This window comes from Neopsephotus bourkii, unplaced genomic scaffold (assembly GCF_033783945.1).
Source record: "Neopsephotus bourkii isolate Nb327-2 ecotype Australia unplaced genomic scaffold, CSIRO-AGI_Nbou_v1 NB_95, whole genome shotgun sequence".
Classification (NCBI taxonomy): domain Eukaryota; kingdom Metazoa; phylum Chordata; class Aves; order Psittaciformes; family Psittacidae; genus Neopsephotus; species Neopsephotus bourkii.
In genome coordinates, this window is record NW_026900612.1 from 802,738 (window position 1) to 946,916 (window position 144,179).

General features: G+C 43.1%; 1 protein-coding gene across 2 annotated transcripts; it reads left to right on the plus strand.

The window, feature by feature from the left end:
* The first annotated feature begins 38,081 nt into the window (after nt 1-38,081).
* On the plus strand, nt 38,082-114,767 carry PELI2 (pellino E3 ubiquitin protein ligase family member 2). Of its 2 annotated transcripts, none has more exons than XM_061356064.1 (6): nt 38,082-38,305; nt 64,471-64,600; nt 98,179-98,280; nt 107,320-107,517; nt 108,192-108,380; nt 112,343-114,767. In XM_061356064.1, exons 1-6 carry the CDS (start codon nt 38,253-38,255, stop codon nt 112,907-112,909), a joined length of 1,239 nt encoding a protein of 412 aa, XP_061212048.1. In that variant the 5' UTR covers nt 38,082-38,252; the 3' UTR covers nt 112,910-114,767. The 2 variants fall into 2 exon arrangements, with proteins under 2 accessions (XP_061212048.1, XP_061212038.1); XM_061356054.1 differs by having other exon boundaries at nt 38,091-38,329.
* Nucleotides 114,768-144,179: the final 29,412 nt, after the last annotated feature.

Consider the following 144,179-nt stretch of genomic DNA (forward strand, 5'->3'; position numbering starts at 1 on the left):
TGAAATGATGATAATGAGAATCTTATTTTTGGCTGAGTAGCCTTTTCTGGTTGCCTTCTTGAAGACAGCTATATATATATATACACACACACATACACTTCTGGTTTTCTGTATCTATATATATGCACATACAAGCATATTCCTGAAAAAGGACTCAAAGAGAGAAAGTTTCTCTTGCTCCTATCGTTATTTATGTCTAATAGTGGATGATGGATTGCATTTACATGATTTCCTCTAATCGCTTTATTTAATACAAATATACCTCTGTAAGAATTCCTTGGAAGAACTGTGGGCAGAAAGCTAATTTAGCCTCGGTACTGATTCATATTCCTTCCGTGCTGCAGACATAACAGTAATGGGTTTGTAAAAGCTGGTGTTTGCAGAAAACCTCACCTGTTTCAGGGAGCAGCTCTGGGCATCTTGTGAATCCCCGTCTTTCCCCTGTTATCAGCAGAAGGGTGGCTGTGAGAACAGTGCCTGTGTAACAGCTCGTGAATGGGAAACAAGATGCAGCAGCCAAAACTGGAATGAAAGTCTCTTTTTAGCTGCTGAACAGAAAATAGGAGTTAAAATATGCAAGTCCATGACAGAGCCAGAAAAATGTGTGCTTCGTTAAAATTAACCAGTGAGGGCTGTTCTCCATCCTTCCTCCTCAGCCACCACAGTAAACAGCACGGCTCCTCTCCAAACAGGAGCTTATTTTTGGGTTTACCTTGTGCAAGCTTTGACCCTGCCATCCTGATTCATGTGTTGGAGGCACTGGGTACTGCTAGTTGCAAAAACCTCCCCAGATATCTGGCCATGTGCATACATACATGTGTGCATATATATATATATTTACAAGTCTCTAGCTGCTCTGTTTGCAAAATAAACTTTCAGTCTGTGAATTAAAAAGAATGAGTGAACTTCGAGACTTTTGGAGCAAAGGGACGCTGTCTGTAAAATCAAAATGTTTCTAGGGCTCCTTTTGCAGGTACAGGTATAAGTCCCATCTCGAACTACCTGCTTCATTAGTGCAGCACTTCTGGCAAGTTTATTCTCTCAACTTAAACCGAGTTTGCAGGGAGACCGAGAGAACAGTCCCTAATATTAACCTAGTTCCTACCACTGTTGCTTTAATTTACCACTGAGCATCACTAATTTAACTACAACTTGGCTCATTAAATTAGGCATGAAAGGAGAGGGCATCTCAGAGTGAGAGGAATTAACCCAGCAGGGAGCAGAGTGATCAGGCATTGGAAGAGGCTTCCCAGGGAAGTAGTGGAATCGTCTTCCCTGGAAGTATTCAAAACGTGTAGATGAGGCCCTCAGTGACATGGTTTAGTGGTGAACTTGGCAGTCCTGGGATAAAGGTTGGACTTGATGATCTTAAAGGTCTTTTCCAAACTGGCTGATTCTATGAATCTATTAAATGGAGATGTAATATGCAATACATGAGGCTCCAGGAACTGATTGGTATGGTAACCTTTTAGATCTACCCAGGCAGCAGGGTCTTCCAAGGGAGAAGATTCATGTGAGTAATCCAGGATATATCCCATGCCACATATAAGCCAAAAATCCCAGTGGATTTCTTTCAGTCCCTTAGCAAATTCTGGCATTAAACTTGCAAGAGTTATACTGGTTGAACTGGTTGTCTTGTATAGATACAGAGAGCACAGCTAAGGGAAAGCTGTCATGTTTTCCTTTTGCATCCTCAAAGACAAAGTCCTGTAAGAACATGTCCTCAGCTGTTGGGGCAAGAAGGGAGGAAGACCCACGTCTCTCCCCTTGAAACCAGTGATAATTCCTGGATGGTTTGGATGGGAACAGCAGGTGAATTAGAGGATGCACAGAATGTAACTGTTGTGATCAAAGTGAACTTTTGGGCTTGTCACACTGGGGTGTGATACATAGCATGGCTGTTTATACCTCCACTAGGTTAAATTAGCATCATTATCTATTTACGAATGAGTAGGCATTACCATGCTGCCTCTTAAAAAAAAGCAATTACTGTATCTATTGGGCAGTACTTAGATGACAACATTTAATTATAACCTAATTTATCTCTGAATGAAATATATATAAAACTGCCATACAGTACATTATTCCATTCAATTACTGCAAATCTCTGTCTGTTTGCTGCCACAGATGAGCTCAGTTGCCAAGCTGGCCGCAGAGAGCAGCAAGTGCTTGGCTTTTTCTCTCCTCTGCCTGATGAGTCAGCTCCACATTCAGCCCCAGCAGCCTGATTTTTGTCTTTGATGGCTTTTCCAAGCTTTAGTGGAGCAAGATGTTTTCCAGCCATCCCCAAATGACCAGGGCTGAAGTCAGCACTGCTGCTGCTGAGCCCTCCTGAGAAGCTGTGTTTCTGCAGGGGCCACAGGCCTTTGGAAGGCTTATGCCAAATGGGATGCCATCCTTGGAAAAGCTCCCAACATATTTCCATAGTATGCATTACAGGAGGTCAGCTTTGGGGCTATCAGGGGAATCCCACATCAAACTGATACAAGATTCAAGAAGAGGTTGGAATATCTTTAAGGGATGTGGGATGATATCCTAGCCCTACTGAGGTGAAAGGAGTTGAAGATCATGTCCATGTGTTAGGGTTTCTACTGTGGCCTCTGGTGAGGTCTCCAAGGTTAGCCTGCAGGGAAGCCAAACTGAAATCCAGCAGTGGCCCATTTTTTTAGTCCTTCTAGCAGAATTACATCATGCCCCAAAAGTTTACATTTCACAAAATTCCTTGTGTTTTCAGCCACAGAAGCTCAACAGATGAAATAATCATGGCAAGATCTGCCAATTTGGTTTGAACTTGGGCAGAAAGCTGTTGCTGCTAGCCAAGGACAGATAATCCGCTGCCTGTGCTGCTAACCTGTCAAAAGAAATGTGCTTGTTCTACATGTACGTGACTAATTGACCAGTAAAATAAGGCTTTAAAATAAATAAATAAAATAGCTACACCTCTGGCCATATGCTCTGGTTTGCCATTATGTCATGTCCCATTTAGCCATGCCACATTTGAAGTCAGGGGCAGGAGGGTGCACGAGACATGGTGCAGCATATTTATTGGGGAGTTTAAGAAAAGCCTTCTTCATTAAAAAAAAAAAAAAAGAGGAAGAGAGAAGATTAAATTATTTAATTGAATTTATAATGTCATTTCTGTCAAGGTTTGCTGTCTGAAAGGGCAGATGTGGATGTAACTGTGTGCCACTGTCAATGATACTGCCTATCTGAAGGCCGATATTCCCCGCTGCCACCTGGGCTGGTGGCATACCCTCAGCTCTTGTCCTGGCTTACTCAGTCCTGCAGAAGAGGAAAGTGTCTGTGAAGCACTTTTCCATCAGCTTTAAGAGCTGGCAGCAGTGCTAAGTACCCTAACGACATGATGTTTGTGACTGCCCTCCTGTTTGCACAGAGTGGTGGGAAGCCAGCGAGAGGATTTCATGGCTTTGGGAATACAAAGGGCAAACACTGTTGAAAGAATAACACTTTTGTGCAGCAAACCAGAAGATACACAGCTGCCCACTAGAAGCCTTTTGTATATAACACATAGTCACAGCCTTGCAAAGTGCAGTGTGAGAGGGAGGTCATTTCTATTATCATTAGTTTGTGTGAAATTACTATCTTCTGAGCAGACTGAAATTGGGCAAGAGGTTTAGGGATGGTTGGGAAACAGATGCAGACAGTGTTCCTGCTGCTTTTGTCCTGAGCTACAAATCTCCCTGTGCTAAAGGTGTTTTCTTCAAACGCAGGTGCCACCACTGCTTCTTCCCAGGACTACGAAATATTCAGGCATCACATTGTGAAGGGAAGGAAAACCAAAACCCTTTTGAGGGAATCCTCCAGCCCCGCGGTAGTGCAACCCCTGGCTCTAGAGCATGGATGTGGGCATTTTCCAGCCTGAGACTGGGCACTAACAGCACCTGGCAAAGGGCTTTTCTCACAGAGCTTTGCAGAAGGAGAATGGGCTTTTAGCAAAGGGTGAAGAAAAGAATAAAAAGGGGAAGGGAAATAAAAATTTTAAAAAGTAAAAGAAAAAAAGAGAAAGAGAAAGATGAGAAGGAGAAAGGGAAAGAAAAAGAGAAAAGAAAGGAAGTGGAAAAGAAAAAGAAGAGAAAGAAAGAAAGAAAGAGAAAGAAAGAGGAAATAAAAAAGAAATGAAAAAGAAAAAGAAAAAGAAGAAGAAAAAGAAAAAGAGAAAAGCAAAAGCAAAAAAAAAAAAAAGAAAGAAAAAGAAGAAAGAACAAGAAAGAGAAAGAGAGAAAGAGAAAAAGAAAAAGAAAAAACAAAAAATAGAGAAAAGGAAGGCTGATGGAAAACAATACCCTTTTGCATGATTCTGCTTTCATAGTTGCTTGACAAATATGAATGATGTTGGTGATGGGAAGATCAGACCTAAAGCTTTAGGGCTCATTTGCCCTTACAAATCAACTGGAAGTGTGGTCAGATGTGAATTAGTAGCCCAAAAGCTATTCACATCACACTCAGAGCTATTGAGAAACAGCCTGGAAATGTTCTGGACCTAAACCCCTCCCTCCAGGAGATGTTGTACAGACCCATGTGGGCTGAGCTTTAGTATCAGCAGCTCCACGCTTGCAACCTACTCTGAACTACTCTCCTTGCAAACAAAAATCAGTTTTCTTTCTAAATTAAGCAGCATTGGTTTTTGTTTTTTTTTTAATTCAGCCTTGCAGTTTCTTCTTCATTATGGCTGGGAAAAGGGAACAGAGATACAGACACAGGAGAAATTTGACAGTATTCAGTTTAGTAGGGAATTTGGGGTAGTGTTTTGTTCTTAGGTCTGCATCACAACTCTCATCTTTATTAGAGAGGTTGACAACTGTGCTTATTTCTGCATGTGATAAATCTGTTGTAGTAAAAGGCTGTTCCCAGGTGATAATAGCTAGAATATGTGAGTATACACATATATAAGGAAAACATCAGTACCCACAACAGAAACTGTCAGCAGGTCAAAAATTCTTCAGTTTTAATGGTGTGTGAAACATCATATGAAGTGCATTCATTCAGTAAAAATCACAGGGAATATTATTTTCAAGTAAAATCTTAATTGAGATTTTTTTCTTCAGTCTTAAAGTTTTCCTTGGTCCTGAAACAGCAAAAAACCCAACACAGCCAATCATAGCAAGATGAAGCAAGAGTATTGGAAAACTGGGGAGGGGATGGTGTGGAAGAGATAATTTACATTGTAAAATGCTAATTTGTTCCTGGGATTGCAAAACCATTTGTGGTTTTTATTTGGCTGCAAATACATTTACCATGAAGAAGATGCACAACTGCATTCAACCTGGGGAAAAGCAGGCGGGATGACAAGGAGGTGGGGTGGGATAAGCTCTTTGCCCCCTGAGGCATAGACATGAAGCTGTCACAGCTGTAACATATCTTTCAAAGTAAGTTCAGTCTCCTGCTCTTCAGTACCGTGTGATCCACAGGAAAGCACCAGTTCTCTGACCATTTGCTTTGCATTTGTATGGTGTTGCTCACCATCCTGGAAGGGAGGTGAGCGGGGTTGGGAAGTTGGTCCTTCTTGCCTTCTGCCATGCCTTTCTTCTGCTTCTGGCTGCAAATCTAATAAAACACAAACCCCATGCATTTATCAAAGCCTTTGAATTGAAATACTCTGCACAAATCTGGTCAGCTTCATTTTGTCACAGGTAGTTTTTTAGCTATATTCACTGCTTTTGCATTTTCTTGCAGCTCTCAGTTCTGAATCCTCTTAGACCCATGGTCAGGATTTCTCTAGGGATCACATTTGCATGTTACTTCCACCTTCATACTCTTTCTCTGCACAAGGCCTTCCATGTGGCCATAGAAACGTGCTTATATTTTTCCTATGTGCTATATATTATTTGTCTGCTATATATGGTCTGTCTTCTATAAATGGTCTATGTGCTATATAGCTATACGTTAGTATTCCAAATACACTTACATACAGTAATTGTGATATGAAATGGTAGTTTTTGCGTAGAACCACCCAGATTTCATTTATTTTATGAAGGCAGCTCCTGAAGCATGTCTTTAGAGGCACACCAACTTATAGCCTGCAGAAGGGTGTGTTGCTTTTCGAGGTAAACAATCTAATACCCACACTGACTCTGGCTCAGAACGTATTAGGGATGGATTACATGTAATGCAAACCATTATGCAATGCAGCCTGGATTACAGCCTGATAAACTCCATGTGCGCGTGAAGCTTTGCAAAGCTGAAGCAGTCTTCAGCAGCTCTTGAATGATAGTTACCGATGTGAGGCTGCTCACACATGGTGTTTCAAGGCTCAGGCACCACAGTTTTTAGCTTTTCATTTCAGATACTCATGAGAGTTGAGCCTCCAGCCCTTCCCTCCCTGGGAACACATGTCAGTATGGGATGCCCAAACTGCAGGGAGGCATTTGCGGTGTTATGGCTCCTAGGGCACATCCTGGTGGGGATGAAGGGGGGATGCATCCCTGTTGCAGAGCATGATGCCTTTTTACAGAATCCTCCAGTCCTCAGCAACTCCTTCTTCTGCTCAAATGCTGTTTGAGTGATGCAGAATCACACAGCTGGGGCAAGGTCTACCTTAAATTCATGATGCCCTTGTGACCTTTTTTGTCTTTTTCCCCTCTAATTCAAATACACTATCTGCTTTTTATCCTGAGCTATAAAAGCTCCATCCTTTGCCTTTTGGATCATGCTAATTGGGTTGGAACAGAGGCTTTCATTACCAACAGCAATAGCTCACAAAGATTGGCACCAATTATTTTTCTACCAAATGCTGGATTATTTAATCTGAGGCTGGATTTTGAAGCCAGAGGTACAGGGGATAGGTATGCCACATTGGCCTGGCTATAAGGGCATTAGGGATGAGAATGATTACTGAGAAACATACATGGGCAGGGCAACGCCTGCTTTTCAGGCAGGATTTTGGGGGATGTGGAGGTGTCAGACCTGATAAAAGGTGAGCAGCTGCAGGAACCATCCAATGTCAGGATTTCCCAAGGCCAAGGTTTAGCCTATTCTGTCATGGAATATGGGAGAGCCTGGAATCACAATTGCAACTGATAACAAGAGAGCTGGTGGGTTTATTAATCTTCCTCCTCTCAAGGCTAAGATTAATTGACCTCTTACTATGAGATGCCAGGATAAAGCCTCACAGGAGGGACAGAGCACCAGAGGGCTGTTCACAGTATCACAGTATGCTAGAGATTGGAAGGGACCTCAAAAGACCATCTGGTCCAATCCCCCTGCTGGAGCAGGGTTGGTTTCCATCCCTTAGAAAAACCTGCCTGCTTAGCCTAGCACTAGGAATCTCTGTCTCCCTTTCCTGAGCTGTAACCAAAGAATGCAAATGGCAAAAAAAAAAAAAAGAAAGCAAAATTTCCTGTTCAGAGGAGGATTTAGCATGGCCACTGCATCCCCAGGTCGGCACAGAGGAGTGGAAGCTGCAGAACAGATGCAGTAAAATATTCTTGGTCCAGGGAAAACACCACTCTAAGCTGTTGCAGGGTATTAGGACAGTACAAAAAGTGGCCTGTGCAATAGGGATAGACACCTTCAGGCTGTGTGGCACCTGCAGAGCAAAACCTTTTCTAATCCCTGACCTCTGTGCAGCTAATGCAGGAGATTAAGGGAGTAAGGACAGCTGCTCCGCTCCTGTGGGAACACCCAGCCGGGCTGCTGTGCCACACGTTGGGTTTTGCTCTTCCAGGGAGCTGCTATTGAAGACAGGGAGAGAGGGAAAGCAGCAAGGAATCATCTCTGATTAATCAAATATGAGTACACACGTCCACGGGGATCAGCTCAGCCCTGCATGGGAACGTGAACTCTGCTGTGCCTGATTAAACCCCGTCCGTCTCCTTCAGCTTCTTGCCCTGATGCTGGCCATCACCAGATGTTTCTGTGGAAGGTGTAAGAAAGTCTGGGACCAGTCAGAATCCCCACTCGATGTTTTCTCTCCTCTGCCTCTCTGCCCTATTTCTTTGCCATGCAAAGGGGACTGCAGTGGCTGCTTTGCTCTGGGCTGCAGAATGGGCTCTGCAGGCTGCGAGGGGTGTTTATCTATCTATCTATCTATCTATCTATCATCTATCTATCTATCTATCTATCTATCTATCTATCTATCTATCTATCTCTATCTCTATTTATCTACCTACCTACCTACCTACCTATTTGGAGTTCTACTCATCACTGTGCCCAGGGCTGTGCTGCTTGCTCCTGGGGACCCCACAGCATCCCAGCCTCTTGCCCAGTAGAATGGGCACAGATTTAGAAAGCCCAGCCAGCTCAGGGAGGCGAATGAGGCAGTGGCTGGATTTGAAGCATTTCTCTTGTATTTGAGAAGCTCATACTGGGCAGATTAAATCACTTTGCCTTCTTCTCCCAGCACAAAGCCTACTAAAGGCAGAGCTGCAGCCCCTGCTCTGACCCCAGCCATGGTCCCAGAGGTTATGGAACATGGATTTTTCCAAGCCATTCCCTCCAGCAAAGGCAAATGATGGGTGAAGCCCTGGAGTGGTCAGCTGGGGACAGGCATGGTCTCTACAATACGTGCCACTGCCTCAGTGAACAACTTCAATACATTCCTTTGTCTTCATCTTTGCAGGACCTTGTCTTCATCTGCCCCTGCTGTCACTTTATTGCCCTCCTCAGCACCTGGATGCTGTTTGCACTTTGCAGGGTGAAGGGCTGGTGCCTATCACACTGCTGCAAACATATCTTGTGCTGAGCCTCCACAAGTGCAGCTGTGCTGTGGAGATGCTGGATTATTTTTTTTCCCTCTAGAAATAAGACCCATCTTTTCTTAGATCTGCAAGGCTAATTGAGTGGAGGAATTGATTACCATGGGCATGAAACATTTCTTATCTCTTTAAATCCATAAATGACTCACACCGGCATAGTTATGAAATCTCTGTAAAGTCCCTGAGGTGTGTTCTGCTGGAGCAGAGATGCTTGTGGGGTCCCTTCCCTTGAGAAACATGAAACCCAGGGAGTGATGCCCCATTGCTTGATGCCTCTTCACAGGATAGCTGTGATTTTCTGTCTCAAGTGGCTCCATGTTGTTCCAACCAGCAGGACTTTTCGCCAGCCACAGTGGTGGAAACCACAGAGGTAGCTTATATTTTTGCTGGGGATGATGCTGATGCAGGCACATTTCAGCTCACCAGTGCCATTTGTCCTTGGTTTACCATTACTCACCACCCTGAAATGCATGGGACTTGTCAATCCTGAACATGCTGAAAGCAATGAGATAGACTTGGTGGTAGCAAACTTGTCACAGTGAAAGACTGTGTTGCTGGGTATCTAATAAAATATGTTTTAAATGACTATAGGCATTTTAATGCACGTATTTAATATATTTTAAATGTATTTTAGACTGTGCAAGTTTTCTGAGCTCCGTGAGGAAATACAATGATTGGCACCATCCCCTGATGTATTCCAACAGCTCTGATGTTTAAACTCTGCCTTTTGCTGTGAACCTCAGCATCCCTCACTCACACGTGTCTGCGCAGTCACATAGAGCATTACAGGCACCAAGTGTTACAGTTTCAAGCCAAGCTTTGGGAGACTTCATGTGTTTGTGATAAATCCCAGGCCATTAGCGATTGCTTCATAGGTTTTTTTTTTCAACCAGGATATTATCAACAGCCTAAGTGGATGCTTTCTACTTTATTTTTTTTTTTCATGTATCCTTTGTGGGCAGAACCACATAGTGAGCAATCTGTGTGCTCCAAACAAGATAATGTGATGATACAGTGGACCTCCTGCTCAGCTGGAGATTGCTAAATAATATATGGTATTCTGGTGAGATAATAACCCAAAATGGAGTGAATATTCCTCCCTGCAGTGTTTACATCAAATACTTTGTGGACAAAGAAGTCAGAGGTAGTATCATCTGACTGGAGAACAGAAAATACATGAAAAAAGGGGAGAAAAGAGCTAGTAATTGAGATGATTTTACATTCTTGAGCTTGCAAGGCTGGGAGGCCTTGGGATGAAAGCGTATGGAGGGAATAATTTGAGTTATAAAGAATGGGCAGCAAGCTTGCTGCTGGATGAGTTAATGAGCTATATGAAAATTAAATCCCCAGCCTGAGAACCCTGTATTGAAGATGCTCTTCCTTGCATTTTTCTTGCTGGCTATCAGCAGATACTAGAAAATGGGATGCACAGCAGCATGGGTTTTGCCATAGATGATGCCAGGCCAATCCGCTGACACCCAATCTCTTTCTTCTAAAGGGAGGAGACTTTCTAGGCAAGGAAAATAGAGTGGCTGTGGTACTCCTGGCTTCCCTAAAGCATCGTCTGTATGCCAAGAGGATATTACAATGTGAGTTTAAGGGTCAGTGTTGCTATTGTGGCCTGGGAAAGGCTGCAAAAGCAAGGGAATGTGTTAGAGGTGATATAAAATAGGGCAGAATGCCATATTGCACAGGGTGAGTTCATGAATTTGGGAGATGAAGCAGATTTTCTGCTGAACTGAGGGCTAATGACTGCAAATTACAAGGAGAAAGACCCTGCTGCATTCTCTATGTGCAACTTACATGCAGTGTTGCTGGGGAAAAGCAAAACATGACCCTAAAGTGTAGGAAGCAAAATAGAGATGAAGAAATATTGAAGTACCCTGTGGAACACTGGGGAGATCTCTTTGGGAATATGCCATGATGTACTGATCTTTGCTCCAAAGAGGCTGAGTTTAAATCGCAGAAGGTGCAGCAAAGGGTCACTGGGAAGGGAAGGGGAAAAGGGACCTATTTTAGGCAAGAAGATGAAAAATATAATCTGTGTTTGGCCAAGGAGGTTGAGGGAGAACGTGATGCCTGCCTATAAATACAGCAGGAATGTAAACACCAGGGAGGGAAGCCAACCGATTTAGCTCGAAGGGCGATGTCAGCAGAAAACCAAATCACTTTGAACTGGGCCGGAATAAATCTAAAAGGAGATCAGCGCATGGTTATAGGATCCTGGGATGACTGGGGCTAATAGGATTGCTGAGGGTGAAAAACCTCAAAACCAGTTTTGAGGCAGAGCTTGTTAAATTGATGGAAGATCTGACAGGGCCATTTCTGCCGGCAGCAAACTGGGGGCTGAGCTGGGAAATCCCTCTGGGTGTGTATTACTGTGAGGTCCCTGGCTTGCACCCACAGTGCTTCAGTGACCCTAAGCTTATTGTAATATTAGTAGTGACTAGCACGAGTTTTAAATCTTAAAGTTTTCCGCATGCCTATCCAATGACATTTGAAAAAGAAAAAATAATAGGAATATCTGAAAATGCCTCCTTATCTCTGGATGGATATACTGGGAAAATTCTTCTGTGTGAGGGTGCTGAGGCCCTGGCACAGGGTGCCCAGAGAAGCTGTGGCTGCCCCATCCCTGGCAGTGTTCAAGGCCAGGTTGGACGGGGCTTGGAGCAACCTGGTCTGGTGGAAGGTGTCTCTGCCTATGGTAGGGGGTTGGAACTGGATGGGGTTTTAGGGTTCCTTCCAACCCAAACCTGACTGTGATTTTATGCAGCAATGCAAAGCTGCCCATAAAAGATCTCACAAGGTCCTGTGCTGATGGGCAGAGCAATAGCAGAAATGTAATTAGTTCCTGAGTGCTCAGGGGATTTAATAAGCCTGTGCATGGGTCAGGTGTGTGCCATGCCTGAGCCAGATCCTTTCAGCTGAGCTGTGTCCCAGTGGTGCTGTTTTTAGGAGTACGCAGAGCGATACAATCAGCACAGCTTCAGCTGGTGAGGAAGAGACAGATGGGAGGATCTGGTGGAGTCTGGCCATTGCAGAAGTGGGGCGAGCAGTGCTGCAGCCTGCACGGTTCTGTGCCCCAGGGACAAGGCAAGCAGGGGGGGAATGGAGGGACTGGGATAAAGGATGCTCAGCTCTGTCTGAGGGAAGGATGCATGGGGGAGTGTGGGCACAGCAAAACCGCTCTGAGCTGCTGCGTACTGCTTCTGTTACAGGAACCACAGTATTGCATTAGTGCTTTGTAAAAAACAGCCCAGACACTGGCAAAATTGACATTTTTTCTCCAGTTAACCTGAATATTTCCTGCAAACTGAGAGCCTCCAGACAGGTGAATTGTAAAGCCCTCTTCGTGTTTTTTGCAACAGGCCTTTGCAGGGAGATTTGCAGGCTGCCAGCTACACATGGGATTTTGGAAAGGGTCATGTGAGGGAAGTGGGAGAGGCTACCCTGGGGCAAAAGGGTGTTTGTTCCACAGCAGGAACAAACCTAGGAATGATTTTCCTACCTTTTTCCCTAGGCGTTTTTTTGCCAATCAGATGAAGCTTGCAGATCTGCTAATTCGTTGGACTGGAATATGCTTAACCTCGTGATGAAGGTCTTGGGATAAAGCATTTGGGAAATTGTGCTGTTTGGATAAAAAGGGGTTTGCCAAAGCTTGCGTGGGGTTGCAAAGGGACTTAAGGGACTTACAAAACCCTTCGCAAAGGTTGCAAAGGGACTTACGATTTAAGGGAAACTCTGGCTTTGTAAGTGGGCTGGGCTTCAGGTAAACGAAGAAGGTACCTGGACTGTGCCGTCACATGTAGGATATAACGTTAAATGAGCTTGTAAATTAGATGGCTCTCATTATAAAAGGGCAAGTTTGATGAACAGTTCCTGAGAGCTTTCCCCAGAATGATGCCTTTGACTTCTGCTGCTCATCTTATTATGGCAGGACAAGAAGGCCGGGTGGATAGGAAGGATAATGAACTACTGATAACGCTGAGCCTTGGAAGAGCACGGCTTTGATACTGGCAATAAAGAGCAATTATTTTGCCTCTGAGCCCAGCATCAGTAAATCTATGCATGATCACAAAGTTCAGCATGGCTGCTCAGGAGCACAGCAAAACCATTACCAGGCCCTGGGGGACTGAGATTCCTTTGGAAGTCATGGTCAGTGTTGGTGGAGGTTTTGGGCAGGTGTCATGCCTAGTGTCCTACTCGGGCTGGCAGGGGCAGGTGAGTCACTCTTGGGTGTATTTACGGTCAAACCCAAGGAATTTCCTCACAGCATCTTCCCAAAGTCTCCCTAGAAGCAGAGAACCCCAGAGCCCAGGGCTGGCACAAGCCATGGTGGAGAGCAAGTCAAGAGCACTTGGCTAAGTCCTCAGGATGAAGGAGCACTGTTTTTTCCTGCCTAAAATGATCTTGACTATTAAACCTCAGGTCCTAGATCTTCTCACCCTGACGGTATCACTTCAGAGGCATAAGATGATTCCTCTTGAGCTTTCTACTCACTGGAAGAATCTGTGTTTCAGCTCAGCCTATTCGTGATGGTTCTTGTGCTCCTGCCCAGCCAAGTGCAAAGGCTCTGGGGATGGAGGCAATATCTTTTCTGAACACTAATGGCTGGAGTATCAGAGATGCCCATCACATTGGTCATCAGGTTAGAGCACTTTTCACATGCAAGGGATAGATTTTGCTGAATAAAAAAGTTTTTGTTACCAATCTGCAACTGAAGATAAAACCCCTTGCTTCACGTCAGCTGCATTCCTGACTCTGGTGGTCACTTTCTTTGGTTTATTGGAAATACACTAACAGTTATGGGGAGAGCCTTGGGGGTTATAATGGAGAGGACCTGTCTTTACGGGATCTCAAGTGGATTCCCCAGAGGATGCTGCAAAAGGTTTCCTGAACTCCTCTGCTCTCCTGGAAGAGGTATTAGACTCTGACACACATGTCCAGCCAAACATCCCCAGGCAGTTTAGATGTTCACGGTTCACGAACATGGTAGATGTTCACAGTTTTCTCTGGGACAAAGAGACTGATGCCTTGAGTGTCTGTGAGTATATCAGACCCAAAGCACTTTCCTTTTGGACTAATATTCTTCTGTGCCAGAGATTAAAAGCTCCCCGAGGCACTCTCCATTTTCTTTTCCTCATCTCTCCAGCACCCTTGATCTTTGCCCATGGGTTTGTCAGGGCCAGGACTACCCCGCACAGTGTGCCTGTGCAGGTTTAGGCAATGAGGTCCCACTGCTGGTTACACCCCTCTGCAGGAACCGATATTCCCTTAAGCTGGAAACTACATGAATAAACCCTTAATTTTTAGCACCCTGTGCTGCTGCTTTCCTGACTCTGACTACAGCAGTTAACAACCCTGTAATTGTCACTGTAATTATAGGGGACTTGGAAGCCTGAGCCCTGCCAGAAACATAACTTAATCTTTCCTGAGATGTTCCTTTTGAGGGCTGAGCATGGGGATTTACTCTTCTCATGGTGGCAGGAACCAGCCCTGAGCCCAGAACTGGCAGGGGCGGTCTGGGTGGTTGCTGTAGCCTCCAGGCATGTAACAAAGTGCCCAGGTAAGGGCAGCACATAAGCTTGTTACAGGGGCTTATTCACCAGATGGACGAGCTGTTCCCAGGTAGATCTCATTTTTCATTAATATGCCATTAGCCTTATTTGTGCCTTGCTCACCTCTGGCTGTATCATTGTCTGGCAGAGAGATTGTGTTTCCAGCTCAGCCTGTCCTTGGCATCGCATTGCCATTGCTCCTCACCTCCCTAGATAAAAACAAGCTGTGAGGGATCTTGGACTACCTGACTATGGCCATGCCAGCCTGCCCAGGGCTTGAGACTGGTCCTAAATGTGGCACTGGGTAACGGTTCCAGAGCTATGGGAAAGGCACTGCTCCCAGAAGCATGGCTCTGCTTTGCCTTCCCTGGGTGATGTGCCATGGGGTGAGAGGAACTCTGTACTGACAGGGATACAGGCTCCAGGGACCAACACCTCCTCCTCACTTCACCTGCAGCCAAAATCAGGCTTGTCAAAAATGAATTAACCATGTTGCCCAGACAGGTTGTAGATGCCTCATCCCCAGAAACATTCAAAGCCAGGTTTGATGGGCCTCTGAGCAACCTGGTCTAGTTGAAGATGTCTCTGCTCATTGCAAGGGGTTTGGACTAGATGACCCTTAAAGGTCCCTCCCAACCCAAACCATTCTGTGATTCTATGATTTGACTGCAAGAGATGCCAAAGGTTTCTGTATCTTCTTCAGGTGCATCCTCCCAGCACTGAAAAAAAACCCTTGGATTTCAGAGCCCCTGGAGGGGTATCTGTGAGCTCTGCAGCATGTTGATGTGAGGACAGGTAGGCGACATAAAACCTGTGGCACAGGGGATAGTGATTCAAGCCTGGGAACCTGCTGGGTTCATCTGTAGCATCTATCAATCTCCTCTGAAAAAGTAAAGCCTGTCAAAATCCCTCCTCCTGTGTCATTCTTTCTTAAATGTTTTCTGTCAAGTACATTTGGTTCTCCACTTTCTTCAGTACGTACTGAAATGAGAGATTTTACAATGATTCAGACTGCGTTCTGCTGAGCAGCTTCAAGCAGCAACCAGGGAGTCTGTTAAGTAGGCATCCAGCCCAGAATATTTTGTACACTATCTAAATACAGTGCTGTAATTAAAATACATGCTTGAAATAAATGACAGAGGGCTTGGGGTTTGTTTTCTTTTCACTCCTTTAATTTCCAAGGGAGGATAAGGAAAGGCAGGTTGAAGTTGCACTGAAGTATTAAAAGGCACAAGAAGCATATTTGAACAAATAGTATCTAACAATGCGGGCTGACGGAATTACTTTTGTTGCTAGATGTTCAGTTATCACCCAGGGATCTTTCTGTCTGATTAAAAATAATTATTGCTGGCATTAATTCTGTTTAGAGTTACTTGGCGCAATTCATTTCTTACTGCACGCTGCTACCATATGCCTGGTTTGTTGCGTGGAAAAATGTCTCTTTCTTTCAAATAAATAATGCTTTGTAAATATTTAGAGATGAATGTTCTGGATCAGCGAGCGGCTATTTTTTTCTGACAATAAATATGTGCAAATGAGCTTGTTTTTGGCGGTGGCTCCGCTTGAGGCAGACGCTATATGGGGCCAGATTAATCCCAGTGTAACTGTGCAGAGGCTGTGTCAAGATGACTTACCACAGGGACAGCAAAAGGGTCATTTGTGCTGTTGAGTAAGTGGGGCAAAAGCAAATTTTTACAGATTTTAAATCTATTAAGAGCAGTATTTGCAATGCCTTCACAGGTACCTTTGCAAATGCCATGGGTTTCCTTTGTTCCTGCCGCAAAATTCCCAGGAGGACCTGTGGGGCATGGGGAAAGGCACATGAGCTTGATCCACATTGTGTCTGGATCTGACCCTGCTCCCCAACACCTGGAAGAAAGGTTTGCTTGAGGAGAGGGACCAAAACCTCTTGGCATGCCTCAGACTCCCACCTGCCTGCCACAGGCTTGTGGGGCTGGATGGGACCATAGGACACATAGCTCCTGAAGCTGTGTGACAGCAAGGGAGCTGATGCTTTGCTTCTTTCCCCTTTTGCACATCAAAAGTGCTGCAAGGAAACCGCTCATCTTAGTGCCAAGAAATGTATTTGCTGAACGCATGTAACCACCAGCACAGCTGCTCTGGCTGGGTCTTGGTGATTCACAGGAAGGGACCACAGCGAGGGCTGTCAGAGGGTGCACAGAATATTTAGAGAAACACAGTTTTCACATGCAGTGCTTTGTCCAGAGGCTTTAAACAAGATGATGACTCTATGAAATCACTACTACTAGTGAGATAGGGGGCTTTGCGAGGGGTGGGAATTCAGCCAGACACATCCCTCTGCTCCTGAGACACTTCCCAAGGAGTGGGGCTGTCAGATAGCATGTCCCAAATGTTGGATTTCTTTCCCTTGGGATATGTACAGGAGGGGAGGTGCAAGTCCCAAGCCTCCAGCTGTCTTCACCGACTTACCGCCACCTCTTCATCGCCGTCTTCTTTTTCTTCCAGGCAAATTAAAACTGGCAGGAGATCTCAGTCCTGCCTGGCTCGGGCTGACTGGCTCAGTGAAGACTCTTCAGATGTATTTGCTTTGCATTCGATTAGAGCACAAAGGCAAGCAACAAGCATTAATGAATTCATTCGTTTATGATGACAATACGTTTTTGAGTCCTGCAATTGATTTGCCAAGCAAGCTGATAAAAAGAGCAAACCTTGCATTATTTACCGCCCCGAGTCTAAATGTAATGTCTGAATCAACAGACAGTGCTTGTTTGCTTTTTAAAATTCAAATGAAGATAATAACAATCTCCTTTCCAGGAGGCTGGCAGTCCGCTGCAGGAGGGGTTTTACCCACCTCTCTCAAAAAGATGTCATGGCTTAAGGCTAACCTGAATGACCTGGTAAAACTAACTTGTATTTGCCCGGGTTTCAAGGTCTGCACTAATGCATAGGGAGGCAGACGCAGGGTCATGTTATGAAAACTCGAAACCAGAGCAAAAAGGCTTTTGACAGTTGGCTGAGTCATCAAGTCCTCGTGGTTAATTAGGCATAATTCCTAATTAAAGTCACTATTTACCTTGGAAAGCAAAGGACTGGGCTGCTCCTGCTCTTGCTGGGTGCTTTAATGTGTTTTCTGAGGACGCTGAGAGGAGGATGGGTAACTGGAGACAGACAAGAAACCAGAAACTAAGAAATAGGAGCCACTGAGGGGGTCAGAGCTGCTTCTGGCGCTCTGAGGTTTCCTCTGCACTGTCCCATGTACAGTGGCAGGATGTGATAGAATGGAGACGGATGAGCAGTGGGAGCTCAGCTGAACACAGGCTGGATCAAAACCACCCCTGTACAGATTAATAAAAGAAATAAACGAACAAAAAGCAGAGGAGTAAAGAAGTTCCTTTATGCCTCTGGAATATCGGGTACTGCAGGACACACCTCTGCCTCCATGTTCACCCCTAGAGCAGATTGAGCAAACCCACCCTCTGTTTGCCACTCCAAACGGCATGTTCAAGCCTTGAGCAAAGAGGCCATTACAAAAGCAAGCCAAAGCCTCGATTTAAACTAACTTGTTTAAATATTTTCATGCTCCATGTGGTTAGACTCCAGACTTTTACTCCCTGATTACTTTAGCCTGGAAAAAAAAAAAAAGGGATGTTGGAGGGCAAAAAGAAAGGCCTGATTCACTGATGAGGGCAAGGCACTCCTGAACATAGGGTGCTACAGTTTCCCCAGGAATGGTTTTGAGTCTCAGAATGCCCTGTATTAAATAAAAATGACCAAAGATTGCCAAGGCACATAGTAGATAATTTTACGCGACCTAACAAGTTACAGGGTGCTGTTTGAGTGAGCAGCATGCAGGGGATGCTTCTGGCCACAATTAGTAATCATTTGTGGTTATTAATCAGCAGCCTATGCTTTCAGCACGATCAGATTATTTTTGTTCAGGATCCTGAAGTGCCTTTGGGTTTTCTGGGCATTACCTTTCCTGCATGCCCATAATGAGAGATTGGAAGGACCCTTCCCATGTTGCTTCTCCCTCTGAAGTGATGGCTGCAGGAGAGCACCAGTGCCTCTGGGGCTATGCTGAGTCCAGGATCAGATCCAGCTTCACCCACAAATTACTTGTGGTCATTACTGGCTTTCTGCTGCCCTGGTGTCTTTGGGGCATCTGGTGTAATGGAGATACTCAGCAAGGAAAAACCTCCCACTATGCTTGCCTTGATACCCAAAATCCTATTTTCTTGGTTTTCCTGCAGCCAGGAATGTGCTTGCAGGAACCCCTTCACAAGGCACAAACTTTGATATCCATGGAAGAGACCGGGGACATCTCCCCCATACCCTACATCTGACAGGCACTTCTTACGTCCTTCTCCCCTTTTACTGGTGACATGGGGCCTGGCTGAAAGCCTACCATGGTCACAACCATCTCTCCATGGCCATGGAGCAGGCACAAGATCAATGTTTTTTTGCAGAAGATGATTTTTAGGAGGAAAGAGGCAGATGACAGTGGCGTGCACTCTTTCCAAACAAAGATAAACAAGGGTGCCCTAGATAACTGTCTTCTTGCTGGCAAGGGGTATTTTTAACTAGCAACACAGCACAAAAATAACACAGACTGCTGGATAAAAAAGGAACGTTTGCTTTTCTGGGAGATGGGTTTGTTGTGTTTTGTGGGGAAAGCAAGAAGCTTCTTTTCTGCAGCCGTCTCCTGGCTCTCCATCAGCCACATCATTCCTAGGAGGTGCTACCCATAGTGTTTGCATGAACATGGTAGGTGTTTTTAAATGGCGGCTATAAAGTAATCAAGGTTGAAAGGTCAGGCTTGGCGCTAAGCAGCTCCCAGGAGCCTGCATTTACAGCCTGGCCATGCCTTAAACCAAGAAAGAAAGAATTGGTTAGCTTTATGGGTCCACTCATCCAGAGATACCTTGGACATCTGGATGCTCTGGCTAATGCTGTCAGAAGGCAGAAAATACATCTCCGCCTCAGTGCCACTCCAAGAAGTGACCTTTTATGCAATACTCCTGCCTGCAGCCTGCCTTCCCCGTTGTGCAGCAGAGCCAAGGCTGCCCTAGACCATGCCAGGAGCAGGGCTGAGTCTGCCCGTGGCAGGAAGAGGGCTCTGGTATGTCCTTTAGGGTGACTGGGGTTTTGTAGCTGTCAAAAGAGCCTTCATGGCTTTCGGGTAATTTATGTACATGCCTGTCAGCTGGCTTTTCCTTTGGAAAAAAGCAGGAAACAAGCTGGGGTAAGGATGGGATGTACAGCACATGGGGAAGCTTTGGAGTGATCCTTAGACCCCTAGGCTATGTGAGGCAGGCAGAAACTGCCAGGGATGTTATATATTCAGGTGGAAAAGCAGGCGTATCCTCATGCAGGTACATGCACACACATCCATAAGCGAAATTAAGCCTCTCTCATGCTTGTCAGGGCTTCATTTGGGGAGAGCAGTCAGGAAAAAGAGTGGCTATGGAGGAAAAGCAAGGCCCATGCTCATAAAGCAGCCCTGTGCTGGAGGAAAACCGGCTCCAGTCTCGCCAGCACCTCTCTGTGTTCTTGTGATGTGAGTCAGCTGCTTCCCTCCGCCTTCCCCTCCAGAATGAGTAATTCAGCCGTGATAACCTTTAACGAGTCCTGGGGACTGTCACAGCTTCATATTTAAATGCAGTCTTGTGTTTCATTATCAGAGCCCAGGACGGAGACAAACTGCCAGTGTAGGAAATGTGGAGGGGTCTGCTGGAAGTTCGAAGGAGACCCTTCCAAGAAATGCATGTAGTTCCTATAGCAGCATCTGCATTCAGTGGCGAGGGACCCCCATAACTCAGCCCTGTTGAAATTGCAGCAACCTATAGTAAATCTTATTTGTATTTTAATGCTTAAAAGCACCAGCAGCTCCGAGAGCCCTTGCCGCAGTGTTGCAGCACCTGGAGCAAGCCTTTGCTGAGCTGATCCTTGCGGTGCTGAGGCTGTGCCTGAAAACGGAGGTCTGGTTGCAGTTTGTCCCCTGAAGCAGCCTGGCAGAGGCAGCAACTCAGTCAGACCGTGTGGACCAAAATGTGCATTTCTGGCTCAAACCTGGCCGCTAGATTTTCTTAGGCTGTGGGCTTTTCTCAAGACAGGTTGCTTTCATAGAATCATTGAATCATTTAGGTTGGAAAAGAGCCTTAAGATCACCAAGTCCAACAATAAACCAAATACTTCCAAGACCACCACTGGACTATGTTCCTAAGTGTCATGTTGTGGCTCCTTTCATTTGTGCAACAGTTGGAGAGGTGAGCTGTGGCCCATGATTTGGGCATTTTTCATATCTCACACAAATAATGACCTAAAGCACCTTGGGCTTAGTCCAGTGGGTGCTGAGATTTCCCAGAACAGGTCCTGCACTGTGGGAGGGGTTAGCAAAACTCACATCGGTCTCTCTCCCTTTCAAACTCACAGAGAAAGCATCTATACTGCATAACTGATGTGCCATAATTGCACTTGGGTTGGTGAATCAGAGAGGCAAGTAATTTATGTCAAGATTTTCCCATCACCCCTTGCAAATTATAATGTACTATATTGTCATTATAGGATAATGATTATGTCTAATAAGTAGTTTTGGGTGCTGGCATCTCTTTAAACTTTACTGCAGTGATTTCTTTGCCTGTCCAGAGGTAAAGGCAGGCAGCAAGGTCACATGGACAGGGAGGGCTATGTGGCTGCGCAAAAGGATATGGCTTTTGGAGGTCAGAATGAAAGGAGCCATTGTGTGTGCATGTCTGCTGTCTGGCATGGGAAGGGGCTTGGTGGTCAGCTGGGCTCATCATGTGTCAGATCTGAGCACAGTTGCTGCCCTTTGATTTTGGGATTGACAGGGTTGTTTGATCCCCTGGCGTAATGCTTAGCTGTTACATGAAGAAGGGATGCTTCCAGCTTTGAAGTCATGGGGTTTTGCAGAAGGATGTGGTCACTCAAGGCAGTGCAAGGCCTTAGTTGTGGTCTTCCCTCTGCACAAAGGGCCTAGAAAGATGCTGGGGGTGATGCAGATGGTGAAAAAGAAGATACAAGATGCAACATGCCTTTGGGAAAGCCTGTCTCCTTGCTGGAACAGCCCTCAAAACCCATGGTGTCAGAGTAAAGAAATGGGACAAGGGATCAAATTAGTGATGCCCGGTTTGGCAGCTGATGCTCCAGGTAAGACTTCTTCTCTAGAGACGTTGTCTCTGGGGTTTTCTCTCCTGCTGCCTCTCCGATGGTCTGCTGTGTCCTTGGGCAGCAGAAGGAAGAGGAGGAAGAGGAGGGCTGCCAGACTGTGCTTGCTTTTCTGGGGATTTTACAGCATGTGTGCCTGCTCCCCGAGGTTCTTACCACATCCTTCTCTGCAGAAGGATCCCACTCTCTGTGCTGTCTGGTTTCATTCTTCCCCCATGGCTCCTACCTTACTCTCAGAAGAGCGGTCCTACATGTCCTTACAGGTTTAAATTCATCCACCTCTCACTGTGCAAGACACAAGAGCAACGTTAAGCACATGCACACATCTCTGCTAATTTACAATCCAGCTTGGGAACTCCATGGCTTCTGGATGTTGCTGAGTGGTTTTGCCAAGCAAAATAAACATCATCCTTCCAGGATTCCAACTGACAGTTTTATTTTAGTCATTTTTCCCCAGTGGGAAATACAGAATCTACCCTTTAATTCTTTGCTAATACCTGCCTCTTTATGAAATATGTTGCTTAACTGAGTCATGGGGGAGAAAAATTACATCTAGCTGCAGAGTCAGTTCCCACTGCTTGGGATTTACGTCATGGACAACGTCATTTCATCAGGACATAGTTGCTGTGGACATCTCACCAGCAAGACAGGAAGTTGCACTTATCTTGTAGTGTGCATGCAGAACAGGTATCTTCATGATAAATCCAGTGCCAGTCCCTCACTGGAGGGTTTAGTTTCTGTGGTAGGAGGAATCTCATTAACACGAACTTCAGAGGAATCCAGCACTGCCAGCCAGAAGACAAGTGCAGCAATGCTGTCATCATTTGTCAAATGGAGAATGACCTTTGCTATCCATTAGGATGAAATGAAAAGCTTTGGGATTTAACTTTGTTAAAGACATGGCTGTCTTTTTAGATCTTGAAGACGGTGTGTTGCTGAGATTAATCAAATTGTGCATTTTGCTAGTGCTTTAACAATATTGTTATTTAATTCAACCTCTGTGTGATTTCAAGACAGCAGGCAGAAGAATTGCACTGAGCTTGGATGCAAAATCATCCTGCTGTGGTCAATGGCTGAGGAGGCAGAAGGGGTTTGGAACCAAGTGTTAATGTTTTTAAATCACACCCCTTGGATCCAAGTTACTTTTGGTCAGAATTAACTTTGAGTGTCTGTAGAATTGTGTATGAACACTTGGAAGAGTGCAACTGCAGGAAATGGGTGCACCTCACTCTAGTCTGCTATAAATCTCCCCATGGGAAGAGGGTGTAGAGATGGGGTTTGTATTGCATTTCACTTTGAAAAATGTTGATGTCCCAAGGAAAGGTGGCCGTGCTGAAAAGAGGGAGAAGAAGGCATTGATCTGCTGGCATTGGCCACCAGAGAGGGGGCCCACAGAGGGAAGAAGAGCAGGGGATGAGTGTCCTTTGCCTCTCAGTGGTGGCTGGGGCAGGGGCTAGCAATCTGACCTGGGGAAAGACATCTCTGGCCATGGCAGGGACATTGGAATTAGATGATCTTTAAAGGTCTTTCCCAACCCAAACCATTCTATGATTCCGAAACCCCAGAAATCCTCCTGAGCTCCTTGGCCAACATCGCACATGACCTGCACCCAATGGCTCCTAGAGTGTCTTGCAGCACTTCCCTCTGTCCCCACAAGCTCTTCCCTGCTTTTTTTTTTTTTTGTCACAGTGAAGCCTGCCTCCACTGTGGTGGTTGTGTGGGTTGATAATTTGGGATCATCTGTGTCCTGGACAACTCTTGGTGTTCTCACACCAAAACGGAACCTATCTTTCTGCATAGCGCCCTCCCCCTCCCCCCCCCCCCCCCCCCCCCCCAGTATTTCTGTTTTTCTGGCAATTCATATGGTGAGGACACTTCTGCTGAGCCATGCAGGCAAGGCAATAAGATGGAGGCTGAAACCTTCTTGTCTTCACCCAGGAGTTACACCCAACTCTGCATCCCTGAGTTTCCAGCCATTGCTGCTCTCTGGGAAGCTGGTTGCTGCCATACAGCCAAGTCCCATTCCCAAGTGACTTGAGCAAAGGCAGAATAAGCCTGGAGCAAACAAAACAAACCCCCAAAATCCATGCAGCTGTGTGAATCAGTTTGAGGTCTCACCTTACAGGCTTCTCCATGTGGTAGAACTAAAAAACTATGATTGAGCCTCTGGTTAGAAAAATGACTGTGTTTATAGATTGTAACCCAACCTGTATTTATTTCAGTGTAGGTCTGTGCAGATGCTTAATGTAAACCTAAAAAGATCTTTTTCTTCTGCTTAATGTATCTGCTTATTTACAAGCATAAATAAAATCTACTTTAGCGTGTACCATGTAACAGGGTCTTGTCTTGAAATAACGGCAAGTGTTGTGTTCCAGCTTGCAGATAAGACCATAATACTTTGGCATCAAACAACCATAATGCTTTTGAATCTAAACAAGCCGTACATACTTGTAGCTTCAATGCAAAAAAGAAAAAGCAATGACCATGAGTGCTGGAGCCTTGTAAATCAACTGAGCACCATCAGCTGGTCTGACAAAGAGCAGCTGATACCTCAGTGGAAATCAATCCGTTAATGGACAGGTTTCCTTGTCTGTTCCTAGAGTTAATGGCAGTCTCTGTAGAGGATCTAAAACGATTATCTGGAAATACATCCTTGTTTGAGAAGGGTCTTTGGGAAGTGTCTATCTAAAGTTATGTGAACTTTCATTCTGCCAATGACATCAATGCAAATCACCTCTGAAGTGGACTTGATCCTGGATTTTTGCTAGGCCAAATACCATGGATATATGCCATTTATTTCGGGTTACTTGTAATAAGAAAGCTTACCTCACTCAATTACAAATGCGTATGTAAAAGCCATTCCCAGTGTGGACTGTGAATCTGCGTGGAGCTGCAAGTCACCGGATCCACATCTTGCTCTGGCCTGGCTCTCCCCTGGGAATGTCTGCTCTGAGAAACTGAGCTAGGAAGCTTGAACAAGGAAGGAGTGACTAAATATTGACTCAGAAAAAACAAAGATCCTATTTAGATGTAAATGAAAAGGGGCCGGGGGGGGTGGGGGGGGGGGGGGGGTTGGGGAAGGGAGAGAAGGGGGAGTTGAGAAGAAGGAAGGAAACAGAAATACATAAAATAAGAGTCTACAAGAAGAATTTTGTTGTTGCAGAATCCAGTTTCCAGGCTTCCCTTGATGAGTTATCGGCAACACTCCACATATTAGTGCAGCCGGATAGCTGCGAGGCACAAGTACATTCTCCAGTAGCAAATAACTCCCTTTCCTGATAACATCTTCAGCAGGGCTTGGCTGCAACTGTGCAAGTAGCACGGATTTTGCTATGAAGGTAGTGGGGGCAGTGTGTCAAGATGCTCAAATTCAAAGCAAAAGCAATATATGCACCCAGGAGGGGAGGCTTACAAAGGCACTGCGGTTTTCCTGTGGGAGACAGGCACATCAGTGGCCGGGGGACCTTTAAGCAGCTGCCTTCACCCTTTCTATGCTGTCTACATTCAGACAGCAAACATGATAACCAGGAGCTGATGGGAGCGTTTCAGTTCTTAACAGGATGGTGCCTGGGCACCAGGTCCAGACACGATCACTTTTGGGTGTGGAGAGGACTGTGGAATAGACACAGGGCAGGAAAACGTATTTTCTTCATCTTGCTTCCCGGCTGTGCTGTGTATCTGAGCTGCTCATAGGGTCCTTTAACAGTATCAGCATTTAGATTCCAGACATGTCAGGTGTTGGTGCTGCCAGAGCCAGGTCCAGACACTGGCCTTTCCCATGTCCTACCAAGTCCAGCCTCACTCAGCTCAACTCAGCCAGCCCTGTCCACCCTTTCCATTGATTATTTGCAAGCACACTGTACCTATATTGACAATTAAATGAATGTGCTCTATCACAGATAGTGAGTATGGACATCGGTGCTGGGCTGCTTCTGAGGTAGAGCCATGTGAAGGTCTACCCAGGAAATCCTGAAAATTAGTAGTAGTTTCTTCTTTGCCAAAAATACAAGATGCACTTTAATGTGAAGTATCAACACTTGAGCATTTGCAAAACAGTGTCTGTCAGACCTCTCTGCATGAACACTAATTGCTTGTAGGTGGGGAGGCTGCGCAGCCCAACAGACAGCTCTGGCCTTGGCCCAGGTGTTCTGTGACCGTCCCATCTTTCAAATACAGGTTGTCCATCGGTGCCACCTATCCACCTTACTTTGACTGAGGAGTTATCACCTCTGGGTCTGAGAGCATGTGGCTTCAGGAAGTTGGAGTAGGTCAGGTTTGGGAAGGTAGACTTCACCCATCCCCCTGGTGAGCAGAATGAGTGTTAAGGATGTGTGAAATTAGGTTAAAACAATGTAATATTTATTGGTTCAACTTTTTATTTCTCTTTTGTTGTTGTCACTAACAGTAACTGATCAAGACAAAGTGGAGTACTTGGAGAGAAGGGAAACTGTGCTTTCAAGGCCAATAGTTTTTTTGAGTTCCAGAAGGATAACAAAACATGAAGGAGTAAAAGTCAAATCTCTGCTACAAAGCCCTGAGCCTATGTCACAAAATCATGCCACTAGCAAAGGTTCCTCTGCTGATGCTCACACCAGTCCAAGTGTTTGCATCAAGGCGTCAAACCTTGCAGGGTTCTGCTTGCCCACATTAGCTTGGCTGCAGCTCTCACCAAGCAGAAACATCCTTTTCTTTCTCTTTTTTTTTTTTTTTTTTCTTGGCCACTTGCTGGGAAAAGTGTGGCAAATGCATAATTCTGTCATCCAGGTATATGTGATTCAGCTGCTACTCTGCACTGGAAGCACCAACACAAGGAAAATGGGTGCAAGAGCTCAGCCAAGGGCTCCTGCTCTGTCAGGACTCCCAGCAAGCACTGTTTATTCCTAACTTGGATTTTCCCTCGCATGAAGAGCAAGTTATCCTTGGAGACACAACCCAGAGCTGTGCTCGCAGACTGAAATCTTGGGTCCTGCACGCTTGCTGGGGAACAGCGCATTGTCAGTAACCGCTCACAGCACACTGTGCTTAGCAGCACACATCTGCAGGGGCCTCGCTGCTTGTAAGGGTCTCCTGCTCAGCAGTGGGGGAAAATGTGATTTTCCTGTGTGTTTTCTTTACTTTTGGAAGGCCTTGCAGGCTGGGATTTGGAAGCTTTCCCAGTTTTTGCAAATAAAACCGTGAGTCTGTCTGTGGAGCGTTGGAAGAGGAATCTCAGGAACGTGGGAGCGTTCTCCCCAGAGCTGCTCTGGAGTTTCTCCTCTTGCTGCCTTGAAATACTCCTAAGGCAGTGGCTGTTCTGCACGTCTCCATGTGCTGGAAACAAAGGCAAAGTAGAACCTAACAACAATTTTGTTAAAATAGGCGAATTTCTCCACCCAAAGCAACAGGATTGGGCCCTGCATTTACAGAACAAAAAGAAGGAAATAGCAAGCTCATGTGAATACGTGGCGAATGCAGGACAAAACTGATACCAGCACCAGTCCCTGCTTCAGTCACTGCAATTTGTAAAAGACCTCATTGCATCTCTGTATCCCGCTTTTCATGTCACCACACAATGGAGGCTGCCTATCAGGGTAGTTAACCAGCTTCCTAACTCTAACGGGACTTAGTCAAGCCAAGAGATATTTAATGAGCTGAGATAAATGGCTGTAGCTGTCTCCCAGGCTGTATATATTAAAACTTGGGATGTTCCTTTCTTGTTCCCCATCTACGTGAAAGATATGACGACTAATCATAAAATTTTATGGAACAAAATCTTACAGGCATGGTATTCCCTATTTTGTGAGTTAGGAGTTGCAGCCAGTTCAGGAACATGATGAACCCTGAAAAGAATAAGTTTTTATTCCTAACCAAGGACTGGACTGTGCGGTACTACCGGCAGGATAATCTATTTCCTCCAGGCTGCTGTCTTAAAAATGTCAAGAAGTTAAAGGGATTTGAGTAAAAATAGAAAACAACATCCTGGATGACAGGGGAAGGCTTCACATCCGGTGGGGAGCTGGGGAAGTCAGGAAGGCACCAGGCAAAGCCCAGCACCAGCAGGGACCCCAGCTCACATGGGGACCTGTGGGCTGGGTTGGGAGACAGTGAAAAAACCCTGTGGAAAATCAAAAATCCAAGCTGGCCCCTTTTTTGGGGGAAAGATGGGCTTGTTTCTGCTTGTTGGTGTTACTCTGGCATGCACATGGGATCAAAATAAGATGGGTGCCAGAGCTCAGGCTGGTGGGGTGGATGTGGGGGGCAAAGCACTTTATCCTGTCCACAGCAGCACCAGTGAGCATGGCAAACCCCTTGACTTCTTGCACATGGGCCACCTCAACAAACAGGAGCTCTTTTCCCTTTTAGTAGCAGTGAAGAGGTAACGCCAGTGATCCTGGGGTGGAGATGTGGAGGCATGGAGAGCTAAGCAGTGGCATTTTTCCAGGGCTTGGTGCTGAAATATCATCTTGGGATAATTGAGTGAAGAAGACTCAGTCTGTCCTCTAGCAGCAAATTAAACACAACTTTGTGGGTTTGGTGGTTTGCTGCCAAGTGCCAATACAGCTCCATATTAATAGCTTATGACAAGATTATTCTCCCTGTTTTTGGCAGGAAGGAGCTCTTTGGCCTTAATCCTGCCTGTGGCTAAGGCAAGAGACCCAGCACATCCCCTTAAAAGCATCCTAACTCTCACTCCCAAATATTGCTTAAATCCCAGATTTTCAGAGATTAGCACAGTAGAATGACCCTGCATCAATCCAAAAGTGCTTCAGGGTGATAGGGAGTGGTGAGGACCCTTCCTACATATCCCAGATGCTGAGGTTTTGAACATGAATTCCCCTGCATGACCATGAGCCCCTGTCCTCCCCTCAAAAATAGAATATAAACTGTCAGGTTGTTAAACAGAGGACTCTTTAAAAATCTGTTTATACCTGTAGCAAGCTGAGCATTTAAATGCCTGAAAGGAGAAAACTAAAGAAATAGTGTTGGAAATAGAAAAGCAAAAGGGTTTTGAAGTGGTAGCTTTAGGAGGGCAAAGCACTCAGCACACAACTAGGTCAAAACCCCTTCAGGAGTCATCTGGATAAAGGCTCCTACAGCATTAATCCTTTTTAAAAATCACGGAGTCCAGCCAGGGACCTCAGTGTTCACAGGGAATATACTTCAGTGCAAATCTCCAAATTACGCATGTAAACTAGTTTCCAGGGAAATCCAGCATCCGTCCCACCCTTCCCTGTGCTTGCAGCGGTGAGGAAGGGGCCAGAGAAGCTTCAAGGGCTTGATTTTGGGAAGAGTTGCCAGCGCTAGCAACCAATCTTTGCTGAATTGTACTGGCAGCATCACTGAAAATAAAAGCAGGAGTTTTCTCCAAGAGGGAATTTTTAAAATTTGTCCCTAATTACCGAAGTTTTGACTGGATATGTCAGAATTTGCTGGTTTCTGTGTGGGCAGCAGGGCTGGGCTGGCACTGGAGGCTTTTGGACTGGCCAGAGCTTGTGTTGGGCGGGGGAAGGCGGGGATGGACAGCAAAGATACGTGTGTGCAGACCACTGAAACCTCCAGGAAAAATGAGGACAGCCTTGAATTTTTATGAGGAGGTCAGCACAGCCATCGCTTTGTGCTTCCTACGGACCTGCGGACAATGTCCCTTCTCACTGTTACACATTTGCAAAGAGGAGGAGGGGAAACAAGAAGTCGAACTTTGTGTCCTTCGCCCTGATGGTGCCAGCCATGCTCTGTGGGCACAGAGGAGGTGATGGGGTGGAGGTGGCACCCTGCAGCACCGAGCTGCTGTTGCTGCATCGTCAGTGCTGCACAGATCCAGTGCAAATTTGGGGAGGTAGAAATGTTTATCTCGGTAGCACACTGGAAAGTGTGTGTGGAGTAACCAGGAGTCAAAGCATGAATAAATAACTGGGGGGGGGGGAGGATGAAACCCAAAGCTTCCTCAATGCTTGAGTCTGCTTTAAAGTTCTCACATGGCATGCAAGGGAGACATCTGCACTTTTTCTGTGTTCCTTTATCTTACAAAAAACACAGAGGAGCGTTTACCCATACACACACAAACGTTTCTGAGAGGATGCCAGCAAAGAAACACTAAAATATTTAAATGTAGTACCACAGTCAGTCAATGACCTTTACATAATTAGAAACTCTTTCTGATCATGGAAATGGCCTGTGGTTTCTGCCTTTGTTTTGCTTGCTATAGTCTCCATATGCTCTATTTGCATTCTGAAATTATCTATTGTCTGCGCTTCTCAAATGTAAAGATTTATAAGCAGCAATGGCAGGGTTAGGGGTCCAGGTGGCGGGTTTGCAGGTCACTGAGGTTTTGGCTGCTGCATATGGGACAGGCAGAGGGTGTAGCTCTGTAGGGCCTTGCTAATGACTTGTAAGTTGGGCCAGTTCTTGAATGAGGAAGCTTTCTATGGTCCTGTTCCCATCTGCCCCCAAAAATCAGGCTAATAAAACACAAGCCAACTCCCTGATCTCACACAGGGCTGCCACAGCCTCATCTTCCTTGTAAACATGTCAGCATGGCCCCACTGCTGGCTCCATCATGTGCCTGGAAATCAGTGGGTTTAACAGTTCACAGAGGAGAAAATGGTGTCTCTTTGGGTTGTTTGTCCTATAATCAGGGGATTATGGCCACAGGACCACCTTGCATTGCTTTCACCTTTTGGAGAGCCAGAGTCGTAAGACCATGTCCCTCACCTATTAAGTCAATGAGAATTGTCCACTGGCTCTACAGTTCCTTTCTATCCAGACATGGATTTACAAGGTTGCTTTTGTTCTCCTGAATGCGCTCAGACTAAAACATCTGAACCAAGGAGTCCTTAACTCCAGAAGGCAGATGGCGATTTTTATTAACAAGTGGTTTCCTGTTCTTTCTGTTCCTTCAATAATGCATTTTCTGGTGCTGTAGTTAGATGTATGCTATATATATATATATATGATCAATAGCACTTAGCAATGAATTCATGTTGATTTTCTTTCAGCTCACAGGCCTTTTTCATTCATTTTCTGGCTCTTAATGGCAATGGCAGGTATATGTGTGCAATTTTGTAGAAAAAAAATGTCTTGCAATCTTTTCATAGCTTCTTCTAGTGTTTCCATATAAAATCTTCCCTAATTTAACGTAGTAAACCTCAGCAACACATAACAGTGCTTTTTCCCTGTCCAAAAGGCAAGGAGCTCTCAACTTCTTCCAAGGTAATTCAGCTCCTTTGTAAAGGAAAGACATTTTATGATGAGGTATGAGGCACCTTCATCTCCTAACAATTCCAGTGAAAGCCAGTAGCAATCAGGGGTCTACCAGAATTGCATTTCTCAGCCATTACCTTATTGCTGTGAGATACAGTTTCAGCTGTCCATCTGCTAAAGAACCCATAATAATGACAACTTGAGCAGTGTCTCCGCCAACCCTGACAATAGCTAGCCTTTCAGATTACAAAGCTAACAGCTTACTAATTACCCAGCAGGTGTAGGAGAAGTGACCATCTATAACCATTTATACAGTGAAACCTCCCACGACAAGGAGGAAGGTAGCATTTGGAGTTTCAGGAGCTGCAGTTGCACATTGACTTAACAGGACATTGCAGGATATTGTTCCTCCTGCTGTATCTTCCTGACATCTGTGCCTGGATGGTTGGTGGGGATTTTTGGTGGGGTGTGTGGGGTTCTTTTGTTTTTTTTTGGTGGTTTTTTTTTTCTTTGTTTTTGATTTGTTTGTTGTTGTTTTTTGTTTGGTTGTTGGGTTTGTTTTTTTTTTTTCCTAATGCTCAGATGTCAAGGTTTCAGGGACAGCAACAGTCTTTTTTCTGAGTTTATCCATTGCCTGGCTGAAGGCAGCCTGGAAGCCTGCCAGGAGCACCTGGCAATGCACTTAGTAAATTATAGTAATGAAAAGAATGTCAAATGCTAGGAGGTAGTTATGAGTCTTTACTGATGTATATACTCTGAAGGCCAAATGCTGCTTTTAACATATTCAGATATGACCTGGAACCTCTTTACCCTAATAAGATGCAGCAGAGCAAACTGATGAACTGTTAGGTCTTACTGCTGGTGAAGTCTGAGTTCCCAAGCAGTTATCAGCTGCAGATCCCATTGCCCTTAGCAAAATGGTGCTTCTCTTCTAAAATTATATGCATGTATCAGTGCTGCAAAGACTGCAAAAGACAGTGCTGAGGAGTTTGGGGAGATGAGGTGACAGGCCCCCACTGGCTCAGTGCTTTTGGCTGTGGAGCTGAATCCTGTTTGGGAACAGTACAGGTTGGATCACACTGGAGATGTGGAGGATGTTTCTGTAACCCACTGAATTCTGGCTGAATAGGAACTGAAATCACTGCTGGCTGACTGGGCACCAGGGGACCGTCTCTCATTTTAAATATGAAATAATTTCTGAACTGCATTTCATTTCTGTAGCAGAAATATGCGAAAATGATTTTTAATTTTAAGTGGCTTTGTGGGTGTTCATGCTTTGCTGGTGGGTGATATACTTCAGCGCCTGCAAATTGGGAAAGTTTTGGGTGTGAGGTTCACGGTGCTGACATAGCAGGGCTCCTTTTGTCCACATACTCCTCAAGCATCCCCTGAAAAGCAGATTCCTTGGTTAATAAAAAATAGTTGTGTGATACCAGCAGCTAGATGAGGTTTTCAGCACATGCAGAGATCAGTGCAACTAGCTGACAAGCCCTCACACAGGCTGATGTAGGGTAAACCAGAGAAACCAGAGCCAGGCTGAGACCATGAATCCAGATTTGCCAGAGCTCCAGCACTTGAAAAGCAGAGCTCCTCTTCTACCTTATATCCTGCAATGATTTCTGTGTTTTCCTTCTGTTCAGTGGGGGAAGTCTGGTTGACCTGTGAGAGTGCTGAATATCTCTTTGTGGATGGGGACCCAGCATTCTGCTCTCGAAGCTGCTCTCCTGGGAGATTGGGAGCACCATTGGCAGGGACAGCTCCTGCAGCAGGACAATGTTTTCCAAGACTGAGAAACCAGTCTCACCAGCTTTGTCTGTTGGGATGAAGGCCAGAGCAGCAGAATTTCCCCTAAATTAGGTATAAGTAAATTCATGCCAACTGCCCCCATCCTCTATCTCCCACATCTATGTTAACATTAACTTTCAAATTGAGACAAAATTTAAAAGGAAAAAGGGGTAACATCTTGCAGAAAGAAAATCCATTCCCAGATGAGCAACTGGGGCAGGAGAGACCATCCTGCAAAGAAGGATGTGGTGATTTGAGAGGTGACTTGACTCTGGGCTTCAGGTCCTCATCTGTGAATGGACCTGGATCCTCCTGGGGAGAGAGCAAGAAAGGCAACACTAAGATTTGGACTGCCAGTGCTTCTGATTTTGGCAGTTACATGCAAAAGGTGTTTATATCCCCTCAGCTATCACAAGTCCTTTAGGAAAGAAGCTGTAAAAAGAGTGCACAGTGCCAGCACTCCAGGGAAGATGGGTAAGTGATGTGGCACAGAGCAGAGGGCTGGTGCTCCTGGGCCATAGGAAGAGGGATACAAACCATCCACCAGAATAACCCATGTCACTGGAAAAGACCTACAGAAGTTTCCTGTCTCACTTTATTTGTCTTTTACACTTAGGTTGATCTCTGAGCTGATCTTTCAAGAGAAGAACCTATAGTGACTGTAAAACCTCAAGATGTCTTTCCTGAATGATAATAGCTCAATTAGAACCTGTCATTAGACAGATATGGCTAAGGTCATCTTCTCTTATGTACTTTACTTGGACATTTTTTTGTTTGGTCCTTCCATTCAAGGACCTTGGTCCTTGGTCCTTTACAGTCAGCTTAAAATTTTTGGCCTCTCAGCAAACTTTCTCATTACAAGTTAGCTGCCTGGCCAAGGTCCCACAGTACCACAAAATCCTGGCAATAGGCTCTCCCCAGTGTGAAAATAAGAACCTGTTTCTAGCCTTTGGTTTCTCTTGTAGTTAGCCGCTAATCCATGAAGCCTTTCCTTTATTTCATGCTACTTTTATTGCTTTGGCAGCTCTTACAGTGGCAAAGCTTTTATGAACACCATGTATGTGATACACTATCACCTTCTTCATCATATTCATTGACTGCTTCAAAGGATGTGAATGTGATATAAACTTTAACTTCTTTCTTCGATAAAAACCTGTTGCCCTTTCCTCAGTTTATCAGATCTGCCATTCTCAGGTATCCATCTGTACCTATACTTGACTGTATTTTTTATGCATTTGCCTAGCACAGGTCAGATCAATTGGACCTTGATTCTTAAACTTGCCTCTTTAGAATCAGTTTCAAGATAGCTATTTCTCGTTCGCTGTGGACAAGTAGTGTTAATTGCTTATATAATTATATTTGACTCTCTTGACAAGTCTTTGGCCAGTGACACCTCACCTTGGCAATTTGCTCCTTTCTCAGTTTACCTCTTTATTCCAAAATCTCTGTCGGTTACACTTGCATTTAAGAAGCTCATCGTGGGGAAGACCCATTCCAGAGAAAGAATGTTTTGCTGTGCATGTCTCCAGCCCTGTCTCCCCATGTAGAAACAGGGGGAATTAATTTACCTGACCCATTATGGTTTTATTTCACCCAGGACTTCTTTCAAGCTTCCACCACTTGCTCACAGCCCCCATGAGTCCCTTGTAGGTTTTCTGTCTCTACTATGTTTTTACAGGCATTTTTATGCCTTTGGCAAACTGTTCTGCAATATCTTTTTCACTTGCTTTATTGTGGTTTTATATTTGCTAGTGTTTCTGCTATATTCTATTTCCCTCATTTGGATGTAGAATTTTGATGGCTATCTTTCTTGTTCCTAATAGCCTTCTTCACTCTGCTACTTAACTCCTCTGCTTTGAGCAAATCCTTTAGGGTCTTTACTAAGGAGTGTTATGTGTTAAGCTGAAGCCTTTAATATACCTTTGAGCTATGCCATGATACTTGAAAGTATTTTATCCTTTTAGGTCTTCCATTTATTTTTAATGTAACTTCCCTTTCTAAATTTTAGGTGTTACTGTGAATCAAGACGACTACATAGCATGGTGGAAAATTAAGACAATAGCAAGTTCAAAGCACTTAGACACCTTCCCAAATGTTGTAAAGAAAAGGAAATCTATTTTAGGCACTGAACCCCTGAAACACAGAACAGAAAGGGTTCCCAAAACATGCTAAGCTCAGTACTTCATAATTATCATAGAATCATAGAATCACAGAATCATCGAATGGTTTGGTTGGACAGGACCTTAGAGCTCATCCAGTTCCAACCCCCTGCCATGGTCAGGGACACATTCTACTAGAGCAAGTTCCTCCAAGCCCCATCCAACCTGGCCTTGAACACTGCCAGGGATGGGCAGCCAGTTTCTCTGGGCACCCTGTGCCAGTGCCTCACCACCCTCCCAGTGAAGAACTTCTTTCCAATATCTCACCTAAATCTACCCCTTGTCAGAAGTCCCTCTCCATTATGAGCAATCATATCATATTTTTTCCTGTAGTATATTCATTAAACCTATTTTTAAAGCATCTACAGCTCTTTCTTCTGCTGCTTCTACTCGGTGGCTGCTCAAAAGCCTTAGTCCCCTGCTAGCTGGGGACTTTCCAGCCTGAGAGGTTTGCACCCATCCAGTCAATACATGGTTGATCCTGACCTTGGAGCTGAGACAGTTTTTCATCTTTCCTGGGGTTTATTACCTGCCCTGGAGCACCAAAGCCAGGCTGCTGCAACTCCAGAGATCAAGTTTCCTCACCCAAACTATCCTGCACCCATGGCTGAACATAAAAGAGATCCTGCCCCTGGAAACCTTTCTAACAATAACAACAACTTACAGCTGGGAATTCAAACCCTTATCCCTATTTATGCACCAATCCCATGTACCATGAGTCTCACGTGAAACCTGCAGGTATGATGTGAAGGCTATTTACACCTTTCAATACTTTCTCTACATTTTAAGCCTGGTCCCTAAGCCCTGATTCATAGAAGTGCTGAAGTACTTACTCAGAGTCCAGCACATCTGTAAGTACTTTGCTGAATTAGATCCTTATTAATCTTCCTGCATTTAAAATAACATTTTATTACATTTATTTAAAAATAAATGGGCATGTACAATTTCTTCATGTTTGGGATTTTTTCAAACATTTATTTTAATGCTCTTCTGGCTTGGCTGGATATCATTCTATCCAGCCAAGCAGCTGCTTGTGCTAAAACTGGGAGCAAATTCCCTCTTACAGGGCCAGTGCTGCTGGGAAAGAGCTCCATGTTATCTGTGGTTACCACTTCCAGGGGGAAAACAACCAAACCTCCCTTAACCTTCCTGAAAGGCGATGATGAATCCGAGATGGCAAGGCATTCTGAGTTGAAAAAAAATGCAGAATGCAGCTGTGGGTACATTTCTCAATTATTTCCATGTATCTGGGGGGAAAGGCCAGCCAAGCGTTGCCTGCACCAGATGCAAAAGGAATTTTTGGAGCTGGAGGAACTAGTGGTGCTGGGCTTCAGGGCTGTGATCTGTGTGGGACAGGGACCTGTGCGATGTACAGCAAAGCTGCTTCATCCTCCTGGCTCTGCTTCATTAGTCAAAAATCTAAAATTTTTAAAACGAAAAGCATGTTTCCAGGGCTGGGAGCAATAGGTCCTTGGAAATTGCAATGAGAAAACCTATGATTTTGGAAGAAATGACCCAGCAGCCCTTAAAATACCTTGTGGGTCTGGGGCTGAGCTTCCCTCTTCTCCCACCAGCCTAAGGTACCCCGTGGGGAGAAGCGGAATGAAGAGATTGTTCATGTACAAATGACACACATTTCCAAGGAAAAACCTTATGCACTACCACAAGCGGCAGGGCTTATCTTGCTGTCTCCCAGATGTGAGCATCCCAAATCTCTACAGCAAATGCTCTGGATTGCATGCTGAACAAAAAAGGCTCAGCCTTGACAAAAGGGTGCAGAACCTTGCTGTTGTGAACCTCGTTTGCAAGGCTCTGAGCAACTTTTCCCTGTTCTCTAAAAAGTGTAGTGTTAAAAAAAACAAGAAAGTGGTAAAAAGGACAAAATCAGGTATTCAAAGTCCTTCCTTATCCACTCCATCCCCATGTAGATGCTGCAAATCCAGCCACGTTAATGGAAGGTTTGACTTATGGAAAACGCAGCTGAGCTTGGGAGTGTTTTTTGGAAGAGTATTGAAGTTTGTTTATCCCGTGCGAAAGCCAAGGTACTGCTAAGGTCTTGCTTTTGGGGGGAGAAATGGGAGAAGTTGAAGAGGATGCAGCCAGGAGGTTTGTTTTTCACACTGTTTTGGGGGTTGTAATTATTTTCTTTGACAGTGACTTACAGCCCGGCTTTCTTTTCTATTTAGTTAGGGCAATAAAGAAGATAAATCTGTAATAATTCAGCTCTCTGTCTTTAATAAAATCCTGTCTTCTTCACACAGCCCCTGGGAAGATCTCCATTTTGCAGCCCTGTGAGATTGTCTGGGTTTTTCCATTTCACCTCTTCACCAGAAACAACTGAAAGATAACATTACCGGGAAAATTAATAGCTAAATAAGATTTCAGGCAGAAGGAAAGCTTTTGTCAGGAGGAGAAAGGCTCAGTCCTGACTCTGACCATGCTAGCTCATGGGAGGATTTTCAGAGAAGGCCTGCCATTAATTTTGTCTTTGTTAACAGGCTCCTAGTTTGGAGACCTCAAATAATGGCTAACGGGAATTTCTACCCTTGACGTGAATGGATGTGGAGCTGGTATTTGTTGGTTTTGTGCTTGCGCTGGGTATGGAGGAAAAGGAAAATTGAGCTCCCAGTGTAGGAGCCATGGGGCAGCCACTGTGGCAGCAGCGGGTCGGGGAAAAGTCCTTGGAAGTCACTGTGGAAAGTTCGGAGTTTGGGGTTTTTTTTTGCATCCTGATGCCTTTTTGAGCCTGATTCTTCACTGCACAAAGCTTTGGTTTCTGGGCACGTGCCCACCAGTTTTTTGATGTAATGATTTACCTCACCCAAAATTGTCAGAAATAAAAGTGAAAATCACAGAACCATAGAAAGTGATTTATGTGTTTATGCTCGAGTGCTGCAAGGGGCGGGCTTTCAGGGACAGCCTGTTTTTTCCTTTTTATGGAAAGTAAGTGTTGGGAAGGAATAAAGAAGCCACGGCCCAGCTTTGGAGATGACTGTGAAGCTGGGGATGGTGGTCGCACCTGGAGGGATGGGTTGGAGCGCTGAAAAGTGCCGGGTTTGCAATGGAGACGATCCAGAACCCTGTTGTGATCTGGAATCCTGGCCCAGACAGGAGCTGACCCAGACTCCTAGGTGATCTAGAGCCTCGGGCCTCTGGGCAGGAGTGTGTCTAAAGACATCCCCTGGATGTTCACATCCCAGGGGCAGAGGTGATCTAGAACCTTACGTAGTGAGCCAGTCTCCCAGGTGATCTGGAACCCATCACCGCCCCTGCCTCCGCGGAGCGCGGTCCCTTTAAGAGCAGCCCAGTCCCCTTTACTCTATGTTTACATAACACACCGCGGCTGTACCACTTGCTAGCGCCGAGGGGGGGGAGGGTGCGAGGAAGGGGGCGGAGCGCAGCGGCGTGGAGCCCCGCCCCCTCGGGCGCGCCCCCTTCGCAGGCGGTGAATGAGAGCGGGAGGGGCGGCACCACGCGCGGCCTGGCGGCGGAGCTGGAGAGGAGGGGAGGGTGCCTCTTTGCTGCTCCCGCCCCCTGCCGCCGCCAGTTGGTACGTCCCCCTCGGTGCTCCGCCCTCCTTCCCCCCGGTGTAGTGGCTGTTGTCGGGCGACCGCCGGTTCAGAGCGGGGCGCAGTGCGAAGCCCCCACGGCGGTGGGACGGCAGCGGCGAGTAACTTAGCGGCGGCCTCATGTTTTCCCCCAGCCAGGAGGAGCACTGCGCGCCCAACAAGGAGCCCGTCAAGTACGGGGAGCTGGTGGTGCTTGGGTGAGCGCTGCGGAGGGGAGCCGGGGGGGGAGGACCACGGCGGTGGGGGACAGTCCTGGGGCCGGGGGAGCGGCGGAGCGCCCCGGCGCCTCAGCGCTGAGATAGAGCTCGGAGGTGCGAGACCCCCGGCGGTGGCGAGGCGGGAGGGGACTGAGGGGTGGGGGGCGCCGCTTCCCGCCTTTCCACCTCGGAGTGCGCAGGGCGGCCGTGGGGTCCCTCTGTCGCCTTGCCCCGCTGCCCGGCGGCGGAGGCTGCTTGTCCATGCGGCGGGCAAAGCGGCTCGGCGCCCGCGAGGGGCCCCGGACAAACTTTGTGCTGGGTGGGGGGTGCGGAGCTGCGGAGGGGGCGACGGGACCCCTACGGCCCCCTCCGTCTGCCGGTGCCGCTCGCAGGTGCTGGCGAGCCGCGGTCCTTGGCTGCAGCCGCTTGCGGAGCGATCCCTGGCGGTTCCTCTCGTCGCTCCGAGAGACCGCGTTCTCCTTGCAAATTGCAGGGGAGATGACTTTGGAATTAGGAGAGGCGGGGGGGAGGGCGAAGCACTTATATTCGGATCCGTAGTGGAAATGTTTATTTTCTTCGCTTGATATGGATCTTAAAGTAATCCGCTTGGTATTACGTACTTGCCCTGCAGTTAAAGCTTGAAGCCTTTCTGCTGAACGCTGTAGAAGCAGATGAGGGAGAAGGGTCTAAGACGTGCTTGGTTGCTGAGAGCCCTTGTGAACCTTAAAGGAGATGCTTCATTTTGCTAGTATAATATGTAGAAAAGTACGGTTACTTGAATAATTTTTAGGAATCAATACAAAAAGGTTTCAAAGCAGCCGTGAAGCAGAACAGTTGCAGCCTTGCAACACTATTCAGCCTTCCCCAGAATCTGTTACGTATTTGCTGCAAGGTCGTAGAAAAACCATTATCCTGATTTATTAGGGACTTCTTCATTTTGTTTTGGTCGCATCATTTCATAAAGAGCTGTGTTCAGCTCTGCAGAAACACTGTTTGAATCTCTGGGAGCAGATGAAAAGAGCAGTCGTGACTGGGTACTCTTGTGTCCAATGCTGTTCCTTTTTTCCTGAAGGGATGCGAAGTGTTTCTTATCACGAGACTAGGTCAAGCTGCAGTTACCATGGACTAAAATACATCTATTGCCATGAACGTGGCACAGCTGCGACTGGAAAAACTTGAATTTAAGTTGAGTAACTTGGTTTGGGAGAAATACCCATATCAGACTAAATTTAATGAAGAAATGATCTTGCTGTTTCAAATGTGGAAATGGAGGGCAACCTCGGCTATGCAACACTGTCTCTGATAATAAAGTCATAGTATAATGTTGAATCTTTAATTAAATTAGAGTGCATAAATTGATGTTATGCTGCAGAGGCTTTTTGTGCACAGCTGGAAGCATTTTCCTTTCTGTTGCTTACTATTTTTAGCAGCAGTTGAAAGTACAGAAGTATGAAATGTTTTGTATTTTGGCTCAGATCTTAACCTAGCAGTCTGGTGTGCTTTTCCTTTAATATGGGAACGCATTGATCTCAGCTTATCAGTTCTGCCAGAGGTCTTGATCCTCGCTGCTGTGTTTTGAAACATGCTAATAACATTTAAATAAATTTCATATGTCTTAATTTTCATTTGAACATCAGCTGTTCCCTAAAACTGCTGAGGTTGTATCTTCTGGATGTTACATGTGCTAAAAAAGCAAATAAATCCTCTCGTACGATTAAGAAGAAGAAATCTGCAAGCAGGCAGCCAGGTCGCTCTGGTCAGTGCGTCTCTGTGGGCTATACTGAAACAATGGGACATTGGCTGTCAACAGCTTTCAGATGCCGTGTGCCTGGTAGTTGTAGAAACAGGTAGACATGATGGAAGCAGTCTGTGTAATGATGTTTTCCATGCTTGGACTCAAGACTGGGGGTTTAAGATCCTTTTGGCACTAGGAGTTGAATACTGCATTTGCTATCAGAGATGTCTTAAATGTTGCATGTAGTGCTGTAAGTAATACAAACGTGTCTTTGGTGAGTCAACATTTGTGACTAGGAACCCTTGGAACAGCTTAAGCATCTGTTCAGCATTCTAAAACAAAATATTCTTAATACCTTTTTTGTATTAAAATCTTGTAATCTGAAGTTCCGTTTAAATAAGGCAGTGTAAATCTGCTCTCCTACGTATAGTGAAACTGAGACTTGTGGACCAGCTAAAGTGTAGCATTGCAGCTCTTGTTAGAATTGCTTGATTAAAGTTGATAGTGATCTCACAGCTAGATTTAGAAAAGTTATTTTGAGAGACTGTGTGTGGTTTTGTGGTTTTTTTTTTTATTTTTTTTTTAAAGCTTTGATTGTGATGTTGATTAATATCTTCTTTCTTGATCTGTGGGACTTTTAATTTATGTGGTGAAAAGGATGATGAACAAAGAAACTGGCATACCTCATAAACTGCTCATAGTCCTCTTTTTAAGATGACAAAACTTTATCTTTGAGTCCTCGTCTGTCTTCACAGTATTAAAGTATGGTTGTTGTATACTTGACCTTTAAATCAAGGGGAAGGTGTTCTTTTGGCAGTAGGTAGTTCTTCCACCAGAACACATTTTTGTGCTGTCTCACAATAGTTGTGATTGCTTGTCTGCACATTAATGTGATCAGAGGGTAAAGCCTAAGGCATTTCCAGTCAGTCACTGCAGCGAACACATTTCTAATAACCTTCTCTCAGTAGTATGTTACATATTATCTGTCAGTGATGTGGCAGCGTATGTTTGGTTAAGATTTTGTTTGAGGTTTACATAATCAATGTTGTAGTGAATAAAAACAGTTAATGTAAATCAAGCCAGACAGGTCAAGATGGCTGGTAAAGAAGAGATCATTGCTTGATTGTGAATGTGCTCGTGTACATCTGCTTGTGGCGTCATCTGTTCACAGAAGGCTTTGGATGAAGCAGAAACATATTTTATTTTGGGGGGGGGAAGAGAGATACAAATCTTTATTTGAAGTCCTGTGAAAATGATAGCTCATTATATATTTCTTGAAGCATGGGACTGGAGAGGGTTTCAAAGGTGATACTGAATTACAGTACCGAGTATGTGAATAGTGTCACAACATTAGTAGGTTGTTTATCAGTAGCCTTCATCTGACTTCTGTGGTATCTGGTTAGCGCTAGAGTGGCATGTCCCATCCCCTTCCTCCCAGTACCCCTTTTTCCTCTGACTTTGAATTGCACCCTGAAGAAATTGTTCTGTGAGAATGGCATTCAGGCCAGCAATGCTTTTTCTTTTGTGTGTGCGGGTCCCTGGCTGTGTAGGGTAGCTTTCACTGAAGGCAAGTGTCAGTGGCCTAGTGCTGTTAAATCTCCCCTCCTTTGAAACTGTGTGATTTTGATGGGCAGCTTTAACTTCTCAGAAAAGCCACTTGACTAATATGATGTAAGTTGAAGGAGGAGTGTCAGTGAGGTGTAAGTTTTAGTTAATGGCTGAGTTCTCTAGTGGTGAAAGGATTTTGTACCTGATGTTAGATATTTTCAGTGTGATGTATTGCAGCTGATCCCAAGGAGTTTTGGATGGGGTTTCTTACAGGTGTGTGCATGTAAATGTAATATTTCTCAGTAACTAAAGATTGCCGTTAGCTATTCATTAGTAAGGAGGTGCAGCCTGGGCTTCCTCAGCTGGGGAGGAATTTTTCTCACCTATTTAATTTATTTTGCAGTATCTAATAATTTTTTTAATTGAACTAGACCAAGCTCTAAGGTATGTCACTCAGTGTTTTTACAGTGGTCACTTTAAAATTGCTATCAGTGCTTGATCTATAAGTTTTCCATAGTCAACCATTAAAATAAATGAATTTGTTAACTTACAGGCTGTGGCGCCAGAAGGAGCCACTGTGGATTGTTGTGAGCTTTGTTTAACATGGATAAACAGGCTGTAGTTCTGCTTAAATTTAACCCTTTGAAAAAACAGAATAAAATTCTCATCTGTGTTTGCAGTGATAAGTTCCATGGTCACCTTGGGGAAGTTTTTCCAGTTGATGGTCCATTTTATGTGTGCAGCAAACTTAGATTTGAAACATGTCTTTTTGTGTTAATCTAAAGGGACCTTCTGTTTTCTCATACACGTTTTTTTCTGACTGATCAAAGTTGCTCCTTAACCTCTACCTCCTTGACAGGATAAATAAAGTTCCCAAAATGTGTTGTACTTTTAAGCACATTTCCAACTTTTAACTTACCTGTTTGGCTTTTCATGGAACCCTTTTGTTAATCACCTGCTGTACAAGTTGGAAAGAAGCTGATGTGGCTTTCCAATAGCATTGACAAATGCAGATGCAGTATGGTGTCTCTGCTTGTCCTTGGTAGCTGCTTGCTTCTGTTTATGAACCAAAGGCAGAGGATCATCCTGGCTACAGCATTAAATTGGGGACTTCTGTGGCTTTGCTGTTTGATATCAAGCTGAAGTGCTTTTTAATGATTCTGTGTTTTCGCACACTATATGGTACAGATAGATCGGTGATACTGCTTAGGTGACTCAGGTTCTGCTGTTGAGCCTTATTTAAAAATACACTTTAGGCTTCATTTAAAGGAGTGTCTATAGCAAGTAATGGTAGCCACCCGTTAAGTACATTCAAGGTCATGATTCCATCTGAGAATCCTTTGCTGCAACAGTCATAGCTGGGAAGCTGCTGTTCTGGAGAAAATGATGTATTATTTTATTTGATACTGACAGTGGCTTCTCGGAGACCTTTATGTCTTGTGCTTAGTTTAGGGTAAATCCTTTATGCTGCATATTGAGAATATGTGATCAGTGCAGGTTCAGAGTTTGCAAGTAGATTAATCAAACACCAGAAGTATTGTCTGATTAGAACACTAACTGCAATGTAGAAAAAATAGTAGAAAGGATTATATTTGAGGAAATCTTTTGTGGATTTATTTTCAGTGAAAGCTTTTGTATGGTTGGATAGAGCAAAGGTTTTGCTTCATTTAAGCTAAGAAAGAAAACATACTTGCGTTGGTTCTCTGTGACTATGTTATTCCATGGAGTACTTTTGACTTTGTCTCAGAGTACAGATTTGTAGCCAGCTGTAAGCTTTATTCACAGCATCTCAATACTGATGTAAAATCAGAAGGCAGAAATGTCAAACTCTAGAAACCAAAATCTGTATTTGTTAAAGCAAACATCAAACATCATGTTTAATGCCTCCTATAAAAACCAAAGAGTGCATTCTGCAAGTTAAACTGTAATCCCTTTGGTGTGTACAGGCAGTAGGTCACACATGTTCAAGGGGAAGACTTTTTTTTTTCCTCTAAAAAGATGGAAACAGGCTGTTTGAGTAAACAAGTCTGAGAAATGTAAGGCACTGTTGCACTTCTCTTGTAGAACCAAAGAGCTGTGCCTGTCCTATCTTGGCAAAATCAGAGATGCATAGTTTTCCGTTTTCAGCTGAAATTTATTAATAACTTGTAAGTGAGCAGATATTGTGAAAGTCCACTTGTTTCTACTTTAAAATGTGGATATAAACCTAGAAATTACTTGCTAAGCTGTTAAGATTTGGGGTTTGTTGCTGAAAGCAGCATCTTGTTTAAGCTGTTTTCATGCTCTGTCTTAACAGTAGGCTGTTTTTCAACTGTGAAACAAGGTTGCTTGAGAACAGATTTTTTTCCTAAGAAGTCAGGAACTTCTTATTATCCAGTTTAAATTATGGCTGTTTAATGCTCATTTATTATGGAGCTAATGCTGCTCCCTAACTTGCTTAGTCCTTATTCCTCAGTAGTGAGGGCATGAATCAAGTTGATACTTTGAGAAGATGGAACTTTCTTTTCCTCTAATCTAAGGTAATGAGAAGCTGTGTGAGCATATTATGGCACTGAGCCTGAGCTGAAGGTAGGGTTTTTTAGTTCACAGTGCCAGCAGAGAAGTTTTACAACTCTTTGCAATATACTATTGACATGCTTATATGCAACAGCTGTTCAAGTAGGCTGAGCCAGCCGTTGTCTTGTGTTGTTCTTGCTGATATTGTCTGCATATGCCTTGGTTCCGAATTTGTCTTCAGTATCTGTGACTAATATGGGTATGAAACCTTCCAAAGGTGCCTCCTGTAGCATGCTGAACAGTTGTAGTCTTACTTCATGTTTAGCAGAAGTGCTTCTCGTGATGTCATCTAGAGTTGTGCTTGGTTATTCTGCACTGTTGTACTTGTTTATTTGTCCTGTGGTCAGCAAGGAAGGTGATGTAGAGGACTGTCCAGTCTGAGCTCCCAGCTTGAAACAAAAACTAGTTGTTTTACAGGTATAATTTGTGTTGTCAAATCCTGTTCCATTACTGTTTGATACCCTAAATCTCATTTATGTTGAGGATGCGTTTCCTTTAATCAACAAATATCCTTATGTTCTCACTCTGTCCCAAGGTCACCACTGAAAAGCTTTCATGTGACCTGTCACAAGCTTAAACCTTGAGGGCCAGCAACGGGGATGCTGGTGTAGAGAGCATGTTTACTTCCAGAGACTTGTAAGGCAAAGCTTCTCATTTTGTTTGGTTTATAAATACATCACTAAATGGTGTCCTCACTTTTTTTTTTTTTCCACTTCTATCACCTGCATATGCTAATACTGTTTTGAAGGGGTCCCACTTCTCTTTTAGATGACTTGTTCTCCTCTTGATGAGATGCAATTCAGAATTTTATGCCTCCCTTACACTTGCCTCATATTTTTTTAGGCACCTACTGGTGTAGCTTTGTGCAGGTTAGTACTAAGTTTTGAGATCATAGTGCTATTTGCATTCTTAGGGGGGGGCAGTTCAATACTACTTTGACAAACTAAGTAACATCTGGGATTCAACTGTTTTCATCCTATTACTTGGTAGCCTAGAACAGGTTTTGGACCTCTTATTAAGCAAATATTACAGTCAAGAGCAGCAGGGGCTTCCATAGTTGATCAGTGTGCTTTGAAGGTAGAGGTGTAGCTTGGAGTAGTGCTGTTGGAGCTCTTCAGAGGTGGTATGCTACTGTGCATGTTCTCTGGATGACCAAATGTGCCCCGTCTTGTGATGACTCCTACATTTAACCTTGCACAGAAGGTCACAGCCTAAGTACTCAATAGCTGGGTGTCTTCTGTGTGCTGTTGATGACTATATAATGGTTGCACTTCTGGCTATGAAATTTAAAACGCAGCAGAGACCTGGGGGAGGGAAACGGTGGCACGCAATTAGCTTTTCGAGGGGGGTTTCTTAATGTCCAAGTAGGTATTGTGGTGCTGGGAGTTCATCAAGAGTAACCTGTCTTCAGGTTTGACTGACTGTACAAAATAAAGATCTTTCTACTGCTCTTCCCACAAACATCACTTGTTGGCTAGAGTTAGAGCTTAAGATACAAAAATACAGACCTTGTAGGGCTTGCAGTAAGCAGCAAAGCTTAAATGGTTGTAATATAAACATTCAGTCTTTGAAAACTTGTTTTCAAGGGGCTGTGTCATAGGAGGACACAGCATCTTAGTGTGGCTGGGTTATGGATGATACATGAACAAGGTGACAATGGGCTTACATTGTCTAAGTGTAGCTTTTACTTGCTTTGATTAGTATGACTTCTGTTTCTAAAACTGGCAAGCATCAGCTGTTTAGCACTGAGGTTTTGTTTAGTTCTTCCAAGGCTGGAATATGAAGTCCCACTAGGTCAGTCAGAAGTGTGCATGTGCTTCATAGTAGCAGCAGTTACTAGCTCACGGTGGAGAAATAATAATTCAGCTAAAAGCTCTCCTCTGTTTCACAACAGAAATGTCATAGATGAAAGATTGCAAACAGCAATTGTGAAAGCAGATACAGACAACATCTACAATGCTGAAGAGTGTTGTATTAAAAGCAGAGTGGTTTTGAGATGAGCTCAATTTGATCAGGCATGATATGAGGGTGCATATTGCCAAAGGACCTATTAGGTATGCTTCTATCAATAGCAATTCATTTTTCCTGTAGGGAGGGAAAGTAAGCAAGCCTTGTTTTATGCTTCTGGAAGCAATTTGCTTTAGGGGGGGTTTCCCCCTCATTTAACAGTATCATCATTAATAGTGGACTTAGGCACACGGCACATCTGAACCTCCCTGTAGATAAAACTAGCCTACTTCAAGAATGGTGAACTAGTTGTGGGACTGTTCTTAATCTAATGTAGCAGAAGGCTTCCTATGCTGTGGAATGGCACGAATGCCACACATGCTCTTATGAAGCATTTGGCAATAAAGGCCTAATGCTAATTTGTCATATTTATTGCTTATACTGTGATACAGCTACATTACTGTGTAGTGACTAATTGTATTAAACAGAGACAAAAGCAACCAGTTGTACAGTGAGATAAACACCGACTCAAAATGTCAGTTTACTGTGCTGCATCTCCAGGGGAATGGGAACAGGCAAAAAAAGTTAGAGGTAGCTGGTGCATAGTAAGTTTAAAAGGGCGAAGGCCAAGAAGCATTTATGGTCTTCTCCTTGAGTGTTGTAATGTTAACTGATCTCCATTGTTGCAAAATTCCCTGTTTCCTCTTTGCATTGAAGGAGTTGACGAGAAGGAGATGTTGGCATCATCTTTCTTACTGATAAACACTTTTGGAAGTCAATCTTCATGTTGCTGCTGTAGTGATGCACTTGGGCTTTCAAATTACTATTCACCCTCAAATATGTATGCTGTCTTTATTTTGGAATCCAGTAAATCCATAAACTGTCATGGAATGATTTTATTTTTCAGACTGGATGGCTTTAGTAATGCCTAAAGAAACAGGTAGTCTTCAAACTGATGAGGTATATCTTCTTAAGGCATATGAATATCATGGATGAAGAAAAAGTGGTACTGACTGTGAAGACAATTAGTCACTGTGTGAAACTAAACTAAATGAATTGAAGCATATACAAGCTTAAATCTCCTTGTGCATATTGCAAATAAGCTGGAGACCAAATGTGCAAACTCTCTAGCACGTGCCTTTAGGAAGAGTGAAAGAACTGTTTAGTCTAGATGCGGAAGTTAATGGGCTGAAACTCTGATATAAGCACAGCTGTATTTCTTCATGTGCAACAGCATGACCTTATTTTGATTGTTGATGTCTGATTTAGTAATGCTGGAGTCTTTGAAACAGGAGTAGTGTGTATGCCCTTCTTTTCACAAGGGAGACCAAGCTGTTGAAAGATACGAAGAAATGTATGGTTCTTGCTTCCCTGCACATCCTTTGGCAGGGTTCTGTATCTCACAGATGACTGGTTTATTTTTTATGGAACATTGACGAATAATAATAATAAGAAATGCTGTTCTGTTTCCAACTTGCCTTCCTTCTATTCCATGCTTGACCTCTGAGAGCAACAGCTGTGAAACTCAGTACTTGGATTCAAAATTCATTTTGGCATTGGAGAAGAATCTTTCAGCTGAGATAGGATTCTTCACCTTATAGCTGTTCTAACCTTTTTGCTAACAGATGTGTAAGACCTACTATGCATTACTTTTTGAATCTTAAAATTTGCTGGATAGTTTTGTAGTGCATCAGGGAACCAAGTTTTGAATTTGTGAGATTAGCATGTGGCGTTTTGTTGTGTGATAGGAGAGGTCACAGAGCCTTGCTGCGTGTCTGTACTCCCTCTAGCAGAATAGCAGTGAAGGTAGAGGATTTCTTCTTAAAAGTGTTCCCTCATCTGATTCTGCCAGATTTTATTGAAACGTGCTGTCAGTACCTCAGTGGTTTTGGCCAAAAAAACTACCAGCAAATGAGGCAAGTGGAACAAATTGGTCTTAGGTCAGATCCATGAGGAGTCCAGCTTTGCTTGACATGAGCAGCTGAGTAAGTTCTTCCATTGAAGCTGAATCTGGAGAAGGAAGTTTGGCAATAGGCAAATGGGTCAGTTTTGTGTGGAGTTTTACTCTTTTTTTTTTTTTTTCCTTTTTTTTTTCTTTTTAGCTGGTCTTTCCTGGACCAGTGAGAAGTCTGAAACACAAGAAGCGCTTCTAAACACCACTAACAAGCAGATGCCCTTGGGATATACTGGTGTTCCTCAAGGTTACAAGATATAGGAATGCTGGGGAGGGACTCTTCATTAGGGACTGTAGTGACAGGACAAGGGGTAATGGGTTAAAACTTAAACAGGGGAAGTTTAGATTGGATATAAGGAAGAAATTCTTTTCTGTTAGGGAGGTGAGGCACTGGAATGGGTTGCCCAGGGAGGTTGTGAATGCTCCATCCCTGGCAGTTCAAGGGCAGGTTGGACGAAGCCTTGAGTGGCATGGTTTAATGTGAGGTGTCCCTGCCCATGGCAGGGGAGTTAGAACTAGATGATCTTGAGGTCCTTTCCAACCCCAACTATTCTATGATTCTGTGAATGTGCCACCATGGGCAGTGACCCTGGAAGCTTCAATGCTTTTGTCATATTGATGATTTGGAGATGTTTTCCTTAGGTAAGATGTATTGCTGAAGTTGCCAGGGGTAGAGGCTGCAGACTACTCGTTTGTTTTTACAAATGTGCAGTGCCATTTCTTTCCACAATTCCAAAAGCATTTCTCGACTCTTTTTGGTAGTGAGCCTCTGCACCTGTTTAAAGCCTTTGACAGTGTTTTCCCAAAAGCTCTAAATGTGTTCCTCCTTTTGCCTTTGAGTGATAAAGAAGCCCTTTTTTTTCTTCCTGGTATTTTCAGTCTGCTTACTGTCAGAGAAAAAAAAAACCTTAACTTTTGACTGTCTTGTGCCTTATTTTCAATCTTTGGGCACAAAATACTTCTGTTACACTGCTGGCTCAGCTGTACCTTATCTATTTGGTTGCACCCAACTGTGCTACTTGAGTGCTGTCTAGTTTCATTGCAAGTTTTGAGTTTCTGGCATGCAGAGGCTGGTGTAATACAACAAATACCTTTCCATGTAAGGATGCAGGGAGACTACAAAGTACAGTTCCCTCTGTAAGCAAAGCTAGGGTTTTAGTAATTAGCAGGGTCTAAGTCAAGCTCAGACTACCCTCCTAGTTTATTATGTGCAATGTGACTTTAAATTCAGTTCAGGAATTGGCTTCTGATCATGTATTGCTAGTTTGCACCTTAAACTCTATGGAGGAGGCTGGTTTATATTAAGGCTTTAACTGCTGGAAATCTTTCAGCACAGAGAGAACAATTGTAAAGTAATACTTTGTTAAAGATCTTTTTGTGGCAAAAGTGATTTGCTCTTTCTCCTCTGGGTGTTCTGTAGCCAGTGCAGGCAGCCAGGAAGGGACTGGCTTTGGGTTTGGCTAGATTCCAATTGCAGACTATTCAGAACCAAGCCAGGAAGTGTATAGGCTGATTTGTAAGTTTTGGGTAGAGATGGCAGTTGAGAAAAACAGCTGTCATAGTCTGTGGACTGATGAAATTTGTTATGTCAGGTAGTAGAAATGTGATGCTTTGTGCCATGTAGAGTTAGAGAAATGCTTTAAAGATCAGTTTGTCATGTGTAAGTTAAGAGAGCAAAACAGTTGAGATACATGCCTATCTACCAATATTTTTAGTGTATGGTATTCTTTACTATACAGAAAGTGTGTAATAACCTGTGAAAAAAGCTACTCTTTCATTAAAACCAGATGTGGAAAGTGATGTTCTCCCTCTACCTGCCACTATTCTTACTTGTTTGTGAACTAAGTGAAGCCTGTGTAAGTGATGTTAAGCAGTCTATAATTTACTTAAATGAAGGTAACTTCCCACCTATGTTCATTACTAAGTCTAAAGAGTGGTCTGGTTGGGGATAATACGAACTTCCCATTTTCTTCCTTCCTCCGCTTGTAGGTTTTATGTATGCTATTCATTCTCTGTTTTTAGAGAGAGGAGCTTTATGTACAGACCTATGCAAAGCATGACAGCTGATTTTACAGCTTCCTGTTATGTTTGTTTTTTTCTTTCTCTAGGGCAACAAAAGTCTAGATAATGACTGTTCACATGTGCAGGTTGTCTTGGCATGAATTAAGCTTACTTAAAATTTAGGGAAGTTCTGATGAGGTGCTGTTTCAAACTGATCATGGTAACTGCGCGTAGCTTCTAGAACTGCTTGTGTTTAAGTGGTGTGGGGTAAACTTTTTGAGGATCTGATGCTTCTTTGAGACTGTAAAAGCTGGAAGTTAGATGGGGGCAGAACAAGGTAGTTGGCTTGGGGTGATGACTCAAATGGATGGAGTAAAGTAGATATCTGAGGTAGTTACTGCTCCTGGCTATCTAGACAGTCATCTTGTGGGAGGACACCACATCCTCAGCTCCACTAGCAATATTAGCTCCCTGTTCCAGTCATTTTCCCATCTGTTTCTGATGAATATGCTGTGATTTACTGAAAGATGTAGTGACAGGAGAGGTGGTAGTCTGTGGCTGGAAATGAAGTATGTCACTGAACAGATTGTATTCCAAAGCCGACCCAGTGCTGTGTGAGCTCTACTGAGGAGAGTCTATAAGATGAATGAGGCCCCCCCCCACCTCCACTGCCTCATTGGACATCAAGGAATCTATGTGACGATCACCTCTGAGGAAAAGCTTCAATTAGACCTGTCACCTTAGTAGACAAAGAAGGAATCCGACTGCAAGACATGTACCCAAAGGAAATCTTAACTTTGCTGGTTCTCTGACTCATGGGGCAACTTGGTTTCTGATTATTCCCTTTGTCACTACTAATGCTTCCCTTCTACTGCCTGCAGTGATGGTGGATATCAACTTTGAGTGGGAATGGGCACAAATGTTCTGGCGGTGCAAGTAACTAGGGGGAAGGGGTTTGAATGTGGAAATGTTGCAATCCCTAGGGGCAGCCTGGGCCACACCATAAGGTCTGTTTGTGAGGAAAACACAGTGCTTGTGGAGAATACTTTGGTAAATGTTCATCGTGTTCTGTGTGTAAGTCAGTACAGTGCCTTTGGATGGTAATTTTCTGGTAGTTATTGGGGTACTAGAAAAGCCTTAATGTGCTTCCTGGAGCACTCTGTGTAGAACATAAGTCTTGCGGTGATACTTAACTTTTGCTTTGAATCAGTTCATCTCTGCTTTTTTAGTGGAAAAATGGTGTCCCTGAAGAGCAACTCTGAGTGTCTGCATTTTTTTGGAAAACGAGTTTTTTGGAGACTTTTTAAACACAATCTGAAACTTTGGAATTGTAAATAATATATTTTAGCAGCCTCATTCTTGGACCTCTTGTGTGAGATCAGTTCAGAACTAAGACTAAAATGCTGTGTTATTCAGCATAAACATTGAGTTTTCTGGGTATGAAAAGCCTTCCTTTCCAGTGGTTGTAAAATAGCCCAGTTAAAGGTTTTTGTCCTTGGCCAAAACTCTGAAAGGAGAAGTTTGTTTGGGATCAGTCCAGCTGTGAATGCCTCTAGTGAACTGCAGGGTTGTTATAATGGGCTGAGTTTTTACAGATGAAGATACTGAAGCAGATTGATGGGTGTGTTTCTGTACCTCATTCTTGCTTTCTGTTACCCCTCAAGGTGGCAGAGTGATGTCATCTCTTGCCTGAGAGATTTCTTAGATTAACAGAATGAAAGTTGTAGGTGCCCCCATCCCTGGCAGCGTTCAAGGCCAGGTAGATGGGGGTTTGAGCAGCCTGGTCTAGTGGAAGATGTCCCTGCCCATAGCAGGGGGTTTGGAATGGGATGATCCGTAAGGTGTCTTCCAACCCAAACCATTCTATGATTCTATGAAATGCCATAGTGCTTTTCTCTGCTTTTGGAGGAGGAAGGTAAACAGTTGTGGGAGACCCTTACAAATACTCTTATGGGTATAATGCCAAAGCATTGACAGAGTAGCAAGGGAACGTGCTCTTTATTTTTAAAATGTGTATGCAGTATCTTTAGGTGGGTAAGGAGGAATAGACAAGAATTTGGTTTTCTGGAAAACCCACATGAAAAGGAGGTAGACTCTGTCCTAGCGTATCGTCATGCACTTGCAGGGGAGTGGGATGCAAAATTCCTTGGCGTTGCAGTTGAAAACAGTGTATCATGGCCAAGGGGCCCTTATGGAGAATGATGTTGGGTACAAAAACTGGAGGACAAAAGGGAATCTGTGGAGCCAGCCAGCTGTAACCAATTACTTTATTTTTGTGGCTCTGAACTAGCTCTCTTTCAGACATGCTTTACTGGGGAATCCACTTCCAATTTCAGACTGGGGCTCATGAGCTTTATTTCTACAGCTGAATTTCCATTTGGCTTACAAATGCGACTTCTAAGTCCTGTAATACTGTTTGGAATTTCAGCCTGTACTTTGGGAAGCTGCTTCAAACAGATCCTCCTTTTTTTCTTTTTCTTTTTTTTTGGTCTGGTTTGCCCTTTAGTTCATCCTTGTGTTTAAAACTAAAAAAATCTAGATAGAAATGTATGGGGTGGCTTGTTTTTTTGAAAGTTGGTGAACAAAAATAGTATAGTAATGGTATGCTGACTGTCTTTGTGGGTTTTGGCTAAGAAAAAGAGATGGATTTCCAAAGGAAAAAAAAAATGAGGGAGAACTATATGTGGTCTTAAACTTGTTTTGTTTTACAAACCATTGTGCCACTTGTGTGCGTTACTTAATATCTATTGGAATGTATTTTTATGAATTTTTTTTGAAACTTAAGTTTGTTGACCATGTAACCAGAAGTAGGCAGTCTGAAATAGCACTGCAAACAAGTGAAGTGAAAATTTTGGTCTTCCAAGAAACTTCACTGGTGTAGAGCCTTCAGTGTGGCTTGAGGGTTTCAGTGGTTGCATCTGTATATAAACACTATCTTGCATAAACTCATGTATTGCTGCATCACTGAGAAGGATGTACCTTCCCATCTGGAGATGGCAGTACTGCAAAGTCTCTGGTTTGAGCAGTTGTTGCAAGAAGTTCTACAGTGAGACTCTTCTAGGGAACAGAATTCCTGAGCATTTGGAAATGAACAACGGTAGGAGTACACCAGTTCTGTGACTTTATTCATTCTTAAGAAGTGCATGCAGATGCCTCATAGTTCTGACCATGTCATACTTACTTGATGTAGCATTTTGGGAAGCCCTATGAAGGGAAGAAAAATCTCAAAATGCTGTGGGTAAAGGTGTGAAACTGAAGCACTTTGCTGTCATAAAGCTGTTTAGATCAGAGCTGGTTTTGCTGATCAGTAGTAAACATTTAACAGCCTTGCGGAATCTTTTCCTGGCTAGAGGTGTCTGATTAACTTTGTTATAGATTATGATAAAAGCAAACACCTAAGGTTGCTGTGAATTAGTAAGTTGTCAGAGTGTTTTAAGTCTGACAAGGATATATTGAAGTCTAGTTCTCTGCATTGCTGCACTGTTAATTTCTGGTTTATTAAGACTGTAAAAAAAAACCCCAACCAGCCAAAACTCACAGGTTCAGCATCTGCTATGATGCTTGTGTACTGGTACATAAACTGATCTGGTAGGTTTCGGATAGTCCTATAAAACTGGGTATGAATAATTATTTCTGTTTGGCTTTTAGTGCACATAGCACACTTGTTACCAAAGAATAGGTAGTGCGTAAGTTCCTTGCTAGCTGTTCTAGGAGTAATGCTGCATTGATCTTCATGGTGCTCTCTGGGCCTCTGGAGCTGTAGTTCTTCCAGGCTTGTGTACATTCCTGGTATCTTACTGGTTTTATTTCTATATCTACCTCACAGAGTGCCCATTATTTTCTTATTTACATAGTTTGGAGGGTAAGAATTAAGAGCAGGAACCTCTCACTGAGTAATACTAATGTAACCACAGAACGATTCTCAGCTAGGTCAGTACATCTGGTTCAGTACATCTGTCTGGTAGTGCAGCAGTCCTCTAAATTAACCTCCCTCTTGAAGCTTTCAACCTCTAGATTTTGCTGGCTGCCAGAAGGTGAAAATACAGTTCTTTGGTTTTTCTGTTTACTTGCCTGCCTTAAATCTGCTTGGAGCAGGCTGTGTGGTAGATAATCTTGCCTTTGACTGCTTGTGTCACTTTAGCAGTTGATGATAATGCAGCACCAGTGATACTTAATGAAGCTGCTGTGCTCAGAGCAGTAATGCTTACAAGTGCTACAAAGAAGGAAACATTCTTTATGTTCCTTTTTTTTTGATGTGGACATTTGAGATCCTTAAGAAGCTGGGATTGAACAGGGAGCTGTGTGTTTGTAAGGCTGTATTTTCCCAGGGAAACTAAAAAGAATGTTAAAGTTGATAGGATTTGACGCATGTTGCAGGTCAGGATATGGTAGTTGAGTGCTTCTGTTTATATTCAGTACATTGCTTGTGAGATTACTTATACTCACAAAATAGATACAAATTTTATCTCTTCTTCTATGCTAAATGATACTGGAATGAAACTAAGAAGATTCCTGTCATGCTTGAGTGTTTGAAAAATCTGTAAGTAACAGCAAGTAACAGACATCCTGGAACTGCTTGTTTGTGGAATAGCAGAAATGATAGTACCACTGCTTGTATTTGGAGGATAACTGAAATTATAAGAAAGCTATCACTTTTTCTTATGAAAGTGTAAGCTGTCAAATACTTCTTGATACTGTTACAAAAGTGTTTGATTGCTTAGGAAATGAATTGTCTGGATTGTGCTTTTTTTTTTTTAATGGGCCAAATGTCTTTTGACTCAAATGTAGTTTCTCTATAATATTCAGTGTAATGAAGTTTCAGATGGACAATGGTGTTCATGCCTCAGACTAAAATTTGAACGCTTGCTTTTGCACCTTCAAGAATGTATGAAGAGCAAATAGGTTGGGAGCATGTTTAGAATGTCAGGGCAGGTTTGTTTTGAGGTCTCTTTTCCCCTTGTGTTACATAAAGGCCGATTTTTCTTAATTTTGAAACTTGCAGTTGTCTTTTGCTCTGGTATTTGAGAGAAGTTTGTAAATTGTTTCCCAACAAAAGTGTGTGGATCGTAAGCCTCTAGTGTTTTCGATAAACAGCCTTCCTCTTTCACTTCTTTCTCTCTTGCATTGAAACCCAGCTGCACATAGTGCTTTCCTTTGAAAGGGATTTTGTGTTTATCTGACTTGTTTTGAATGCAGTAAAAGCTAGACCTCACTTTCTATCATATCTATTTGTATTTAGCTTAACAAAATGCTGTATCAAACAGTTTCAGTGGCATGCCTAGATTATAGATAGTTCTCCGATTAATAGCATTTCTGTAGTATGAGAGGTTTAGGGTTGGAAAGAGTATTCTCTAAACATGGTTCTTTGTCCACCTGTTATGTTCTTTTAGCTAGAATAAGAAACATGCTTTGAAATGAACTTGATTAGTTTATACCCTGTATTTTGCTGTGCACTAAACATTCTTGGGTTAATGCAGTTGTGAGTGGTTTTAGCTGGCAGCTTTGGAGATGGGCTTAAAGCACTGAATAAAATTGCCTCCTTGTTAAATGGATGCTGGGGGGAGCTGTAAAATGTTGGAAATAAGGATTGTTAAAGAAGCCATTATATGAAAGAACAGATTCCCTTACCCTTTGCTTTCTAGAAGGAAGCCCTCTTGCATTGTAATGCACTTCTGGGATATTACCTACTGGAATTGGTATAGTAGTATCTTAAATGTGGGGTTTTGGTGGGGTTTTTACTGTTAAAGCTAACTGCTCTTTTCCCCTACTAGTATCATGTTTATTGATACTTTTAAGAAATGTATGTTGTGAGACTATAATAATTCCTTTCTCTGGCTCTAGTGCTTAATTGGGCTGCCTATATAGGTTTTCATCTACTAACTTGTTTGGAACTGTCAGGTTAGTTGACTGTGTTAATTGAAGGTTATCCTGATGTTCTACAGACTACTATCTGTATTGGTGTGCCCCTTTAGGCATTCTAGAGCATTTCCTTTTAATCAAACTCTTGTGCTGCTTAAATAGTTGTCTTACACTAGCCTCTGCAGCAGATATCCTCCATTACTACCTCAAAATACCTGTTTCTGTATTGTCATTAACACATGCAATTGAAGATCTTTAATTTCTTTGCAATGCCAACTGAAACTTCAACAGAAGCTGGCATCATCACAATCTTTTAAAAGCGGTGGCATGGCAAGGGTCTGCTGCCTTTGACTTCACAAGGTATTTTCTAGAAAAAATAATCAAGGGCAAATAACAAACCACTTGCTAAGAAAAAATACGGTTAAAGAGAGTGAGAAGCTTCTGTAGTAAGTTCCTCTTGCCCTAGAAAAAATATCAGCTAGTTTACATGAGTGTCAAAACTATGCTACCGATGAGATCTCTCTCCATCATCTTATGTTACAAGTAGTTGGAGTAGTACAACCCTGACTCCTGTGTCCGTCACGTGGTGACTGGCTGCTTTTGCTACTTTGCGTCTGTATTTTCATCCGCTGTGTTTTGGAGGAGACTGGATGTGTAGTGTAAATAAAGGTGATCAAAAGCAGTTCTGACACAGTCGATTTGGTATTAGCCAGCCAATAGCATCCTTTAACTTTCTGTATGGGATGAATTTACTTCCGATGAGGTGTGAATTGTTTTGAATTGCCTATATCACGTTAGGTAAACATGCATGAGGATTGGGCAGTTGTATTTTCTAAAATTCTCCCTGAACCAAACTTGATTTTTATTTTTATTTTTTTTCCATATTGGGTAGCCCTGCTGATGGAGGGGGGAGAAGGGGGGGGGAGGAGGGGGGCAGAACATGTGGAGGAGGCCAGTTCAAAAAAGCAGCCTGTGAGCTGATCTGAACTGTAGGGTACCAGATAAGGGGAAGGGGAATGTCGATGGGAGGGACATGTGGACAGGGGGGATCCCATAGCAGCCATAAATAGGCTTTTTCACCTCTGAGAGTCTTTTTTTTGTTGGTTTATTTTTTGTTGCTGTTGTTTATTTTTCCTCTGCAAACCAGAATAGGAACCAGTTCTCCTCCAGAACACTAAGAGAAGTAATGCTCACCCTGGAGAGCCCCAGCTATTTCTCATATGATTTCTTGTGCTGTTTTCAGTAGATAGGGTTCTTCTTAATTTGTATACTTTGTAGTGGAAGGAAATATTTTCTAGGTTATCTGATCTGTTGTAGGCGCCTCTGAAGATATTTTTATTCTTTTTTCATTACTATGTGTTCAGGTTTTTTGTTTTCTTGTTTATTTTTTTTTTGTTTGTTTTGTTTTGAACGGTATGCATAAGCTTTTAGCCATGTGCTCTGCGAATCCACACTTCTGGTTCTGATCAGAAAGAGCCTTGCTGTATTTAAACATAAAAGTGCCATAAACGTAGAATACAGCTTTTGGTCAAGCTGACTGGTAGGTTCCTAATGGTAGCAGGAGCAATTAGGAGCAACTTTTGAAGGGTAGCTAAAAAAATAAAATTAAAAATAACCCTTAATCAGTAGCCAGAGATGTGAATCAGCAGTCTCTGAAAGTACTGCTTAATAGCCATAGGGGTTATTGGGTCAGACTGCATTTCACTGAGCTACTGCAACCTCTTTGAAGGCTCTAGGAGTGACAGGTAGCCGTAAATGAGGCAGGAAATGCTAAAATTTGGTGCTGGGGCATAGAAGGCATGTGGTAAATACACAGGAGTGATCACTACACAAACAAGTACTGCAGAAGTGCCAGATGAAGGGAATACCTCCTGAAGTGTCTTGTGATAGTAAAGTGACTTCACAGACACAAATTGTAAGATTAAAAAAAAAAAAAAAACCACAAAATAAAAAGCAAGGTGATCATAGCCAGAATTAACTGCTCCAACATACCTTTCTCAGGGATGACAGAGTTCACAGATGCAAAACCACTGCTCTTAATTGGGAAAAGAGATGAGATTATTTGGGACTTTGGAATTTGCCAGTTCAGATTTTCTTGCTCTGCAGGAAAATAAACCAGTGCTATCCTGTTGGTACAGAAGTACTACTTTTCCTATTTGGCAACAAACACCAAAGAGATTAAGTTTGAGAATAACTTCACTGTTCTGTTCCACTGAAATTCTCAGATAATTGGCAGACAGCAGCTGCTTGTTTTATAAAGGTCTGATACAGATAAACATATGTGGAATAAGTAGTTTTCTTGAAACAGTATATCAGGTCTACATACAAAATAAATTGATAGGATACAAGGAAGGGTGGTGTAAAGAGTATGAAATACTGGCAGTGATACCACATAAAAGGAAACCCAAGTTACTTTGTGGTAGTGTTGCATATGTTGAAGCTTTCTGTTTGCATTTTAATACAAACCAGCGTGTAACTTTTTTTTCCTTTTAGTGTGTGTTCAAGGGGGTAAATGTTGGATGTGTCAGCTGAAGAGGGCTTTCAAGTTAGGGTTTGAGAGTACAGTCCTGAAAATCTCTGGGGCTGGGTATGGTCAAGATGAATCTTTAGACTTCTGCTGTAGGTGACTTCTACTGCTGAAGGTGAATCTTTAGACTTCTACTGCTGTAGATGTCATGATAACTGTAGGCATACGGTACTTCCAGAGGAATCTCTTCTGCCCTCTCTACTGTTCTTCCTTTGTTGCTAATAAGTGCTTCTATGGCTTTGCAGTAAACCGGAGAGCAAGGAATTGGTGGAGTTTAAAACTAAATTTAAAGCATACATCTGGTTTTGTTTCCCCTTCATGTGAACCAGGGAGAGAAGTAGCAGGAGCAAACTAGCAAATGGAAGGTGGGACTGCTGCTTTTGGCAGCAGTGTTGGCTCACACTAGTTTGCTGATGGTAAAAATACAGTGTGAGCACAAACGGAATTTTTGATGTGTGGAGCATATACTACTGAATGATACCAAACATGGAATGAGAATGTACGTAAAAGGAAATATTCACCCAAGCCTGACTTCAGTTCTGCAGCCTTTTTGTTTAGTGCAGCAGAGATGTTTTCTCTCACTCATTACAGTTATGGAAACAACTGAACTGTAATGTTACCTGTTCATAGTGAAGCCTGTGAAATGGGATGGTTTGCATCTAAAAATGATGAGGTACACAGGTGAGGAAGGCAAAGTGAAATACTTTTTTGTCCAGGAGCAATACTTCCTGTGAAAATTATGACTTGTTCTGGTTGTAGTGTTTTAGGAGCTAAGTTGCATAGGTTAAAAAAAAAACACACCCAAACAAACCAACATAAGCTACATGCAGCAGCTTCTGTGTCTGGTAAGTAGTAGGTATTCCCTATAATTTTGAGGATGACTTACCTCGGTTGAAGTATAACTTTTCAAGGTGCAGGTCAAGATTTCTAGAGCTCTTGTCCTAAATAAGAGACCTTGTTTACTGTTTGCCACTGGCTAAGCTTGATCCTTTAAAAGAACAGCTGAACAAACAAAAAGCCTGTGTTACAGACCTTGTTGATGATAACGAGTAATGGAGTGGTGTCCCTCAGGGATTGGTGTTAGGACTGGTCTTGTTCAACGTCTTTGTCGCTGACATGGACAGTGGGATTGAGAGCACCCTCAGCAGGTTTGCTGATGACACCGAGCTGTGTGGTTCGGTTGATACACTGCGGGGAAGGAATGCCATCCAGAGGGACCTTGACACGCTTGTGAGGTGGGCTGATGTCAACCTCATGAAGTTTAACCATGCCAAGTGCAAGGTCCTACACATGGGTCGGAGCAATCCCAGGCACAGCTACAGGTTGGGCAGAGAAGAGATTCAGAGCAGCCCTGCAGAGAAGGACTTGGGGGTGCTGGTCGATGAGAAAATGAACATGAGCCGGCTTCAGTGTGCACTTGCAGCCCAGAAAGCCAACCATATCCTGGGCTGCATCAAGAGGTGGGTGACCAGCAGGTCGAAGGAGGTGATCCTGCCTGTCTGTTCTGCTCCTGTGAGACCCCAGTTGAAGCACTGTATGCAGGTCTGGTGTCCTCAGCATAAGAAGGACATGGAGCTGTTGGAGCAAGTCCAGAGAAGGGCCACAAAGACAATAAGGGGCATTGAGCACCTCCTGTATGAAGACAGGCTGAGAAAGTTGGGACTGTTCAGCCTGGAGAAGAGAAAGCTGCATGGAGACCTCATAGCAGCCTTCCAGTATCTGAAGGGGGCCTATAGAGATGCTGGAGAGGGACTCTTCATTAGGGACTGTAGTGACAGGACAAGGGGTAATGGGTTGAAACTTAAACAGGAGAAGTTTACATTGAATATAAGGAGGAAATTCTTTCCTGTTAGGGTGGTGAGGCACTGGAATGGGTTGCCCAGGGAGGTTGTGAATGCTCTATCCCTGGCAGTGTTCAAAGTCAGGTTGGATGAAGCCTTGGGTGACATGGTTTAGTGTGAGGTGTCCCTGCCCATGACAGGGGAATTGGAACTAGATGATAAGGTCCTTTCCAACCCTAACTATTCTATGATTTCTGAAGTAGTCAAGTAAGTTCCTACAAGTCTTGTAGAAAACAGGAACTTGCCACAGTGCTCAGAGCATGGGAGTGTGTGTGGTCTTGCTCTCCCTATGGCCATGAATGCATGCAGGGGAGAGGCTTTCATTACATATCCTAACCATGGGAAAAACTTAATTGAAGTTTGCAGTTCTTATATACCGATGTCCTCAACTCTTTGATGTAAATCTGTAGGAAACTGGCTTTGTTAATTATGGTGCCTACAAACTATGCCAGCACCACTCCCTTATTTGCAAGGAGTAGTGCTATCAACAGAGATAATTATCCCACAAGGTTTCATAATACTAGTTGTCAACAGCATTGCTGTCACTGAGAAGCATTTTGGAAGAGCGTAGGGCTGCTTTTACCACATGCATTGGTCTGATGTTTTGAAACATCTGGAGGACCTCAAAAGTGTCCCATAGGTCTGCATGTGAAGAGTCTCATCTTGGAGGTGGTCATTGGGTCTCTGAGATTTGATTATTTTTTCCTAGGTTTTTTTTTTATTAGTTGGAAAGAACATTTTGTTCTAGGCTTTCTGGTGGGGTGTGGGAGAGTTCCAGCTGCAGGCTGTCTTTTGGAAGTGTTGGCCATCTTGTGAAGCAAAACATTGACTTAAAAATGTACTGGTCCCTAAGATGCACTGGGCCTCTGGAGCTATTGTAAGGGTGCGGAGAGAAGAGAAATGGGATGATCCTTTTGGAGAGGGGTTATGAGAAGGTTCAACAAGGAGCTTGTGTTTATGGAGCTGCAGTTGGTTGTGGGGAAGCTTGGGGTCTCACAGTGTTCAATAGCAGGGAGTTTGTGCCTTTAGTCCTTGTCTCTCTTCTTCCTGTGCAGTTCCATCCAGTTGTTGCTCACCAATGTGCTGCTCAGTAGGACAGTTGAGAAAAATGAAGGATCGGAGAGGGCTGCTTCTCTTGTTGTAGCTCCTTGTGCTGGTGCTTAGAAAAGCTTACTTGGCAAGGTGTGGGTGGACATGCCTGAATTCCTCCTCCTGAGTACTGAAGCCCACTGTGTCCTGCAGGACAGCTCAGCTTAGAAAGGCAGGGACTTGCCAAGAATTGCTGCCTCAAGAGCAATCAGAGTTGTGCACTTGCCAGCACAGGATGGTGGGTGGATGCAGGTCCTGTTGTGGCTGACAAGATCCCATGACATTACCACTGGTTCATTTGGTATGTAGATGGTTTGGATAGTGGCAAGGAAACCTGTGGCTCTAGTGCTGTGGGGAGGGTTTCTTTGTGGTGAATAAGTTGAGTCCTGGCCCAGAAAAAAAAAATGAAGGTGTCTGCTGGCTGTGGAGAGGAAAGAGGCAAGTTTTCACACTCTTTCTTTTTTTCCTGTGAAACGCATATGTATGCCTGGTAATTGATCTCCCTCTTTTCACCAGTGTCAGATCAAAATAAAACTTGCAGGTCTGTAGTTAGAACATAAATAGTAAAACTACTACTCAATTTCAACTGTCCTTTTGTATAAATGAAACTCTAGAAATTGGCACAAGGAAAACCTTCATGAAAACTTGTCATTGCTAATCAGGATGAATGAATTGAACTTTCACTTTGCTTGCATATCCTCCCTATTTAAAGTTTCCAAAAGGCCTTTTAACCTTGAACAACTTCTTTCTTTCTCTTTCAAGATAATTAAATCCCAAAGACCTGAAATGAAATTAAGTAGCCTTTCTCAGTTACAGTTTTGTTTTTTTTTTTGTGTGAAGATGAGGAAAACCCAAATAAAATAATCCTACTAGTCTGGTTTTAACTTTCAGTGGAACTACTTAGGTTCAGCTTAACAGTTACGCAAATACAAAAAGTGAAATTACAGAATACAAAGCTAGTGATGATTTTGTCAGATTCTCAGATAAAAATACTTGTAGAAAGAATGTTGTCTTCAGGCAAGCTAAAACTTGCTGGCATATTTGTGGTAGCGTAATGTCTTTGCAAGAAAGCATGTGTATATAATTTGTAAGATTCAAGCTGGAGAATCAAATCATTCCTATTTTAAGGCCTGGTGTTTAAGTTGCCTGGGGATCATACTGCTACCATATGGCTTTCTAGGAATTGGTCTTTTGTGATGAGGATGTGCTGTGTTAACTGAGTGCTACTCTCTTGTGTAGGGTTAATAATAAGTTTCAGGATACTAGTAGGCCTAGCATGAAATAAAGTGTTGTTTTTCTGCTCTGCTGGGGAATCTCTCAGTATTCCAAAGATACAATAGCCTTCCTTGTGAAAATAGGGGTGAGAAGAACAAGTGCATTTGTAGCCCAGCTGTAAAGCTCTTTATTATGTGTCTAGCATCAAGCGTTAAATGTATATTGGAAAAAAAAGTCCAGTTTTATGCTCTAGAGTACTTAAATTTGAGATTATCGCAATCCTAAATCTGTTCTTGTTTGTGCTCACAAATATTTATTCAGATACTGTGCATGTGATGTTTTAAACTATCTTCCTGTGTGACACCAGGTCATCCTTACCCAGAGAAAACAGTAAGTCTGCAGGACAGTGCTCCAGAGCCTTAACAATGAGACCACATGCTTTCGTCCATGACCCATTTCTCATTTGTTTGCAAAAAGATACAGGGCTCTCCAACTGCATTCTCTTGTTACACAAACTAGTTAGTTACATACACAGAATGTAATGGCAAGGAACATTACCCTTTAATGTTATTTTTTGTACTTCTTTTCCTAGTCAGCGATGGTCATAGAACTGCTCTTACAGCCCTAGCAATGAGTGGCTGTTGGCCTTCTGCAGGTCTACCAACAAATGATTTTGATCTGCATATAGTTTGGATGTAGAGCCAAATCACTTTGAGGTGTATCTCTAAGCAGATAATGAGTTCTTCTATCTTTTTTGGGTTTTTTTAGTCTCCCCTTCTTGGCAGGAAGTTAGTCACCTTTAAATCATAATCTTTTCCTGACTGTGGTGTTAATTTTTAATCATAGAGGCTGTGGGAGAGGGTATATGTGATCAGTATAGAATAGACCTCATCAGTAAGACAAACGAGACTTGTAAGTGGAATAACTTCTGTAGTTCTTCAGGTAAAAGTGTGACATCTGAGGATCAGGTATGGAAGGGACTTCTGTGCAGCGAAGCTCCCAAGCTGAGAGTTAGCAACAATGCTACAGGTGATAGTGCTGTGATGAGAAGCATCTACCTGGCCTAAATCTTTGTGCTGGGTGGCAGTGAATTCCCTGCTCATGCAATGCAAACATTTTCAGTTGATCCCTTCCCTGGGGAAGGAGTTATGTCCCCCCGAGGCTTAAGACTTCTCTGAATAATTAATCTGTTGGGTCTCTGTCCTCAGAAAGAGATGAAAGAACTGTTGAAGGCTACTGTGTTACACTTGATGAAGGAAGTGAGTGAGTCTGCAGATAGTCACATAAATGAAAAACACTTGCATCCTCTTTCCTTAATAGATGAAGCCTTTAGGATTAGAGATTAAAAATAACAAAAGTGGAAAAAAAACCCCAATGAAAAAGTTGTATGTGAGTAGAATAAAATTCCCTTTCATCTAGTTTTACTTTCCTTAAATTACTTCGTTTTTCCAAATCATGCTTGTTCTTTTTCTTGTCTTCTCCATTCCTGCATGAGATGTGGGAAGGCCATCATAGGGTAAAATAAACACCATTTTTTCAAAATTCCTTATTTTTTGAAATTACAGAGAAGATTAGGGATTATTCTCCAAAGTTCCTTTGATTCTAGGAGTAAAGTTGTATTTCATCAGCTTAACTACTCAGTATTTCATTAGTAGTTTATTATTTTATTAAGGATGAATAATATATCGATCATTGGCAGGTAAAAACATTTGAATACTCGTAATTCAGGAAGCAAAACTTAGCATGGTGGTTCTTGCTTTTGCCCCATGTTTTTGATGATATCAGGATATTGTGACCAAATTGCTTCTCTCCCTTTCTGTATTCCAAATTGGTGGTGGTTTGTGCCAAACTTTTTTTGTTTATTTCTAGGTATAATGGATCCCTCCCTAATGGTGACAGAGGGCGCAGGAAAAGCAGATTTGCCCTTTATAAGCGACCAAAGGCAAACGGAGTTAAGCCCAGCACTGTTCATGTGATTTCTACCCCTCAAGCGTCAAAGGTATGTGGCAGTGGGGCATATCCTGTTTTTTTTTCTGATGATCCTGGGTGGTGGACATCTCCTGTATTACTGCTGATTTATCTTGCTGCTGGTCTGTTCTTTGGTAGTCAGATATATTTGTTTTAATGAAAAGACTGCAGTGGATTTTCTTTCTGGGAGTATAATCTTCAATTTTAACCCAGTTACCTGTTTAAAATAATCTTTAACTTGAGGTATGAGAGAGCCTTTCTGCTGCTGTTCCAAAAGCTGACTTTGTCAGTGCTGAGCCATGGGGTAGTCAGGTGATGCAAATACAAGCAGCATGTTAATTGCTTTCTTACTGGGTTGGTATGTCTCTTTACACTTCAGGAAGGTAACATAGTATAAATAAAGTAGTGAATGCCTCTGTGACTTTCATTTTTGTTGCTAATAATGGTATTGTATATGTTACCTGAAGTTTAGTGTAGATGAAGGTGAAAAAGCAGTAAATATGTTAACATAATTTATGGAGGAAAAGCAGTAAATATTTCAGTGTAGTAATATCTTAATGTATAGAACTGTCTGGTTAGAGTTCTGGTTATGGAGCACATTTTAAGCTGCAAAAAGTCATGCAGTGTCTCCTCAAAGCCTCTCTCCTAGAAGCAAAAAGTGACTAGAGCCACTGGAGGGGGAGTTCTGTGGTGATGACACACAAATGGATGGGTTGTAAGAGGTGTACATCGCTTTTACTGAAATACGTATCAAGGGAGGGAGAGAAACCACACCATTCTCAGATGTGTGCTGTCTAACTTAGACCAAGAAAGGAATACCATTTAATACAGACTATAGGCTTATATTTTCATTTACAATACTTACCATACACAGTAAGCACCTGAACTTATTAAAATCTACAATATCAGAGCTTGTTATTTTTAAAGATTGTATAGGGTATGCCTAGAGCAGCTAAATACGTAGTTTCTGTAAGTATTTATCAGTGTCTGTATCCTCAAAATGAAAGCATTTGGAAGTTACATTTTTCTGATTAAATAAACTTTCACAATAGGCCTGTAATATATGTTTGTATGTTGGTAGCTCTGGTCTGTTGCTTAAAATTTAACAAATTTTTAAAAAGTGTTATATAAAATACTATCTGATGGGAATATACACATGTTCTTGGTGGATAATCTTAATCATTTGGACTGCAGATAGTATTTCAGCATTTGAGTTGTAAAATATTTGAATACCTGGCAGACACTGCGAGGTATCTGGTTAACGTTCATTTATGCTGTTACTGTAGTGAAGATAAAATGTGTGCTGTACAAATTAGCGCCCTTATAAAGATAGCACAGGGCTTTGACATTAAAGCCCCTCCTTTGAGGATTTGGATTCAGGTAGATATATCAGCTTGAATGTATTCTTTTGCACTTTCTCTGAACCCTTATAAAAGCCCTTTTGTGTATTTTTACTGTTGTCTGGCACAAGGCTGGTGGACTTGTGCCAGATCAGTGATGCAGTGGATTCCCATTAGTGCTCTTTTGATGCACAGGAAGAAAGCGTACATTTTAAAACTCCTTGGTAGACTTTTCTGACATCTTAGACACCAGAGCCTAAATCTGTTTCACTGGGGAAGGTTTCTGCATACAGCTGCTGTGAATGACTGCAGAAACATAGACCAATAAAAAAAAAGCGATCTGCTTTGTTCTTGAAAAATGATGTTCAGCCTGACCTCAGGAGTTTTGTTCTGCTCTCAGTCTTTAAGCCTAACTCAGGCTTAAAGGGCTGCATAGGATATTAAAAAGTTTTCTCCCTCTACATCCTTCCTTTTAACTTTCCAGATACCAGTTCTCTGTTTTGCTTTGCTTGGCTGTCACTGTGTAAACTGAGGCTTTGAGTAGAAAGAAATTTTTAGAGTACTGATGCTTTTTGTGTGGTGGATTTAGAAGTGGGTAAAGCAGTGATTGTCTCCATTTGTTTTGCCTTTGCTGTAGCATGGATGCTTAAGTAAGGTGCATGGCTGGGTTTGTGCTAATTGTATTAATGCAGCAGCTCAAGAACTGTAACTGCCACCAGTTTCGAGTGTCAGCTTGAAAACTGCAATAGACCATAAGAGGATGCTCGTCATGTTCCATTGTCTCTGCTGTGCAGGTGTCAAGGACAGCTGGAGTAGCAACTTTTTCTGTAGTAAATTTAGCTGAGTTAATTGCGTATGAATCAGTGCCTTTTGTGTTTTCCACTGGAATGCTTGTGGTTTTGCCACTCTGTCTCCTGGAGTTGCCAAAGAAAGTTTAGAATTGTTTGGCCTTCTGAGGAAACGGGAGAACTGGCTACCCTCAATTTGGAGAAGGCTGAGGTTCTTAATGACTTCTTTGCCTCAGCCTTCACTGGTAAGTGCTCTGAGCACACCACTCAAGTCTTTGAAGGCAGATGCAAGGACTGTGAGAATGAAGACCTTAAGCCCACTGTAGGAGAGGATCAGGTTTGAGTTCATCCTCAGAATCTGAATGTGCACAGGTCCATGGAACCTGATGAAATCCATCTGCGGGTCCTAAAAGAGCTGGCAAATGAAGTTGCTAAGCCACTGTCCATCATATTTAAAAAATCATGGCAGTCGGGAGAAATTCCCTTCATCCAGAGGGACCTTGACATGTTTGACATGTTGGCCAGTGCCAACCTCATGAAATTTAATAATGCAAAGTACAAGGTCGTACACCTGGTCAGGGCAATCCCAAGCACAGCTACAGGTTGGGTGGAGAAGTGATTCACAGCAACCTGGTGGAGGAGGACTTGGGGGTGCTAATCGATGAGAAACTGAACATGAGCCGGCTTCAGTGTGCGCTTACAGCCCAGAAAGCCAACCGTATCCTGGGCTGCATCAAAAGGAGTGTGACCAGCAGGTCAAAGGAGGTGGTCCTGCCTGTCTGTTCTGCTCTTGTGAGACCCCAGTTGGAGCACTGTATGCAGGTCTGGTGTCCTCAGCATAAGAAGGACATGGAGCTGTTGGAGCAAGTCCAGAGAAGGGCCACAAAGACAATAAGGGGCCTCGAGCACCTCCCGTAGGAAGATGGGCTGAGAAAGTTGGGGCTGTTCAGCCTGGAGAAGAGGAGGCTGTGTGAGGACCTTATAGCAACCTTCCAGTATCTGAAGGGGGCCTATGAGGATGCTGGATTGAGACTCTTCATTAGGGACTGTAGTGATTCATAGAATCATAGAACAGTTTGGGTTGGAAGGGACCTTCAAATGTCATCTAGTCCAAACTCCCTGCAATTAGCAGGGGCATCTTCAACTACATCAGGTTGACCAGAACCACATCCAGTCTGTCCTTGAATGTCTCCAGGGATGGTGCATCCATCACCTCACTGGGCAACCTGAGCTGGTGTTTTACCACCCTCATTGTAAAAAACTTTTTCCTCACATCCAGCTTGAATCTTTTTTAGTTTGAAACCATGACCCCACATCCTATCACAGCAGGGCCTGCTAATAAGTACCTCCCTGTCTTTCTTATAGGTCCATTTTAAGGACTGAAAGGCTGCAGTAAGGTCTCCCTGGAGTCTTTTCCATGCTGAACAGCCTCAACTCTCAGCATTTCCTTGTAGGAAAGGTGCTCCATATTGAGGGCCCTAATACACCCTGTCGTATATAAAATTGTATGATCCCAGTTTCTGCTGAGCCGAGATACTCAGGTTCCCATATATATCCAGGCTGTTGATTCAGTGGGCTTTTAGGTTAATACTTTCTGCCTGTGCAAGCATTGTTAGAACATCAGTTTGTTCCCTCCTCTTCATAGCCATCCATTAGCAGCATCCTTGTTAGATGTTGTTTGTTGGGAGCTGTTCTTGTGGAACAATGGGTGCTGGCAGCTGGTGTTAACAATGAGGTTACTGGTGATGCTGAATACTGAAGACCTGTAATACCCCCATGACTTCAGGTTTGTGCACATTTAAATTTCCTTATTGGTTTCCAATGTTTGGAATTATTTCCATGGATGTGAATTTTAGAAAAATGAAGGAGCTTCATGCCATAGTTCAAGTGACTCAAATGCACATTAGGAAGCTTGAATTGTTGACATCAGCCCTCCAGGATTCCCTAGGATTACTGTGGAAGCATGAATGAATTCTAGAATTCTGGAGTTTGAGACCTTCCAAAGTATTGTGTCAGTGGGCAGGAGAATAAAACTAGATACCTTGATACCTGTTGTGCTTTGATACCCGTTTCTTGCTACTGACTTGATAGAAGATTGCAAATGTCTTAAATTGCTGCAGTGCAGCACACACCCCCCACACCCTCTTTAATACAGTTTTATTATGGTATGTCTTGGTATTTATTATGTCTGTCTGTCTTGGCATCAAAATCTTCCTTTGGTAACCTTAGTAGATGAAGACAACCTATTTTCTCTCCTATAAAATTACTATTTCAAGCTGAGTGGGGAAGATCTTTCCCACTTCAAGTCCAATTACCTGCCGAGTTGGCTTCTGCTTTGTGCTATCACAACAGCAGCTTGTATAGTCACTGGCTGCGTTCCTGCAGCTCAAATCAAGCTTCATGTTGCTACTGGAGAAGAACAAAATGCAGCCAGACAAGTAATTACTAGGTGGGGAAGAGAGCTGCAATTTGTGCTTTGAGTGATGAGATAAAATGAAAGTATAGGATTCTTGTGATTAGTTATCTACTGTAGATACTGCATCTGCTTTGACATACTTCATGAATTTTGAGTAAAAAGACCAGAAATCCTTTTGGCACTGACAGCTTTTTGATGTTTGTTCTGGATGAGAGCTGTAAAGCTCAGCTGCTGTCAGGAGGATGCTGTGTCTGTCAGTGGCTTCTGTCTTTCCTATTGGGCTTATTTATGGTGTAATCAGTTCACGGAGCACTAATTTGTTCTGAAGTAATTTAATCACATAGGTATCTTGAGAGACTTGAGTTGTGCAGAGGCAGCCTTTTCTTGGCTCATCAGATTGAGTCTGCCTGATACTTTCCTTGGGGTAATGTCCTTGTCTTCTATTAAATGAGCATCACAATAACATGCTAAGTCCCTGTCCCCTTGCCCTTGCAGATAGTAGGGAATGGTTAGAAGAAAATAGTTAGACCAATTTCATTAGTAGGGCTTAATAAATAACAACTGTAACTTGAAGCTCTCCTTCCTGAGCTTTTGGGACCTATTAAGCAGAATGCATGTCAAAGGTTTTGAAAAATCATTTTATAGTGTTTTCTAACAAAAAACAGATGTTTAGTGAAGGAAGGCGATTAAAAATTGCTGAGGACTACAACAATTTTTTTAATGACTTAAATTTGCTTTTTGTTTTTGTGTTCTCCCTTCAGAGGGTAGACAAAAGATCAAAAAATACTTTCCTTGTAAGCTGTTTAAACTACATCTGCTCTAAATCAACATTTAGAGTAGGTCCTACTTTAATTTGGGTGCCCTTTTGAAAGCAGAGGAAGATGCAGTGATCACCAGAGCTAGTGTTAAGAAACTCATTAGTGTTACATTTCCCTGTATGCTTCCACTTCACTTTCTGCAGGGAAGTGTAATCCACTGCTGTGCAATCTGTCAGTTTGCAACTTCCTTTACCCTGTCAGAAATAACCTGGGGGAGTTTGGTCTTGTGGTAATGGAGAGCTAAGTAGAGACTGTATCCCAGCTGAGTTTAACATGCTATAGTGTAAGGTCAGATGCTGCAAACCTTTGCTGTTCATCAGGGAATACCCTCAATTGTTTGTGCCACTGGAAGAGCTTCAAGTAGTATTTGTACTGCAGGCAGCAGAGCCACTCATTTCACTGACAGATAACAATTTCACTACTCTAGCTTTATGTAGCAGGACTTGTTTAAAGCTGTCTTGTTCCGATTTGACTGGGTTCTGCATGCTTCCCTACAATTCCTAGGATTTAGAATGGAAACTTTAGACCACCTACTGTAGTGGTGAAGGTCTGTCCTGTTCTGCATCTATTCTACTTAGACTCTTTTTGGCTGGAATGGAGCTGGTATTAGAAGTGCATGTCTCCTGAGAGCTGGGCTGATCGGAGCCTCTGGAAAGTTAAGAGAAAACACAAAACTGATTTCGGATCAAATGAAGCTGCGTGGACTGAGTGTAATGTTCCTGCTTGTGTGGTGGTAATGTCTTTTGTTGAACTTGCTCTTGGGGATAACACATCATTGCAAGTTGGCATTACTAATTGAGAACCTCCCTAGAATATTAAAAAGTGAGGGCAATCTACTGTTGTGTTCCAGGTGTTTGGGTGGGCTGTGCTGCAGCACAGTTATGAACAGTCTGATGACTACAGGGGCTTATACACAGTTGTTGCAAGAGTCTGGAACTGTTAGGAATAATAATGGAGGAGTTCCTAGCTACTGCTTTGGAAATATGCTTCATCACCTCTGTTGTGGGGGGACATTACATAAGTCTGAAGTGTAATTTTCACATTAGCTTTGAACTTCAAAGCCACTGTAGAGACAGACATTTGGATTCTAGACTGTATAGAATTAGCACATATGACACAGAGCCTGTCCTTGACTGAGACTTGTACCACAGAACTGAAGACAGATACCCTGGCATTTTAAAGAGGCAGTGTGCACATTGTTCTTGTCTCACCGTCTTTCAGTGAAGTGAAAGGTTACTGGAGTATTTATGAATGTTGCACATGTAGCTCAAAGGAGAATGTGGGAACATGCAGCTAATGACACATATGTTTTCCCTGTTATCTCAAACTTTAATGTTCAAATTAAATTGTTTTAAATGGATGGAATGTTGCGTTTTGGAAAAATCAGGTAGCATATACTCAGTCACAGCAGTATGGAACAGCTCCCCTGGAACAAAGGAATTGGAACTGCATCAAAGAGCAGAGACTCCTATGCTCCAAGGCTTTGTTGAGAGGGGCAATTATTTTGAAAACACAGAAAGCAATTCAAGCTTCATGGGCCAACAGTAACTTTTCAAAGAAACAAACAGCTGCTATTCCTGTTTTACAAATTAGAGAATACTTATTTTCCAGACTGCTTTGAGATTTTGTTGATGGAAAGAACAAAATCTAAATATTTCTCTTTTTCAGAGTCTTTTATGACTACCTCGGTAAAATAAGTAATTTGATCCGTTCACTACGTGAAGTACTAGAGGGGTGACTCTTGTGAGATGACAAGATTCTTCATTCCACTATTTGTAGATCTCTTGTCTGAGATGTGTTTTATGTTTTCTTTTAGATGAAGGACGACTTTATTTCATGATTTTGTTCCTATTCAACACCAAAGACCTCACAAAGATTTTTAGGAGAAAACAGGGAGTACTTTATCAGGATAATCTCTTGAAGGGATGGATCCCCAGCAAAGTTGTTATGGTGATGCTTCATTTGCTGAATGCTCCAAGCTCTTCAGTGTCTTTGACAGTCATAAAAGCAATTCAGAATTCTTTAGCACTATGGGTTTGCTTCTACAAGATCATTATCTTTTTTTTTTTTTTTATCATCTGATGAGCTTTCCTTTCATGGCAACAAGCTTGTCTAGCCATTGGATCTACATCAGAGCTTGTACTTACATGACCTCCATGCAAGACTGTGTGGTGTGTACAGACTTGTCCTTAAATTCTGCATATGTCTGTTGTCCATAGTGCTTCTGTTGGTATTTCAGGAAGTTCTGGACTCTGCAGATGCCTATTGTGAGATAATGTGTGCAGCAATATATACCTTGGCCTTCTAATTTCAGTAGCAACAGATGCCTATCGCTTCAACTTGAGGAAGCTCATTAAAGGCCCAGCACTGCCAACTTGCTTAGTTATATTGTACTCTTGTTTTCCTCCAGCTCCATATCAGAGTGAGCTCAGAAAGATCTCTCCTACACTGAGTTCTCAGTGAGGGAATGATGGATGCTTTCTCCTCTGCTTTTTGATACTGGCAAGGAAGGAGGGATATCGGCCCCTATCAAGCTGAGAAACAGGATTTGGTGTGCTGAGGTCAGATTTGCATATTCCCCAGAACTCTCACTCAGGTGACTACTGGCCTGGCGTTTGTCTGATTGCTCAGGAGAATGAGACCAGTGTCCCAGCAGTTATCTGCCTTGGACTGGGATCATTCAGAAGTGTTGCATGCTTGGTCTTGGGAATTGACAACTACCACTTTTGTGGCTGCAGAGATTTCCTTGGGAACCATTCCTGTTTTATCTTATACATGTTTAAGATAAAGGGGAAGCAAGCATTTTGTTGGTGTGAGTGTGGTTTTTCTTTAGTTTTTTTCCATGGCTCCTATGTAGCCAAAGAAACTTCAGATCCAGGGCCTCTTGTGTAGCTACCTGTAGTTGCACAATTCTGCTTCTCTTTCCAGACTTCTCAACTGAGTGAAGACTTAGGTGACAGCATTCCAGTTTGCAGCTTTGATAGCTCTTGTGTCTAAAAACCACACTGTTCTAGTTGTTCATCTTCAGTGAGGGATGAAGCAAGGGAATTGGGAAAGAATCTGGAACTTTCCTGTTGATATAACCCACACTATTATGTGCTTACACTGCAGCAAGATAAACTTTTGGGTTTTTATTGCTAGTTGATCTCAAACTTCAGTTAACTGAAGAGATACTTTCCTTTGTAGGATCAGATTTCCTTGGGGAATCAGGACTTTGTGGAATTCTCTGTGGAAGCTGTTTTTTGGGTAGGGATTACTGCTTCTGAGGATTTGAGGTTCTGTTCCTTCCCCAGACAATGCTCTTCCTAAGCAGCTGCTGTTGCTGAAGCTTAATTGCAGCTGAGAGAGGTTATTCCAGGTTTCCCCTCCTGACTATAAGGTGTGTGCATTTTTGAATGAGTTGTGCTGTCTTCTCCTACTGACATGAGCAGCAATGCCCCATCACTACCACAAATAGGTAAAGGTTTGGTCATCTTACAGCTGTGTTAAAACCTGCTGTGGACTCTCTTGCATTGAAATGACTGTGCCATTCCTAAATAATAGTTCAGCTCCTGAGATTTGCCCTAGTTACATGTCACTGTCATTAACACAAATAGTGAAGTGTCTAGATGCTGTACTTGGAAAAAGTTGTCATTCAGTCCTTGGCTTAAGTGTGAACTCCAGGAGACTGCTATGCAACTGGATCTTTGGAATTGAAGTTCCTCTTGGAGTCCCTCACTGTATGGGTGGACCTAAGCTAATCACACAGATTATCAACCAGCCTCACTTTTGAAGCTTCTTCCTTTGCAGTATTTTGAGTATGCATCTGCTTAACATGCAGTCTCCTTCTGAGTCCAGAATTCCAGAAGTGGTAATTAAGGACATTAAGATGTGGTTGAGAGATGGTGAGGGAGAGGTGTGTATTTTTTATGCTTGAGGTTTTAAGAGTGATTGATGAGTGTAATTAAAGCAAAACTCTACTGCATGAATGCAAAGAGAGTGCATGAATGGTCAAAAAAATCTTCAACAGTTATGGCTCATTTCTGTAGTTTGCACATCTGATGGCACTGTATATCCAAACTTTACTAGTTTTGCATTTTCTACAAAGCAGGTTTGAAGGAAACGTGGAATAGGTCAGTGACTGCAAACCCACAGAAACTAGAAGGAGGACTGAAAGAAACTTTGCAGGGGCTTTGTGGGTTACTTATGACTGCTAGCCTTAACGTAATGACATTTACTATTATAAATTTCAGACAATAGACTACTGTGTAAGACACTGAAATTTGTCCTCCTCCCTGTTTCCTTATGCTAGCATTTGGATTTCCATGCTGTTTTCTCTGTGCTTCAGCCCACCAAAGAATCTTACATTGCTGAAGGTCAGCAATAAGGCAGTGCCTTGGTGGTCCAGGTGGGAGGCAGGCTGGAACAAAGCTGACCTTGCTTCAGCATGGGCAGCTGCTCTTTATTTTGTTCCAAATGAAAAGCTGGCCTTGGAAAGCTGGATTGTGAAACTTCTAATAGCTCGTAAAGTGTTCTTCTGAACTCATCCCTCCCCCTCAGAGCTTTCTGAAATCTTGCTGTTTGGTGTTTTGTCACAAAAATTGACTCTTGCTGCTTGAGTGTAATAAATACACTGTATGTCAAACCAAAATGCTTGCAATTTGCTAGACAACCCCTGTTAAATAGCTTAAAAGATCACTGTGTTATGATCTGGACTGTTGCTGGGAAGGTCTAACTCTAGCTTCCTTGGTTAAAAACCTTTGTTATTTAACATTTTATCTTGGTATCTGTATGCTGTAGTAGCAGATAGTGCTGGAGTAGACAGTATTGCTGTGTCATTACATGATGGATGTAGAAAAGCCAGGACTCTTCCTGAGGAACTTTTTTTTTTTTTATTCTGGAAATAATAGAAAAGATTTCATAAAAGCATGAAGGTGCATATCTGTCAAGTTCCTTTGGATATGTGAGTTTACTCAAGGTCTCAATTAGATTATGGAAAGATCAGGCTGTTAAGTTAAAGTAGCCCCATTCATTACTTTTTTGGAAATGTTTTTGTCAAATACCTATGTAATGTGCATATTTAGATGATGCAGCATGTATTTTATGGATATTTTTCTGAACTGCTTTTATGGTTTTTGCCATGGAAATACGTTAGAAACTAGAGAAAAAAAAAACAAAAAAAACATTCCAATTCTTATTTAAAGAGTACCATAATTTTTTGAGAGAGAATTTTTAGCTTTAGTTTGCTGGCTGTAAAACTTGTTACAGTAAAATTTGGGTACAGAGTTCATTTAGTAAGTCTGAACAGGAGTATATGATCTGTACCTTGTACTTTGTTCAGATATTGGACAACTACTATTTATTTACCATCAGTTACTAAAACACTTTGGCAGAATGCTGTTCTTCCTATTTGCTGTGGGGTTTGAATCCAGACCTTCAAGTTCAGGGTGCTTCTTCCTGGTGAGTAGGTGTGTGGAACACCCACAGATCCTGACAGATCGGCCTGTACCTCCCCTGCAAACCTCTGTCATCCAACTTTATTTCTAATCCTACATACTTCCTGGTGTCCTGTCTGCAATTGCTTTTGTTCCGTTTTTCCTCATATTCTAAACTCTCGATGTGGAACACTGTCTAATGCTTTGGGAAGTTGACAGTTGTATCATGGCAGTGATACAGTGCTTCATTCCATTACCTTAAGGAGGTATTTCCCTTCCTGCGCTCTCCTTCTCTCTCTAGATGCAGATGTACTTGCTAAGATGAGAAAGTAGGGCTTTTGGCAGAAACTGATAGATACTTTGCTGGGGCAGGTTGTCTTCAAGTATGCAGTTTGGTTGTATGTGTAAGCAACGTGAAGACTTGCTCTCTGATGTGGTGTTTTGGGTGAATTGCTGCAAAGTTATTAGGCTACTTTGCCAAGGTTTGGGGTTGAGAGGGTTGCGTTAAACTCTTAAATAATAAACATACAAGATCTGGCTATGACATAGTTTTGAAAGGGTGCATTCTAAACTTATTACAAGACGATAACATACAATGTGGAAATAAGCTGAAACAGAAGCTAGTGGTTTGTCTTCCCCTTACACAATCTTCTTTGTGTCTTATGAAAATATATATAATGCATAACTTATGGGAACCTTTGATTTGATGAATTTCTCCCATTCCCCTACCAGTTACCCATCTTGTGCTTTGCCTCTACTTCATGTTTTTCTTGTCACTGGAAAGTAAGGAACACCAAGAGTATTGAGGTTGTAGGGGGTGGTTTGGTGGGTTGGTTTTTTTTTGGTGTTTTTTTGTTTAATGTTTTTTCCTTAGTTGGCCGATATAGTTATAGGTGAGATGCCTTTGCTGAGCTTCTTAGAAAGTACTCTGCAATGTATCTTTTTGGAAAGATACTGTTAAAGCTGCACTCGTGTTTTTTTTTTTAAAGAGAATTTGCCTGCTCATTTTGCGTGTAATATATAAAACATGCAGTGTGCTTAGCACTCACTACGGTTGTAGTGCCTTGTTCCTACTGGAATACATAAAGTAAAAATAGTCCAGTATGCTCAGGAATTGAGGCTTGATGTGTCCCAGTTTTCATCTGTACTACTAATGCTTGCACCATGTCGAACCATCACTCCATTGGTAGGATTTGATTATTTTTTATTTTCCTCTTAAGCTGTCAGATGAAAAACTGGGTTTTACCATAGCAAGTTTCTTGTCTCTGAACACAAATTACAGCACTGTAGCAATAGAAAGGGAGGGGATGTGTTGTCAGAATGTTCACATATACCATCAGATCTGGGAAAGATATTTTAATCTAAAATGTAGAATTACAGATTGTTAATAATTTGGTTTTAATCCCTCTGTTCATGAAGGTAGTTCAGAATCCGTGGGTTCTGGCTTAAATCCTAAATTCTTCATTGAGTTCTAGTTTTGAATCTTTGTAAAGAAATAGGTCTTAACTTTGTAAAGCAGGAAATTGTAGTATTTATTGCACTGCTGTTTGTTCATGTTCTGTGAAGGGGAATCTTGGGATAATAAACATGCTTCTGTAATTAGAATATTAGTTACAGTAGATTATCTCTTCATTTTACTATTTCATACTGAAAAGCGGTACTTTATATGCTTTACTAAGTAAAATGCACAAAAGCAAGCATTAAAAATTACGCTACAGACTTCAAATTTTTCTGCTGCCCTTGTATTTTACTTGGTATTGAGGCCTTTTGCTATTGAAGGCAAAAATGCTGTTCTTTCATAGCTGCCATTTCCTCAAAACTATTATTTTCCTGGGAAGCTAGTCTGAACAGAAAGTGTCTGTCATCTGTGGGCTTGTCTACCAGCAGAACACTGTTTTTTGATCTCCTAGTGTCACAAATAAAAGGAGTGTTTCTGGATCTGGACAGAATTTCGGATAGCTTTTCCTGTAGCATTCGCACTGGAGAAGCTTCATAGTAACAACTCGTTTTTTTTTCATCCAGAAGGAATGTCTTGTCTTTTGTTCTTACAACTTCAGTGCATTGTTCTTTTATGAATGCCTTTTCCAGAAGTGCTGTGGGGTTTTTGTTTGTTCTTAACTGAAATTGGAAATAAAAATCTTGAATTAATTTGTGAAATTGTCTGAATTTCCTAACAGAAGCTAGCCAGGTTGATGTGCAGAGATACAAAGCTGCAATTATCTCTAGCTTCGTTACTCCTGTGGGGCTTCATTAAAGTGGCTCCTCTTTAGCTGCTTCTGTTGCCCAGCACCATGAAATCTGGGATTCAGCAGACACAACAAATATTGTGTGTAGTATTCCATACCTGCAGATGGAACGTTTAACTGCCCTTTTTTCACTGCTGTTGTAGCAGCAGGAAAATCTGTGTGAAGTCTGACAGACCTAGTATTTAAACCTACTTGCGTGATGGTGATGTACCAAAAGTATAGACTGTTTTGTTGCATCAGCTAATTCATTGCTCTCAGCTACAGACAGGGACAATTGTATCTCTGAAATATCATTAAACTGGTGTATTTCTAATATTGCTTAATGCAGTTTGACAGGCACTTAGTACTTTACTCTAAAACCTTACGCTTACCTTTACCTTTGAGAAGTGAGTATTAAATGTTCTGGTGTTGTGCATTGTTTTGTTTCATTGCAGTGGAAGACAGGACTATATGAAGGATGACCCTGATTTTTTTTTTTGTAAGTGGCGTTGTCATCAGTTATTGAAGATAATTTGGAGCACCCAGGCAAAGTCTGTTATGTATGTTAAATAGCATATGTGAGAAACTCATTCAGGAGGTTCTAGTCCAAAGAAATTCCTTGCTTGCCTACATAATAATTCAAGGAATCTCTTAAGTCATCACTAGTGACAAAACTTTCTCTGGCATTTCTGTAGCTTCCTGAGGATTTTTGCTGGTATAATAAAGGATGCTTTCAGAAAGCTTAGAGGAAGTAGGAAGAGGGAATGTTGTATTCTAAACTACTTACCCTCCTGTTTTTGTTGAGGAAGGGGCAAGAGCATAGCATGAATACCAGAATCTAGTTTCTCATCCATTTCAGTTACTTGGGCCCATTACAGTATCTTTTGTACAGTTGGAGTAATGAAGCGTTCTTTAAGTTTGTTAGGAACAGGAGAAAGCCTGTCTGTCTTTCATTTCCAGAGGGAGGTAGGCATGATAAAGCTTGCACAGCACCTCTTCAGTGTGTTTTCATCCCTGTTCACATGTATTTGTTGCCTGTATTTGGGGAGAAAAGCAGAACAGCATGTCAGTTCACTGGAGAGTTATGAGGTGAGTCCTGGTTTATTGGTATGTGCTAGAAGAATCATAGAATAGTTAGGGTTGGAAAGGACTTTAAGATCGTCTAGTTCCAACCCCCCTGCCATGGGCAGGGACACCTCACACTAAACCATGTTACCCAAGACTCTGTCCAACCTGGCCTTGAACACTGTCAGGGATGGAGCATTCACAACATCCTTGTGCAACCCATTCCAGTGCCTCACCACCCTCACAGTAAAGAACTTCTTTCTTATAGCTAACCTAAGCTTCCCCTGTTTTAAGTTTAAACCTGTTCCTCGTCCTGTTGCTAATGAAGAGTCTCTGTATTGCACCCTTGCAGGCCCCCTTCAGATACTGGAAGGCTGCTATGAGGTCTCCACGCAGCCTTCTCTTCTCCAGGCTGAACAGCCCCAACCTTCTCAGCCCATTTTCATAGGGGAGGTGCTCAATCCCCCTTATCACCCTCATGACCTCCTCTGGATTTGCTCCAACAGCTTCATGTGCTACTTTTTAAATGAGTTTCCAAGAATGTGAAGTGACCAAAGAGAGAGCAAGACACATGTTGGCTTGGTGATTCATTTATTGGTATTAGCAGTGGGGGAATTCCTGAAGGGTTTTAATGGTCTGCAAAGAGTGTGAAAGGTAAACTGGGTGATAAAGGGACTGGGATTGAATTTTTTACAACTCCACATACAGGGTGGGAGCTCCATGGACTGTGTGCTCTTGTTGATAATGTGCTGATGTATACAGGACCTGGGCATGCAGCTTGCCTGATTAACTGTATCAATATCCTGTTGTGTGTAATCTACAGTTACTGTGGTTTAGCTGCCTGGTCATAACAGTTGAACTATGCTATTAATACGTAAGTGTGAGGAAGCTTACTTGTTTTTAGTTGAGAGGGGTAAAATCACTACTAGTGTAGCACGGTACTGTGTGACACTAAAGTGAGAATTGTGCACAAGGATGGTAGAACGGCTCACTGATGGTAACTTATGCATTTTATTTTCCTTATTCTCTAAGATATTATGTTTTTTATCTAATGATATTCTGATACAAAAAGTCAAGAACAGACATGGGAAGGAGCTGTATGTGATTTTATAATCTTAACCACTATCAGCTGCCTGTTAACTAAAATCATAATAAATTATTTGTGGAATTTAGCTGATCACTAATGGAATTACACAGCAGGAATTTACAGCACTAAACACATCATTTGAAAAAATTTTATTAAATAAAATCAAAGCAAAACAAAAAACCTCCAAAGAACCCCACATAGCAAATCCCACAAACTTCATTTGACAAAATTATTAGCAGTTCAGCTGTCAGAAGGATAAATAAAATAAGGGTGGCTGTATAGAGTGGAATAAATGGTTTGGTGATACAGTTGTTTTTTTGAAGAGGCATGTTGTTTGTAATAGGACTTTAACCAAAATTCCAGCAACTTGGAGGGTTTCAGCAGGGCCTATAGCTATTGCAGCAGGGGCAGTATCTTGGAAACAAGAGATTTCTACACTTGGTAAAAAGGTGTGATATAATTCTTGGCTTGGATTAAGAGGGAAGCAGTAGGAGTAAGGGAATGGCAGCACTGTGTAGTCTGTGATGATGAGGCTGCTTAATGAAATACTGTATGCAGTTCTGCTGCCAAGTTTTCAGAGGGATTTTGAAAAACTGGAGAGGATGCAAACAGCAATTGCAAAACTCAATTGAAGGAGGGAATAGACTGACATGAAATGAAAACTGGCAGCTTAAAGTAGCTATTCTTCAAGTTACTTACCGCAGCTACTCAAGAAACCGCCATTTCCACGGCAGAAAGTGGCTCACAAATTTGCTTATGAACTGCAGGAACTGGCTGGCAATTTAAACTTGCTGCTATATGAAAGCTGAAACTCCTTGAAGAGCAGCCTGTTTTACTTCTCAAAGACCATGGAGCTCTCTTAGCATGTATCCTGCGGCCATGAAAATATAGGATGCTAAAAGGCATTCTGTTCTAGCAGGAAGATCAATAACTAGAGCTAGAAGCTGAAGCTGTACTAACTTAAAAGAGAAGCTTTTTAGGAGAATAGTTCACTATTGGAGCAAGTTAGTAAGAAATGACTTAAAATCTTGGTGTCTTTTAGTATCTTGATGAAATCAAATAATCATAGAGCAGACTGAAAGATGCCAAGCATGGTTTACTTAAAAACGAATATTGGGACAGCTGATGAAACTGGAAGATACGTGGTATGGGGAAAATCTGAGGTGATACAGAAATTATAATTAGGATTTTTAAGCTCTTTAATTATAATTAAAGTGCTCTTTTGGAGAAAATAGTGCCCAAGGGTCATTCTGAAGCTGTTGCTTACTCTTTTCTTTAAAGATGGGGTGGGGGATGAGGTAAAGTTGTGTTGCAGTAGCTGTGGTGGATTGAGAATGATGGAAAATAATCTTAGTTATAGTAGCCACTGTTTGCAGTGCATGAAGCTGGATGTGGAGGGAATTGGATGTTATAAAATCAGTTAGGGCTGTTTGTGAGTAAATGCCAAACTTGAGACTTTTATGTGAAGAAAATGATAATGTTTATAGAAAGACAGTAATATCTATGTATACAATGTGGGTGGAAAACCTGGGAAGCATTAGTACTGAAAGATTAAAGGAAGATACTATCTTTATTGCCCAAATGTGATTTGTAGCTTCAGCTCTGTCTGCAGAGGAATTGGATTGCTGGGAGGAGGTGGTCCTGGTTAAATCACGACAGAGGTAAAAGCCCATGCCTTTGTGAATGTGAAGAAAGCCTCTCAGCTGTCAGGACTTTTTGCTTTCAAAGCAGAGGCCATCCACAACTAACGAAGTTCATATTTAAGAGTTTATTTGCTACTCCCTTATAGAGGCTTAATAAGAAAAACTAATACCAAAAGATCCTCAAACTGGAGCTTGTATTTAATCTGCAGAATTGTAAATTTGGAATGATAATGTATATAGTGTAAAGAAGTGGTTTAGAATCAACGATGAATTTTAATTTATAGCTTCTGTCATTACTTTAAATCCCTGTGTTACCCATATTCACTGACCTAACTTAATAGTCAGAGGGTGAATCTCTTGAGTGAAACCAGTTTTACATCAGTTGCCATGTACAGGAGCTAAATGGCCACAATGAGATACTTTCATAAAGGGTATTTATAAATTACTTGTTATAGCTGTTTTATTTAGTAAGGGGCTAATACAGCGGGATAGATTAATGTAGCTGAAAACCCCTTTTAGTTCTGGAATGTTTTCTACATATTACTTCACTTACTGGGCTTGCTATTAATAAGTTATTATTAATAACTGCCATTATCCCAGAGAATTAATAAAGCATGGGAGAGTCAATGTAAACATTAATGTTTTAGTAGGACTAGGCATGCTGAGACAGTAAATTGTTCTAAGTCATTTGCAGGTGGGCAGTGCATTCATTTAGAGATGCTCAAATGCTTCTTTACGTACTTACAGAAGAACTGAATAGGGGTTTCATTACAGTCTTCTAAAAGTAATTCTTTAATTAAAGCTGTGTACAATCTGCACATGAAGATAGTATTTCTTTGGCATTGCCCTCTGTGTGGTCCGTGTTTCTCCAACAATACTGTGTTACTTACTAGTTTTTAAGAATCACTTGTATCTGTACTAGCTTGTTGGGTGTTTGTTATGAAAACTGATAAGCTTTTTTCAGTTATAATTAAATGTGAATTTGAATACATTTGTCAGTTACTGATTTTGGAGCGATTATATTTTTTAGAATATAATAAAAATGCATATGTTCTTAATTACTTTTTTTTTTTAACCTGGCATTTGATCTGGACTGCCATTTTCATGTTGTCAGTAATTAGGCTTCCTGCTGGTTTTTGTAGCTTTGCAGTTCATACCTCATGAAAGAATCGATTGCAGTGCAGATACCCACATTGACCTCTTTGGCTCAGCATAGTGGTGGCTGATCAGTTTTTGCAATTTTATGTTCACAGTCACTGCTGCCTGTTTTATATTAAAAGGCTATTTTAAATTTTTCTACTGCTGCCTGTGTTAAGATAATCTGTTTATTTGTAGATAGCAGTTGCTCCAAGTAGTATCTATAGCTGCTTCCAGGTTCACTCATATACAGTTGACTTCACTTGCCATTTGTACATTCAGTATCCTGAGAATTCCTTTGGATACCGTCCACATATTAAAGAAGTGTACTCGAATTTGACTAATATTTGACTTAAAGCCATGTGATTTAAATGTTTTTGATTATATACTCTGTATAACATGTATTTTCCAAATCATGCAACTACTGTCATTAAATATTTGGTCAAGAGACAATAAAGGGTTGATATGGCTGAGGTGAAGGTGAGTGCAGAAAAAAGATATAGGATAGTGCAAATGATTTAGCCAATTCTGGGAATGCTTTTATGTAGCAGCTCTCAAAGTGGTAATGGGACTTTCTGGCAGAGGACTTGCAGAAGGAAATCGTCTGTTCTTATTATGTGCAGCATAATTTTTCTGCTGGAGTCATCAAATCTTAGAAACTAATGTTAGTCTGTAATACGCGCAGTTATTTGGGACATGAAATGAATACACGCTAAGCTAAAAACCTGTGTAACAATCAACAGGCTAAACTTCAGGTCTGATTGGGGATGAAAGATGTTGGCCTTCAGACTGCTAAGTTGGTCCACAATTTACAAACCACATTAAATGGTGGGTATCTAGCTCAGCTCACAGTTCCAGACATATTTGGGAACTTACGCACAAGCTGTTCCTTTAGGAACAGTTGTGTTCATGGGCTAAAAAGAGTGAATAAGCAATTACCTCTTCAGCTGAATACAACTTGTAGGTGTCTGTACTAACACACTTTAACTGACAATCTCCAGTTCATGTGCTGCTTGCAAGGCAAAAGGGTGAATGTCTCACCAGCAGTCAAAAACATAAAACTTGGGGCAAAGTCTTCTAGATGTTTAGAGCTGTAACTTTAAGAGGGCAGTGTGGTGGTCTTGTACCAGGGGAGTTTTGCAGGCTCCTGACATAGCATGTGTGTTGTGCTGCAGTGTAAAAGGTTAAGAAATTGAACACTTGGGGGGGGGGGGGGGAGGAGAGCTTTGCGTTTTTTAACTTACTTTTCAGTAAACTTGTAAAATTGTAGATGGTGAGGTGATTTGACTGTGAAACATGTCACATATTGTTGTTAAAACTCTCAGAAACATATATCTAAATTTATAAGTTCTTAAATTTAAGCAATAGTCTTGAACTCATTTATCTTTATTATAGGTAGCCTAACAGTGCTGCTAACTATGCTTAACTGTCCCAAGACTGAGAGCTGAAGCTGTACCGGAAGAGTTCAGTGCAGCAAAGATATATTTTTTTATTTTTTTTCCAATGTGTTAAAACCCGATTTAAACAACTAATTTAAGAAATTAAGTAGTTTAAGACACCAGATTAAAAACATGATTTAAATCATCAGTTAACACCATTAAGCGTTAATTTCTATGTAAAGAACTTGTACCCAGTCATGCTGGTGGGAAAAGGTACTTGATGTGCTTTTTGCTGTATGTAATTCCATAAGCTGCCTGTATTTTCCATATAAATATAGGCTGCTTTATCCTCAGAAGCACTCAGTAGTCTATAGCCCTAATTAAAACCATGCCTCTTTTACACTGTGGGCCTGCTAAGTGCACTGTATCATTATTTAATATTGTTTGTCAGTGTTTGTCGCATTCAGTTTAAAACCCCAAATTCCATGCATCACTGGGTACTAGTCTGCATTTTTCATAGGTATAGTGACATATTCCATAATTTTGCTATTACAACTCTAGTCTTGTGCTGAACCTTGAAAAAAATTATACCTTTCTGATCATACATTCAGATAACTTGGTCCTTATTACTAAAGAAGCATGTGGAAAAAATATATTAATACAGGATGGAATTCTGCCTTGCTTATTTCTGTGAGAGCCTGTATGAGTGTGTTGGGGGGAGGGATACATATCGATGGTAAAATCATGTTGTGTTAAGTGCATAGCTTCTGATGAGCTGTTCTCTTATCTAGCATTACATATGAATATAGAACAAGTTGCCTGCAAAGCTTGCTTTAAATTTGAATAAACCGCAGAAGAGGTAAGTGGTGACTTACAGATACGAGTGCATCTAGTACAGCCTGCTAAAACTGAATTGCATTATTGTAAAACAAAGCTTTGTGTCTGGGATTTTTAAGCTGGCATTATAGATTTAAATTTTAGGGACATATGTTTTCCTTCCTCCCCTCTGTCTGAATCAATCTTCCCGAAAAATGATAGAAGATTGGAATTCAAGAACACAATGAAAATAACAGGAACTGAGACCAATAGAGACGACTAATCCTCTTGTTACTTTCTCTGAACATTGGGAATTGTGCTGCAGAATATCCTTTATTACAATCTAGAGTAAGCTGAATTTATTCCATACCAAAGCTACAAGAGGAGGGATTTTGCTGCAGAGTTGTAATAGTAATGGGCTGTGTTGGTCTTTATCTGATATATCAGATATGTACTGTGTCAAATGTCTACAGCCATGTATTTTTCTGGGTGTTATTTGCTCTTTGCTCACCCTCGATACCCTGGGTTTTAGAATTTGCCTAAATGGTAGGTAGAGCACTCTGCTCTGCGGGGCGAGGGCTGAGAATGTGGCATATGTGCATCAGTAACTGTTTGGGTTGGACTGACTTATGAAAGTTAAGTTTGGCTCCACTCTGATATCAAAGCTATTTAGTGGCAGATGTGACCCATATTTTGGCTTAAGTGCTCTCAGACAGTACTTGTGTACTCTTATTTACTTGAGTTGATATTGAAATTTTCCCCAATCTGCTATTCCATGCTGCAGTTAAAAAAATAGACAAAGGTGCTGAATACTTAGATTTCAGCTGAACCTTCCTGTCCTAGTATTGAATGTGTTTTGTGAACCTAGCTGTTAGCTTGGACTGTAAAATGGCCTGAGAGCCAGGGACAAAGCATTCTGATAAGTGAATCCTGAATGTGGTTGTTCACATTTTGTTATAGTTCATGCAGGTGGGTGACTGAGAATGGGATATGTACATGTTGCTTTCTCACTGTTCTTTCTTCTCTGCAAGATGGAGAGGCAATGTTAGTTACTGCAAACTGCCAGAGCTGTGCTATCTCCTCTGTGAAGAGATAGTTTGTCTTTTTTCCTCTGGATAATTAAAAAAAGTCTGGGAATTGGGGCCAGACTTGTTTTCAGTTCTGTACGTATTCAGAGACAGCATTGGAGGAGCTTACAGTCAGTTATGTTTTGAAATGAGCTTGGCAACTGCACATACAGTGAAGAAACCTCCTTGCTTCCTGCTTGTTAGCAAGTTGATATTTTTCAGCTTACATGCATCAGCATAAATCAGGATTGCATTTTGTTTGCTGTATAGGGTGTCATCTTATTGACTTAAATCACTTAAGTAGCTCAGTTAAACAGAGTTAAAAGAGGATGCTTACTGATATGTGTAAGTGGCAGGCAGAAAGATTCAAAATGCTTTTGTGTACTCTATATTCATAGGACTTAAATCTTTAAAAGTGATTGTTTCCCACATGCAAGATGTGTGCTGTTAACTTGCATGCTATTTCTTCTACTTGAGTATTTGTGTACCGAGTGCTGCTGATCAGACTAGTCACCTTCATCCATATACGAGACTGATCTTACTGATCTTACCTCCTGTTACTGCCACCCCCAAGAATGTCTTGCAGTAGGATGCTCTTTTTGGAAGGTGGGCTGAACTTGTTTTTCTTGTGGGCTGCTGTCAGTAACATTTGTCCAGCTTGGTTCAATACCAGCTGAACTGTGCTGCAGGAATTGTTTTTGTTGGTAGTCTCCACAAAGGAAAATTTTAGAAAGTCTGTTTTGTTGCAGTGACTTGTAATTTCTGTAGGAATCTCGGACTGCTAGAAAAGACTGATTGCTTTTGAGTTTGATCTGTCAAAGAGTGTGCTTTCTATCAGGACAATACTCTGGCTGTAGTGTGAAGTCTAGAAGGCAGCTTCTATTCCTTGTTGGGCTCTGTAAAACATAGCTGCTTTCTATAAGCACTTAATGGCTCTTTCGAAAGAGGAAGTTCAATTTATTTTATTTTTTGTTTTTTCCTCGTGAGGGATTTTTGTGCAGCTGCTTAACAGGTCTGTTAAGGTAACTGGAGAGCTTTTGGCTGTCTTTATATAAAATTGATTTGTATCAGATTGAATTTACAACTTCTTGAAGCTACAGGATGATATGCGTCTTCTCTTATTATGTGCTCTCCTTTGGCAGGCAGGCTTAGATTGGTGCTCATGGGTGCTTTGATTCACAGAAGCATTCACTGCTGATGCACGAAGTCCCTGTATTGATAAAAGCCCTCGAGGGGACTTTGTCACTGTGGGTTGGGTTTTTTTTTTTGTTTGTTTGTTTGGGGTTTTTTTTGTCTGGTTTTTAGTTGAGGATTCTAATCTGTGGGGTTTTTTTTTGTGCACTTGGCATATCCAATTACATAAGTGTAGCAGGCATCTGCTGCTTTTGTTCTTGATGTATATAAATGAATTGTAGACTGTTGGCACCGATGTTCAGCTACAGACACTGTTGCATCCTTCTCTAATTACTGATATTTTTGTGGGTTTATCAAGAGTTTTGGGGATGTGCTCCAGCTGCAGTTGCAAAATCACGTTTATGCCTTCATGTTTAAATTTATAGGCTTATAATCTTCTAGAATAAATCCTACACTTAGTCCACTAATGCCAGGAGTTTGAGGGTCAGAAGTTTTGTTTTCAGGAAGTTTTGTTTGTGTCCCTGAAGAGCTTGTAGCTAAACTGACTCTTGTGCAAAGTCTCTTTCAGTAGACTGCTAGTTTCTTCTGCTCCCCTTGCTTTCAAGCGAGAAGGTTTCTTAGGCTTCTCTCCTGTGGAGATGAGAACCAGCTCCGTTGTATAAAGGTAGTAAGCCTTAGCACTACTGAACTGCCAGCAGCATGACCAGAAACAGGAGCTCTCAGCAGAGCTTGGCTGCTTATCTCTCCTCTTCCCTGTTTGTTGCAGATAGAAAACCTCAAACACTCATTATATTGTAAAAAAGTCTCGTTCCAAAGTGGCATCCTGGCGGGAATACGTTCAACTTTTTGGTCCTACTTTTCTGGGCAGTTTTGCTTCCTTTCTACAGATGGAAATGAAATATCCTGCAAAACCACTTTGCAAATTCATGCTCGTTTTTAGACAGTGGTATGACTGCATGGTGGGTTGAAGCTGAAACAGGGACAGATGTGTCTTCTAAAAAGGAAGTATCTTAATCATTTGGTTATAATCTGTATTGACAGGTATATGGGAATCTAACCTGTAACACAGTGGGTGCATCTCTATATGCTCCATAGTGATCAGCTGAGATAATACCTAATGAAAAGAGAATACCTGGTGGAGTAAATAAGAAGTTGTAGTACGAGTTGTATGTAACACATGTAATTGAGTACAGGGTGGTGATAAATGCATGTCTCCTGGTTTCCAAAGCAGGTGAGATGTGTCCGCGACACAGGATTAAAGCAGACAGCTTCAGAGCATTTGCAATAGAATTACCCCTTCTAGTAACAGCAGTGTGCAGGCAGTGATTTATTTGCTCAGAGGAGTGTTCTGGAGTTTGGGGTAAATGATTTAGGCTGTGGGTAGCTGGTGTATCTGGCACTGCTGCAGCTCTGTGTTGTGCCTCTGAGCTATCTCTTATCTCTAGTCTGCTTGGGGGAGGAAATTTTCTAACCTGGCTAAAGGTGGAAAACTACAGACTTAATTTCAAAGATGGATGAAAGATCACTTGCAATATAATGTTCCTGAATGCAGATGCAAAAAAAATTGAAAGGGTGTAGAAACATTTTAAGGACTAGAAAAGCTAAAAGGTGGCATAGGGAGGAAAATCATTCACAGGTTGGTTAGGTAAGGTGCTGATTCACAACCACCAAAAGTTTGTGATTGACAGAACAATTCCTGAGCTACTGTATCATGTAGCTGTGCCTGTAGTATAAAATGGCACCTATTTTGAGCTGCTTCTTGTACTTTGAATTATGAAGTGGAACACTGTGGATCACTTTACCAGAGCTGGTCAGGAGTCATAGGTACAACGTAGAACTTGAGTCTGGTAAGTGGCTGCAACAATGATGATTTTGGCCACCTGACTTTAATATGTGCACTGTGGTTAACACCCACTGTGCATTTTGAAGATGTGTTTTGAATATTCACAGCCTACCCTGTTATTCCCTGGAATAACAACTTGCAGTTAAGTGTCTGTCAGCCCTGACCTAGCTTATCTAGGAAAATTTTCAGATCGTTGTCCTCTTACCCAAAATGGAGAATTAGGGAACAGTATATTTTGACACCTCTTCTGGAGAAAGAGTGATGTGTGCTGTGCGGGCTGGTTGTCTAAAATTGCACACCAACACAAATTCAGCAAATGGAGAAAATCATTTAACATCTGCCTATTGAGTTGATAAATGGTAAATTGCTTGATTGGCAGCACACAACCTCACACGTGCACTTGCAGCAGATGGCTTTGATGTATGCCCGAGACACATGTGATGTCCCCTCTGCCCCCGCCCCCTTCAATCTCCAAGCTCAGCGTGAAAGGGTACATAGAACTTGTGAATGCTTTGAAAGCTGTAAAAGCCTGAAGTGTAAATAAACTAGCCTATTTGGTGAAATTGTTTCTGCATTGGCACAGAGCCTTGTACCGTGAGTTTTAGGGGGCGATTCACATTCAGCAGATTGAGGAGGGGTGGCCTTGCAGGCTGTGTGCATTAGCTTGATTGCTGTGACTGGGGTTGCGGACCTTGCTACACATAAATAGTTTTAAACTGTTTCTTCAATAAGTCAAGTACTTGTCCGATTGCTTGTTACATGTGTGTTTTTAACTCCCCCCGGTCTGTTAGTGCTGAGATCATGTAATTACCAAAACCATCTGAAACCAGTAAAGAATTTGTAATGTTTTGCAGTTAATTGGTGTTTTTCAGAAGGCAAGCATTGTTCTGTTCAGTGTGCCATGCAAGAAACAATTTCCCTGTAAGTAGCTGCAACATCAGTAAATGCACTAATGCGTATTTCTGACAGATATTTAAGTACTGTGTACAAAATTCGATTTCTTCATGGTGGCATGTTTTTACTGGTATTTTCTAACTCTTAACCTTTTTTTGACCATTTCCTAACATACATTTAGTTGTCCAGAGAATATTAACAGCTGAAATATTGGGCACAGACAACATTTACAAAAATGTGTGCATAGATGTTGCAGTTCTAATGTAGACACTTTTTTTTTTTGAGAAAAGGAAGAACATTGAACATGGGCTTGTTCAGAGCTGTGCGGGAAGCAGATGCAGACTTGTTGAATAGCTGAGCCTGTGGTTCTGGTTGCTTCAGTCATTTCAGGCATTCCTGTAGGCACATGAAACCCGTAAGGTTTCCATGATAATGTCTAGTTTCTTTGTGAAACGCTAAAGGAAAATTATGTATAATGGCTGTATCAGTAGCCAGAGGTCAGTGTAAATTTTCAGTGTTATTGCAATCTAGTGTTACAGAAGCAGTAATTCTGTACAATTACCGTTGGGTTTAAGATGTGGCAGAGTAAAATTGCAGTCTTTAGTTACATGAATTGACATTTGTCACAATTTGCTGGGAAACTTCCAAAGTGGACACGCTTTTCTGATGTAGGCAAAACATCAGTGTGTCACGTTCATGAGCTTTTGTTGTGTTTTGTTATGGTAACCTAATGTCTGCTGGCTCTGGAAGTCAGTCAGTCCAAAAATCCAGTGGAAATGCGATGTGTTCTTCGCTTCCTTCCTTGCTAGCTAAAGCTTCCTTTTAAGTTGCAAGATCTTTTGTCTGACGACCCTGAGTGTTTCTTGTGTTCTCTTTTTATAAAAGAAATTGAAGGCCGGCAGCCAAGTAAGAAAGCATTTAACTCATGAAGGCACTGCTGTCATTAATTTTAAACACGTCAGTGTGGTGTCGGTCAGCTTGACTACCAACAAAGAAAACTGAAGTGTTCCCATAAATCATTTTATTGTCCTAATCCAACCTAATTAACTAAACTAAAACTCCTATTCTAATAGAGCAGCCCTTCCTGTGAGACATCTGCCTCTTTCTTAATGGATTTTAGCCCTCACTTTCTGCTACAGTGCAGAAGACTTGGTGACCATAATGATGTTAAGTCTCTCTTGTGATCTGTGGGGAGCTTGCTACACACAAGTGAACTGGGAAGTTTAAATTTCAATTTCAATGTGCAGAGTTTTGTTGGTGTGGGTTGTTGTTTTTTTGTTTGTTTTTTTTGTCGTTGTTTGTTTTTTTTTTTTGTTGTTTTGTTTTGTTTGGTTTGGTTTGGTTTTTCTTGGAAGCATTGCAGACCAGAAGAACGCAAAGTCTCTGTTTCTAGAAGTGGGTTAGACCTGCTTCTTACAAGCCTTGCAAGCAACAGCTTAAAGGCTGTGAGAATTTTGGGATCTGCTTTTCCAGGTCATTGATGTGCTCCTTACATTGAAGGTTTGACCTAATAGTGTTAAGTTAATGTAGTCATGCTGTGAGCTCCTGACCTGTTCTTGAACTCTTGGGCTGAAGATTACTAAGGGAAATTAGCAACTTTGTCACTGTGTGGGGAGAGCTGTGGCACACCAGAAGATGGTCCTAGATAGGCAACATCTGACTCAGGGTACTTGTAACATGTGCACAGAGATAAATGTAGAATATCTTACTAAGGAAGCTTACCAAATAAACAACCAAAAACCCAACTGTACTTCAGGTTTTGAGCCTCAAGCTAGAATCTTTGTCATGGGTCAAAACAGGGACATGCTTATTACAGAAGACAGATTTTAAGAATACACACTAGTTCATCACTGTGTGCAAAGCAGGAACTTGCAGAGATCTCTAAGAACAGCCCATTAAAAAGAAGGACTTTAAGGAAAATGTGGGTTTTCTTGTTGCACTTGGAGAAATCCAACACTGGTATAATTAACCTCTTGGAAAAAGAATTCCATCTTGCATCAGACTATTTTACAGGCTTTTTGTATGCTCTGCAGAAGGGGTGGTCTGCTCTTGTTTAACCTTGTGGTTTGTCAATTGATAAAGGCATTTCTGGAGATGTGTTTGACACTAATCTGTCATTGTGCAACAGGAAACAGTTAACGTTTTTACTGACCTTCTGCTCGTTTCCAGGGCAGTAGCTGCCTATGCTGTCAGTGCTTAGGGGAGAGGTGGTACTCCGGAGTGGTGTCACTCAGTGCAGTGCTCACTCCCGGGTAACGCTGGATGTTTGCAAATGCGGTGTTGTGCATTGCTGCCAATAGGTTAGGCCTATGTCCAGTCTACTGAAGACTTAATACTTTTTAGTTGTGTTCCCTCCTTTTTCTGTATCTCTGCTAAAAAAAGGCAGAGGATTAAAAAATGCTGGGTTTGTGTATTCTTATTCCCCTTATCTGCAAGGATTTTTATATGTGGGATTTAGGGAACTCTACTTTCTCAGTTCTTGAAATGATGGTAAAACTGATAGCAGCTGCCTTTCCAGGGGAATGAGTGGAGAGCAAAGAATTCAGGTAGGCTGGGTATGTTCCAGTTGCAGTATTGCTGTTGGGAAAGCAACCTCTATTTGATCTTAGCTCCTCTGAGACGTAGCAGATTTGTAAGCCATAGCCTTTAACTAATGCTTTGATTGTGAGTGCAGAGTGTTGGAATGTGGTTTTGTTATCAAAAGGGAGAGATAAGAGCAAGAATGAAAAGTGTGTGTAAGGAGGCAGGGGAGAAACCAAGGCCAAGTGTAATGCCAGCCGGCAGAAAGAATACAGTTCAGAACTGAGCTACTAGGAAAGCTTAAAAAAAAAACAAACCCTGAAGCCACAAATACTTGCTTAGTCCATATTAGCATGGGGGAGAGAGAGCGTGCCTTCTTAGATGCAGCTTCTCTCAGTCTCTGATAACATATGGCAGTTTTTATGACCCCAAATCACTGGACAGACATCTCAAGGGAGGGGGAGTGCTACAGTGGGGGTAGCTGCAGGGTTTGCTTTTCAGTGATGGGAGGGGAGGAGTCTTGCTGCTGGGGTAAACTCACTGCTCAATGTACAGTGAGGCTTGGAGCTGCTGCACACTATTCCAGGTTAAAGCCCTGTGGAGAAGGATGGATTACTGTGCAAACACAAGCTCTGCTTTGGAAAGATGTTGGGATGTCTGTCCCTTCATGCCAAGTAGAATGGCACCTCAATATTCCCTTATTGCTTTCATTTGGCATTTGGACTTTCTAAAATCCCTCAGCCCTAATGCAAACATAAAGTCACTGGCAGTGGAATCATGCTGGAAAAGTCCCTTATGGCTATTATCTGTTTTATCAGTCCACAGGGGTTTTGTCAGTCTCAACTTCGCTGTTCCCTCCAAAGGGAATTACTTGAATTCAGCAGCTTGAGACAGTTAACCATATAAAACAGACTGTTGTGTGGGCGACTGAAGTAATCTAGCCTCTGTCTCCCCACCAGAGTTCTTGCTGGACAAGAGGTGGTATAATGCTATGGCCAGTCTGGAGCCACGTTTCAGAGTGGTTTGGCAGGCTCAGGCTATATACATTAGTGAGGGTTTTCCAGTATTTGCCTCTGCCAGGAACTAATGTAGCTTTTTTTTTTCTGTGCTCAATTGATGACTTTCATTAAATTTTTAAGAACCTAAAAGATAGGAGACAGCTGCTCTCAAATTAAGCTGATGCTGGCCCATACACTCAAAAGCTTGGTGGATGCTGAGTACAAGCTTTGAAAATACTCATTATTGCTCTGATGGATCTTGGCAGCCTTGAGGTGGAGTTGAAGGGATAGAGGTAAAGTTTAGTGCCTGCTTTTTGTTCTTTCACATTTTAATTCCTGCCTGGAAGGTGGACATGGTGGCATCCAGCATGAAACTCTTCAGTCATCTGCTACAACTTGTAATGCTGCTGTATGTCATGCAAGAGTCAGGGCTTTTGTCACTTCAGCTGCCGCAGCAGTGCAGTTATGTAATAACATCAAGGTTTGGGGCAGGGCAGATAACATCCTACTGGGGGGGGGGGGGGGGAGAAGTCTGAAAATCTGAATGCTAAAAGCAGTGAAAAGGCAACCTCACTATTTTGGTTGCCACAAACCAATTTTACCATACTTTTTGGGGGTCTTGTAGAGTATTGTGTGTAGTTCTGGTGTCCTCAACAACATAAAAAGGACATGGAACTGTTGGAACAAGTCCAGAGGAGGGCCACAAGAATGATCAGGGGACTGGAGCACCTCCTGTATGAAGACAGGCTGAGAAAGTTGGGGCTGTTCAGCCTGGAGAAGAGAAGGCTGAGTGGAGACCTCATAGCAGCCTTCCAGTATCTGAAGGGAGCCTATAGGGATGCTGGGGAGGGACTCTTCATTAGGGACTGTAGTGATAGGACAAGGGGTAATGGGTTAAAACTTAAACAGGGGAAGTTTAGATTGGATATAAGGAAGAAATTCTTTCCTGTTAGGGTGGTGAGGCACTGGAATGGGTTGTCCAGGGAAGTTGTGAATGTTCCATCCCTGGCAGTGTTCAAGACCAGGTTGGACGAGGCCTTGGGTGGCATGGTTTAGTGTGAGGTGTCCCTGCCCATGACAGGGGAGTTGGAACTAGATGATCTTAAGGTCCTTTCCAACCTTAACTATTCTATGATGTCTGAAGTAGTCAAGTAAGTTCCTATAAGTCTTGTAGAAAACAGGAACTTGCCACAGTGCTCAGAGCATGGGAGTGTGTGTGGTCTTGCTCTCCAGACAGCCATGAATGCGTGCAAGTGAGAGGCTTTCATTACATATCCTAACCATGGGATATGATTCTATAGCTCCTCAAGCAGAAAAAATCCTTCATGATCCATTCAGCATTCCACTTACAGTATTGTTTTATTAAGACACTTATATTTCACTGGTCAGTTGTTGTGACTAGCTCATAGTTCTTCTTTTTTTGTGAACTTCCTGAAATACTGCTGTTTGATTTTTATTTCTTGGAAGTGGCCAATTGCTTTGAGACCAGCAATTAATGTGCCTGTGAAAGATACATGAATTGGAGCAACTGTTGGTACTGAGCAGACTGTGAAAGCCCAGGTTGAAACACTTCTCATAATGTTCTTTTATTTGAAAAATAATTACACAATTCCAGGAAATTACTGTGGTATTTCACACTGAAAGTAACTGGATTTAAATAGTGGAAAACAAAGAGAAGGGGAAATAGATGAGGATGAGAAGTCGGTAAGGGAAAGGAACACCTGGAGAAAAAGTTTGTGTCCTACTCCAGTATTTCAGAGGAGATACCCTGGTCAACCTAATGGGCATTATTAACATATCCCTGTCCAGGAATTTTACAAGGTTGCTGGTGGTCAGTGCTCCACAGACTGGCTGGAGCTGAAGCCAAGGACCATCATGTTCACAGTTGGTGATAGGCCTGTCCATCATTGTATCTGCAGCTGTCACAGTTTTGTGGAAATAAACAAAAATTTTGTGAGTGAAAGCTATTGCTATCTGGTGTTTGAAATTGATATCTGGTAATAGGAATATAAATTCATTATTGCAGTATTATGCTTAAAATGCAAGGTGTGAGGGTCTCCTGTTCATCGCTTTGTTTCATTGATATTCTAGAAATACCCAAGACCTGCTCAGGGCTTGAGATCCCCTTGTTAGTTGTCAAATATGCATAGAAAAAAAGGTCTTCATGTGTATTTCAGACCTAGAGTTCAGTGTCTTAGGATGTCCCAAAGTGTTAGTGATTTCATTTGAATTGCATCTCAAGCTGATGTTTGTTCTTGCAACATGCTGTGTACCTGTGTAATGGTTATTACAAAACATTATAAATTTCAGCTGGTAAATTTAGAATCTGTGTACCAATGATTATCAAATAATTTTTACCTCACTTTTCAGCTCTTGCTACAATAATTGTAAAAGAAATACAATGGCTTGAAATTTTGTCAAAAGCTTCATTGCAGAAAAAAGTACTGGAAGAGACTGGGAAAGGTTATCTTGCTTAGTCAAAGAATCGTATAATTGAATGGTTGATGTTGGAATTGCCCCTTAAAGCTCATCCAGTTTCAACCCTACGCCATGGGCAGTGACGCCTTCCACTAGACCAGGCTGCTCCAAGCCTTGTCTATCCTGGCCTTGAACACTGCCAGGGATGGGGCAGCCACACCTTCTCTGAAGGAAAGCTCTGCCTTCTCTTCTGTGGCAGAAGAAGCCACTGGCTTCTTTTGTTCCAGTGCTTCACCACCCTCACGGGAAGAACTTCTTCCTTACATCTAACTTGAACTTCCTCTGGTTAAGTTTGAACCCATTACCCCTTGTCCTGTCTCTACACACTGTTGTCAAAAGTCCCTCTCCAGCTTTCTTGAAGACCCTCTTCAGGCACTGCAAGGCTGTTCTGAGGTCTTCCAGGAGCCTTCTCCAGGTTGAACAAGCCCAGATCTCTCAGCCTTTCTCCATAAGAGAGGTGCTCCAGCTCTCTGAGCATCTTTGTGAGCTCCTCTGGACTCACTCCAAAAGGTCCATGTCCTTTTTGTATTGGGGACCCCAGAGCTGGACACAGTACTCCAGGTGGGGTCTTAATGAGAGTGGAATAGAGACTCCCTCAGACTTCCTGTGCTGCAGGTGCACATTTGGTGGGTCATGTTGAGTTTCTTGTCAACCGAAGTCCCCAAGTCTTTCTCCTCAGGGCTGCTCATAATCCAGTCTCTGCCCAGCCTGTATTTGTGCTTGAGGTTACCCCAACCCAGGTGCAGGACCTTGCACTTGGCCTTGTTGAACTTCATGAGTCTGGCACTATCCCTCCTCTCCAGCCTGCTCGGGTCCCTCTGGATCCCATCCCTTCTCTCCAGCATGTCAGCCACACCACACAGCTTGGTGTCATTGGCAACCTTGCTGAAGGTGTGCTTGATCCCACTGCCCATGTTGCCAACAAAGATGATGGATCCTTTGCCTCCAGGTAGTAACTCCTAAGCGTAAATCCTTAGCAAGTGTTAAGAGCTTTCAGTGTGAGGCACGTTGCAAAAGTAGTCTCTCATCTGTTGCTGTAAATGCATGAGATTTTCAGAAAAGAATTCTTCCAGTATGCGTTTTCAGTAATTCTGTGTCAAATACTTTTGCTAACTGTTAGTAGGCTTTTAATACGCATGTAGGTGGTGTTACTACCTTCAACATTCAGTAAAACTTTTAATGATTTGTTTAATACTTGATCTATAGCTTTGGGATCATTTAGATTTTTGTGAGAGGTGACAGAAGAGTAGAATATATTTAGCTGCTTAGTTTAATCATTCCTATGTGTGGATTTTGTAGGTGAAGAGCAGCATGAAGGAATAGAGCTAGTGAGAGAACCTCTTCTAGAAAATTACCCCCCTTAGCAGAAATCTGGAGAAAGCTTTAATTAACTTATTAATTCAATACATAAGTGTCTGTGAAGTGTTTCCTGAGCAGTACTAGTCATTGCTTTTCATAATTGTGTGCAGTTATATGGACCTTATATTTGCATGTATTTCCCTATTTGCCGATATATTTATTTCTCAGCTTGTTTCCCTCTGTCCTGAAGCTTTTACCAGTGCATTTATGCTGTACAGTTAGTGCAATTACACTTTGACTCCATTTAATCATTTGAAGTGAGTGTTGGTCTTTAAGCTTGAAAAAATGATCACTGGTGCTGCAAAGATTTTGTATGCTGAGTCTCAGAGGTTCTGAAAGGATCTCTAGGTCCTGCCTTCATTATGGCAGCTATGCTCTGTATTTTTAATCAAGGAAAACTGCTTCTTTCAATCAAGGTTGCTGTTTATTTCCACGTTGAGACTGCTTCTGTGTTGGGGTGATGTCTCTCTTCTGTTCTCTGAAGGACTTGCTGGACTAATAAAAAGGCAACCTAGAGATGTAAACCTGGGAAGTCTTAACAAATAAGGATTTAAATCTTAGTGAAGTAGAATAGAATAGCAGCTGTCCTTTTCTAGTCTTGTTTCAAATACTAGAATACTATTTTGTCTTCGCTATATCCATATCTATAGAGACCAGTTTCCTTTGACAGGTAGTATGAAGTACCCTTTTAATGAGGAAAAACAGGCTGAAAGTATTCACTCATCATCCCGTATAAAATTGTTAGGCTCTTTCTGATGTAACTAGAAATCTGTTTAACTGTAATGATATCTCTGAAATCCTGGTGCTTTTAACTGTAAATCAGATGTATTGCTCACTTGCTTGAAAAAACAGAGAAACCAAAGAATCCTAACGCCAAAGCCTTTCCTAGGATACAAGTTCCTGTGAGGGTTAGGAACTTAATATAAATTCAGAGAAAACCATGTATTTGGAGTCTAAACTGTGAAAATGGTAGGTGCTTCTGAGCTGGAAACAAAGTAGTGCCACCTGGAGTTTTCATTAAAAGCAAACAAAAAAATCCTAGTGTATGTGTTTACCTAGCCTTGTAATAACATGTTACAATACACTGTTTTTCCTGATCATAGTAAAGGTGTTTATATAGTGAAATGAATTTGATTATGCTATTTTTGTGGAAGCTGTATACAATAGACATATTCTTTTATTCAACAGGCAATCAGCTGTAAAGGTCAGCACAGTATCTCCTACACGTTATCCAGAAACCAGACTGTTGTAGTGGAGTATACTCATGATAAAGATACAGACATGTTTCAGGTAAGACTCTATGCAATATATGCATTGTTTTTTAAAAGCAACATACGGGATCACAGTTCTGCATTACATTGTTCTGGGTGTCCTCTGTGATCTGTGGAATTTCCATGGTTGGACCCAGTTGCATTAATATGGGAGCACTTTGCAGTTTCACATTCTCTGCTCTTCTCAAACCAGCACTAGCATGTTAATATCCTTACTGATCTCACTGTACTCTGCTTTTTCTGCAAGGACAGCATAGCAGTTTTACAAATATCACCAGAAATAAATGTGTGCTCTGTTTGAATTTGCAAATAAGCAGAAAAATACACCCCTCATCCTCAGTTCATCAAGTAGCTGGAGTAAAGAAGGAAGTGGATAGGAGAAGGACATGAGATGGGGAAGGAGGAAGGTAAAAGAAAAGGTAGGGAGGGGAATGTGGGAGCTGTGCACTAAGGGAGACAAACTAGTGATAGAATGATAAAGAAAGCCATTCCTGGATGGTGTGCAAATATACCAAATGGTGTAGGGGACTGTGCCGAATTTCTCTAGGCATGTTTTTCTAATGTGTTTTCTCCCCTGTATGCATTTGTGTTTTTCAGAATCTAACATTCTGAAAACTGAACTTATTTTTTTTTTGTGCAGTGCTCTATTTTATATGCGAGAGACCAGAAATTCTGCACAAACTTAGACCTCCAGCTTGGAAAAAAAAACCAAACACTCACAGCCTTTTCCAGTCTAGACTAATCAGGTTTATCTTGTCAGTAACCTCCATGATTAGACCATCTTATCATGAATTATCCCTCCTCATTCAGTCTTTCCTATTTAGAAGGGTGTGTAGTTGAGTTGACAAACACTCTATCAAGATGTCTGTGCTTCATGTGGCTTATGGGTTTTTTGCTCTATATAAAATCTGGTGTGACTTGGGAATGGTTAGGTCCAAGTAGGGTTTGATTAAAAAAAAAAAAAAACAAAACCAAAACAAACAAAAACCCAACAAAAAGTCTTGTTCATTTGCTGCTTCATGAAGGATTGCACAGCCAGAGTGAACTGAAATAGGTTTTCTTATGTTGACTGGTAAAAGAAAAATTTAACCCATCCTTTTGTTTACTGTGTGATACTTCTTTATCTTTATAATATTTTTTGTGCCTTTATTGGCTTCAGTGAAATTTTCCTGTATGTAAATTCATAGAATCATCAAATGGTTTGGGTTGGAAGGTGTCGTGATTTAAACCCAGCCAGACAGCTCGTTCACTCACTTCCCCCTTCTTCCCCTCCCCCTACTGCCAGAGGGACGGAGAGGAGAATTGAAAAGAATGCAACTCCCACGGGTTGAGATAAGAACAGTTTAGTAACTAAGGTATATCACAAATCACTACTGCTACCACCAATAATAGTAATGATAAAGGAAATAACAAGGGAAGAGAATACAACACCTCAGCACCAGCCAACCGATAACTCGCCCCCCCAGCCCGAGCAAACACCGACCGATACCTCTTCCAATCCCGCAGTCTCCTAGCCCTTCTGGGAAACTCCCAGTTATATCCTGGGTATGACGTGCTGTGGTATGGAATACCTCTTTGGTCAGTTTGGGTCAGGTGTCCTGTCTCTGCTTCCTCCCGGCTTTCCTCCTCCCTGGCAGAGCATGAGGATCACAGAGTCCTTGGCCAGACCAAAACATCGGTGTTATCAGCTCTGTTCCCAGGCCGAAAGTCAAAACACAGCACTGCACCGGGTACCAAGAAGGAGAAAAATGATTGCCACTGCTGAGCCCAGGACAGAAGGGAATTTAAAGATTATCAGTTCCAACCCCCGCCACAGGTAGGGACACCTTTCAGCAGAGCAGGTTGTGCCAAGCATCGTCCAGCCCAGCCTTGAACACTGCCAGGGATGAGGCAGCCACAGCTTCTCTGGGCAGTCTGGTCCAGTGTCACACCACCCCCATAGTGAAGACTTTCTTCCTAATATCTAATCTAAATCCTCCCCTCTGTCAGCTTAAAGCCATTCCCCTTGTCTTATCCTTACAGGCCCTTGTCAAAGTCCCTCTAAAGCTTTCTTGAAGACCCCCTTAGGTAGTGGAGGGAAGCCTTTCCAAAGAAATGGTCAATGGGACAAGTTGTTTTCCCAAACCTATGAGTATCTCATGTGTTTTTTGGATGCTAAAAGGTTTCACAGGCAGAAGAGCTCTGTGTACTCCAGGCAGTCATTAACATGGAGAGCAATACCCCCTTCTTGTCTCTCCAGCCTGTTCTTCCTGAAGAGCCTGTATTCTTCCATTCCAGCACTCCAATTGTAGGAGGCATCCCCCCACCTCTTCATGATGCCAGTAAGGTCATAGGCCTTTAGGCATGTGCATGCCTCTAACTCCTCTTGCTTTTCACCCATCCTATATGCATCGAATAGAGGCATTTAATTTGGGCCCATCAGTTAAGCTGACTTATTGTCAGGAATGGCTGGAAGTCCTTTCTGTTGAGCTCTTTAGCTGCCCCCTTGCTGTCCTGCAATCCCTTTTCAGGCTCTGGAAATCTCCTGCTGGCACCAGGATGGAACTAGCAGGATCAGGATGGATTGAAGTTCCCCTTCCCTGGCAGCTCTAGTTTAAAGCCCCCTTTGCCAGCTTGGCAAGCCTGTATCTGAAGATGCTCTTCTGCTTCTTTGACAGATGGTCTCCAGCAGACCAGGTTACTCAAAGTGAGTCCCATGGTCTAAGTAGCTGAATCCCTGGCTGTAGCACCAATCCTGTAACTTCTTTTTTATTTTCCAGATTCAACTGGCCCTTTCAAACCCTTTACATTCAACTGGGAGAATTGATTAGAAAACTACCTCAAAACAACAACAAAAAACCCCAACATTTTGAAAAGCTGTTTCTGAAAGCTGGAATTAAAGAGTTGCATTACAGCTGCTTTTCTGGTCATATCATATAGACAGCTCTTTTCTTGGTTGCGCAATATCCTAGCGGTGGTTACGTCTTTTACTTGGGGGGTACTGATAAAGAGTTAGGTCGGTTGGGGTGCTGAGCTGTCATTCTAATAAAATCTAGCGGTCTGAGGCAAGGAGATGCGTAATAGGCAAAGCAGTGCTCCACAGGTCCAAGTGACCCTTGTCTAAGGCAGTAGGTTAAGGCAGATAATTAAGGATGTTTTGGATCTAAAGTAGAAGTTTGACTTAGCAAGGAATGGGCTGGTTAATTATAGAGTAGCCCAGCTAACAGCATATCTTCCCCTGCTTCCCTTTGAGACCCATTGGTGCTTGGTAGTGAAGGAATTTGCACAGGGTCATACACCGAGATGGCTTGGGCTGGCTGCCTACCCCAGAGACCTACTATACTTCTACATCTGGCACTGGAGTGTATATCCCTTGCTGCACCCTCACAAGCATAGTGCTTTCTCCTTCCAGCAGCTTTTGGGTGCCCAGGGAAATTTCACAAAAGCCCTAATTTTGGTCTGTGTACTAATTCACCTGTGTGACTGCCTATGGTTCAAGCAGGTATCTGCCATAGATTTATAGTTAGGTGACTAGTTTAGCTTTTAATGGGTAAAACTATCCCATCTGAACGGTAAAACTTTTTTGAACTGAATCTTGTATTGATAAAGTGTCTCAGTCCTCCTGGTCCCCCCTCAAATAGCTAATATGTCAGAGTTAAGACATACATATTGCTTAAAAGTTCTCTTTCCAGTGCAGTCTGTTTCTTCTGTCTTGATGTGTAGACTGTTGCTGTGACTTGATCTCAGCTTGACCTCTAGCAGTATGTCCTGGTTCATGTTTCCACTCTCTGTGGCTTCTTCTCACGATTGTGCTCCACACGTTGCCCTAGAGGGGCTGATAGCTGTGAGAATTGGAAAAGGAATAGTCTGGTAGACTGAAACAGTATTTTGCTGCTCAAGCAATGCCTGAGAGCAGCTGAAGAGGTTTCCATTATTTAGAGAAGCCATTAGATTTTAATTATACTCAGTAACCTGACTATGAACAGATTGAGGACTGATCTGTGTAGCCCAGTGGTACGATGACAAATTACATGTCCTCTGTTGATCCAGACAGTAATGTCTTACTGATCTGGCATCACTTGAATAGGCAATCCTTGGATTTTGCTGTTTTCTTTTGAAATGTATGTGCTTCTGTAGAACACTAGCAAGGATGGGGAAGCTGAAAAGGGAAAGATAATGCCTGGACCACAGAATTACCTTGATGCTTAAGGCCCCTCCTTGGCTGCTGCTGAGACGTATTATCTTGGACAAATAATGTTGTTTTGGGTTGTTTTTTTTTTATCTTCATCTTCCCCTCTGTGAAATAGGATAGTAGCACTGCTTGACTTCACTAAGGTAACCATAGTGAGAAATGTGAGAAGCTTGGAATGGTGGTTGTTAGTAACACCTTAGTCAGTGGGACCTGAAATAGGAAAAGGGACAGCAGAGGTTTTTATTTCCTTGGTCAGGGTACTATTTCTAACCTGTGAATAACATGAAAACAGGAGAAGTGATGTGTTGGTGACTTGTATTCTGCAGTTTTTCCAGAAACAAATGGGAAAACTGTAAAGATTACAAACCCAGAATAGCTTCTTATTTTATGTTTTCCAATTTTATAACCAAGAAGAAGCATAAGTAGATGGTTTATCGGGAGTGAGGCACATATGGAAAATGTGGGGAGACTATGTAACTGTTGTTATATATAAGTACCATGCAACCACTCGCACCCTCACTCCCCCCAGTGGTATTGGGAGAACTGGAAAAAGGTAAAACCCATGGGTTGAGATAGTATCAGTTTAATAATTAAAATAAAGATATAAGGAAAAAGAGGAGTAAAAGCCAAGAAAAGTCAAGTGATGCACAATACAATTGCTCACCACCTGCTGACCAATACCCAGACCAACCTGAGATCAGTCCCTTCCAGGTGACTCCCCCCCCAGTTTCTATACTGGGCATGATGTGCTGTGATATGGAATACCCCTTTGGCTAGTTTGGGTTGGGTGTCCTGTCTCTGCTCCATCCTGGCTTCCTGTGCCCCTCCTCACTGGCAGAGCATGAGACTGAAAAGTCCTTGGTCAGAGTGAGTGCTACTGAGCAACAACTAAAAACATTGGTGTGTTATCAGTGTAATTCTCAGACTAAAGTTGAAAACACAGCTCTACCAGCTGCAAGGAATTAAAGAACTGTTAAAGCTGAAACCAGAGCAACAAGGGACAATAAGGAAGCTCAGAAGGCGTTGAGGAGCAGTGTTCGGGTTCTCTAAATACCAATTTTATTGACATTTTCTATAATAAAATGAAAATGGCCATATTTTCATGCATAAACTTGAACACAGCACCTCACCATGCATCACCAGATGTCCTGGACATATCTATGATTTTGCTCTTATGTGCTAAACTGTTATTCTGCTGTGTTGTGTGTGTTTTGGGTTTTGTTTTTTTTAAGTGTAATTCTATTGTGAAATTTGTGTACAAATGCTACTATATACCTCTGTTTTGGTAACATCTAGATCAGATTTCTTCATGAAATAACAAAGAGAATGTACTAATGTGTTCCATCTGGCATCTCTTAGAGTCTACACGCTGCAACATCTACATGCTGCTAATAATGAAGATTTTTTTCATTAGAGTTCAATAACCATTCTGTTCATGATGCATCAGTTAGAGCAGAACCTGCTCCTTCATGGCTTGGTTGGATGAGAATGGGTTGATTATACCTGTTCGTATCCTTATAAAAGGAAACAAAATGTGTAGCCTGTACCCTTAATAACTACAAGTTTATACAAGAAGCAGGTACATCCAATATGTAAAATTGATATTTTATTTTTTTCTGAAGAACAGCCTTTCAGAAGATGCATGGTCCAATTCTCCCTATCATCAAAGTGAAATTCTGTTGAAGTCCAAGAATCTGTAGCTGTTAAATTATCTGCTGGCAGGTTGCCTGGTTTTGCGTTGTGTCAGGAGTGAGTGTTTTTAATAGCGCTTCTTTGATTGACGGTAGATACTAGCAAATTGAGTGACTGCCTGGCTTTTACACAGCTTTGAACAATAACCTGGAGTGTAGACAACAGAAGTGGTCTTATGCATCAGCAGAAAGGTTTACGGTTTGTTATTGTGTCGTGGTTTAAGCCCAGGCTGTAAATCAGAGCCACAAAGCCCTCTCACTTACTCCTCCCCCTTCCCCCCCCCCGCCCCTGTTCCCGGAGGGTTGGGGAGGAGAATCGAAAGAATGTAACTCCCATGGGTTGAGATAAGAACAGTCCAGTAACTAAGGTATAACACAGACCACTGCTGCTGCCACCAATAATAATGATGATGAAGGAAATAACAAGGGGAAAGAATACAATATCACCCGTCGATACACAGCTCGATCAAGCAGTGAGCTGGCCCTTCCAGGTTAACTCTTGAGTTTACATCCTGGGCACGATGTGCTGTGGTATGGAATACCCCTTTGGCTAGTTTGGGTCAGGTGTCCTGTCTCTGCTTCCTCCCAGCGTCCCCTCCTCCCTGGCAGAGCGTGAGACTCAGAAAGTCCTTGGTCAGAGTAAACATTTGAGCAGCAACTAAAAACATCGGTGTTATCAGCGCTGTTCCCAGGCTGAAAGTCAAAAACACAGCACTGCACCACCTACTAAGAAGGAGAAGAAATGACTGCTACTGCTGAACCCAGGATATACTGGAAGTGGCTTAGTGAAATAATGTATATGACACCGTTAACAAGAAAAGTCCCAAAATACAGACTAAAACTATTGGAAAGGAGACAGTTTTCTGTGCTATAGAGGAAAATGGAAGAAAAGTGGGTAATAAAGTCTGCAGAGAGTAGCTTTGACTAGTGGAACCAAGTCTGCCGTGACTGTAATCTGACTGGAAAGTCAGATGAGTTAAACTTCTTTGTAGGTAAATGCTGATAGCATCAAGTTCTTAATTTGCTCCTGAGGGACTTTTTTTTCAGGTGATCTCAAACTCAGAATTTTTATTTGATGTACAGAATAAGGAAATTGCCATGAGAAGGCCACTTCTTAAAATAATTTCTAGCATTGTAGCACAATACATTGTAATACAGCTCCTGTAGAAGGCTTTTTCAATAACAGGGGTGCAGGGGGAACAAACAAAACCCCAAGCAAACAAAAGCAAAGCCAGTATTTACAAGATTTTAACGTCCTTTCTAGCCCTAACTATTCTATGATTCTATGAAGGAGGTACATATAATATTTTAAGGAACAAAGTAATTATATACATTTTAATGCTTACATATGAAATAAAGCATCCAGATTTCATATTGACTGATTAATACGATATGAGGAAGACTGGGAGCACACACTAGTGTGCTCGTCATCATTTAAGGGAAAATAAGGCAGGTTTTTCTCTTAACTGCATCTAAAAGTTGAGTCATCTATTTGAGAGACTGCAATAGGCAGAAACTTACCAACAAATGCATTTCATGTTCATTTCTGATTATCCTTTAAGAGACTTCACATACAGATGCAGTCAAAAGTTATGAATAAGCTTCCTGCTGCTAGTCAGTGCTGACTCTTAGCAGGAATTGGGTGGGAAATAGAAGTGTGTTGGAAATAATACTGTCTTATAGAGTAATAGTGTATTATAAAACATAGCTTTAAGTTTTAGCTTCAACTTGTCAAGTTACATAAATCGGGAATGTCCCATATTAAACAGTTTCTAAACTCTGTCTCTTGGGTATTCTAGTAGTCACTTTGTGTGAAAAATAGAACTGCATACTTTTGATTAGGCCTTTTTTAGTATTTCCTCAGCACTTTTATCTGCAGCAAGCTGATCACATCTTACACTTGGGTTGAGACCTGCGATGTGGAGAAAGTAACTGGATGTGTCACTTCAGACATGAATTTCAACATGTCTTTAACACTGCAAAGTAGAACTGAGAAATACGGGAGTGATCCCTATATTGTTGCTCTCAGTTCAGTTGTGACAAGGGTTAAGTATTAATAATGTCACTTCCCTTGATTCTTGAATAATGTTTCTTTACAGTAAATCTAGTTTGCAGAGATGTATGTTAATGGTGAAACCAGACATCTCTTCCCATAGCTGGCTTTGAAGAGCAAGAAGCTAAGTGGAATGTAACTTCTTAGGGGACAATGAGATCATGTTTAGTCAGGAGGTTATTTTATATAAATGTAGATGCCTGATATTGCAGGTAGTTTCATGTGAAAAATAGTCTTAATTTTCTTCTGTTTGATCACATGGTGTGTATAAAATTAATATTCTTTTTCACTCCTTGTTCCTCTGCTCCACTTTCCTTGTTATGCTCAAAGTTGGTATAATGGTAATTTTCCTGTAGAAGTATTACTGTGTCTTCCTGTACATTTGGTTGGCATTCAGATCTCTCTGTCCATTTTTAATCAAGTTTTCTACTCTAGCTGCCTCAATATTTCCAGGTTTGGAAATATTTTTAGATGGCAAGATAGAAAAATATTCTTGTCTACTGATCAGCTGTGTTGTCTTTCTGCTGAAAGGAGTTGTTTAACTTCTTCAGTTATGCATGTGCATAATTAGGAATAAATTTAATCATACAGTGGGTTTTCCTGAAAACTCTTCTATTCTGGAGCTACAAATTCTGAAAACACGAGGGTGGGTATTTTTGTTAACGATGTATTTAAATAACTGAGTTCTGGGTCTAAAAAAAGGTGCTTCGTTTTCATTCAAGCTAACTTGGAGCTAGAAATGTGAATAAAACTTGTCATTTCAGGCTAATGTTTTGGTGTATTTTTTTTTAATTTATAGAACGTACTGGTAAGTAGCTTGCTGTGGTTGGATTATGAAAGAGCAAGGTGATAATACATCCCTGTTGTTGACAATACTCTAGCAAACAGTTAATTGCAGCTATGTTGGGCAAGCATGTGCATCAGTCGTAGTTAGTGAAAATTTATCATGCCATGTCAGTGATGCCTGCCTAGGACAAATGTGAAAATACAGATTAGTCTCCATTTGGATCTCGCCATCCAAAAATTTAGTAGGCACTAGTTTAGCAATGTCATCAGCGTTAACTTGGCAAGTTTATGTCCTTAATGCTTGATGTTTCGATGACTATTCCTAATTTTACTGTTACGTTAAATTTTTTTTTTCAGGTTGGGAGATCAACAGAAAGCCCCATAGACTTTGTAGTAACAGATACTATTTCTGGAAGTCAAAATAACGATGAAACCCAGATTACCCAAAGCACCATATCCCGTTTTGCATGCAGGATTGTCTGTGACAGGAGCCCACCATATACAGCAAGGATTTTTGCAGCTGGATTTGACTCATCTAAAAATATATTTCTTGGTGTAAGTAATAACAGTTATGGTATGTATGAACAAACTCTGTTTTTTTTTTATTCTTTTACTGTCAAGCCCTGCAATTTGCTTGTACTAGTTGATAACTTATCCTGTGGTGAGGCTTCAATGATTTCAGTATCCCAGCTGCAGTGTTAAGTAGAAATGGCAGTTTTATGTGCCTGATTTATTACCAGTGTGGACTTATGGTCATAACAGTCTTCAAAAATGAAACTCTATTTTAGTAATTGTTAGTGGATTTTCTTTAGGTTTATTTGATATATTCTTGTTAGCCATTATGAATAAGCTGCTGTTGCAGTTGTGAGCAGTGCAGGAGCGGATCAACTGCATTATGGAAAAGGATGTGCCTTTACAATAGTATTCCAGTAACTAGGGGTATCCTGACTTTAAGCCCTGAAGTCTTACCTGACCTGCACTCAGCTGACTTAAAAATAATATTTTAAGAGAGAATAGTAATTGAAGATTCGTAAGCAAAAGGTGTTACCAGTCTGGCCCAAGGTATTAGAAGTGCCTTTTTTTTTTCTTTGTAAATGTGTCTAAGTATTGCCAACTGGTGAGGAAGTGTGCGTTAGACACCAGCAGTAAAATATTCAGCATGTTAAACTTCTTCAGTCCATTCAGGTTTAAACAAACTTTTTCTGTGCTGGGGTGATTGTCACATGCAGGAAAAAGCGGCAAAGTGGAAAAATCCTGATGGCCATATGGATGGATTGACAACTAATGGGGTGCTGGTTATGCATCCAAAAGGAGGGTTCACGGAGGAGTCTAAACCTGGAGTTTGGCGGGAAATCTCAGTCTGTGGTGATGTGTACACTCTCCGGGAAACCAGATCTGCTCAACAAAGGGGGAAACTGGTAAGTCAAAAGTAACTGGTAATTAAAACAATATAAGGGATACTTGTTTTCCTGGTTTTGAATGGAGGCAGTCATAGAGTGACTGCTGAGGGCTAGTGTCGTGGGTAGTGCTGGGTGGTGGGCACTGAAATAATCTAACTAGATGCGTGTTACAGTAGATTCTGTACTGCTCTTCTGTTTATGATTATACAGGAAAACACTATGTTTTCTCCTAATGTCGCTTTTCCAACTGAAATAGCACAGAGTGTAAAAGCTAAACAAACTTTGCACTTGAATCTCCATCTCTGAAATGTTCTCCTGAGACTTGGGAACATCTGGAAATTATTGCATGGGAATCTGTCTTTTGCAGTGCTATCTTAAAAGGAAGAGTCCACTTGCATGCAAAACAAGTTTGCATAACACAGCTTCTGTTTGATTTACCTGCCACTAGGAAGATAAGAGAAGCCCTGCCAAGTATATTCCTGTTTTATTCTTTGAAGCAGGATGGGCTTTGCTGCCACAGGGACTTGTGGCATGCATAACTGGGGAAGGGGTTCCTATGAAAGCATGTGCCTGCTTTTCATGGAATCATAGAATGGTTAGGGTTGGAAAGGACATCACCTAGTTCCAACCCCCTGCCATGGGCAGGGACATCTCACACTAAACCATGTTGCCCAAGGCTGTGCCAAACCTGGCCTTTAACACTGCCAGGGACAGAGCATTTTACCATCTGGGCAACCTGTTCCAGTGCCTCACCACCCTAACAGTAAAGAACTTCATATATCTAACCTGAACTTCCCCTATTTAAGTTTAAACCCATTGCCCCTTGTCCTATCACTACAGTCACTCCTGAAGAATCCTTCTCTGGCATCTTTGTAGGCCCCCTTCAGATATTGGAAGGCTGCTATGTCTTTCCATAGAAGATGGGAAGGAATCCCCGTAGCTCTTGTTGTTAACCACCACCATATAGAAGTAGCCCAGCAAAATACATAGGTAGCCATATTATCAGTGAGGCAGATGACCTTTCCCAGAAGTCCTCTTTGGCTTCTAGGTAGGTTAGAATGCTGTCCTGCCTGCAGACCTGGAAAAGCCCGTTCTCCTCTGTTAGGGTTCAAGGGTCATCTTCACAGCAGCTGAAGTTGCCCCTTTTGTAGCTTTATATAATCCAACTAGTAGGCTTTAAAGACTAAGAAAGTGTGCATTGTGGTGGGGAATATCTTCTCTTTTTTTGTGCCAAAGTTCCTTTTGTCTTGCTACAGAATCACAGAATCCCAAGGGTTGGAAGGGACCTCAAAAGATCATCTAGTCCAACCCCCCTGCAAGAGCAGGGTAACCTAGAGTACATCACACAGGAACTTGTCCAGGCGGGCCTTGAATATCTCCAACACAGGAGACTCCACAACCCCCTTGCGCAACCTGTTCCAATGCTCTGTCACTCTCATAGTAAAAACGTTTTTCCTGATGTTCACATGGAACCTCCTATGCTTCAGTTTACACCCATTGCCCCTTGTCCTATCACTGGGCATCACTGAAAAAAACCTAGCTACATCATCTCGACGCTCACCTTTACATATTTGTAACCATTGATGAGGTCACCCCTCAGTCTCTTCCAAGCTGAAGAGACCCAGCTCCCTCAGCCTCTCCTCATAAGGGAGATGTTCCACCCCCTTAATCATCTTTGTGGCTCTGCACTGGACTCTTTCAAGCAATTCCCTGTCCTTCTTGAACTGAGGGGCCCAGAACTGGACACAATATTCCAGATGCGGCCTAACCAAGGCAGAGTAGAGGGGGAGGAGAACCTCTCTTGACCTACTAACCACACCCTTCCTAATGCACCCCAGGATGCCATTGGCCTTCTTGGCCACAAAGGCACATTGCTGGCTCATGGTCATCCTATCCGCCAGTACCCCCAGGTCCCTTTCCCCTTCACTACTTTCCAGCAGGTCAACCCCCAACCTGTACTGGTACATGGGGTTGTTCTTCCCCAGATGCAAGACTCTACACTTGCCCTTGTTGAACTTCATCAAATTTCTCCCTGCCCAACTCTCCAGCCTGTCCAGGTCTCGCTGAATGGCAGCACAGCCTTCTGGTGTTAAGTTCCTATTAGCTTTATAGTGTTAGAGATATCCCACATACTTGCAGAAAACTGGCTTTCCAGCTTTGACATTGGTTTTGCAGAAAACTGACTGCTCAGAGGAGTTAGGAAAATGGAGTTTGACTATTTTGTTCTGCTTTCAGTAGACAGCTTTCTGTACATAAATTGCTTTGTCACTTTAATGATGGCAGGCAAACATTGCCTTGGGGACTGGGACAGATGATGCAATTGCACCCTTTGTATCTGGTTAACAGAACACCTTTTTAGTGCTGATGAAGAAAGGCATACTAAAACAAATTCCCTTGCCTGTATCCAAAATGACTTGAATTCTCATTTAAATAAAATTACATGGCACACTGGTATTCATGTGATCAGTGTTTGTTGATTGGGTTCATAAAACCAAATGCACTCTGTATAATGAATTGAGCACATTGCATATGAGAGAGCTTTTTGCTTTGCTGTTTGTGCAGGAATTATCTGAAAAGTGCATAAAATCAAGGCTTCTCTCATTTCTACTTCAACTGCTGAATTTTTCTGCTGGAAATGCTTTACACTGGTAATCTCTTATCTGTAGTCTGTATTGTACCATCTAGGTGTTTTGTGCAAGGATGATACACAGTTAATCTCCAAATTTGAACTGGATTTAAATGTAAATGCCAAATTGGTTGTCATGCGTAGTGTTCTTAAGTAGACATGATGATTTCATGTGACCTATTTTGTGTATTTGTATTTGGCTATTTGTTTTGCCTTTGTGATATTTTCTATGCATAAAACCAGCATATGTCTGTTTTCGCCTTAAATTTCATGAAGAAACTTCTTAATATGTATTCATTGTTACTGAACTGGTAGTAGTAGTAGACGATGCTTGTATGCTTGTGACATTAAAATAAATTAAAATTTCTGCAAAATACAATGTGTTTTCAGCATAATCCCATGAAAATATTTGAAGTACCTGTATTTGGTCAAATGAGAGAAGCCTTTAGGCAGCACACATTGGGGCTATATTTGCATGCAATAGTTCATTAAATAAAAGGCCTAACTAGTTGTGATGGTTAATTGTTCAGAAGTTGAGCCTGTGTGGCTTCAGTTGCAGAACTCGTTACTTGAGATATTCAACTGGTAACTCTGCTGTAATGGTACTCTGTGCAAGTACCTGTGCATGTAGCTTGCAGTGCATTTGTCATTTATCCCTAATGTATCTCTAGAAGAGTTTCACTGTTGATGAGGTACACTGTGGGAGTTCATGCTCCTGCAAAATGCTTTACGCTTACCACAAGCCAAAAAAAAAAAAATTAAAAGGTGTGTGAATGGCAGCTGATCTATTCTGGGTGGCAGTTTTTAGTCCGAAAAGGATCTTTTGCTGTGTGAGCAGCCTCTGCCAATCTAATGGGCAAAGAATTTCAGGGGAGCAATCTACTAATGCAGCCCTTAGGGAATGGCAAATTTCCTCTTCAGTCGATCAGGACTTACCTTAACCATGACAAAGGCACACAAAAAATCAGTATTGGAGAGGAAAAGTAGCATGCTGAGAGGTAGGAGATACTTGTGAATAAGTTAGTGATTACTGATGTAATACCTTTCCCAAATTGCAGGCAGGAATTGCAGTTATTAGTATTGATACAGCATATAACAATTGCAAAATTAAGACAAAATTAAGACCAGTACCAGCACAGAATGAGACACCAATGCTTGTTATAATCTTAAATATAGGATAAGAGATAAGAGATGGATTCAGGCAAATGAAGGGGTCACAATGAAACAATAGAAAAAAATTATCTAATGTGCTAGGGATGGTAACAGCTTGGTGAGAAAGACAATACATTTACAGAACTCATTTGTTTACAAAAGCTCTCAGGCTTAACTACTTGTCCTTGTGTTCTGTCTTTAGGTAGAAAACGAGACCAACGTCCTACAAGATGGCTCTCTCATTGACCTGTGTGGAGCCACCCTTCTGTGGAGAACAGCAGATGGACTGTTTCACACTCCAACTCAGAAACACATTGAAGCTCTACGACAGGAGATAAATGCTGCCAGACCACAGTGTCCTGTTGGATTAAACACTTTAGCATTTCCCAGCATCAACCGTAAGGATGTGGTAGAAGAAAAACAGCCGTGGGCATACCTCAGCTGTGGTCATGTTCATGGCTATCACAACTGGGGACACCGCAGTGACACTGAAGCGAATGAGCGGGAATGTCCTATGTGCAGAACCATTGGCCCCTATGTGCCTCTCTGGCTTGGTTGTGAAGCAGGCTTTTATGTGGATGCTGGTCCTCCAACTCATGCTTTTACCCCTTGTGGACATGTGTGCTCTGAGAAGTCTGCAAAATACTGGTCTCAAATCCCCCTGCCTCATGGTACTCATGCATTTCATGCTGCGTGCCCTTTTTGTGCAACACAACTGTCTGGGGAACACAACTGCATCAAGCTAATTTTTCAGGGTCCAGTTGACTGATACCGCTTTACAATGACCACAATAACATTTTCTTTAACAATTTACTGTGAAGATTTTGCCACTAACTCTAAATTTTACCTTTTTTTATAATGTTATTAATAGGGTGGTAGGGTGGGGATGGGGAGCTGATAAAGGAAATTGTGAGGGACTGTGGTGGAATTGGGATACATTGATACCTGGAACTTGACAGATATCAGTGGTGTTGCATGCTCAAAAGCAGCATATTCATGAAGTCTTCTTGGTCCAATTGTAGTATATTTGTAATCTTTTTATTAGTACCCTGGATCAGAAAAAGGTGTCTTAATGATTTTTTTAAGCTAAGATTTTTTTTAATGGAAAGGGTGGTTTTTTTTCTAAACTTTGACAAGCCTTTAAAACCTATTTTTCAAATCTAGAAGGAACATACAGAATGTAACTGTCTTTAATTTGCGATATAATTTAACTTGAATAGTTTCTCAAGGAGCTAATACAGAATGTGTGGACAGCCATAGGAGAATGTTCACTAGAGATAATCGGATATGTAAGAGAAAAATCAGCTGTCTAAATTGTAGAGTATAAAAGCTATTAAAATATCTATTATGGTATAACACAGCTAGCCAAAAAGGCATCAAAGATTACTTGAAACTGAGGAAATCCTGTTTGCATTGATTTCCTTTCAGTGTAAGATATCCACTGTTCATTATGTATGGTATATGGCTGATTTTTATTTTTCCTCCCCCTTCCCCCACTTTAACCTGCATCTGGTGAAACTGCTTTACTTTTTTTACATACTTAATTCTGGGGTTTAAGCCAGTGTTCTGTATATGTGTAGTCCAGCCTTTTTATTTCTGCTTAACTAGCTTGCCCTAACTGTTCCTTGCATGCCCAGGTCCATTGGGTTCATTGAGATGTAGCAAGCCTTTAAAAACTGCATTAATGAAGGGGTAGTCCTGCAGCAAAACAAAGGGTTAGGTACAACTTATACAGAACTTATTTACATAGACCTAAATTCAGGAAAGCACTTAATTTGTATTTAAACCCATGGATGGGACTATTTAGATTCTCGAGTGCTTCAGTGGATTGTGGTTGTATGCTGTTACGTTTTGAAATAAAAAAGCAATTAGGAGTTGGGGGGGGGGTTAAGCTCACTTACTAGCCAAAATGCTGTAAGGAGAGTGTCGATTCTAGTTCAGCTGAGTATTTTTGTTCAGTTTTCAACCTGCTCCCATCTGTCACCTTTTTTTGCAGATTGAGCTGTGTTTGTATCCATTTTTTTTTTTTCAAATGTGTGCAAATCAAACAACATTCAAATGTAATCAAATATATGCACCAGGGTGGTACATCTGAAGTAGATCACTTGAAATTCCTCACTTTCTGAGAGCTGATAAATGTTTACTGTGGAAAAAATTAAATCAGAATTTCATGAGATGTACCCTGCCCACTGTTAGTTTCATTTCATACAGGATAATAATGCTTTGATTTGTGATTTATTTAGTTCGGTGTTTTTTTCTTTTGCTTTCTGTACTTTTGGTATCTAAGGTATCAATCTGTCCAGGTTAAAAAAAAAAAAAAAAGGAAAGAATTTGGGAGAAAACTCTAACATCTTTAGATGAAATTGATCACTCAAGCTCAGTTCTGTTTAATCAACTATAGCTCTTTGCTCTATTTGTGCCCTTTGTATAAACACGTAATTTATATGATTTTAATATATTCTGTATATATATATTTGAATTGGCCTGTTCATATTTTGGTTGTAAAGTTGTTTTATAGTTAACCTTATAAGCATTTTACATGTCCCTTGCCAGTGGTGACGGGACATACTTCATCTGCTGCTGGTTTTAGTATGATTTTGCTGTATAAATGTTCAGCATTTTAATAATTTGGGAATAGCTTTCCTTTTTATGCTTTTTCTGTTCAAAAAAAGAAAAGCTGCATCATTTCCTCTATCCCAAACTATACAGTTTTTGTCCCACTCAGTGATTGGAAATAGAGTGAATCTTGTTAATCTGAAACTATATGCTTCTTCCTAGTGCCTTTTCAATGAGATCATTTTGTGATTCTGTATTGAGTCCTTACTCCCACAAGACAACCTTGTGGCTAATCACCAAGAGCAGCAGCCCAGCCAGATTGGGAAGATACGCCTTTGGCCTTCAGTTCCTTGTTGTGGTTTCTGTCATAAATGTGAAGGTGCCTCTTCTTCGTTTATATTCAGTACAAGTTCCTCAGGTCCCATATGCATACGGCAGCATTATTTCTATTTAGCATATACCTCATCTGTGAGAGGCAGTCTCACCTCCACCACCCCTTGCTGGACTCTGTGAAACACTTTGGTCCTCACAAGATATGCTATGAAATACACTTTCAGGAAATGTTCTTTGTTGAATTAAGGCCATGAGCTGTGTGTTAAGGATGGTGGCCAGTGGTCTCAAGCTCCATGTATGACAGCTTCTCAGGTCTGGGATAGTAACTGTACTACTGAGCGGAACTGATCAACACTTGCATGTGTGGTCTCCTGAGCAGAAATGTATTGTAAACATGCAGGTTCCCAGGTATCTGAATTACTGAGCTGCTTTACTTTCTTCATTCACTTACAGTTTAATTGCTGCTTCAGGGCTCCATATAGCTATACCTTGTGCAAAGTGAATGTACAGTGTCAGAATCCTCAGTGCAAACATCTAGCACACCATCTGGTTGTGTTGTGTTTGCCTTGCATGAAGTGGAAGGTCGACTACTGGTTTGTGTCCAAGTGAAGCGTCTTGTTTTAAAAGACTTTTAAGCAAGACTGTTGTTTTCTTTCACTGTTGGCAATTCTGTGTAACCCAAGGAATACTGCAGGGAGGAAAACTCTCCTGTTGGCTGGGAAGTAAACTTACACAGTTCCTTTGCATGAATCCAGGTATTTTGCCATTAACTGGCATTCAAATCTAGGGTGAGTCCTGCAGAGCTGGATTTGCTGGTAAAGCAGAAGAGTTTGTAGCATTATTTTTCTCAGACACTCCTGCTGCACTTACTGCTCTAATGAAATGGACTGTTGGGCTGATAGCCCTTTTCTCCTTCCCTCATCTCAGTAAACATACACCACCTGGTCTGGTAACTCAATGGCGAAAGTATTTGCTGGGTAAATAAAACTAGTTCTGTTTGGAGTGAGTAAACTTGCGAACCACTCTCAAACTTTGTTTTGAAAGCTTATTTCATGATTTCAGTGTTAACTATGTTCCTTGTGTACCATTTCAAATGCTGATAAAGTGTTCTGTAAGGAGTTTTTTACTTGTTACTGTTGATTCTATTTGAATGCTTCAAACCAGCTTTGACTGTGTAACTTAGAGGTAAAAGTATTTTTCTAGTCCGATCTTTAAAAATAAGTGTCATACCCATGCACACTGGAGCTGTTACACTTCCCTTCTTCCTGGCAGCTTTTTGGTACGAGTGCTGGAGTCTAAATAGACGTCTGAGTGGTAAGCGTTGTTCTTATTTTGGATTGTGGTCCAATTAGTATGAAAGAGTTAGCATGATACTGCATTTTAATCACATTTTTCTTTTCTAGTGTGGTCACTTTGTGTGTCATGGTACAGTAGTAGTACTGTATTGGCAGAGTAATTGTAGGAGGATTTGGTTTTGTCCTTTGTGAGGCTGGGAATGGGGCTTAGAAATGACTAAAGCCACCGCTGGGCCACTGCCAGCAGGGACAGATCCACCCTGAAGCAAAGGCATGCCAGGAACCCATCAGAAACATGATCTGAAGGCTGGTTCGTGCTCTAAAAAGGATTCTCCTCCAGTTCTTTGGGAAGCTCTGGATGGCACGGAAAGGCTGTGATCTTCCCAGCAAAACACTCTGATGTTTTAGTGGGATTTCCTGGAATTAGAGTGTTCTGCTTCAGAGCCTGAGTGTGGAGCAGAGCTGCTGAGTGATCACAGCGACAAACTGCAGTAGTTTCTGAATATAACCTGTTTTTTCTTAACTTCATGCACCAGCCAAAGGAAACTTGGTTTCACCTGTGGTAACTCTAGTGCTGTTGCAGTGGTTGGTCACTTCGCTCACCATGTTTTTTTCCTTCTTCCGGAGTGGAAGGAAGCTTCTCCAAACTGTCATGTTTCTGTTCATCCCGCTCATAGTCTCAACACAGCTGTGGGCTCAGAGAACTGTTGGTAGCGATCTGGCTATCACGAGAACCAAGAGGGGTGTTTAAATGCATTTTTAGTGTGGTAGGAAAGCTGAACTGGCTTGACTCCTCCTCTTGCTTAAAGCTGACTGGCAAATATGCTCTTGAAAAGAGCTATGCTTGTCTGTCCATTGTAAAGGAAGGTGGTTAAGTCTTGTTTTCCCGAAGACTGTTGCTAACATGCCACATGGAATGCGAACTGGAATTGACAAGTTAGAGCTGTTGATGGGCGCAGGTAGGAGCACAAGAGTCTGTTGGGTATGTGATTTGAGTTGGTGTGGACAGCCCAGCATTTCTTCAGTATTCTAGCCAGGGATTCCTCCTCATTTGCTCGGTTCTCAGCCTCTCATGAGTTCTTGGCTCCTCTCACTTTCTATTTATCCATGTAGTTGCAGGTAAACAAATAGAGCTTGGAAAACAAGGAAGAGGAACAAAAACACCTTTCAGGCTTGTTTATCTCTTCAAGGGAAATATAAATTGGAGTTGCAAATGTCTCTTACAGATTTTCTTCATTATTCTAATTTTTATGAGGATTCTTCACAAGCCTTCACACCTCATGTGAATTAAAAGAAAAACATAGGAGGTAAGGCTGGTTTTTGGGGGGTTGGGGGAATGGAGAGGGGATAGTTTTTAGGATGAAGTCGCAGTAGTTCTGCAGGCTCTGTGCAAACCACATGCCACTGGCTACAGCAGACACACACTATTCTTGAAAAATCAGTTGTCAGCCTTGGCAGGTAGCAAAGATGGATATTTACCTTTTGTGGTGATAAGAGTTTTCATTTATTGGCAGTGGAACAAAAATACAAGTTGCTTGAACAATCAGACTACAGGGGAAACTGGTGGCTGTCAAGATTTCCTTTTAACAGGGCATATTTATACTTTCCTCGTGGGCGATTCAGTTTTCCAGTCCCCTGGAAGTCTGTTCTGTTCATGTCGTGGCAATTAGGGATAGGTGTTGCTTTCCTCTTGGATTAAATATATGATGGAGAGCACCCAGAAGGTGCCTTCTCGGGACCCAACCATAGTACAAGTCTCATGCAGGAAAGTCCAGCATGATGGAGATGTTTACCTTTCAACAGTGTTAGCAGCTGCTAGAGTTCTGGGTATATTTGTAAAATTAGTCTTTTATATACCATATGAAATGGACTGAAAGAATTTCTTTGCTGTTGCACCTGTGGGAGTACAAGCCATTTTACAGGAAAAACTCAGTATTGTCAGTAACTCCTTCGGTGTTTTCTCCTTGCTGGTTGGCTGTCAGGGTTTAACTTTGATTTGCAAAATATATAAGTAACTTAAACAGTTTCTCCTACCCTTTTATCCCCTTTCTTCTCAGAAACATAAACCTAGGCTTTTGAGGATTCTTACGTATTCAAGGTGTAGTGGAGTGTACTCAGGTGTGAGGGCCCTGAAATTTCAGTTAATTCACTTCCCTGATTTTTAAATTGAACTGTTTGTTTTCAATGCCAACTGCCTTCTTGCGGTGTTAACATAATTGCTAAATAAAAGCAATTTCCAGGAATAATATGCTTTGTGACTCTTAAAATTAATTTCCATAATGGTAATTCAGTGTTCTGTTTGTGTCTCTGTATTCATCCCTTTTTGTATGCAGTCCCTGTGAGGACACAAGCTGCTTTTTTTTTTTTTTTAATGAGCTAAAATGAATTGTCAGCCTTTCTTGGTAAGCAGGAAAAAAATAAATGTTGGTGTGAGAATAGGAAAGGGAAATAAGGATATCTACAACTTCTTTTAGATGTGGGTGTCAGCCAGCTGACTCTCAGGTGTCCTTGTAATTGAAGAATGCTAAATGCTTTCCAGGGAGGATGCTCCCATGTGAATGTGAGGGGGAAGCTTTGGGTTTGTGTGTAATGGCATGTCTGCCTCTTCATAGAAGAGCAAACCCTCTCTTCTGGGACCGTTGCTGTCACTGCAGGGACTGGCTTCACTCAGGATATCCTGAATGGTGCTGGACACACACTGTACAGACATGGTCAGACCGGTCTCTGCCCCAGTGGGTTTCTGAAGAGCTAATCTGTGCTTGAAGTGCGGTGCATGGGTGGAGAACAGTTCACACCTGGCAAAGGTAGACATGATCTGATTCTGTTTAAAACCATTAGAAGCAACGGAAAAGAAGTAGTTCTGCTGGGAATGTTGGTGAGAGAGAGGTTTCTGCTAATCCTTTGAGGGGAAGACAAGCCTGGAGGCAGAAACAAGGACTGAGCGGGAGGCATGGGGAGCTCTGGTAGCTGAGGTGGCTTCTGATAACCCAGAGGCAATACTATAGTATCCCTTGGTAATAAACTTCTGTGAGCTTTTTGTGCAAATTCCGTGGATTTTTGTATCAGTTCCATCAGATAACAGGAGCTTGGCTTTTAATTCCAACCTACAGCTTTCAGTCCGTGCTCAGTTTTCTTTCTGCAAGACAACAGGACCAAATGTCATCCTAACGATCCCATTCCCTTCCTGCCTTTCTCATTCTTCTAACTACCTGATGAAAGATGCTGTGGTCTCTTTTCACTCCCCACTGAACAGAGTACGTATTCCTGCCTCTCTGTTACCTGGCTGTAAAACTTCACTTAGTTACTGCAGCTTGTGCTGCTCAGAAATGATTTTTTGTGAGAGGTTTCCAGAGCGTTTGTGATTACTGCTTCTCTTTCCCTTTCAAGGTGCTGTATGGATGCATATTTTTAGGAGGAACTTAGGAAATCTCTTTCCTAAACCTAAGGCAGACAGAAATTTGACATAGCAGTCTGAGCCTGTTGTTTCGTTTTAACTTGCTGAAAAGTTGCATCTGAAGATGGGCTCAAGATGAGCAAACACTTAACAGCACAAAAGAACTTAGTAGAAACCCAACTAAATCAGTGCTTAGAATCATACAGAATCATAAAATGGCTTGTGTTAGAAGGGGCCTTAAAGCTCATCCAGTTCCAAACCCTGCCATGGCAAGGACACCTTCCACTAGACCAGGTTGCTCCAAGCCCCGTCCAACCTGGCCTTGAACCCTGCCAGGGATGGGGCAGCCACAGCTTCTCCAGGCAACCACCCTCACAGGGAAGAATCTGAACCTCCCCTCTGTCAGCTTAAAGCCATTCCTTGTCCCATCACTTACATATGTGAAGAAATACATTTTGTGAAGTATTTGCCTTACATGCTGTTTTGCTAGAGCTAGCTAAAGCAGGCTGCAGGGGGCGTCACCTTTGAAATAAGTGGGAATGTGCAACTTCTGGTAGGAGCTGGCTTATGCGAGAGAGCAGCAGGGTGAAGAAGGCTGTACTGAAGTCTAAAACTAGCCTCAGACTCCCTTGCTGTATGCTGAGGCGCTGGGGACCCTTGCTGCCCCTTCCAGAGAAGCATCTCGGACTCTCCTCATTGGTCTGGGGTTAAACAGCAGAGTGCGGCTGGAGCTGTGCCCACAGACCACAGAGGAGTGCTGGTGGGTCTCATGGATGGTTTCTCTGTGGCATTTCTGCACAAAGCCTTGTGGAGGGAGGGAGGGAGGTGTGTGTGTGCCATGGGCAGCCCCCGGGTGGCTGGAATCCAATTGTGGCTCCATGGAGAGTTGCACAGCCAGGTTTGTCAGGAAGGAAGGGAGCCAGGCATGGCCTCAGCCTCAAGGGACAGGTGGGATTTGGGCCAAATTGCCTCTCAGGCTGAGGCCACAAATCCAGCTCAGCAAGCTGGGGAGAGCAGTGAGTAACATCTGGCTCATCTCAGGTCTGTGGTGCATCCCCTCCCCTCTTTATTTCTCATGACTAAATTGAAGTGAGGAGCCAGGGATGGGGTGGAAGAAGGGAGAATGGGCTGCAGTGATTCTCCTGATGAGAGGCTCCAGACAAGGACTGGGCTAAGCTTTCTCCAAGCAGTGTCTGCACAAAGTGGATTTACTTCTCACGGTAGATGTGATTCAGCCTGAACACACCCTGCCTGTGTGTGTACCAGGAGCCCTGGGCTCACCTCTGTCCTGCTTCATACTCCTGGGAAAGCTGTTCTGCTTTTTCCTCTCCCTGTGTGCACCCAGGTTGCCTTGTCCTGTTTGGAAATCCTGACTTGCACTGAAATCTTCAGGTTGTTGCAGAAAGGCGCTTACAAGAGCTGCCACAGCCGCTATGTGCTGTGGAGGCTGTATGGGCACCTAAAGCCAACAAAGTAATTGATCCCAGGGGAAGGCAGCACATTAACAGGGAGGGCAGGTCTGAATGCTGCTTTTCCCTGCTCGACCATTGGGTTGGATGTTACTCATTTCCCCTTTGTTATCTAAATAGGAACTACAGGGATACCCAGCCCTGCTTGGAGATTTGGAACAATTTGAAGGTTTTCTGAAAGAAATATGGCTTTAGCCTGAAGGGTTTTATCCCTGCTCCCTGGAAGATAATAATATTTATTATCACCAAGGGAAAATAAATGTTTCTCTTCTTTTAATGGGAACGTTCCTACAGAAAACAGTGTTTTCCTGTGTGTGCTTGTTCTTCACCCTCCCTGGACTCCTAAGGGTGCCATCCGTTTGGTGAGATCTATTTTCTCCTTCCCCTCCCTTCCAGTCAAGATACACCACCCCAGTCACAAAGTCCTTTGGCCAGGCCCTACATATCCTCCTGCCTTTCCCTTGGCTGGGGAGAGTTGTGCTGGCAGGGAGAGTCAGCCCCTCCTCAGGAGGAGAGCCAGGAGAGTCACTTCAAGCCAGTGAACTCAATCTGGGGATTTGAGTGCATGTAACCGAACATGTCTAGACAGCCAGGAGCCTCCAGTGGAGAACAGCGAGTTTTACAGCAACCCTTGATGTGCAAGGAGAGATGATCGTTCCTCCCCAGCATGCGTGTGGGCCAGATGTTCCTCCTTGCCATTGCTGCAGTGATCTGTGGGCTCCTGAGCTGTGGACAGTAAACAGTAAAGGTGGGCTCTTGTCCTCCTGCCCAAGCTGAGGTTTGCCTGGCAGGGACAGGCATGTGTGCAGCAGATGCAGAAAGGACTCAAGACACAAGGGGAGCAGTAGGGACCTGCTGCCTGGGCTGGCAGGCAAGGAAAAGCAGGGAATTAGGGAAGACTCAGGTTCAGTCTATTCACGTAGGTTTCAATTCAGCAGCAGCAGATCTGGTGTGTCCCAGGTAGGGTGGACTTGTAACAAGTCATCAGGTCAGAAAGTGCATGCCAAGCGGCTGTCTGCGTGGGACTTCCAGCCTAGGGAAGCACACAAATATCCAAAGCTTTTTATTTTTCTTTTTCACTTGGATAGAATTTTCAGGTGGAAGAGGAGATTTATAGTAAAATTTAAATAATTCATAGCCCTACCGTTAAGGAAGTATGTGTAGCCTCAGTGGAAGGGTGCTGGATTTAAGGTAAAGGAGCAACTTGCTTGTCTTCATCCTAAGCATGATCTCATCCGGTTTTCAAGGAAAGTAATTTTTTTGTCATTCTTTACTCACAAATGCAATGCTCCGAACAGAAAAATATCTGATCTGGATAAAGTTTCCCCCACTTGGAAAACTTCAGCCAGTTTGGTCTGAATAAACCCTGTAGTGTGAGCATCATCGCTTCTCCATCAACTTCCCAACAGAAGTGTTGGGAGTGGATTGTTCTGCAGCAGCTCTCAGCATTTTAAACCTTTATCTTGAACAATTAAATCAATTAAAATGCTGAAAATGTTTAACCTTTCCAGAAAGGTTCAGAGGTTCAAGCTAATGCCTCCACAGTGGTTCTGGTTACTGCACACATCATGTGTGCCAGCAAATACAGCAGAAATGCCCTGGAAACCCCAAAGTCTCTTCAAGTGCTTCAGGATGCCAGACTGGCCAGGAAGAGAACCCAGCCCGTGTCTGCAGATTGAAGGACTTGATGTATTTCATATTCAAGGTCTGCAATTAATAAACACAGAGCCTGCTAGGAGATAGGGCCCTGGCTCCTCATCTCAGGAAATGTAAGTCAATGCCCTTCTGCAGGGGCTGATGAAACTACTGTGCTACGCTTCTCTGGATCCGGCTGCTGTTCAAGGGAAGCTTTTGGAAACAGATCTAGGGTGTTTGGCAGGAGTTCTCCAAAGCAGGGCTGGGTTTAGCCTGGGAGGATAAAGCACTGTTAATGTCACTGCCCTGTCTGTGTTCCTGCATCTCCTGTGCCCTGCAAGCAGAGGTCAAAGCAGCCAGGTCCTACCCTTCTGAACTGAGGACATGCTTGCACTGATGGATTTCTCTAGGGAAAATATAAAAATAAATAAATCTTGGTTTTGAAACAAAGAATAAATTCACAGTGGGAAACTAAAGCATCTGCTGGATGCCATAGCCCAGGATTCGCTTTGGCAGCCTTTCCCAGTACCCAGGTTTCCTTCCGGACCCTGATCTGCAGGGCATCAAGCAGCACTAATTTACAGCTTCCAGCCTCGGGGCTTGTATAAGTTCTTCTTTCAAGAGGGATGTGACAAGGGTTAAACCCTCAGTATTTACCTGCTGGTGAAGCTGGCCAGAGTGTAACTAGGGGTTTATGTGTGTCAGACGTGGTGGTTTCAGAGTTGTTTAGGGGTTTTTTGTTGTTTGGCTTGTTGGTTTTTACTAGAATCAGCAGTTTCTGGCTTAGTTTTGTTCCTGTTGACAGTATCACTACAGGATTATGCACTGATGTTGAGTTGCCTCCTGCTGTCCTCGTGAGCTTGTCCTGAGGCTCTCCATGCTAAAAATCCAGAGCACCATCACCCTCAAGCAATTGCTCTGCTCTGTTTCTGGTGACCTACTGGTTTCTCAAAGCACCAGCCTGTGGGATGCGTTGAAGGGCTGTAGGGAAAGGAAAGAGCAGTAGTTGTCCCAGGGATGGTGGCTGGGCACAGTGGGATGCTGCAGCAAGAGGGAATGAGGGGAGATGGACACATGGATGGGAACCTAGTTGGGATGAGTCACTGTCGTCAGGCTTTTGCTGGGGGTTTGGTGGCTCTAGAGGCTTGTGGGGCTGAGTACACTTATAGAATCATAGACTCATAGAATAGTTAGGGTTGGAAAGGACCTTAAGATCATCAAGTTCCAACCCCCCTGCCATGGGCAGGAACACCTCACACTAGACCATGTCACCCAAGGCCTCGTCCAACCTGCCCTTGAACACTGCCAGGGATGGAGCATTCACAACCTCCCTGGGCAACCTATTCTAGTGCCTCACCACCCTAACAGGAAAGAATTTCCTCCTTATATCCAATCTAAACTTCCCCTGTTTAAGTTTGAACCCATTACCCCTTGTCCTGCCACTACAGTCCCTAATGAAGAGTCCTTCCTGAGCATCCCTATAGGCCCCCTTCAGATACTGGAAGGCTGCTATGAGGTCTCCACGCAGCCTTCTCTTCTCCACGCTGAATAGCCCCAACTTTCTCAGCCTGTCTTCATATGGGAGATGCTCCAGTCCCCTGATCATCCTCGTGGCCCTCCTCTGGACTTGTTCCAACAGTTCCATGTCCTTTTTATGTTGAGGACACCAGTTCCTGCTCCGGCAGGGGGATTGGACTAGATGATCTTTTGAGGTCCCTTCCAATCTCTAACATACTGTGATATTGTGATACTGTGAACTGTACACAATACTCCAAGTAAGGTCTCACAAGAGCGGAGTAGAGGGGCAGGATCATCTCCTTCGACCTGTTGGTCATGCTCCTTTTGATGCAGCCCAGGATACAGTTGCCTTTCTGGGCTGCAAGCACACACTGCTGGCTCATGTTCATTTTCTCATCGACCAGCACCCCCAAGTCCTTCTCTGCAGGGCTGCTCTGAATCTCTTCTCTGCCCAGCCTGTAGCTGTGCCTGGGATTGCTCCGACCCGTGTATAGGACCTTGCACTCGACATGGTTAAACTTCATGAGGTTGGCATCAGCCCACCTCACAAGCGTGTCAAGGTCCCTCTGGATGGCATTCCTTCCCTCCAGCGTATCAACCGAACCACACAGCTTGGTGTCATCGGCAAACTTGCTGAGGGCGCACTCAATCCCACTGTCCATGTCGGCGATGAAGATGTTAAACAAGACTGGTCCCAACACCGATCCCTGAGGGACACCACTCGTTACTGGTCTCCAGAAACAAGTGCCTTAGATAATGCCTTGCTAGTGTGTCTTAATAAGTTACCCTGGGTAACTGAGTGCATGAATTAATGCATGGAAGGAAAATGAAGGATCAGAAGTTAATGGCTGCTGGGTGTTTCAGCACCCAGCACAGGCTCTGAAAGCAGATGGATGAGGACATGGCTGCTGAGAGCCCGTGCCAGCAAAAGTGTTGCCTGCTCCCACTGCAGTGGTGCTTCCCAAACCTCCGTCCTCAGGGTATCGCTTGGAGCCACCTTCAATCCACAGGTCTGAGACATGAGGGATCAAAAACCCAGCCCAGGCTGCTGGGTGCCAGTCTGATTTGAGCTTGTGTCCAACCAATGCATCTTTCTCAAGACGCAGCCCCACTTTTGAGCCATTTGGAGAGGAATATACCTGCCTTTCCTTGGAGGCTGTCCTGCTGTTACTCACCCTCCCCACGAATGAGGTATGCCTCATTATTTCAATAGAGTCTGGCCCTGCTTTTCAGCTATCCTCTTTCAAAATGGGCTACAAACCCTTCAGTTCTCAGGTTTTTCTTCCTGTTCAGGCTCACGAATGTAGTCAAGCCTGCATCGATCTTTCCTATAAGCTTAAGCAGGATGAGATCCTTACAAGCCTTTCTAGTTGTTTTTGGTTTTGTTTTTTTTCCTGCCCTTAAAACCATTTTTGTGCTCTTCCAATTTTCTCCACTAGCTCTTTGCCTGCGCTTCCCCGCTGAGCTCCTCAGTGGGATACAGAGATGTAAGTTCACATCCTGTCTTTGCAACCACCCTGGTCATACCGGCAAGGCTCCTGGTGTCTGGTAAGTAGTGGATGTTGTTGGTTTTGCTGACATAAACTGAGTGGGATTGGGGCTTCCCTGGCTGCAGACCCTCACCTGAAGCCCCCTCTCCTCACTGCCATCAGCCCCAATCCAGGGCTGTGCTCAGCGTGCCACACGAGCCTGTTTGCTCTAATAAATGTCCTCCCTTCCTCCTTGCTTGTCACTCTGCACACACTCAGCAGAGATGTTCAGAAACATTTCCAGCTCATTAATAACAACGTCCCCAGGCAGCGGCTCAGCACTGATCCCCACTGTGCCCTGGGGAGCTCCCCCAAGCCAGAGTCTGGTATTGACCACTCCATAAGCCACTTAGCCTGTGTTTATTGATATTTTGCAGTGCTACTTTCAAGTGTCAGGGTGTTCAAAGTCAAAAGCCTCCTGGAAGTGTCTTTGCATTCCCTACAGTGTGCTGGGCTGTTTAGTAAACCTGAGCATTAGCTCATTAAGAATAAGAGCACGTGTGTTTTGCTTATTTCCTACACAGCCACCCAGTGGAACCAGTTATTTTTGCATTTTTGTTATTCTTCGGGTTAAATTCTGCACAAATGCGTGTGGTTTTACACCTGGGACAGACATCCGGTGGAAGCAGTCTGGATTACCCCCATTGCCTCATTTGATCCTAGATCCACACTAAACTATCTTTCTGTTTTTGGAGATCTCCCATGCTGCCCATAATTAATCAGATATTATTAGCAGGGATGTGTCGGCTGCCACTTGGCTCTGGGAGGTTTCTTGCCTCTGGTTTTTATGGGAGCGGAGGCATGGCGTGCAGAGATGACTGACTGCTGCTTGCACTAGAAATGCACTTCTTCACCCTGTCTGCTCATGCATGAGCACTCTGCACCCGGGCAGTTGCTTTCTACTTCCCTATTTTTCTAGCGCTTCCCCCTCCCGTGATAACATCAAGCTGTGTGCTCCAGGATTTACAAGGTAAAGCTGCTCCTCAGAGAATGCTACAGCAGTGATCAAAGTCCCAGTACCTTGTATTCCCTGGTGATTACCTGGGTGCTCCCACCAGCCCCATGCCACACTGAGCAACACATCCATTTTATTTAATCGGATTATGCAAAGCATTTTGCTGTGCAATGGCAGGATGAGGCAGGCCCCTGGCACAGCGGCTGGCACTATCTCTGGCATTGCTCGGATTTAGGGAATACTGCATGGGGATGGAGGAGCCCATGGGCGGGGCTAGGGATGCTCTTCAGGGATGCTCACTGGGCTGCTGCGTGTGGGTTTCCTTTAATTCCCTCAGGAGGAGCAGGAACTGGAATGGAATTTTTCTTCCTCCCTGGTGCTGGGTGCAGGATGCAGCCATGGGAAATGGGGATTGGTCCTGTCTCTGTATCCAGCTCCTGGAAACAGCTCTGACTTGTTCAGGACCTATAAGGGTTGAGATGCCTTCCCGCCCTCCTGGATTTTATCTGCCAGTTTATGGCCATCTCCTGTTTTTCTAGGAAATCCAAATCCGGGACAACAATGAGGTACCCAGCACACCCCCATCTCGGTCCATGCCACTGCTCTTGGACATATGATATGGAACTCTGAGATGCCCTGAGTACCACATGGGATTTCAGATGTGGATGCAGTTCTCAGAGATTTCTACCAGCTATTGTAGCTTCATCCTGTATTTTTCCCTCTCTATCTGCTTTGTTTTCAGGATTAACATCTGGAGCTGTGTGAATGTATCAGAATTGCAGCTATCTTTTTGTCTTCTTTTTAAAGCCCATATGGTTGCAGGGAAAAACAGAATCCTGAAGAGAAGATACATCAAAAGAAAGCCAAATATAGAACATTTAAAAAAAAAAAAAAAAAAAAAGGACAATTTTGAATAATAGCAACGTATGAGTGAGCGTCTAAAAAACTCTGCCGACTTTGAAGCCAGTCTCATGACTTATGAATATTTAGAGCTGACAGTCCTGGATACAGGCTTTCTCTTGAGCTTATTTGGAAAAGCTGGGCTAAACTCAAGTATGAAGCTGAGAATGTGATGAGCTCAAAGTAACCCAGCCTGGTGGGGCATGTTGGGGTCATGTGAACGTGACTTCTTCAGTTTGGGGGGTTTGCCTGGAGGGTGGCATTTCCCCAAGATGTGCAGGGCTTTTGAGAAGAAGTCCATCTTAGTAAATCTGCTCTGTTAGTCCTGTGAATGTATCTGGGTGACAGTCTTGAGCTTGGAAAGGGGGTGTTTGGGCCTGTTTATCCTTGGCTGCATCCTTACCTGCCCCAGGAAATCCATGTGGTCCTCCTAACGTGCTGTGAGATGTGAGTGAAGAGCAATCTTTGGGTTTATTTCCCCTTTGGAGCATGGGGGAAAGATGCTGCTGCTTTCAAAGGGTTGGTGCTTTAGAGAAGGCTGGAGGAGACTGCTGATGAGCGAATTGGCTTTCCCCGTTTCCCTGCATATCTCCAGTTTTGGAGTCTGGCACTTGTCCTGGGGCTGGTATGGGATGCAGCTGTGGGTATCATCCATGCATGTGATGTTTGCTATGTAAACTCCACCAGAATTAAGCTGCCCATAGGAATTCAGTTAAAACCATCACTGGTGAACTTTAAAAGGTAGTTTTCCTCTTTAAGGCTGAGCATCCAACGTGAGTGTATGAACACACAGTGAGCACAGAGGCCATGGGTGGCTGAAAGGGTACAGGAGGGCTTGTGGCTGTTTGAGTCCATGGGGAATCATTGGTTTGTGCACAGAATGCGCAGGGATTCTGTGCTGTTACCAAATGGCATTGCATCCACCCAGAGAGAAACTGGGCTCCAAGGCAGCCCCAGACCCCCCACCATGGTGTATGAGATGCTGTGAGACCATCAATTTCTCAACCAAAGCCACTGCACCACTCACAGACAAAACTCAGCTGCAGCATTTGAGCATCCCTAGCTCTGCAGGTTCCAATCAGCCTGGGCAGAAGAGGAGATGCATCCAGTTATTTTCATCAGAGATTTACTGTTTTCCTCCCCTTGCCAAAGCCACTTTGCTTTTACAGTGAGGGCTGAGAGGGCTTTGTCACAGCTGTGCTGTAACTCACAGGAAAGCATCAGCACAATGAAGACAGTGGCCGAAACCACTGAGCTTTCAGCAGATGTTCAGCTCCTGTAATACATAGTGCTGTGTGAGTTCAGGTGATGCTCTCACTGTCTAACACCATTCAATGCAGTGGAAAATAGACCTCATCACTTGCCCTCTGAAACAGATCTGGAGGGTTTTTCCTGGTGGCTTTGGCAGAAGGAAAAGTGAAGCTGAACAAATGATGAAACAAAAGCACAGCTGGAGGTCTTGCTGGGGGCTGTTGGGATAAAGGTCCTGGAGTGCTGCAAGAGGGCTGTACATGCAAGGAAATACTTGTTGTAATAAATAAAGTGATTATGTGTTTTTCCAGATGTATTTAGGGCTTGGACTATAAGAGGAAATTCCTAGCTGAATTCCTGCCTGTGGGATAATGCTGTTTCCATGGCCTTTCCCTGCCAAGAATCACTTAATTATGAGCAATTAAAAAAATCCAAACCAGCCCTTTGATTTGGCTTAAAAATGCTGAGGGCTTTGGGGACAGGAAAATGGAATAGGAGAAAAAACAACAACAGAAAAGAACTGAGTGACCTCCTGTGCGGGTGGCACTTGGCAAAGGGGGGGATGCTGGTGGAAGGGGATGCTTCTTATCAGGGAAGGGATTTTGGCCACAGACAAGCAGTGTCTGGTACAGCATGATCCCAATCCCACACACATGGTAGAGCCAGGGATGCTTTTCAGTTCCTTGAATAAGCACAGCTTTGCGCCAGAAGAGTTGTTAGTTGTGTCCTTTCCCTCTTTATTCCCCCTGGCAGGAAAAATATCCTTTTCCTGGAGGGATTTGAGGTTGCTGCGAAGGACCAGGAGCTGCTGGCTTGCCAGTGCATGGAAAGATGTGTCTTTTCTGGGATGCTTTAGTGAAGTATTAAGCTCAAGAGAGACTTTTGTGTGGTCCACCCATGTTATCTCTGTTCCCAAACTTGGAGATGGGAGGGTTTGCACTTGTACATTTAACCGTGCTGGGGCTGTGGGCTTTAGGTACTGGCACTAATTGTTCCTGGCACTAGTTGTTCCTGGTTTTCCCATTGGAGTTGGTGCCCTGAGGTCTGGACATGGGTGGATTTGCACTTGCAGGGGACACACATGTTGCAGTGAGATACTGATGCCAAGCATGTCAAAGCCAGCTGATTACAACCTCCCAGGCTAATTGGCTTTAGAAACAGTCCTTGTTTTGTAGGATAAAGGGAGAGAGCTGGAAGTGATGGAGAGAAAATGTGATATTGAGGGAAATGGGTGGGAGAGGGATGGAAAAGGAGGGACAGGCTGACCCTTTTGTGTGTTTAGGTTATGAAGGCAGTATAAAAAGTGTGAGGTTGGGATAGAGCCTATGTCTGTAATCTCTTTCCCCAGGGGTTGGTCCACCCATTTGGGTGTGTGGGCTGGCTCCCACAGCCAAGGGGAAAGGTGGGGACGAGCAATGAGAAATGCTTGCACTGATTGTATCTCTCCAAATGCAGAGTCATGGATGCATAAATGACCTTCAGCTCCCAGAACAATGTTACTGTTCTGGTTCAGCGGTCAAGGGGGGGGGAGAAAAAATAGGCCACAGAAGGACTGACAGGGATGTTGAGCAAAGCTATTCCCTTGCCTCTGTGTCCCCGTCCTCACCCACCAAGAGTTCATCAACTGGACGTGGTAAAGGCAAGGTGATGGGTGTTACCCACTGTCCAGATGGGTGGTTGGGTGTCTTATGCAGAGTGCATGTGACAACATTTATCAAATGAGAAGATGCAGCACAATAGTACCCTGGGTTCCTTAGTAGATGCCCAGATGCAGCCCTCAGGCTGGAGAGGAGCCAGTGATGGTGGGGAGCTGCACAGCAAGGGCTGGCTGCTGCTCCGAAGCAAATTTTATAGCAGGTACCGAGCTTTGCATTACCTGCTTGTGCTAAAGCTGCAGTCTTTCTCAAAAGAGGCTGAAATCCGATATAACCCGGATTGTTGTGGGTGATGTGAGGTACTTAATGTTTCTATTGAAGTAAAATTCACTTAGTAAGCCCAGTCCAGCCACTTGCAATTCTACCTCTAAGTGGGAGGAGGTGTGCCCATCTGCCAGGCACGGGGTGGGGGTCAGGATGCCCAGGCACCCCCAAACTGCTTCTTTAGCAAATGCACTGTGGGGAATTACTGTCCCTACTTGTGGTAGAAGGATTGTAACTTTAAGCTTGAAGGTCCCTTCCAGCCCAAACCATTCTGATTCTATGACTTGCATAAGAAGCTGAAATCCAGATCAGGATGGGGAAGGCAAACGCCTCCTCTTTGTTCAAACCAGATGTCAAGACCAAGAAATTTGGGGAAAGCCCCATGTTTGGTGGTCTGATAAGAGACACTTTGAAGTTTGCACTCCTGCAAACTCCTGCACTCCTGTTCAGACAGCTATGCGCATCATCTCAGGCACCGATTCAGTATCTGCCCATTGTTTCTCTAGGGCAACTGGGAATAACAGCTTATATCTTAACTTCCCAGCTATAAAATCCTTTTAAACCTTTTGCAAAAAGCCTGTAGGTTTTGACAACATACTCCTGATGAAAAAAAGTCACAGCAAGTGTCTCAAGCAGCCCTGGCTCTGATCTTTAGCTGGCTGCGAGAGAGCCATTGGCAGGGATGCAGGCTGAATAATAAGGACTCCCGTGGCTGCAGAGGACAGGACAATATATTTTTGCAGGGCAATAAAACCTGCTCAGTGCCAGGCTGTGCAGGAGCTGGGGCTCTGATCTGCTCCTTCCTCATCTCTAGGTATGGCATTTCATGGTTTCAGCCGTGTGCCGTGGCTCCATGTGGCACGTTCCCACTATCCCGTCCTCACAGCGGTTTTTGAGGTGTGAGTGATGCAGAGCAGGGGCTTGTCTGGACCCTGCAGTTTTCAGGCAGCTGTTGAAAGAGCCCCTATTGTAGAGAGCTCAGTTTGTGTTTAATCTTCCCCCCTTCACCTAAATCATGGGGGAAGGTTTTATATACAGCTCTGATGATGCGGAATGCTCTACCAGAGAGGGATGTGGGTAATTTATAGTGCACAGGCTGATGTTGGTTAATATGCAGGCAAGGCTCTCAGCAGTGAAGGATTTCTGGATTTATTGGAAAGGGAGCATAAATGTAAGGCAGGAGCAGACTGGGGATCTTCCCAGATGAGGTAGTTTAACCTGCAGGACTGAAGGCGTTTAGGGCTGATGTGAGGGTACATGTACTGCTGTGAGAGATGCCCTGGCACCCCATCCTCTCCTGGGGACCATGGAGAGTGTGTCCAGGGGGGTACACAGTTTTCTGATGCCAGGCAGATGCGTTGGGAAGGAGGTGAGAGGTGGGCTGGGTTTTGGGGTTGAGATTTGATGTCCAGCACCCCAAGACCTGCATCCCAGCCCTAAGCAAGGCTGGATGAAGGTGCAGAACAGGAGTGGAGGGCACTTGCATTTCCCTCTTTTCATCGGAGCCCCTTTACATCAGCAGTGCCCTGAGTACTTTGATCCATCACTTTAAACCAAAAAAGCAGCTCATTTTTGAGCCCAGATGGGTTTTTGCAGGTGAAAGCAAAGGTTGATCTTGTTCCTGAGCCCAACAGAAACTGTTCCTTCCCATGATCAACCCTTCCCTGACCATACTGAAATACTGGCATGCTGCTTTAGTTAGTGCTGGTGGGGACTACCCTGCAGCACTCCCTGTTCCGCCTTGCCCCCTAACTCTGCCCACGAGTCCTGCACCTAGATACTGCCTTCATGTCTGCTTTTCCATTTCAATCTCTTGTGCTGTCAGCCTGAGTCCTCACTGGCCTGGAGAGAGTTTTATTCTTTTCTCTCTCTTACCCTTCACACTACCATCAGCTTTCTGACACGGGAGCGTTATTGGAATAAAAGTAGATTTTTATCTTGCAAGCCTGTTTATTAAACTCTCTCCCTTCTTTCACAGCAAGCTACCACCCACCCTCCCAGACGTTTGTCGGTTCAAATCAGGTTTAATCAACTCACAGCACTGGACACATTAAAATTGGATTTCTGAAAGCCCAATAAAGTTGTGCCACTGCACTGTACCGTAGCTCCAGGAACTCCGATTTCATCACATCATGTCAGCAGCTGCAAGAAACAGCCCATGAGAAACTCATCTGCTGTGCTCCAGCAGGCTGCTAAAAACGGATGAAGCCTCTCCTGAAGAAATATTGACTATTAGTATTCTTATTAACATTCTGCTGTCAGAAATGACCAGTGGTAATAAATACAGCTGTATCTTTTCATCGTCCTGCCCATTCATCACTGTCTGGCTGAGCTTCCCTTGGTGCCAGGCACGCAAACCATTGCCGCGCATGACCCCTTCTCTTCTCCCATCTCCTTGCCCAAAAGGAGCTGTTTGCCCTCATGCTGCGACCTTGATTATTTTTTTATCATTGTTATTTTCTTCCTTCTCTTTGATAGAGCAAACAGCAGAGCAAGAGGGAGTTTGAGAACAGCTCCATCTGTGCCTGCCCTGGCAGAAGGGCCCTCTGAGATGGGAAAGGTCAGGATGCAATCCAGGCCCCTGTAATGCTCCTGCTCTCCTGTAGTTAGATTTCCGTAGTTATAATGAGAGATGGGTAGCCTTGGATTATCCTCACGTCTTATTTCTTCCCTAATCTTGGGTGAGCTTTAGTGCTAATGTAAGCTGTGTTTTTTGCAATTGCTTTGAAATAAACCTAGCCAAGCTGGCTTTGCCTTGTGCTGCTGCCCAGCGCTAGCCTCCTTGTGCTGGGACTGCACTGCAAACCTGATCCAGGAACTTACCTGAACTAAGCCATCCCTCTTTTCATCCAGGATGGTTTTAATCCTGACAAGCTCCTTGATCTGGCTGTGTGTGTCTGTAGGATGGCGCAGACATGTACATGATTGTGTACAGGAGGGGAATACGCAGTGGTGGAGCAGGGGGAGGAAAACTTTCTTTGGGTATTCAAGGGACTGAAATGATGTTGTGAGACAGCAGGTTTGGGCTTGAGTCTTTGCTCAGAAGCATTATGTGGATGAGAGCAAATGGCAGCAAAATCCATGTTTCACTTAGTTCTGGCAAGGATGCAACTCCCCTCGCTGCAAAACCAGCCACCGAGGAAGCACATGACAGAACGATGTCATTAATGCCAAGGGGAGCCCATTCATGTATTAACAAAAGTTGTGTCCCACCTTGGGGCAAAGGGGAGGTGAATTTACTGCCACAGACCTGGCAATTTCCCTCCTCCCCAGTTCTTCAAGGTGCTCTGTTTCACTGCTCCCTTTCACAGTGGTTAGCTTTGTCCAGGCAGGTGGGATTGGAGGAGCTTGGAGCGCTCCTGCCTGCATAAGAGGGAAGTCCTAAGGAATGATGTATGCATTTAACACCAGGTGATCATGAAGTGGCTGCTGCTCCATGGAGGCATCGCTCCTGGAGGCAAGCAGCTCTGGGTAGGCTCTGCTTTTGATGTAGTCAATAGTGGAGCCCCAGATACCTTTCAGTGCCGTTGGTTTGATGGAGATGGAATCTGCTTTGAGGAAGAGAGATGGTCCTTGGCTATTGCACAGCCACATCTTGTCCCATGGGGGCAGTGTGCAGAAGGGGTCCCTGACCATGGCCTTCTATGGAGTCTCTGCTCATCAGTGATGCTTCATAAATTCATCTGACAGCAAAACTCCTCTCCCAAAGTGAGGCTCAGCCACCAGCCATGGTCACCTTGGCCTTGTCCCCATGAGCATGGGGAGTGGCAGAGGGTGGCTGTGCCCTGCTGGCAACGGAAATGAGCAACTGGGAGAACAAAGCCCTTGCTGCTTGCCAAAAAAAGCTTCTTCTGAGCTTAACATATTTGTATGAGCATCACCTCTGCAGTCGGGTGCGTTCCCACGTCCCTGCAGCAGCATGGCAGGTCCCCAGGGGGGTGACATAAGGGCTTTCTTCCATGTGTAGTCCCAGGGGGAGGCAGCAACCTCCAGCACCATGAACTCTACCTTCTGCCAGGCTGGGAACAGAGGCTACAGAGCCTGATATTTGCCTGTGGATATAAAGACAAGAGCTTTTGTGGGTCTGTGCCCATGAAACCAACCCTTGGCACCCCTCGTGTTTAGCTGTGGGGGAACAGTACCCCTGTGCCAATACACCAACATAGCTGTGGCCAACAGGGCCAGCCTGGATGAGGTTTTGCTGCTCTGGAGGAATTAAGTATTTGCTGAGCAGCGAGCGAGCTGCCTCTGCTGTTGAAAAGCAGTGCTTTAATGGCTGGGAACCAATGCTTACTGGCCAGTCTGGGGTAAAAAATGCCATAAAGTCAAAGCAGTTTGTTTTGGTGGGCAGGTAAAAGCCAAGCAGGGGGTTTAGAGCAGGTTTCCCCTCGGGGCATTGGTGGACATTAATTATCCAGATGCAAAAGCATGAAGATATGATTGGGGTCCCAATTTCCCCCTTGTGGTCTGTTTCGGTGGGGCCCAGGGAGCTATTCCTGGAGGATCCCCTCCTGGGCCTGGAAATTAAATCCAAGCCAATTTCTAGGTGTCCCAGCCCACCTGGCACAGAAACAGTCTGCTCCGAAATAAATCAGCCGTGGTATGGAGGCAAGGTGATACGAGCACGGAGATTGCATTAAGGAGCGAAGGTGGACAAGACAGATGGTGGGGTGGGAAGGGATGAAATGGGCTGGTGGAAATCAAAAGGGAAAAGATGACAAGGATGCCAGGCTCACTAAAAAAGACGAAGTGCTGGGGTTTTCCTGCAGGGAGCTGGGAGAAAAACAGAACACTGAGGAATGTGTTACATTGCTGCCAATGTTGGTTGCATTTGGGATGTGATGGGCCTTGCTGGGCAGTGCACAGCAGGACCTGGTGCCAGCCCAGCAGGAATAGTTTTTATTTTTAATTAAGAAGAAGCTCTATAACCCATTTATTAAATATGCTTTGAATAGCTCCATTGTGAATTAAGGTCAAAATACAATTTCTAAATTCTCAAGCTATGATGCAGGATTAGCTTTATTGATTTCCTGCATGATTTGTAGGAGCCCCTATCATTACTTTGATAGTTTTATCATGCAGTAATAGACTTCCTTTTAGATAATTACAGTTACTGCATTCACTTTCAATCTGTAGGACCTTTCCTTAGATAATCACACTTAGATCATGTTTCTTTCTTTAGTCATATATATATGCAATAAACTTTGGATAACAGCACTAATTATTTTAACACTGATATCAAGCACAAGTTCAAGGGTTAATTATACAAGAAAACTTTCATCTTTAACATCTGTTGCAACACTTATCTTTCAGGAAACAAAAAGCAGAGGAGGTACTGTTAATACATAGTTATTTTAAGTTGGTAAATTGTATGAAACTTGTTTTAGTGGATACCTGTTTCTCACCCAGTGCATCTTCAGTTGATAATGGAGGGGTCCCAAGGGCTGAAAGTACTGCCACCTCCTTCACACGGCCAAGCACTGTGGGTGTTTGAGACCATTAATTAGGCTTTGCTGTCAGTAACGAAGACAGATTCCCCCTTCAGAGCAAGCAGGGGCAGGTGCTTATAGTTGATGCTTCGGCCACCTCTGGGGTCAGAAATATCCTTGCATCTCCCAGCCCTGAGAGATGTCTCCCACCAGTCCCTGGTCATTATAAGGAAATTAATTTCACCAGGCACTGGAGTAAGTAAACTCTCTGATTTCTGGTCTGTTATGACTGTTAACCAGCTAGATCTCACTTTAATAGCTTATTTAAAGCACTGGGCTTCTGACAGCCTGGGTGACGGATGGAGCTGTCAGCATCTGCTTCGTTTGGAAAGGAGAGGAACATCTCTTAAACTAGAAGCTGTATAAATCAAAAGGATGAAAATCAGCTAGTGCATTTTTCTGGACAGGGTTGTCCTTCTCCCTGAAAAGTATAACAGGCATTAAATTGAAGTTGGATTTATCAGGTCTGAAACCCCTTTCAACAGGCACTTTCACAGCTGGAATGCAAGAGAACAGGCATGGAGCGGCAAAGCCTGCAGCAGCTAAACTGAGCACCACCTTATTTGCAAACCCCAACCTCAGCATCAGTCCCTCGGTGGCAATTTCAGAGCAGTTGCTTGCAGATACAAAGCACCATTGCTATTTCCCATGGCCAATGCTCCCAAAGTCCCATTTGCTCCATGGAGACATGGGGTTTCATCCTGTCTATGATGACTGGAGGCTTGACAATGCCACATCCATCGCACTTGTATTAATGGGAAAAGGAATGGCGTAAAGTTTTGCACTGGGAAATGGTTCTGCATCCTCCCTCACAAAGCAAAACCCTCATTTAACCCATGGGGCTCAAGCAGAAAACAGAAAGCAAACTCTGGGGTTTTTCTAGCCAGAAATCCACCATCACATGTCACAAGATTGAGCAATATATCAAATATTATTAGGGCAGGTTGTTATTGATTCAGTGTCTGCCAGGTTTCAGACCCTGTAGTACTAGAGCCTTTTATCTGTGTTTTTTTCAAGGCTGCCTTTCCCACACAGCTGATGGATGGGAGCAGAACCCCACCCCCAGTGCATGATTTGCTGCGCCTCAGTTTTGTTTAATATTGAAAGACATTTAAACGTTAAAATGGCTCTGACCTAGATTGGGAGCTCTTTGGGGGAAGGCTGTCGCTGGCACAGACAGGCTGGGGAGCAGCCGGCGAAGGCAGGGCCCATGCCTCGCTGAGGAGGGCTGCTGCAATAAAATAATCATTTAAGGATGGGAATTGACCCACTTAATCCATGGTGCTCTTGGTTTGCTGCTCAACGAGTGCTCAGAGGTGACTTGAGGTGCGCTGCTCCTTCTTGGCCCCACTGGTCCCTGTTGCTACTCCCATCTTCGCCTTGTTCCCAGGACTGCAAAATATTTGGACCTTTTAGTCTTTACCCTTTTTCTTTTCCCTTTTTCCTTTCTCACTTTTCCCATTTTTCCTTTTTCTCTTTTTTCTCTTCTCCCATTTTTCTCCTTTCTCTTTTCCCCTTTTCCCTTGCTTTGCTGGAGCTCCACTTTAGCAAACCCAGCTCCACTGTAAGCAGTAAGCACACTGCCCTCTCGCACCAGGTAAGCAGAGGGGGCTTTTGGACTCAAAGAATGGACATTTTTTGAAAGCACACCTAAGGAGCCCTTTTTAGGTTGAAATCTGCATTTTAAAAATTCCCAACATGAAAATGCACCCTTAAAACAATTCAGCAGTGCTGTCCCATTGCCCTGGGTTGGGTGAAATTGTATTTTGACCTGTAAAAAAATATGAATTCAATTCTTTCTCTTCCAGAAACATGAGTGTGTGCCCAGCTGCCGTGGGACTGCCAGAGCTCTGCATTGGGGTGCGTGTAAGCTGTACGCCCTTTGATTTGTGCAGAGGATGCATTGAGCATGCAAATCTCCCAGTCATTCACAGCCAGGGTTTGGGTTTGACATACAAACCCCATGATATTTCTGCTGCTCTTATAGGCTCATTCTAAATCACTCAGACACTTCCTTTTTGAAAGGAAGAGGCATTTTGTGCCATTGTGATGGCAGAGCATGTCTCCCTCACCATCAGATCTGGGGGTTTCATGGCAAAGCCATCTAAGGGAATGGGAAAACTAGTGAACCACATAATTAGTTTTTGCCTCAGTGATTAATATCACTTGCAAACAGGTAATCACAGCCTGAGCAGGCTCCTTCGCAATGTTTTTCCTAATGAATTAATGTAGCTGGCTGGTTCTTTGCCTTTTGATACTCATACAGTGGCAGCTGCCGCCAGAATAAATAGAGCATCTCCCAGTGAGAGCAGACCTTTTCCTTCAGGATAAGAAACTCCCTAATATTCCCCAGCAGCTCCTTGCTGCTGATCTTAAGCTTGATCTTAAATCATCCCCTTGCAAACCCCCAGTCCAGCATCCTCCCATCGCCATCTGGCAGCGATATTGGCCCTTCCAGCCTTCCCTGCAAACTGGTAATTCCAGTTTACTTTCAACATACAGCAATCGGCCTGGAGAATCGTATTTGGAGGTAGGAGAGGCATTTGTACTTAAGTAGTTGGATAGTGGCTGTGTATAAAATCATAATGGATCAGTAATCTTGTCCTACAATAATCCTGCTCGTGGCTGCGCAGCGCGGCTTCCTCTGACCCACAGGCAGAGCACTGCCCATGTTTAAGTGTGATTTAACGAGGCTGGAAGAGCAAGTTCTGCTTGCTTTGGTTTTTATAGGCAGGTGGTGTGGCCACCATGAAGGAATAAAAACCATTTTGGGGGTGGTGCTCTGGGGCTGAGCAGAGGAGCTCAGTGTTAGGATGAGCCTCAGGGTCAGCCCTGGTGTATCCCCAGATGGGGTGGAGGGTGATGCAGCTCAGTGGTCCATGCTGTAGTCCCGGTGCCAGGAGTGTGGAGCTTCTCTTTTTCTCTTTTTCCCCCTTTTATTTTACAGCCTGAGCAGTTGTCCAGGCCAGTTGTCCTCAGAGGCTGAAGAACTGCCTCTCCTCATTGGTATTTTGGGTGCCAAATTTCCATGTACAGGCTGTGCCTCTCTTTACACAACCTGCTCACTGGTAATGGAGGTCACAACTTGGTGAAGCCAGGGACACAGACAACCCTATTGCTATAATATCCAGGCACTTCTCATATATTTAAAAATAGAAACACCAATAACGATCTGTCTCTCTATCAAGCCCTCAGGGGAAGTAGCTTGATTAGCTTATAGATCTCCTCGTTTACATGTGAGTGACCAAGGTGTCAAGAGAAGGGGATGGAGGGGGTGGGGATGTGCAGGAAGAAACTGGGGAGCATCCCAGAGGGGAGACCTCCTGGTTGTATCCATGGGTCATGGTGTGGGTATCCAGACTGTGCCAGTGTCTCCAGGTTTGTGTCCCCAAAACACACTCAGAGGCTGGTTTTCAGTGGTGCGGCCGGTGCAGAGCTGATGGATGAGCGGGAGCCTTTGGGGTGCCACACTGCGCTGCATCACGGTGATCAGGAGACAGGGAGACAGGGAAATATTAATAGGGAGAAGGATGAAAAATGCAGTTCATGAACTGTGGCTTTTCAATGGTAACTTGTAATGTGCGATCCGTGGTGTGGGTCTACCTGCAATGCTTTCGCCCTCATTTCCCTGTACCCAAACCCAAGGTCCCCAGGGAAAACTTGCGGGCTAAGGCTGGGGCTGCTCCTAGCTCTCTGCTTTTTATGTGACCTGCTTTGTGTTCCTTCCTGAAATCCACGGCAGTAACACAGAGCAGATTATTTTTCAACCTGCAGTTGCTACTCTCTTCAAATCAAAACCCCAACTCAAGAGAAAGAGTGGAAGGTGCTTGGGTCACATCCAGCTGGTGAGCAGGTTGGTGTGGAGGTCGCAGGCTTTCGCTAGCATGGTTTGAGCATGTGGATTAGCTGAAGATTGGTGTGTTTAGATGGGAGTCAGCCCTCTAGAAACCAGGAGCAGAATGGGGCAGTGGTGGTGTCCGCTGCACTGGGCAGCAGCTGCTGGGGAGCACATGGGGTACAGCAAATATGTCTCCCAATGCCTGGGGAGGGACTGACTATGCTTTAAAAAAGTGATTTATGCTCTAATCGGTCTTGAAGCTTCATTATTCCAAGCATTAGTGTGTCTGAGCCAGTGGCCTTATTTGTTAATGCACTGAAAACAGCAGCAGATGTGCTATTTTTCATCTGTGACCCGATCAGCTTGCTGATTCATCTACTTCCATTTTCATTTCCTTATCATTGATTTATAAAGGATGTCTTACTTATCTGGGGCTCTTTCAAAGGGCCCCTATGGCTTAATCCCCAAGGAGATGCTGGAGGAACATCCTCCCCTCCCCAAATATTCTGGTTTTCAAACCATATTCACTCTCCTTCCTCCAGAGATTGATGCTTTAATCATTTGGTAACCAAACCAACTTCTGTGGCTTGTACCATTTGTAGATTGTCTGCTGAGAGAGCAACCTCCCTCTTTTCTGCTGCTGATAGGGTACCCCATCCTTTGGGGATGGATTCTGGGGGGGAGGATGTGCATGGGGGCTGCATCCAGGAGCTGCACAGAAGTGAGAAAACTGACTCAGACTCTGGGGAGCTTATGTGCATTTTCTTAGATGAGCAAGCCTTTTCTATACTACCTGTTTGACCTGGGATATGCTGAATTAACAAGAAATTGTTCTCTCTATCCTATTCCAAAAAATGTCTTTATTCCCACATCTCTAACAACAAGGCTGGAGCAGGTTATGGATTTGCCTTTGCTGTGTAAGGGGATTTTCCTCCTTCCTCTGTCCCATTGATGAATCTCTTCTGGACAAGCCACCAAGCAGAACAAGGTGCAGTGACCTGGGAAAAAGCTTTGGCCAGCCCTGTTCCACAGTATCTGCAGGGATATCCATCCATGGCCACTGCCAGGCTCTTGGCATCTAGCATCTCTCAACTTTTTTCCTCCAGAAAACTTGTTTCTCTCAGCATCACGCTTTGCTGAGCTGCCCAGAGTAAACCTGTACCCAAGAAACCCTTCTTACCAGAAGTGTCTTTTTGCTGACCAACTGTGATCATACACCTTTGGGGCTCTTCAGAAACCAAATTCTGCCATGAAACATACACATAAAACCACTGGATTTGGGGAAGGTTGTTTGAAGTGTATTCACAGATCCCCTGTGCTTTTATTCAACCAGCCCTAAAGATTCATCCCTTGCCCCTATAAATCGCTCCCAGCTCCCACCTTTCCTGCTGGGAACACCTGGGAAATATTATGTTTCCAGCTGCTTAGCTGAGTCTCTGGGGGAACTGTCTTTTGCTTCTGGGGGGATGTTTGAAGGATTTACGGTGTTGTTCAAGTAACTGATCCCTGAGCCTCAGATGTGCCAGTGATCTCGCTGCTCTATCCAAGTGCTGCTTTGATTTCCAGCCTAGTTAACTCCTTGGCTCTTTGCATGGTAGTTGGCTCATTACACGGTATCTTGGCTTTACTGGAAACATGGATTAGACTCCTTTTTTTTTTTTTCCCAAGGAAAAATAAAGTTTTGTGGTGTTTTTTTTCCCCTTTTCCCTTTCCCCTTCTCACGTGATGAATTTTGCATGCTGATAAAGGACTTACAGGGTTAGAGCCAGCAGGTCTGTGTTACGTTATTGGCACTATAGACAAGCCCTTGCTGCTTTTATAAATGTAAGTACCTTTCCAAATCAATAAATCAACACTAACATTGCTTTGAATTGGTACAACACGTCGAGGGAATTTGCTGGGTAATTCTTTTTCTTCCTGATTAATTTATTTTGTCTGTGTAAAATTCAGACTCTTCAGAGGCAGATCCTCATCTCGATGTCCTGGATTTTCACCAATGGCATGTCCAAACACTGCTGTGGGTGCAGCCCAGCTTCAGCTGGGTAATGTGAGAGGAAAACAAATGATGTGGTTTTGTTCTCTTTCAGAAAGGAAAATATCCAGTACCACAAGCAGGGATAAAACCCTTCCCCAAACCCTCTGGGAGCAATAGCTTGGAGGTGCTATTCTCTTCCCCTGAGCCAGACATGCCCGCTTTCTAAGACTGCTCAAATCTGCATTGAAATGGAAGAAAGGAGCTCAGTGTTTGGTCAGGGCTGGGATTAATTCCCATTTTGAATTGCCTGGGGAGTGCCATGCACCCCACCTGCTTCTCCCCCACAATCAGGGTTAAAGCAGCTTGCTTGGAAATGCCCTGAAGACATGTTTGCCCATTGACACGATCCATTACCCTATCACCACCGGTTTTGTTGTCACTATTTATTAGAGACTCTGGAAATGGGCAAAGACCCCTTTTTTGCAAGGAAGGGGCCGGTTACAGGTTTAGATGGAAATGCCAGCCACCCGTGTAGAAAATCACTGTACCACTCCGAGGCAGCCGAGGCCTGCTCCTGTGGGCCTGATTTATGCCCTGGGTAGGAAACTTTCCCATCTTGTTTTCCCCTGAAACATTTTGAAAACAAAGCACCCGAGCATCTCAGCCCCTGGGAGCACCTCAGCCCTGGGGGCCTCAGCTCATCTTCCCTTATGTAGGGTGAAATGCAGGTGTTGCATTGGGGCACTTTGCTTCGGTTTATGTCCCCTTCACAGCTCCTTATCAGTAGGGCATGGATTAACCTCACATCTTTTAAAATTTCTTTGCCCACACACAGTCTGCAACCTTCTGAATCTAAGTCAGGGTCTCTTCCTGGCTCCCTCCTGCATTTTTGCATCTGGGATTTGGACTGGAATGCCTTTTCTTTCCCCCCCCCCATCATTTTTTTCTTTTTCTTTTCTCTTTTGTTTTTGTTTTTGTTCCCTCCATCCTCCTCCCTCCCACTTCTGCTTGCTCGCAGCTTCCTAACAGCTTGGTGTACAGATTTGGGAAAAGCCGGGCGTTGAAGTGACGGCTTGGGCTGCCCTCTCTTGGTACTGCTGCAGGTTGCACAGAGCAAAATCCGCGTTCAGAGACATCTGCCCTGGTACGGCTGCTTCTCTCGCAATGCTTGATGATAAGGGCTGGTTTAAAGCTCTTCCATCCTCCGCTCTCATTACATGGTGGTCAGGTTCCATGTTTTAAGGTCAGGGATCCTATTGCGACACTGTGATTCTGGCACATCTGTCTGCCAGCTTCGTTAATGAGCCTTTTCAATCTCACTTTTGGCGCTACAGTAGCTCTGCCACAGCCCTTGGGGGAGTAATTAAGGATTTCTTCACAACATTTGTGAATGTGACCTCCTGCTTCTCCCCCTGACAGTGGAAATCACTGCAGTACACATGTGATAAAGCACAAAATCCCCCTGAGTCATGAGGGCATGCTGCTCGATAGCGCTTGGCAAGTCCTGCATCTCCTTTTTGGCAGGCAGGCTGCTGAAATCTCATCAGAAAGGCAGAGAAAGGTTATAGCCGGAGGTTATAAGAAATCTTTTTTCTTTTTTTTTTTTTTAATATAAATTTGGGTAATATTGATCTGGTTAAGTTGCTTACCTGCAGCTTGCTGCTTTTTCATTCCACAAGGCACAGTGTTGGGTGGGGGCACATGATGCCAACCCCCGACCTGGCCTGGAGAAGGGCTGTTTCCTACATTTGGAGACTGTGCTCAGCTAATCTGTGGTTTTCTCTGTAGTATGCCCAGTCTGTTACGTGTTTTATTTGCTATGAGGGCTTTACATTTGCAGAGAAGAGATTTGGGGGATGTTGCTTGCAGGGGGGCATCTTGGTCACCCCAAGTGTTACATGCCAGTAATATGGTAGGCAGTTGGAGATCAGCATCTTTCCTTGGGCTCTGGAGCAAAATCAGCTGAGGGTTCATCCAAAACCA

Bases quoted from the DNA above. Each gene is read 5' to 3' on its own strand.
- PELI2 (XM_061356054.1), top strand. From the start codon at position 38,253: ATGTTTTCCCCCAGCCAGGAGGAGCACTGCGCGCCCAACAAGGAGCCC. The intron at 38,330-64,470 runs GTGAGCGCTGCG...GTTTATTTCTAG, and splicing joins GGGGAGCTGGTGGTGCTTGG to GTATAATGGATCCCTCCCTA. The intron at 107,518-108,191 runs GTAAGTAATAAC...TGTCACATGCAG, and splicing joins CTAAAAATATATTTCTTGGT to GAAAAAGCGGCAAAGTGGAA.